Source organism: Hyaena hyaena, unplaced genomic scaffold, assembly GCF_003009895.1.
Source record: "Hyaena hyaena isolate Hyena2069 unplaced genomic scaffold, ASM300989v1 scaffold_403, whole genome shotgun sequence".
NCBI lineage: Eukaryota > Metazoa > Chordata > Mammalia > Carnivora > Hyaenidae > Hyaena > Hyaena hyaena.
In genome coordinates this window covers 536,955-681,133 of record NW_024081035.1, presented here as the reverse complement: position 1 = coordinate 681,133, position 144,179 = coordinate 536,955, and the positions used below count along the sequence as shown (strand labels likewise).

At 39.7% G+C, this 144,179-nt stretch overlaps 2 protein-coding genes and 1 non-coding gene across 7 annotated transcripts; 2 read left to right on the top strand and 1 right to left on the bottom strand.

The window, feature by feature from the left end:
* Positions 1-38,283: 38,283 nt before the first annotated feature.
* NGLY1 (N-glycanase 1) lies at positions 38,284-95,791 on the bottom strand. 2 transcript variants are annotated; one of them, XM_039251926.1, is made up of 12 exons: positions 95,601-95,791; positions 85,593-85,707; positions 80,894-81,139; positions 69,285-69,450; positions 58,900-59,122; positions 55,561-55,682; positions 54,306-54,451; positions 52,306-52,416; positions 50,672-50,836; positions 46,470-46,655; positions 39,582-39,759; positions 38,284-39,214 (listed from the first exon to the last, which is right to left on the bottom strand). In XM_039251926.1, the coding sequence occupies exons 1-12, from the start codon at positions 95,729-95,731 to the stop codon at positions 39,039-39,041; spliced, it is 1,965 nt and encodes a 654-aa protein (XP_039107857.1). In that variant the 5' UTR covers positions 95,732-95,791; the 3' UTR covers positions 38,284-39,038. The 2 variants fall into 2 exon arrangements, with proteins under 2 accessions (XP_039107857.1, XP_039107858.1); XM_039251927.1 differs by lacking the exon at positions 39,582-39,759 and having other exon boundaries at positions 39,049-39,214.
* OXSM (3-oxoacyl-ACP synthase, mitochondrial) lies at positions 95,471-105,913 on the top strand. 4 transcript variants are annotated; one of them, XM_039251929.1, is made up of 4 exons: positions 95,471-95,617; positions 96,840-96,891; positions 102,408-103,518; positions 105,451-105,913. In XM_039251929.1, the coding sequence occupies exons 3-4, from the start codon at positions 102,539-102,541 to the stop codon at positions 105,851-105,853; spliced, it is 1,383 nt and encodes a 460-aa protein (XP_039107860.1). In that variant the 5' UTR covers positions 95,471-95,617; positions 96,840-96,891; positions 102,408-102,538; the 3' UTR covers positions 105,854-105,913. The 4 variants fall into 4 exon arrangements, with proteins under 4 accessions (XP_039107860.1, XP_039107863.1, XP_039107862.1 ...); XM_039251931.1 differs by lacking the exon at positions 95,471-95,617 and adding an exon at positions 96,166-96,253; XM_039251932.1 differs by lacking the exon at positions 96,840-96,891.
* A 37,684-nt stretch (positions 105,914-143,597) lies between these two features.
* On the top strand, positions 143,598-143,701 carry LOC120245071. The gene has a single exon (XR_005531699.1). It is a non-coding gene; the product is annotated as a U6 spliceosomal RNA (small nuclear RNA).
* The last annotated feature ends 478 nt before the right edge of the window (positions 143,702-144,179 follow it).

Sequence of the window (144,179 nt, the reverse complement as noted above, 5' to 3'; positions counted from 1 at the left end):
AAATACCATCTCTTAGGATGTGGCACAACAGAAAACTGTCATATACTGCTGGTAGTATATAGCTAAGTAAAAAAATCACTTTAGAAAACTGTTCAGTAGCAGCTGCTAAAGCTAAACACTCACATAGAATATGAACTAAAAAGTCCACTCCTAGATACATGCAAATAGAAATACATACTTATATATACCAAAGACATGGGTAAGAATGTACATAGCAACACTATTTGTAGTAGCCCCAAACTAGAAAATCCAAATGGCCATCCAGGATAGAATGGATATATTGTATCTGCATACAATGGACTGCTGTTCAGCAATGAAAATGAGTGATCTGTTACACCTAATATGGGAATTTCTCAAATGTAAAGTTAAAGAAGTCAACAGAAAAGACTGTATATTATACGATTCCCTTTATGTAAAGTTTAGAAGCCAGCAAAACTAATCTATGATGTTAGAAGTCAGGATGTGGTTACCTATGGGCAGAGGATCCTGGGTACTGGTAGTTTCTATTCTTTGAACGAGGTACTGAATACGTGAGTCTGTTCATTTTGAAAATTCATCCAGCTGTATACTTCTGTATATGAATATTACTCTTTAATTTAAAAGCTTACTTTAAAATTTGTACTCTAAATGTGAAGTGGTATGGATACTTTTATATATTTCATGAGTGTTTTCCCTTTTCTACGTGTACAAAATGACATACGGTTGAAGAGTTCTTTCAAGAAGCCCCAAATGAAACTTACATAATGTTTTAAAAATTCATTCTGCCACATCTGAAGTTCTGCAAAATCTTTAATAAAATCTTTTAATTACTAGATTTGCCTGTATGCCTTCACTTCCTGACCTAACTCCTTCAATTTTCAAGAAAAAAATAAACTTTTTCTAATAACAAATTTTTATCATTAAATAAATTTTATTTAAACTTCTTTCTTTCTTTCTTTCTTTCTTTCTTTCTTTCTTTCTTTCTTTCTTTGGCCCTTACTGTATATTGGCGCTTTGCTGACGTTTCCCTTGCATTATCTGCTTTAGTCCTCATAAGAACTGTAGGGGTTTGGAATTTATTTTTAAAAGTTATCAAAATTAGAAATGTAATACCTTCTGGTTGTAAAAATTCATCAAAAGGTGTGACGATTAAGAAATGCAAACTGTCCTTTAACATGTCTTTTCCCCATAGATGCCACTGATTAACAAGCTGATATGTGTCCTTCCAGATCTTTTATATATATATATATAGAAACCCACACAGGCTCATAGAAAAGAAGTTGGTTATTAATTGGCACTATATTATAAATGCAACTCTGTGAGTTGCTTTACTTACTTTAACTACATCTCCTAGAAGCCTGTGTCTGTCCATAGATTATTTCCTCATTCTTTTAATGACTGTTGTGATTATTTAACCATTTCACTATAAACAGGGGTTTTCAGCCTCATTATAAATAGGTACCCAGCCAGGAGCACTATTGACTTTTTGAACTGGATAATTCCTTAAAGACCTGTCATATGCAATTTGAGATGTTTACCAGCATTCCTGGCCTCTACCCACTAGAAGCCACCTCTCTACCCCATGTACCCACCCACCCCCACTGGAACAAAATGTCTCCAAACATTTTGTCCCCTGAAAGACAAAATCCTTCCTTCTCACCACTATCAAGAACCACTGACACAGAAGTATATTTATGTCACTATTTTCAATTATGGAAATTGGATTCACCAAACATTGACTGCTTATTATAAAAATGAGAAAACGGAGGCTAGGAAGGTTGATGTCCCCAAGGTTGATAGGATAGCTCACTGCCCTAAGTAGTGAAGATAAGATAGGAACCAAATCTCCCTCCTCCAGGGTTTGTGATTTTAATCTCCCTCTCAGTCCTACTATAATTTTACTACCTAGCAGGTTGTTTTAGAGATCGCTCTAAAGAGGATAGTCAGGACAATGAGTATCACTACTTGCTGAGGACATTAAAAATATCCTAGGGCTGGGGACGTCTGGGTGGCTAAGTGGGTTGAGCATCTGACTTGGGATCAGGTCATGATCTCACAGTTCATGGGATAGAGCCCTACATTGGGCTCTGTGCTGACAGCTCAGAACCTGGAGCCTGCTTCTGATTCTGTGTCTCCCTCTCTGCCCCTCTCCCACTTGTACTCTATCTCTCTGTCTCTCAAAAATATATACACATTTTTTAAAAAAAACTTTTAAAAATATCCTAGTTCTGGGGCCCATGGGTAGATCAGTCAGTTAAATGACCAACTCTTTTTTTTTTTTAATATTTTTATTTATTTCTAGGAGAGAGAGAGAGAGAGCGCGTGAGCAGGGGAGGGTCAGAGAGAGAGGGAGACACAGACTCTGAAACAGGCTCCAGGCTCTGAGCTGGCAGTCAGCACAGAGCCCGACGCGGGGCTCGAACCCACGAACCGTGAGATCATGACCTGAGCGAAAGTCGGACGCTTAACCGACTAAGCCACCCAGGTGCCCCTAAATGACCAACTCTTGATTTTGGCTCAGATCATGATCTCAGTTTTCGTGAGATTGAGCCCCGAGTGGGGCTCTTCGCTGAGAGCACGGAGCCTACTTGTGACTCTTTCTGCCTCTCCCTCTGTGCATGAACGGGCTCTCTCTCTCTAAATAAACAAATAAATGTTAAAAAATAAACATATAAAAAATACCCTAGCTCTGATAAACATTCTTCAACTTCTTTTGACAGAACCAGGAGTTAAAACTTTGCTGCTTTCTGAAGTTGCCCATAGTTGGGGCGCCTGGGTGGCTTAGTCGGTTAAGCGCCCGACTTTTGCTTAGGTCATGATCTCACAGTTCGTGGGTTCGAGCCCCGCGTCGGGCTCTGTGCTGACTGCCAGCTCAGAGCCTGAATCCTGTTTCAGTCTGTGACTCCCTCTCTCTCTGACCCTCCCCTGCTCACGCTGTCTCTCTCTCTCTCTCTCTCCTAGAAATAAATAAAACATTAAAAAAATTTTAAAAACTAAATAAAGTTGCCCATAGCAGAACAAGTCATTTCTGATAAACACTTAAACTAAGAAAACTGTGAATTTTTTTGGAAAAATTTTTTCTAATGTTTATTTATTTTTGAGAGAGAGAGGGACAGAGTGCGAGCAGGGGAGGGGCAGAGAGAGAGGGAAACACAGAACCCAAAGCAGGTTGCAGGCTCTGAGCTGTCAGCACAGAGCCCAATGTGGGGCTCAAACTCATGAATTGCGAGATTATGACCTGAGCTGAAGTTGGACACTCAACCAACTGAGCCACCTAGGTGCCCCACTTGGTGAATTTTTAAACAGATAGCTAATGTAGTATCACCTGAGTTAATGTACTTAACAATGATGAAGCACCCTGAGAGCTAACCTAGCTTATATTGATATTTGGCCTAAGGTCAGTGTTTTAGATTTTTCTGGTACAGGCAGCTTTACAATCGTTAAATCATTAATTGGCACAGATGTGTATCAAGCTCCTATTGCATATGGCAGCACACCGCTAGGCCTTTGTATTCCAGATTTCCTTCCCGTGTTGGGTATACATCTTGTAACTCCAAACAACTGCTAAGGCAAATCAAGCAACACAGGGAAAGTAAAACAAATTCTAAACTAACATAGCTGTTAATATTGAGTATTGACTGTGTATCAAGTAGTTAAATCAGCCTTTATTTCATTCCACAAATATGTAAGCACCTACTATGTGCCCGATGGGACACCAAGTTCTATGGATGTAGAAGTAAACAGGAGGCATAGAGCATGTCTCTATCAGGGTGTGTGAAGGACATTAACTCGTTGCTTAAATAATTGCGATTAATGGGGGGAAACGTAATGAGGTAAGGGATGAGGGAAGGCTTGCCCCTCAAAAATATGTTGAGTTCTAAGGATGGGGGATGAATTAACACTGAAGACTAGCAATAGCATATGTGAAACTCTGAGGCAGGATGGATCATGGTATAGCTGAGGAAGTGAGAGAAGACTATGGTCAGGGTCAGATCAAGCCGGCATCCCTAATATTAGTAACTGTTAGGGATTTTTATCTTTCTTTTTAAGTTTATTTATTTATTTTGAGAGAAACAGAGAGAGAGAGAGAGAGAGAGAGAGAGAATTCCAAGTAGGCTCTGCACTGACAGCCACCCCTAAAGATATTTTTTTTTTATTTTTAAAGGATTTTTATTTATTATTGAGAGACAGAGACAGAGCAAGAGCCGGGAGGGGCAGAGAGAGGAAGACACAGAATCTGAATCAGGCTCCAGTCTCTGAGCTGTCAGCACAGAGCCCAACGTGGGGCTTGAACTCAAAAACTGTGAGATCATAACCTGAGCTGAAGTCGGACATTTAACTGACTGAGCCACCCAGCTGCCCCTAAAGATATTATTTTTAAGTAACCTCTACACTACAACTCAAACCTACAACCCCAGGATCAAGAGTTGCATGCTCTACCAACAGAGCTATCCAGGTACCCTGGGATTTTTATCTTTGGCCCTAGAAGGTCCATGGATAACACTGAAGGATTTTTAAGCTGTGGAGTGTTGTGATTGCATTTGGAATTTCCTATTTTATTTGCTCTAATATTATTAGTATTATCTCATTCTTACAGAAAAGGGTTTTAGAGACCATGTCTTGGAAATTATACTAACTTCCTTACTACAACACATTCTTTCATTACTAGAAAAATAAGATAAAATGGGTCAGGGTTATTACTGTCTCCCTCTTTCTAACAAATAATGGCTCCTCCACAGCACTGGCCTTGACATTTCCCCCTTATTAAGGATTATGGGACCTCTGGTTAAACAATGAATCAAGGCCTTGGAAACTTAACAGAGGACATGTGACTATTGATTCTCTGCTTCCATTTTGTTCTTAATTTTCATACCTGTAGAATGAGAAGATCCCTTCTGATAAATAATCTGATGGAGAAAAACACGGTGAGTAAAGAGTGATTGCCTTACTCATAGAAATAGAGCTCTAAGAACAAAAAATTCCCAGTGATTCTAATGTTAAGTTCAGCTAACCACCATTTATGGGCTGTCATTTAAAAAATCTGTCTCTCTGAACACATCATCCATAAATTCACTGCTTTCTTCTATTACTGGTGGTGAAGTAATCTCCATAATCGCCCAGCTGACCCTTCCCAGAGGGTCTGCGACAACTGCATAATGATTGCTCCACCTGATTATGGATATCTGATAATACAAAATAGTAGAAGCCTGAAGTGTTTTGCCATCGCTTTGGTTATGAATTTCTCTCCGGAATTTAACACACTGCAAAATTCTTGCTTTTTAATTAAGCCCTCTACCACCTTCACTTTTTCACATTTCATGTTTGTTCAATTGTCTCCAGAAAGTAATGGCAAACGATGTTTTTCACAGCTGTTTTTAATTCCCTGGCATCGGTTTTACAGGTTTTATTCACTAAATCATTTGTTCTGAAGCATAATTTCTCTGGGTCTCTAGTTTCTTCGTTGTAAAATGTAGGGAATTTGGATTCAATACCCCCTTCTAACTAAATATTTCTATGATGTGACTCTTACCATTTTTCAAATATAAGAGTAGTAATTTGAGAAATATGACCAATGAGTTACTAGTCTCCATTTCACAGCTTTAGAGAACCTCCTTTTCTGTTACTTGATACCAAACATTTCATATTTTGCCTACACTGTTGGCGTCTGAGAGAATGAATACAGCCAGGCTTCTTTCAACAGCACTGAATGAGAGCATCCATTGTTTGCCAGTAAAGCTCAAAAAAAAAAAAAAATCAAATATTCTAGTTTAGCAATTAGGAGAAAGTCCTGTGACTGGATCCACATTGTGCTTGGTTTTGGCAAAGTCAAAAATGCCTTTTGCTGTTTAAAAAATTATTTTGGGGGCTCCTGGATGGCTCAGTCGGTTAGGCGTCCAACTTCAGCTCAGGTCATGATCTCACGGTTCGTGGATTCGAACCCCACATGGGGCTCAGCTCAGAGCCTGGAGCCTGTTTTGGATTCTGTGTCTCCCTCTCTGACCCGCTCCCTGCTCACGCTCTCTCTCTCTCTCTCTTTCTCCTCTCTCTCTCTCTCTCTCAGAAATAAATAAAACATTAAAAAATTATTTTGGTATCCAGCCCTTTTATTAGAGTGTCCTCTTCAAAGGTCATGGGGGGAAAGTCGTGATTCTGGGAAACTTATAGCTTCACCTAATCGCATCATCCAACTTCTTTTTCCACCAGCGATAGTTGAGTCTTGAGTCCCAACAAAAGAATGATCTCAGCATTAGGTCTGTTCGGTCCCTGAATGAGCTAACTATTCATTTCATTTCTCCCAAGAAGGAGTCATCTAGATTTTCCCTACTCTTTCAAGGCTTCCTCATGGACTGGGTAAATTTTTATTGAATTGGTTTGTTCTCACTTATGAAGCTCCGTTGTTCTATCCCTTGAGTGATTTTTTTTATGTTAAACTTTAATCACCAGCTTAAAACAAGTCACAAAATCGTTTGCTCATAAACTTAATTGTAGGAAAGTCAAGAATGAAAGAAAAAAATCAATGCCATAGCCCCCAGTAACTTGCTATAATTCCATTTTCATGTCAACAAATATGTTTGGAGAATTGTTATTTCCAGTAAAAAATAAAAATAAAAAAAAGTTTTAGAGATTGTAATAACAAAGACTAGCAGCCACATCGTTATGCTATTGTTAGGTCTGTATTCTACTGATATTTTCCCTCTGTCTACTTAGTCTCCTTGCCCCTAGTTTTCTCTACTCTCTTCCCATCCCAACTTCCTAACACAGGACGTAAAGCAAGAAAGCATCAAAAACCAAAGGTTGATGCTTTCCTTTCCCAGAAAGTTGGTGATTAAGAACCAAGTAGAAAAGGTTTAATAGAATTGGTCATCAGGCACGTGTAATAAAACCAGATGCATTAGGAAAGGATCACCTATTCAAAACAGAATTCATACTTACTCATGGCTTCCATGACAATGTGTCAACATTTCTTTATCTAGAAATAATGCCTTTCAGTCCATAGAGAGAACAGAAGAATTGCAAATAACATTGCTACAGGGAATCTGTTACCTCAAATTTACATTATGCTGTGGTTTGAATGTTAGTGTCCTCCCCAAATTCATATTGAAATCCCAGTTCCCAATGTGGTGGGGTTAAGTGGTGGGGTCTTGGGGAGGTGGGTAAGTCATGAAGGTGAAACCCTTCTAAATGAGATTAATGCCCTCATCAAAGAGTCTTGAAAAAACTGAATATAATATGACCCTTGAGGAAATCACAAACTAGGGGAAAACAGTCTACAAAACTATAATATTAATATGTATGTTTAGAAGAAAGACCATATACAAATTGTCTCATACCGTCCACTGATATAGTATATCAAGCAATTGAAACTATGGAAGACAAGAATAACTATAAAGACAATGAGATTGGGTGGTGATTGCCAAGGGGCACTGTTGTTCCTCAGAAATAAACTAGAAGCTAATGGAAATTAATAGGGAGAACAACAAAAAGAGGCCCGACAGAGCGCCCTAGCCCCCTCCATTATATGAGCACACAGCAAGAAGTTGGCAGTCGGTAACCCAGAAGGGAGCTTTCACTAGACACCGAATCTTCCAGTGCCATCATCCTGGGCTTACCAGACTCCAGAACTGTGAGAAAGAAATGTTTGTTGTTTATAGGTTACTCAGTCTCCGGCATTTTGTTACAGCAATGCAGACAGATGGACACCTTACTTCTTCCAGAAAGTTGATTTTGTCAGGACAGACTGGTATTTCAGAGAAAGGGAGGGAAAGCAGATGAAAAGAAGAGTGGGAAGACACTGACAATAAATTGTCCAGTTCTGAATTTTAACTGGGGCAGCTCTGAGTGTCGTTCAGACAGGTGGAAAGCTTGGATCTACTCTTTAGGCAAGGCCCTCTACTGACCCCAGATTTCAAACTCCAGTGTTCCTTCAAATCAGATCCAAACTGGAAGGATACAAAAAAGCATATGCAAAATGGAATAGTAAGTACTATGTCCCTACTTTAGGGAACAAGCCATTTTACATTTGCTTTCACATTTACATTTTACATTTTACAATGTAGCATTGTATGTATCTGATAAAATGATATAGCTATTAAGACAATTTTAAGGGTCCCTGGGTGGCTCAGTTGAGCAACTGACTCTTGATTTTGGCTCAGGTCATGATCTCATGGTTTCATAAGTTTGAGCCCCTCATGGGCTCTCAGCTGATAGTGGAGCCTGCTTGAGATTCTCTCTCTTTCTCTCTCTGCTCCTCCCCTGCTTGCACTTTCTTTCTCTCTCTCTCTCTCTCTCAAAAATAAAATAAACTCAAAGAATTTCTTCTTTTTTAATGTTTATTTTAGTTTTGAGAGAGAGAGACAGAGCATCAGCAGGGGAGGGGCAGAGAGAGAGGGAGACGCAGAATCTGAAGCAGGCTTCAGGCTCTGAGCTGTCAGCACAGAGGGGCTTCGGCTCAGGAACCCCGAGATCATGACCTAAGTTGAAGTTGGCACTTGACTATTGAGAGACCCAGGCGTCCTCCCCCTACACAAAAGAATTTCCTTAAAAATAAAGACCATTTTAATGTGATAAAACTGAGATTCAGGAGGCCATTAGATATGCCTCCTCTCAACTAATACATGTAGATCTAAGAAACAAACATGAGCCTGTCCAACTCCTCAGGCTACATTGTTTTTTTTTATACCTTACCCACGTAAACTTAAGATTACTGTGTGCTTGTTATTCATCTAATTGTTCCCCAGGGCCCCATTCCTCCAGTCTTAAGTATCCTACTCTTATTATTGAGTATTGATATCAACATTTGGTTAGGAAACCTGTTTTAAAACCTTAATCCAAGGAAAAAATTTCAACGAAAGGCAGTGTTTTACTGGCTCAATGTAAATGCCACTTTCAAAAAGAACTATTTCCACTGGCACTTAATGCATTTTACAACAAATATCATGACCAACCATTAATTATTACTCTAGGCAAAATTATTAAACAGCTTAATTTTGTCTTTCCAAGATCTCAGCTACATAAATTCTGTATCTTTTCCCATTGTAAGAAGCATCTGAAAATCGCTTGCATTCAGGATTATAATGTCTTCAAAATAGACAAAAGAGCTTTGCTTTTTATAGGATTTAAAACTTCAAGGTGCTACCTGACTTCTCAGACCCTTTTATATGCTTGCAGGTGCCGTAAGCTTTAAGAAAGTAAAAATCTGCCAAAATTATTTGACAATGGACACTTTCGTCACATAGAATTTGAAGGAATACATTTGAGAAATGTTGGCTCACAGGCTATCAGCCAAGTTTTCCCTGCAACTACAACAGTTGAATTTTCCTCTATGTGTCCGATGAGTAAAAAACTATAAATGAATGATTCAAAATGAAATTAAGAAAACAATTTCATTTACAATAGAATCAAAAGTAGTAAAGTTTGGAATAAATTGAACACAAGTTATAAACTTATACTCTGAAAACTACAAACCATTTTTGAAAGAAATGAAACAAGATCTCAATGAATGGAAAGAAATGAAACAAGATCTCATGTTCATGGATTGGAGGACTTCATGATGTTAAGATGACAATAATCCCCAAGTTGATCTACAGATTCAATGCAATCCTTAGCCGAACCCCAGCTAGCTTCTTTGTACAAATTGGCAAGCTGAATCTAAAATTCGTATGAATGTCAAGAGGCCCAAAACAGCTAAAATATAATCTTGAAATAGAAGAACAAAGTTGGAAGACTCCCAAATTCCAATTTCAAAAGTTACCACAAAGCTACAGTAATCAAGACAATGTGACCCCTGGGCACTGTTAGTGGAAATGCAAACTGGTGCAACCATTGTGCAAAACAGTATGAACAGTTCTCAAACAGTTAAAGATAGATTTACTGTATGATTCACTAATTGCACTACTGGGTATTTACCCAAAGAATACGAAAACACTAATTCAAAAAGGTATATGCACCCCTATGTTTATTGCAGCATTCTTTATAATAGCCAAATTATGGAAGCAACTCAAGTCTTCTTCAATAGATGAATGGATAAAGAAGATGTGTACACATACACACACAAACAGGATTATTACTCAGCCACAAAAAAGAATGAAATCTTACTATTTAAACAACATGGATGATCTAGAGGTATAATGCTAAGTGAAATAAGTCAGTCAGAGGAAGATAAAAACCATACAATCTCACTCATATGTGGAATTTAAGAAATAAATGAACAAATAGAACACACACACACACACCCAGACTCTTAAATATAAAGAATAAACTGGTGATTACCAATGGGAAGGTGGGTGGTGAGATGGGTAAAATAGATGAAGGGGATTAAGAGTGCACTTATCGTGATGAGCATGGAATAATGTATAAAATTATTGAATCACTATATTGTACACTCAAAACTAATATAACACTGTATGTTAATTATATTGGAATTAAAATTAAACTGACTAATTTTTAAAAAGACAATATGGAACTGGCAGAAGTATAAACATTATTGGTCAGTGGCATAGAGTTGAAAGTCCAAAGAGAAATCCTTATATCTACAGTCAATTGACTTTTTTTAAAATGTTTTATTTATTTCGGACAGAGAGAGAGAGAGACAACGTGAGCAGGAGAGGGTCAGAGAGAGAGGGAGACACAGAATCTGAAGCAGGCTCCAGAGCTTGACATGGGGCTCAAACCCATGAACCATCAGATCATGACCTGAGCCGAAATCGGACGCTTAACCGACTGAGCCACCCAGGAGCCCCTACAGTCAATTGATTTTCATCAATGGCACCAAGATTATTCAATAGGGAAAGAATCATCTTATCAATAGATGATGGGGAACAGCTGGAAAGCCACATAAAAAAGACTCAAGCTGGGCCTTTCATACCATATACAATAATAAACTAAAAAGTAGACAAAGATCTAAATGGCAGAGTCAAAACTACAAAACTCTTCAGCAAAAACATAGGGTAAGTCTTCGTGACCTTCAATTTGGAAGGAATTTTTAAAAAGATTTTATTTTAAGTAATCTCTACACCCAATGTGGGGCTCAAACCCACAACCCCTAGATCAAGAGCCACATGGTTTACCACCTGAGCCAGCCAGGCACCCCTAGAAGGGATTCTTAAATGTGACACCAAAAGCATGAGCATCAACAGAAATTTGGACTTCATCAAAATTAACTTTGGCGCTGCAAAAGATCTATCAAACCTGAAAAGACAAACCACAGAATAGGAGGAAATCTTTGCAAATCATATATCTGAGTGACTTACCTCAAGAATATATAAAGAACTCTTATAATTAGAGTGCTTGTTGTGTAAGTCCTTGAACTCCACTTTGAAAGAACAAAATAGAAGAAGAAGCTGAAAGTAATTGTGTGCAGTAGTGTAGTTCTGAGATTTGTGATATCCCTAGTAGTCATTGGTGGACTCTTAAAACTGAAGTGGAATCAGTTTTCTTAATAAGAAAAATCTATCTATCCTTAACCATTTTGCAATATTAGCCTTTGATTTATTCTTACTCTAATTGGAAACCACCAGGATTTTAAACAAGTCCCTGTTTTGAATTCAAACATTAAAAATACTGTGTATTAATAAAGGATGTTAGCATGAAATAATAAAATGAACCATAAAATTATGGCTTATGTGGTTTTCAGTTTGTCTCAGTTTAGACTTGTGGAGATATTTTCAAGAATGTCTTACAATTAAATAATTTTATGAGGCTAAATATTGAGTTAGAGTCAAGAGCTATGGGTTAGGGTTCAAACTTAAAGACAGCTACAAACATAGGAAAACGAACCCTTAATGATCAACTAACTTACAGGTATTCATTGAATACCAACCACGTAACCATCATTATATAGGCACCGTGAAAAAGAAGACAAATTTAAAACCTTGTCCTTGGCTCCAAGGGTACTATAAATATGGAGACAATGCATTTAATAATAAATGAGAATCATTTATTCATTCAACAAACATTGTGTATCTGCAAAGCTGATAGACTAGGTAGTATGGAAGAATATTTTGTATTTGTTATATTATTCTTTATGCCTTTTTATATGTCTGAGGTCATTTATGATGATTTTAAAGCAGTCATTAAATTGTTCAGTATTAGTGCTGGTTGGTAACTAACAACTGTCAATAGTATTGATTTCAAGTTTTGAAAAAGAAATACAGCACTCAAGGCAGAATTTGGACTAACAGTAATTGGAAATGATGCCTTCCAATTATCCTAAAGCCAAAAGTCTGGTAACTCCTTTTTTGATTTGAATGACTTGGGTTTACCTTTCCTTTCAAGGTGTGTTTAGTATGAACTCTACATGCATTATGAGACTTAATGGGCATGCTGCCATGGTGTTGTAAGAGTTGTACACAGGTGTATTTTGGTCTCTGAATAGAGCCAAGGGAAGGGAGCTGAACATTATGCCTGTTTGTACTCCCATCATGCAGAACATGTTGCTAACGATTGGTAATAATGTCCTCCAAATATAAAAGATCCTTGTTAGGGGTGCCTGGGTGGCTCAGTCAGTTAAGCATTCAACTTCAGCTCACGTCATGATCTTGCAGTTCATGGGTTCAAGCCTCGAGTTGGGCTCTGTGCTGACAGCTCAGAGCCTGGAGCCTGGAGCTGGCTTTGTATACTGCGTCTCCCACTCTCTGCCCCTCCCCAACTTGTATGTGTGCGCGCTCTCGCACTGTCTCCCTCAGAATAAACATTTAAAAAATTTTTTAAAGATTTTTGTTATAAAAATAGTACAATTGGACACTGTAATACTTAGACTATGGTCTTGCCATATTATTTCAGTCTTTTACGAACAGAGCTATTTTTCTCAGAATGCAGATGGATGCCCTATTCCAAAAAAAAAAAAAAAAACTGAAATAATGGAATTATGCTGTTTTACAAAGAAAGATGGTAACAGGTTTTCCTGATGAAGAATGATTAGATTCATGGCTCCTTTAAGTCCATGTGCTTGCCCAGAAGAAAAGTATTTGAATATGCTGATCAGCCAAGCTTCCTGTGCAATGCAGGGCTGTGTAAATGTTAATCCCAAAGTAAAATCTCTGCCTAGTAGAAATGTAAAATCCAGAGCAAAGATAACAGGAAGAAAGGAGACATTTATTTAAAAAGAAAAAGGATAAGAATTTTAACGCACGTGATTTACCTGACTGTGGGTAGCAGTTTTCTTCCAGTGTATGGCAATATTAGGTGCATTTACATATCAGACTCTGGAAACTGCATCAGTTGTTTTTGATCTGTCTTACTGAGCAAATCTGACAACTCATACCTAACTTCAGTTCTCTGACCTCTTCACTTCCACCCCTCAGATGCCGACGTCCATCTTCAGTGTTTGTCCACATCGGACCTCAGGTTCGGGGCATTAGTAGCTCCTCTTAACCTCCTCAGCTTTCCTTCCCCCCTTTTCCTTCTCTGGAGCCCCTCTGGCAGAGCTCCAGCCCTGACTCCTCTCCACAGGTCCGCTCTGACCCCGGAGTTGCTGAGTGTGGCGGGAGAAAACCGCAAAACCACCTTTCACTCAACGGTCCTCAGCATCAGCATTACCTGGGCACTTGCGGTAACTGCAGAATTGCAGCCCTGCCCCAGAATTGCACCCAGAATTGCAGTGTGCCCCAGGCCCACTGAGATGGAATCGATAGTTCGGCAAGATTCCCAGGTGGTTCCCATGCACATGAAGATTGGGAGGCATCCACACTGAACACTGGTGTTGCTGCAAGAATCATGGTCTTCAGTCCCAACTGGCCTCTACCACCTCCAGACACCCTCTGGAGGTTTCCCTCGGCAGCATGGCATCCCATTCCCTGGAGCTGGAATGTCAAAGTTGATCCTCTCTTTAGAAATCCACCCTTTGGGGAGCCTGGGTGGCTTAGTTGGTTAAGCGTCCGACTTTCGCTTAGGTCATGATCTCGCGGTTTGTGGGTTCGAGCCCCACGTGGGGCTCTGTGCTGACTGCCAGCTCAGAGCCTGGAGCCTGTTTCAGAGTCTGTGTCTCCCTCTCTCTCTGACCCTCCCCTGCTCACGCTGTCTCTCTCTCTCTCCTAGAAATAAATAAAAATATTAAAAAAAAAAAAAAAAGAAATCCACCCATTACTTTTCCCTTTTGTCAGTAAAGGAAAATTACCTCTTCTTTTATTGAGAGATAGAGACAGAGCGCACACCTCAGGCAGAAATTTCCCCGTTGCTGCCCCACTACATAAATCCCACCTCAGTGTCATTTACCCCCATGCCTACCCCTTCTCCATCTCATTGGCAGTAGAAGAGGTGCTTTACCACTGGATATGGTCAGACCTCCATCTGTAGCCTCAAATCCATCATCTCCCTCCACCTCCTGGGTTTCACTCCATCCACAGACAAATTTAATCCGCCATCTTTATTTAAACAGGCTTCTGTTGCTGCCTCAGCTCACTCTGTTCTTTCACCACCAGATTCTACCTTTACCATTTCATCTCTGATTTAATCCTCAACTCATTGCCATCTGGCTTCTCCCATCACTATTCAGGGGACCCCGCTCCGAGGACCCAGTCTCACTTGGCAGTATCTGACATCATCATTCTCTCATTGGCACCCCCTCTGGAGTTTGCTTCCGGGATACCTCTCCCCCTTGCTTTGATCTTGCGTCTCTCACTACTTCTAAGTTCTTTTCATAGATTCATTCTCCTTTATCTGGACCTCAAGGTTGGTGTTCCAAGGAACGGACCCTTGGCTTTTCCCTTCTCTCCTTCCTCACTGCCTGATCTCATCCACTTCATACCATATTCTGCTGATTCCGTCTGTAGCCCAGGCCTCCCTAATGAACCTTCACTGTCCACCTGTTGTATGTGTCCCTCCTGAGATGGAACTGAGGCAACTCTAATAATGGAGCATGTCCCAAACTGATTTCATTTGTTCATTCGATAACTGTTTATGAAGCATTTACCACCACACAATTCTAGGTGCTGGAGATAACAGGAATAATTAAGCATATCCTCTCCCCTGTGTCTGACGTTTACATGAGAGGAGCATATGAACATAAAGACATAGCCACTGGGTGGTGGTGTCGGGAAGACCATTGAGATGACGTGGTAGCTGATTGACCCACGAACTGAACCCAGGCACTTGGAAGCTCCTTACCCCCCCTCCCTGTCCTTGCATCTCCCACTCCCAGAGGTTGTTCCAAAGACACAGCCTTGAGATGACAATGTGGTGTTGAGAACAGCTGCGTGGTGTACATGACCGAACATGGTGTATATGCACACGGTGAACTTTTAAAATTTGATGGGTGAGGGTGGAGAGCCATTCGTCTTGCTGCCGTCCAAGACAGGCCTCATATGTAAGTTGCTTTGCCACCTACGCGCCTGGCGTGACCTGCCTCTTTTTCTGTCTCTCCCTGCCCCCCATTTACAGGGCCAGTTCCAGACTTCACTTGAGAAGCTGTCAGGACGGTTACAAACCAGTAGGTGGTAAGTGTATGAGGAAAGTAAAGGCAGGTAAAGGAGAGAAAAGATGCCAAGAGAAGGTGCCTTAATTCATTTACAGTGGTCAGGAAAGGCCCCTTTGATATGCTGGCATTTGAGTGGAACCTGAAGAAGGGGAGACAAGGCGCCATGGGGGAGAGAATCCCAGGATTAGGGAGGGGCAGGTGCACAAGACCACGGCTGGAAACGTGTTCCAGAAACAGCCAAGCTGGCGCAACAGGACCAAAGGGAAGGAGGCAGGAGGTGAGCTGGAGGGGCTGGGCCGTGTGGTAGAGTCCAGAAGGCTGTGGGAGGGACTTCTCTCTTACACTTAGTGGAGTGGGAGCCACTTGAGCAACAGAGCGGCATGTTCTGACTTGAATCCTATCCACCTGGACTCTGCCCTCCCAGCCTGCTCTTCTTCTTCGTGTTCTCCATCCCAGGGAACAGCCTTCCGGCGATTTCCACTCTTCCAGCTCCCATTCTCTTCCTTAAAGTCCACAGGACCCAGTAAAATATTCCCACTTTAAAGTACACCATTATTCTGTGGGAGGGGCCTTGGTTGCTTGTAGCTCACAATTTATAATGCCATACTGTAGTTTTAAAATTCATTTTCCAAACTCAGCAAGTAACACAAAGGCTTCAACTCTAAGGATTGTTTTAAAGGAGAAAACACAGACGTTACCTTAGCATTACAATAACAGACGGGTTCGGGGCACCTGGGTGGCTCAGTCGGTTGACTGGGTGATTCTCTGACCTCCTCAGCTCGGGTCATGAGTTCGAGCCCAGCCTTGAGCTCTGTGCGGTCAGCTTCCAGCGGATCCTCTGTCCCCTTTGCTCTCTGCACCAACCCCGCTCCTGCACATACACACACTCTCTCTCTCTCTCTCAGAAATAAATAAACATAAAAAGAAATAAACAAATGTGGCTGGTCCAAATTGAGAGGTGCCACAAGCATAAAATACACATAGAAATTTAGGATTTAAAAAAACAAGTAACAGAAGTCTTCAAGTGAGATAGTAGGTTTTTCTGTATTAGGAAACCACATATATCACAAAGCAGTAACTTTCCTATGTGTTTTGTTAGAGATCCCAGAAGATTTTGCCATGAAGTAAAAAAAAAAAATTGATCATTTAACAGAAGAGGAAACCAAAGCCGGGAAAACGGGGTGACCCAGTTTACACTGCAGAGCTCATGGGAACATAAACCTTCTCCCGGCTCCTTGCTTTTTTCACTTTAACATGTCCCGGAAGAAAAGCCAAGCCTCAGCAGGTGCACCCTTATTTTTGATAACGTTTATTAGGAAGCAACAACCCCATCATCAGGCCGTTCTTTCTGAGAGAGAATGGCGAGATACGTTAACTGCAGAGAGGAGGTGCGGGGGGTGCTCAAAGGCTGTGGGACCGTCTGAGATGGTGTAAGGCTAAGTAATCCGGATAGTGGAGTCTGACATGAAATCGGCCCCAGGACTCCAAGCCTTCTCAAACTGCTCAGCCCTTCAGCAAGATTTCATCACACCTAGCCCTAGCTTTCTTCCCTGGCTGACGCACAGGATTCTCCCCGATTCAATATGGCATTTACGTTTTATCAATCACAAAGGAAATCAATGGCCTCCTTTATGGCCCCCTTTTCACAAAGTATTCCATCAGGATAATGCTTTAAACACAAATCACTCACACAGCGGGAGGGAAAGTAGGCAGTGTAAAGGTTCAGAGGGGGTGTGTATATCCCGGCAAGACTGGTTATGCAAGAAATGTTGAAGATCCCCCAGTGCACATAAAGAAAATAGCACACCCAGGCATTGTTTATCTACATGACTCTCCTTATCCCAGGTCCATATCTGGCATCATTAATGACGCCTAATAAATGAATGAACATGTCCCATCCTGAAACCCTGAACTTGTGCATACAATGACTTAGATCATAAGGTTACTGATGAAGGCGTGAAGCCATGCCAACCTAACTTTTGATGCGCTAGGCTCTAATTAGCTTCGGATGAGAGGCAGAGGCAAAGGACTTTGGTCTCATGGCGTTTGATTCGTTGGCTCTTCCCCCCACCCCCCCACCCCCGCTCCCCCCTTCCAAAGATCTGAGGTCCTGACGATACTGGGGGAGGCAGCTTTGAGAGAGAAGATAAATTCCGTCTGGGTCGTGTAAGGGAATCTTACCAGTAGACGGGAGAAGATGGGTCTGGAACTGCCCTGAGTACAAACATTTCAGATAAAAGTTTGCAACGTGCCGGCACAGGTCTAGTAGGTGAAACTGTGAAGGTAGATGCACTGGCCCAGGAGGAGCAGGCAAAGGGGATGAGGCCGTAAGGCAGGAAGCACCAGCAGCCTGACAAACTGCAATTAATGCAGGGAGGAGTGGATGGGTGAAGGGATGAGGGATGGTGGAGTGAGTGAGGCAGAAGCTGAAATGATTCAGCCCAGAGTCTAGGCTGCTTGGAAAAAGAGGCAAAACCATACGCCGGCTGAAAGTCTTGGAGAAAAGGAAGAGGGTCGGTTGTAGCTGCTAGCTGTGTAACCTTGAACTCGGCACTTAACATCTCTCTCATCATTTGCACTTCCCATGTACAACTGAGCCGAGGTTCTAGCCTCTGCTCTCTGAGGTGACAAATAGGCTCTCTGATCAACATGGTAAGAGGACTCCTCAAAACACAGTGCCTTAACCCAAGATAGTCACTCTCTCTAAGGGTAGAAGTCCGGCCGTTCGAAAAAAATGGGAGGAGGGAAAAGGAGGTAAGATATCCCAGAATATGTATACTCTTTCTATCTGCCCCACCCCTGACCAAATAAGTTACATGTAAGTAAGCTCAGCCTCAGTGGGCTAGCTTATACCCATAAGGTGTGGGGTTTCCATTCATAACATGTCTTGTGCAGAACGAAGGAGTTGCAAGATACACATTTCTGGCAGCAGCAACCAGCCCAGAGGCCCCCAGCTCCCATAAACTCCGCATTCTTCCTCCAGCTGCATGCCAGGCCAACAATAACCAAACTATACTACTCCCTCAGGACAAGCAGGAATGTGAAAATAGAACAGAACTGAAATCTATTAAGATTCATATCCATAGACGTCTTTATGAGGCTAACAAAGGACATTAGAAAAAAAAAGACCAACTGCAATACACCCCCATCTTTAAATTGCTCAGAGGTTGAATCAAAGTGCTTGAGTTAATTAGAATTTCCTTTGTGGAGAAGAGAACACAGTTCAACAAAGCTATTAGCTGTTTGGATATTGGAAGAGAAACCCAGTAATATATTATGCTTTGGAGAAAAGTAATAAAACCCACTCATGATCTGAATCCTGAAAGCCTCAAAACCCCCGATTTATTTAATCATAGATTCTGTTCTTAGAATGCTGCGAACAAAAGGGGAGAAAGTGAAGTCATACTTTCTGCTCTTAAAAACGAACACGTCCATCCTAGATAGTTGTCTGTATGTTGTTTCAACATGTGCTAGAGCTCTCCAAAACTAAGATGCAAAGTTTGTCTTTTCTTCTTTCTGTTTTTAAATTTAAATCACTTAAAAAACCTTTTTTTTTTTTTAATATTTTTACTTATTTCTAGGAGAGAGAGAGAGAGACAGCTTGAGCAGGGGAGGGTCAGAGAGAGAGGGGGATACAGAATCTGAAGCAGGCTCCAGGCTCTGAGCTGGCAGTCAGCACAGAGCCCGACGCGGGGCTCGAACCCACGAACCTCGAGATCATGACCTAAGCGAAAGTCGGACGTTCAACCGACTAAGCCACCCAGGCGCCCCCACTTAAAAAACCTTTTAATTTATTTATGATTTTTTACATTTCTTTATTTATTTTGAGAGAGAGAAAGAGAGAATGAGCCAAGGAGGGGCAGAGAGAAAGGGAGAAAGAGAGAATCCCAAGCAGGCTCTGCACTGACAGTGGGGCTCAATCTCATGAAGTGTGAGATCCTGACCTGAGCTGGAATCAAGAGTCAAGAGGCTTAACCAACTGAGCCACCTACATGCCCCTTAAAAATCCTTTTCAAGAGAACAATAATCATAGAACATCGCTGAATTGTAGAAAACAAGACGCCTTGACTTTTAGTGCTTCAAGAGGTTGACCATACCAACAGTTTGTTAGTGGTCAACTGTTACATAGTTAAGAATAAAAATAGGACTTTCTGGAACTGCCAGCACCCCTCTGCCTTGGTGTAACAAGAAACCTCTCTGGTTCTGAGAACTTTGAGGATCTGTGTGGATGGGGAGGGGGACTGCTATGGTCTGAATGTGCCCCCCCCCAAATTCCTATATTGAAATCCTAATACCTAGTGTGATAATATCAGGAGGTGGGGACTTTGGGAGGTGCTGAAGTCATGAAATGAGAGGGAGGATTAGTGCTTTCATGCAAGAGACCACAGAGAGCTCTTAGCCCCTTCTGCTACGTGAGGGCACAACAGAAATGCCTAAAACCTAGCGGGGACCCTCACCCAGTCGGTCGTGCTATCATTGATGGCGAGCGATACATTTCTGTTGTTTGTAAACTCTCCAGTTTGTGATCTTTTTATAGCAGCAAGCAGACGAAGGCGAGGAGGGGGCCTTATTTGGTCCAAGCAGAGATGAAAATCCTGGAGGGGAAGGCCTGTTTTGTGCAAGGCATTGGGAGAGGGGACGGGAGTGGGGAGTATAGTTATTTCCACGTCCCCAGTATTGGCATCCACTCAGCAAACGTTTCCATGAATTAAATGAACTCATTCTCGTTACTGTTTTGCTGTTAGTTTACTATGTGACTTCAGGCACGTGAATTTGCTTGAGCTTCAGTTTTTCCATATGTAAAATGGGGAAGACCCCTACGATAATGCCTATGGACAAATTTATGAACTCTAAAGCTCTATGCACATGAAAGGATGAAGAATTAGAGTTTCCTCTATTTTTCTTCTTCTCAGATACTGTCAGATACTAAACTTTCAGTGTCAAAAAACACTGTCAGTATTCTCAGAGACTTTCTTCTTTTTTTAAGTTGTATTTATTTATTTTTAAGAGAGTGCATGTGCTAACACGGGAGAGTCAGAGACAGAGAGAGAAAGACAACATCCCAAGCAGGCTCTTCACTGTCAGCACAGAGCCCAATGCGGGGCTCGAACCCATGAACTGTGAGATCATGACCCACGGTGCAATCAAGAGTCAAATGCTCAACTTACTGAGCCACTCAGGTGCCCCTTGGTGACTTTTTCCTGATCAAAGTTTCTTTGGCGGAGCATGTAGGTGGCTCAATGGGTTAAGCATCTGACTCTTGGGTTTTGGCTCAGGTCATGAGCTCATGGTTCGTGAATTCGAGCCCTGCATCAGGCTCTGCGCTGTTGGAGCCTGCTTGGGACTCTCTCTCCCTCTCCCTGTGCACTCGTGCACCCTCACTCTCTCTCTCTCAAAATAAACAAGTTTCTTTGGCTTGTAAAATTACATATTCTTCCAAATAGGTTAAAGCTAATTTTGTTGCAAAATTTTAAAAATGTCTTTGTTTTTTCAGAATTGAACCCTATTTGTTAGAAAACATGTTCACCTTGGTTTTAAATAAGATAGAGTTTCTAGACTATTCTACAAAAACTCATTTTAATGCATAGTGTAGTAACCTATATTCCTGCTGTTAATCCTAAATTTTGACAATAGCTGCCCCTATATCAAGTACTGGCAGCCTATTCCAGCTAATTATTGAATACTTACTACGTCCCAAGCTCCATGCTTTGTGTTTTATATATATTCTCTTCAAGCTTTCTACAACTCAGTACAGAAGAGATTATTCCTTTTCTACACATGTAAAATGAGACCCTGAAAGGGTAAGGGACTTCATCTAGCTGAGACAGAATCAACACTTGACCAGGGTTGACTTACTTAAAAGTCCTTGATGTTTTCACTATGTCAACTGACTTCAAAACACATTGGAGTGGAACGCACCCCAGTGGTAGACCAGAGCCCATATTTATGAATATCAGAACCATTGATTCATTTTTTTTTTTTAAAAAGAAAAGCACGCCTTGTAATAGGCAACTTTTCCAGAAATCTATCTGTGGTACCTCAAATCACCGCACTCAATGCTCTTCATTATTTGGTGCAAATGGGATCAAATCAACCATATGCACTTTGAATAGTTTCTAATTCAGAGAACAGAATAGCCTTGATGCCAAAATAAACTACAAAGTTTATTGTGAAGAAGACAATGCACCCTGTGTAAAAATGGTTTTGAAGGATTACAAAAAACAATGCCCATCAGACATCAGACAGGAAATCCCTGCATCTTTCCCATATTATGTTATACGTTGCTGCCAGTTTCCACCTCAGTAGCGGATAACGTGCTTAGTGGTCACCGAAGGGTCTTTTCAGAATCAGCCACAGGTGCTGTCTTGTAGTTCACAGTTAGTAACTTCTAATGTTATCACACTGGCTGGAGGCAAAATTATCAAGAAGCATGTAGTAGAACTTGGCTCCAAGCCTTTTGAATATATAATTACTGTCTAAAGTTCCAATCTACACAATAGCAATTTACAGTAGCAACATCATCCCAGCATTCTGAGAGAAATGTTAAACTTAGCTTATTGGCAATGGAGTCTACAGCAGCTTCAAAGAGTGATACATGTTTTAAATAACTTTGAAACATAAGCTGAATTCCCACATTTCTCCTCAGTCTGCTTGGAACATGGGCAACTTGACACTCAGCCTACAATTAGAAAGTTTGGAGTGTGCAATCAGACGAGCTCAAAGAGCTTATAACTGTGAACCAAAGAAATATGCATATTCCAGTCAATTATTCAGGAGCAAATTATCCGGAATCATTCAATATTAGCCAGAATAGATCTGGCTAATCGACCTCATTTCCCTCATTTCAATCACTGATCAGCAAGTTGTACGTTTTTCAGAAGTAGTGATAAAAATGAAACTGAGAAAAAAGAAAAACTCTCCCTTCAGCTGATATTTAGGGCCTTAAAACCTGGTTCTGGTAAAGGGTAGCCATGGTTATCTGCTGGGGTCACTGAGAGAACATGATACACCGTAATCACCCTACAAATTATTTCAGCCAACTCATTGGTTTTGTTCAGTTTGTGAACTTTGATTATATGGATCATTTATAGCTGGGCTATATGACTAATCTAAGGTTCTTACCAAGCCTTGCTTTAAAGTTAAATCATCACAACCTTTGGAAATCTTAAATGGGGGAATGGAGAGGAGGAGAAAGCACTTCCACTCCAAATGCAAACATTTAACATTTCATGTGAAAGTCCTCTTCAATGTAAAGTAATTAAACTCCACACGCTCAATGTATTCAACTGATTTACAAACATTTATGCAGTAACCAAAAACCCTAACGTTACAATCTTGTTTAGCGATGGCCTTGCTCATGAGCAGCTCATAGACAGATGATTGGCAGGTTGGCCGGGTCTAAAAATAAAAGAATGGGAAAAAAAGGGTTGAGCATACACAGAGATGTAGAAAATAATGAGGCTGATTTGCAAGTGAGGATTATGGAAATCAGTATCTTCACCTTAAAGACACACATTGTGAATGATTCAAGTTTTAACGAAGCACAAGTTAGATTGTGACTCCAAATTATTTCACAAGTTTGAAGTGTACTTAAAGCTTTAATCTCCTTAGTTTATTTCACTACCAACAATCATTTTACAATGCCACAAGTTCATTTATTAGTTGTAAGTGAAAATAACCTGAAAGACATGTAGTACCATAGTTAAGAATTTGAGCTTAATGAATCACATGTTTAAGCTAAAACCAAACTGTAACCTCACATTTTGGAAATCAATCAATGAGTTAGTTCATGAGGCAGGCTGCATTTCTTAAAAACCTACTATATGCCAGGAATTAAACTTGTGGGGAATCAAGGGCAAGTTTGAAACTGGGTTGATCTGATAAGATGAATGCTTTTAGAAAGATCAAATACCGTGTTAGCAATGGTACGTGGAAGATCTTGGGAACAAGGAGATACCAGAGGCACAGAAACCTGTTAGGAGGGGGTGAAGGCCTGGGTGGTATTGTGGAATTAGAAAGGAATGGTTGAAAAATAGAAATATTTTATTTTATTAAAAAAATTTTTTAATGTTTATTTGCTATTGAGACAGAGAGAAACAGAGCATGAGTGGGGGAGGGGCAGAGAGATAGGGAGACACAGAATCCAAAGCAGGCCCCAGGCTCTGAGCTGTCAGTACAGAGCCCGATGCAGGGCTCGAACCCACAGACCATGAGATCATGACCTGAGCTGAAGTTGGATGCTTAACCGACTGAGCCACCCCAGAGCCCCAAAAGATAGAAATATTTTAAAGGAATAGTCGACAATAAGGACTTGATAGTTTCGTGTGGCATTACTGATAGATAAAACATGGGGAATGGAATCACTTGGAGATGAAGGGTTACATTTGGAGTTGGTGTAGAATACTTTCAGTTTAAGATAATGGTGGCTCATCTAAATGGTCATGAGATCAATCACATTAATTATAAGAATCTAGGGGCGCCTAGGTGGCTCGGTGGGTTAAGTGTCTGACTTCAGCTCAGGTCAGGATCTCGTGGTTCCTGGGTTCGAGCCCCACGTCGGGCTTTGTGCTGACAGCTCAGAGCCTGGAGCCTGCTTCAGACTCTTGTCTCCTTCTGTCTCTGCTCCTCCTCATTCATGCTTTGTCTCTGTCTCTCAAAAATAAATAAGTGTAAAAAAATATAATAATTATAAGAATCCAAATTATGCGTAAGTTCTTCCCAATGGAGCCTACCACAATTTATACAGTGATTAATTTTGAAAGAAGTGATCTATTAGTTATATTTTTACACATTTACCTTCTGTTGACTACTACTAGTCACATATAAGATCTGCTGCAGAAAGCTGAGATTTAACTGTATTTTTGAAACGATGCTTTCTTCTGCAATGAATATTGTCTACATCTTATCAATATACAGTCAACAGTTTCAAACTTTGCCCATGTTGGCAACTTGTCAGGAGATTGGAGGCTACACCTCTCTTGCAGAATGCTGAGTTAATCACAGCTTGCCATTCATTTTAATACAGTTCACAGAAGCCAGTGTGTTTAATGTGGATCTCTGAATTCTAGAAACTGGAGCCTCCACATCTATGGTTTCTTGTAAAGAGGCTACAGCTCCAGGACCCCAGGCCTATACTTAGCCACCAGGCTCTATTTTAATCTCACTTCCTCTTCAAAATTACTGTCATTCTGCAAAGCCAAACATATCTGCCACTGATTGTGGAGTTCTTTCCAATTCTTGTGATATTCAGCTCATCTTTTTGTTATGTGAGAATAAGCAGGAAGATTATCTTTTGTTTCTTAAGCATATGATAAGTCAAATACACGAGACCTAGGAAATGGTATGTTTGATATTCTATATGTTTAGACTAGTTAATAAATTTGAGATTCAAATTTAAAGAACACCTCTGTACCAATTATATGTGTACCACAGAATCTGGGTGGTTTAACTTCTGTGAGAGTAAAGCAAAAACGTCTTCTTAAAACCCTTGCTTAATAGAAACCAACTCATAAATACAGAGAACAAATTGATGTTTGCCAGAGGGGTGGGGTGTGCGGGGTTGGGACACATGGGTACATGAGAATGAGAGGTGCCAGCTTCCAGTTATGAAAAGAATAAGCCCTGGGGATTAAAGGTACAGCACAAGGAATATAGCCAAGTGTATTGTAGTAGTGTCGTATGGTGACAGATGGTAGTTACACTTGCAGTGAGCACGGTATGGCATCTAGAGTTATCGAATCACTATGTTGTACACCTGAGACTCATATAACAATGTGTCAACTACACTTCAATTAAAAATATATATATATAAAACAAAACAAAACCCTATCTAATTATTTCCTCCTCCAAAAGTATTAGTCCTATGCCTAGGAATCAAGAGGCTCCTTGCAGGCTGGGCTGGTACCCCCCAATAATGACAGAAAGAGGAAGGGAGGAGTTAAATGCCTTGGTAATGGTGATGTCACAATGAATTGGTGATGTCCTTAAGACATTACTAAACAAAGTGTGGGAAACTAGACTGAGTCTCTATCATCTCAGGACACTCTATGGGTATTTTGACAGTTTTGGAAATATTTGCTGAGAGCTGCCTTTTCATTTACCTCTCCTCTTAAAGAAATTGGCAAAAAACACAACAAAACAGCAAATGAATTAAATCACTAAAAACTCAACATTCATATTGGATTACAATCCAATATAATAATCTATCAAATTATATTGCATTATATTGTAATCCAATATTATAATCTATCAAATTATATTGCATTGTATAATTGACACTGTGCAATCCTAAAAAATGATAAAAGGCACATTATGATTCACATGTACGTTTAAATTCTAGAACATTATATATGGAACAATTCCATTTTTGAAAAAAAAAGATATGTATCCTTTAAAATATGTATCCTTATTTACATAAAGACAAATACCAGAATGTAAATGGTTATCTCTGAGCAGTGGGATTATAGGTAATTTTCAATTTTTGTTAAACTGTATTTTAATTTTTCTGTTGCAAAACTATTTTAAGTTATCCCAGGTGTACATTGATTGATGAATGGATAAGGAAGATGTGGTATATATATATACTGGGATATTATTCAGTCAAATAATTATTCATTATTTCATTATTCAGAATGAAATCTTGCCATTTGCAATGACATGGATGGACCTAGAGAGTATAATGCTAAGTGGAATAAGTCAGTAGGAGAAAAACAAATATCATATGGTTTCACTCATATGTGGAATTCAAGAAACAAAACAAATGAGCAAAGGAAAAAAGAAGAGATACAGACAAACCAAGAAACAGATTCTTAACTATAGTGAATAAATTGATGCTTACGGGGGAGGAGGGTGAAATAGGTGATGGGGATTAAGGAGTGTACTTGTGATAAGCACTGGGTGATGTATGCAATTGTGGAATCATTGTATTGTACACCTGAAACTAACATAACATGGTATGTTAACTACCTGGAATTAAAATAAAAACTTTTAAAAAGTAAGAAAAAGTTACAAGAAAAAAAATCTGAAAAACAGGAATGGCCAAGTCCAAATTTCCAGAAGAAGTCATGATTTGGTCAGGTCTGGCCCTCGAAGGAGGGGAACGATCAATCATAATGATCACTACTGTGCATTGAGTCCTATTATGCTCAAACTTTATGCTTATGTTTTGCATTCTTGAAAGGCTGGAATCATTATCCCTATGTATTGCACAATAACACAGAAGGAAGTTACTTAAAGCTACACACTCTTTCATAAAGTTATTGCAGTAAAGCTCACCAGATATCGTGAGACCAAATCGAGAGAGCAAATTTGATCCAGGTGGAGATGGAGAGATGTTGACAAGCCCCAAGTTTTCCCGCCGTGTTCCTCCTCATCAGGATATGTCCAATGGCACTAGGCTAATGGCTGGGCCTTCAACAGGTAGAGCCACAAGTGACATCACTAGCACAACAGATGGGAGAGCAAAGGATTTTGCATGGCAGAAAAGGTGCACTGGTTTTATCTTGAGGAAACAGTAAAGTGTGGGCAACCCAGTGTCAGAGAAAGAGGGATGCTGTGTTCAGCTCAAGGAACTGTGCAAAATCCACAGCCCCCTCTAAGTTAGTCAGTGCTTGCAGTGAGAGATACACAAGAATCACAGTGGGATGGTAGTGTGTTCTTTGCAGCCACCATCGGTCAGGCAGAGGCAAGTATAGGCAACAAAGTCACACCAAAATGCCGGTCATTATGCTCAGAGGCTGGACAGTTGCTAGGTTCTTGAGCTAAGCAAGTCACTCCTGGTTCATCAGCCTAATTTTGTTCTGGCAAAATAATAATCATGTATTTTTTTCTCTTTGGAATTTATCACTATCTAAATACCTATCTACATATTTATCACAATCTAAATACACGTGTGAATCTTGATTAAAATCCGTCTCCTACTCCATAGCATACATGCCCCGAGGGCAGGGAGTTTTGTCTTTCATTTGCTGCTGTATTCTCTGTGGCTAACACAATTTGTAACACAGAGTAGGACACCAATACCATTTATCGAATGGCTGAGTCCACTATGTCATGGACATCAAGAAGGCACATACACAGTTGATACGAAGAAGGTTGCCACCGTGGGGGTGGGGTTGTGATTGAGAATGGCAATGGGATATCCATGGAAATGGACCTTGGGTGGCTGGAGACATGGAACTCCGACATCTCTGAGAGGTCAGCGTGAGGCCCAATTGTGGGAGTCGTCTGTGTTTAGATTGATCAGTGAAACTATGAGAGATGTTCAATTCTGGAAGAGAAACAGTGAATTAGAAAGAAGACTCAAATGGAGTTTTGGTTAAGCACTTCTTCGGCAAAGAACTGAATGGTGGACAAGAGCTGACCATGACAAACGCAGCTGTAAGAAAGATGTGGTTGTGCCACTAGCTGTCAATATCCCAGTGATTATTTTAATCATAGATTTGAATTTAAATAACATATCAAATTTAATAGATTATTACTTGTTGGATGGATGAGGGTAACAGGAAGTCCATTTATATTATGCTGATAGATACATTAAAAAAAAAAAAAAAGGAGCCAGAATTTGGGTTGAGAGAAAGCGGGTCCCAGTGACTAAGGAAGAGTATAAAGATATGTATGTATTTGAGGCTACTACCTAAAAAAAGGTAAAGAAGAGTTCAGGAGCAGATCTTCAATGACACTTCACAAGTTTATACAAGAATCACAGTGGATGCAAAATTTTTAAAATACACCCTGGGGCAAAACTGCTTAAACCTATCTCCCAGAGGGTAGCTGTCCCCACGTTGGGTTCCTTTTATTCTGGAGTCTATCTGCTCATCTTTTGGTGTCTTTTAGTACACTTAACCCTTGAACAACAGAGGTTTGAAGTGCATGGATCCATTTACATGTTCATTTTGTTTTATAAATGCAGTACAGTATTGTAAAATGTATTTTCTCTTCCTTATCACAATATTTTCTTTTCTCGACCTTACTTTATTGTAAGAAGACAGGATATAATACATATAAGACACAGAATAGTGTTCACTGACTGTTTATGTTATCAGGAAGGCTCTTGGTCAACAGTAGGCCATTAGTGGTGAAGTCTGTGGGGAGTCCAAAGTTACACAGGAATTTTTGACCGCATGAGTAGTAGGTGCCCCTGACCCCTCACTGTTGTTCAAGGGTCAACGGTAGGTCCCTTCTAGGTGCTGTCCTAGGTATAGTAGGGGCAATGGAAAAAGAATACGACATGGCTCCTGGCGTGAAGGGGCTTAGCATCATTTGTTTTCACCAGAGTAGAGAACAACAAACAGTAATTCATTCAAAGTGAAATAGGACGTGAAGAAATAGGCTCAGGTAATCTGGATCACCGTTTTCCTTTCTGTTCTTTTCATCTACCTTTGGAGGTAACCTTGGTCTGCTCTAAGAATTGAGAGAAGAGGACCATAAAAAATTCTAATCCTTTTCTTTTTTTCTTTCATAGTTACTGTCAAGTTGGTTTCCATATAACACCAAGTGCTCATCCCAACAGGTGCCCTCCTCCATGCCCATCACCCTCTCCTTTTCTATAAAAAAGAAAAAAAGAAGCAGCTGGCACATAATGATGCAAGGAAACAAAAACCACACAATGATAGTAAAATCGTTATAAATATGAGCATGAAATCAGGTTAGCAATAGCAGAGACTTCCAAATCTTAGGCAATGGGCAAGGACTTGCTAACCTTGTGTGATATTGGGCCAATGTCTTAATCTCCCTGACCTTCAATTCCCACATTATGAAAATAAGAGCATTAGGTTAGAACAATACTTCTCAAATGTTTGTTCATTTAGGAATCAGGGAATTGTTAATAAGCTCAATTTGCTAGCCTCCCCCTAAGGATTTTGATTCAACATTTCCTGCAAGAGGCCCCGGGAATCTGCATCCCCTCAGATGGTGAGATACAGTCCATGCTCTGGGGAACGCTGCCTGAATTATCCTGAAAAATTCTGAGCAATCCTATCTGGAAAATGCTCTGTGGGAGGCATCACCATTACAAAGAGGGCCTAGCAGAAGTATTAAACACACATCTTCTAATTTCTTTTCTTCCAGTTTCCATTTATGTATTCCCTTGTAATACATTCACAAATACTTCAGGAGCTGTTTCATAAATAGGATAATTTAATCTGCATGCAATTCGTTCTGCAGTAAGGGAAATCAAAATTATGCTTTTGTCAGAAAATGTGGCTTAAACACAACAGCACATTCAAACTGGGAAAGATAATTAACTTGCACTCACAGAGCAAAATGAAAAGGTTTCCGGAATACCAGGACTTACGATTTATGATATGTAGAGTAGCAACTGAGAAGTCAAATGGTAGACTATTTCCATTCTCCCACTGACAACATGCTTTAGGAGTTAGGATCGTTTAATACGCATGCATATGTGCTAACAGGCGTGCTGCAGCCCCTGTGCGATCCAGGGACCGGCAGGGAAATATTCCAAGGAGACGTGCAGGGAGAGCAGGAGGTGAGCACCCACTCTTGGCTGGCGGCTCAGGCAGCATAGGAACCTGGTGATGCCTAGTGGAGACACACATTCCCACACATCCGGAGCAGGGGAACATGGCGCCTCGGTTTGTGCTGTTTCTTTTGTGCAGCTGCTCTCCCACCTGGCACGCTCAGGCTGATGGTGTGTGTCCATGGTGGTAAAAATGGGTGACCTGTTTGCATGGCCATTCAGGGCTAACACTCCTTTCCCTGTGGGGAGAGTTGGAGCCAGCGGACAGGACAGCACTCCTTTCTCTGACTGTGAATTTTTGAAATTCAACTACTTCATGAATCATTTTACAAAGTTCTCCCACCGTCCTTCTCCCTCAGTGTTGAATCTGTTTCAAATTTAAGTTTACGAGACGTATGAGAGCTTTGATGATTCCATATTTATTAAATGAAGATCAAAGGCCCCTCCGTGCTTTTTTTAGTCTTTTACATCTGTGAGGGACGACATAACATTTCAGATGACAGCCTTTCTTTCCACCAAAGAATTCAGCATGAGAATGCCTTCATTTTCAAGCACTTGCCTCTTTCTAAGCACTGCCATTTCTAAGCCTCCAAGTTATAAGTGTGCTGCCATCACACATGGAGTTTCATTCTGTGTTACATTTCAAGAACACCGGGGATATAACACAACACTCTATGTTGCCACCGGATACGGATTTATCCCTTTATTTGCACAAAGCCCCGTGCCCAACAAGACTGGCTTCAGGCTTATAAGAAGGCTTAAGTCAAAGATTGTTATCTTCTTAAATAGATCTTGTTGAGAAATGGGCTTTTTGTTGTATTCTGCTGTTCTAACAAAGGATCAGCAACACATTTAAAATTTGGGATGTAGTACGAATTTTAAAGATTACTGTCCCAAATGCATTAAAGACCTAAAAGTCAATAAGAAAAGGACAAAGAACGCAATTAAAAAAAAAAAAGGAACAAACTGTCTGAACAGACATTCACAGAATAGGGAACCCATATGATCAATAAATGTGAAAGGATACCCAAACTCACCAGTAATCAGGAAAATACAAAAGTAAAGCAAGAGTACTGTCTCACGCAGATCATAATGGCAAGCATTATAAAGCTTCATAATACTATGTGTCAGCCAGGATGTAGAAAAGCAGAAATTTGAGTAAATTGCCATTAAGACTGTTAAGTTGGCAGTAAACATCTTGGAAAATAACTGGCAATACATTTGAAAATGTGCATAGCCTCTGATTCAGGAGTTTCATTTCTAAGATCTATCCTACTTACTGCACTTACCCACAAGGAGATACAGATAGTAATAGTAATGATAACCGCTTGTCATAAACTCTGAGCATCAGCTGAATATCCATCAAGCTGGTAGGGGAGAAATAAGTTGTGGTACTTGTAAATGATGGCATCTATACAGAGTTAAGATTGTTGAGATCTATATGTATCAACGTGGATATAGAAAATAATGGAAAAAGCATATGGTAGAACATTATGTACTATTTATAATGATACAAATCAATATAATTAAATACTGTACAGAGTCAAAGGAAAAAGTTCTAAGAAAGAAATTCTAAGTTTCTGATTATAATTGCCTTTGGGGAAGGAGAAAAGGGGAGTAGAATTGGGGGGGTTACAGAGCACTTTGATTTTGTAAGTGCTGTTTGGATTTTCTTTAGAAGATAAAGCAAATACAACAGAATGTTAATGTATTTCACTTTTGAGTGGAGGTTACACTGGTTTTTTGTCATGTGACTCTTTACACTTCTGTGTGTGTGTGTGTGTGTGTGTGTGTGTGTGTTTTCAACGAAAATATTAACAAGTAAGAGAAGGGGACATCTGGGGGAAAAAAAACCCACCGCAGGTACACATGATCATCCTTTTAAACTGTGGGGATACTGTGGTGGGGCTGGCCACTCAGCCTAGTGGCACATGGTGATATTTACAAAGCATTCCGTGCATTAACTGCAAGGAACCAAACACAACTACAAGAAGGGAGTGTATTTGCCTCACAGCAAGCTAAAAGAACTTGGGGAAAGGTACAAATTATAGAAATAAGGATATAAAAATTGGTACACTTCCTATATTTTGTTTTTGAGCACAGAAATGATTCCTACAATCTTAAGTAACTTACTAACGAATCTGAAGTTCCTGAAAATTCAAAGTCAACAACCCTCCCCAAAGCTACTCAATATGCCAATTATCTTGCTTTTAGCAACTTGTAATATCAAGTAATTACTTTAAACTTGGCTGAAATATGCACAAATAAAAAAGAACACCCCTTTAGGGCAGTCGCATACTCCAACATGCATAGGCAGATAACTTCTGTAAATGACTGTGGGTAAAGATGAATTAATGAATAAATAAAACCATGCAAACCATTTAGTCTTTGATTTTACAGGCTTGGCAGACATGACAGCAGAGGAATATTTCTCTAAGAACAGTAGTAGTACAAGAATCGCAGTGGCATTGGAGCAGGGGTAAGGGAATATGAGTCCCTAAAACCCCCCACATGGCGAATTCAGATCCTGTCTTAAAGGTCCTGCCTTAAAGGAAGCACAGCTACTTGTCAGGCTCAGCGAATTGCTGCCATTATGGACACACCATGGTTGTGTCATCCAATTTTTATAATATAAGCTGGAGTCTGGATTTTTTATTAAATCTACTAACATAATTTTATTTTATTTATTTATTTATTTATTTAAAATTGTAAATGTTTTTTATTTATTTTTGAGAGACAGAGAGAGACGGCACAAGCAGGGAGGGTCAAAGAGAGAGGGAGATACAGAATCTGAAGCAGGCTCCAGGATCTGAGCTAGCCGTCGGCACAGAGCCCGATGTGGGGCTCGAACCAAACAAACCGTGAGATCATGACCTGAGCTGAAGTCGGACGTTTAACTGACTGAGCCACCCGGGTGCTCCTCTACTAACATAGTTTTAAATCGTTGTTTGCAAAAGGCTGGAGACAGCCCAATATATGGACTATCATGTACTCCAAGGAATACTATGCACCTATAAAAAGGATGAGGAAGCCTTTAAGATATGGATAGTGATCTCCTTGATACATCAAGGTGCAAGTGTCTGCAGAATAGTAGTGTCTGTTGTGGTGGAAAGGGGGAGAAATGTAAAAGAAAAAAAAATAGAATAAATCCAAACAAGTAAATATGCTCGCCTGTGAGGGAGGGGTAGGCGGGAGAAGAGACCAGGAAGACTCTATAGTAAGTGCTTATATAACCACTTGGTTATATGGTTTTTGACGCTGGAATTATGTAAATGTTTGATCTAAGAAAACTTAAAATTAGGTTATAAAAAAATAAAGAAAATCCCTGAAACAAATGAACCTCTGAATCCTGAGCAGGGAGGGACTAGGCATGAGAGGCGCCAGCATGCCTGCCTGCTTGACGCCCAGGCACGCAAAGGTGACACTCACTGTTGGCCTGCCACGCCCACCACCTCCGGGGGAGGGGCCTGGTGAAGAAATGCCCTAGCCCTGGAGCGAGAAGACCCAAAGCAGCTACCTGGCATCCGCTTAGTGCTTAATTATAAATACAGTGGAACCAACATTTAAAGAAAATGAATAGCACGAAAGGGAAACCAAAATGAACAATATACGATCCAGAAGGAGAGGTAATTACTTAACAAAAGAGACATCTAGAAAAGTTCTACTTAATAATCTTGTAGAAATAGAAATCGATATGGGCTCCTGGGTGACTCAGTAGGTTAAACAACAGACTCTTGATTTTGGCTCAGGTCATGATCTCATGGTCGTGAGACCAAGCCCCATGTCAGGTTCTGCGCTGGGTGTGGAGCCTGCCTGAGCTTCTCTCTCTTTCTCTCTCCCTCTGCCCCTTGTCCACTCATGCATGCACATGCGCTCTCTCTCTCTCTCTCTCTCTCTCTCTCTCAAAATACAGAGGGGCACCTGGGTGGATCAGTCTGTTAAGCGTCAGGCTCTTGGTTTCAACTCAGGTAATGATCTCAGGGTTTCCTGGGTTCTAGCCCTGTGTCAGGTTCTGTGCTAACAGCACAGAGATGCTCTGTTTCCCTCTTTCTCTGACCCTCCCCCACTCATACTGTCTCTGTCTCTCAAAATAAACAAACTTAAAAAAATTAAAACAAATATAGAAATAGAATATTACAATCACTAAGCAAGCACAAGATGATAATGAAGGAATTATAAACAGTTGGATATAACAATGATTATCAAAGAATCCACTCTCAACAGGCAAATATACAGGCATACCTTGGAGATACTGCTGGTTTGGTTCCAGACCACTGAAAGAGAGCGAGCGTCTCAATAAAGCAAGTCAAATGAATGAATGAACAGAGCTCTATTGTATTCTCACATGGTATGAAGCAGAGAGAGATAGCAAGCTCTCTTAAGGGCACCAACCCCATTCATGAGGGCTCCACCTTTATAACCTAATTATTTCCCAAAGACTTCCCCTGCTAATACCAACACATGGGGGTTAGGATTTCAACATATGCCTTGGGTGGGGGGTGGAAGGTGGGAGGTGGAGAGTGGGACACATTTTGTCCACAACAGTAATCTAATGCTGTATAAACTATTCACTCCCAAAGTGTCTTTTTAAAAATCCATTATCTCGGGGCGCCTGGGTGGCTTAGTCGGTTAAGCGTCCGACTTTCGCTTAGGTCATGATCCCGCGGTTCGTGGGTTTGAGCCCCGCGTTGGGCTCTGTGCTGACTGCCAGCTCAGAGCCTGGAGCCTGTTTCAGTCTGTGACTCCCTCTCTCTCTGACCCTCCCCTGCTCACGCTGTCTCTCTCTCTCCTAGAAATAAAAAAAAAAAAAAAAAAATCCATTCTCTCTCCTAGCTTCCATGCATTAGGAATTCAGTAGTGGTTGGGCTGATGGTTCCATCTTGAGGTGTCTCATTCTCATGAAGCTAGTCATTGAAGGCTTGCCTGGGGCTGGAGGTCCACTTCTGTGGCTGACAAGTTGGTGCCAGAGGTTGGGGGGAGTCCCCACAGACTGCCTAGTGGCCTCCTGGCATGGCAACTGACTCCCATCCTCCCTCCCCCCTCCCGCCTCCCCCCAAGATTACTCCCCAAGAAGGCAGTATATGCAAGACTTTTATGACAAAGTCTAGGAAGCATCACACAGTCACTTTCACCGTATTCTGTATGACACACAGGCCAGCTCTAATTTAATGTGGGAGGACAACACAAACACATGAAAGCCGGGAGGCGAGGACCGGTGTGGGCTGGCTACCACAAATGCAACAGTTTTGGCAAGAATGGGCAGAAACGTGTGCCCTCATACTCTATTATGAATGTGCAAACCGATGTACCTCATTTAGAAAATGACTTGACGGTGGACACATAAGATTTAAAATGCAAGTATCTTTGCATATATTCTGTGTGAAAGAAATGTGTGTAATGATATTTTTACTGCAGTATTGTTTGCAATGGCAAGAAAGGGAAAGACCTAACTATCTGTAAATAAGGGAATAAATGAAGGAATACTGGGGGGCAGTTACAAAGAATGTGGCAGATCTGTGACCACCTGTGGAAAGCTTTCTTTGAAGACATATTGTTAAGAAAATAAGCAGAAAGAAAACACGCTTCCATTTACATAAAAAGAAAAAAAACCCCAATACATGATTTTGTGTGTACATACGTGCATGCAAACAAAAGTCTCCAGGAAAGCTCTGGAAAAACACACGTAAACATTTTGGCAGTTACTTCTGTCAACGGTGTAGTGTGGGGAGAGGAGGCAGCACTTTCACTGACTGTCTTGTTAGAATTCTTAACACAGACGTTTTCAGTAATTTAAACATTTAAAATCAGTAAAGGACAGGCTTTGAGTGACTACCCCAAATCCTCTCACAGTGAAGAATATAGGCTCCAGTGATTAGACTTTAACTCTTCAGAGGCCCTTTCTGGCTGATAGATTTCTAGTTGCTGCTACAAGTGTGTTGACCTCAGAGCAAGTCTTTAGAAAATTAGAAGAGAGCAAGGCCTCAACTTCTGAGTCTGTATTCACTTGAGGTGCTGTGATAATAGGGAATGGCTGACAGACAGGCATTCAAATATGGGCTCCCCTTAGCCTCTCAGTTTCAAAATACAATGTTGCTATGCCTAACATACAGCACCACTATGATCAAATGAGACACTCAAGTCATTGGCACTCATTAGACACTAAAAAGGTGACCGTTAGTTTAGATCCGTCCTAAATTTCTTAATCAGAAATAAAGTGCTGTGTTAGTCCTTAGAAACATGTGGCTGGAATACATGCTAAGTGGAATGAAACCAATTGCTACTTGTGCTGGTTTATTCTTATTCTTCCCCCAAGAGTTTTTACGGAAAGAGAGGTATCAGCTTCTAAGAGTGTATTCGCTTGGACTATAAACTCAAACTACAATGTATTGTTACAGAGGAAAAAAAATCTTTAAAAACTATTACACAAACACTGAAGCATTCATATCTAGAACAATCTATCATCAAATTACTATAAATTTGTTCTCCATGAAAGCTTAACTGTAGTTAGAAAAATCATTGGTTCTAATATTAACAACTCGAGCTGAATATTCCATCAAAGTGTCTATTATTTATGAAACACCTACTAAAACAGCAACTCATTGCCTAGGTCATTTAACTTCTCTGGGTTTGAGTTTCCTCAGTGAAAAGTGAGGAGTCTGGGTTAAATTATTGCGAACGTTTCCGATCCCTGAAGTCCATACACTGTTCTCTAGCCCTCCTTCAACGTGAGGCACTTCTTTTCCAGTTTTATCAGCTGTAGCTTCTTGTTCTTCTTGAGAATGTGAATTCCAACACAAGTACTTTTTTAACCACCCCTCGACCCCAAATCCGCTGTAATAAAAAGCAGACTGTCTGTAAAATTCATCATGATGGGACACCAAAGCAGAAACCCTTTGTAAACAATGAGCAACGGCAGGAGGCGGCTCACCGATCGGCCTGTTTCAGGAAGGTGTGCAGGCCGGGCCTCAGTGCTCTGGCACAGCACACAGCGCACTGCCAAGCGAGCCGACCATAAACGACTGCTATGTAAACTGTGTTCTACTATTTGCGCCAGTGCAGGAGGGGGTCTGTGCTACCACAGCCCCCCCTCGCCTTACCAGCTTACGGTCACGTAGCAAATATGTGGCGAATTGTTTCGATCCCAAACTTCTGTACTATTTTCAAAATGTTCTGTGCATTGGATACGCTTGGGGCTGAGACTCTCATGGGATACATTTAAGAAAAGTGTGCAACAGGGTACCTGGGTGGCTCAGTAGGTTAAGGGAACGACTCTTCATTTTGGCTCGGGTCACGATCTCATGGTCTGATCAAGCCCGCCGGTGTCAGGCTCTGCGCTGACAGCATGTAGCCTGCTTGCGATTCTCTCTCTTCCTCACTCCCTGCCCCTCCCCTGTGCACACACACTCTCTCTTTCAAAAAAAATAAACATAAAAAAAAAGTGCAAGTACTTTTCCTCTTCAACATTGCAACTTTATAAAGGTAAGACATTTGAACTCTAATCATGTTTTTGCTTAAAGCCATAGTAAAAATTAGAATGTATCTTTTTCACAGAGGAGATATGCTGAGTACCAACACTGTTTTTTAACCACTGTTATAAAACTGCTTGCCAACCTCTCGGTTTTCTCATGAAGGTTAAGAGGGCTGGTCCACCCTCTCATCACAACACTCATGTGCCAATACCAAACATCTCAAGACAGGTGAGAGTCAAGGCTCTTCATTTGCATGTATTTGGCCACTATATGAAGCCATGGGTAGCTCAGTAGTGAGAATTCCAGAAAACTTCCTAATATTCAAGACTTATTAATAACACTTTAGAAATACAAGTTTTTTTTTTGAAATGTGACTTTTTAGCAAGAAACTGATCCTCAACATTTTGACAATTAAAAATCCTTTGTTCAGGACCTTAGAGCATTTTTTACAATGCATATGAATGTTCTATGGGTTGGGTTGCAGAGAGTGAGAATCTCTGAGAATGTACTTTTCTTGTATGAAGAGTTGACAACTCAGGGTTCCTGGGTGGCTCAGCTGGTTATGTGCCTGACTTCAGCTCAGGTCATGATGTTCCGGTGAGTTCAAGCCCCACATCAGGCTCTGGGCTGACAGCTCAGAGCCTGGAGCCTGCTTTGGATTCTGCATCTCTCTTTCTGTCCTTCCCCTACTCACACACTGTCTCTCCCTCTCGTAAATAAATAATTATTTAAAACATAAAAAAAAAAAAAAAAAGAGTTGAGAGCTCACTTTGTAGAGCATCACAAACAAAGATAGTGATATGACAGGGGCTGTGTCTTTCTCACCATTGTCTCCTTCAGCACGATCACGACGCTTGCACACAAATGCTTAACACATTTAATTGGAGAGGTTACATGGAACACACCAAAAACTCTGGAAATACCACGTAATGTATAATCTAGTTACATAGTTTCAAACACAAGAACAGATATTTATTCAATGAGGTAGATAGAAATACTCAAAAGTAAACTCAAAAGTAAAGCGTATTCTAAAGTGTCCACACGTGGATTCATAATGTATCTCTGAATTTATGCAGTGTTAAATGTTTTCATAAGTCTTGTCTATTCCAGCAGTTTTCAATGTTTAGCATACTTATTAAGGATTCTTATTTAGCCAAAGTAACCACTAAAATGATATAAGACAAAATAATTCATTTTATTTCTTAAATGCCTATGTATTTACAATCATAAAAATGTTCATGCATTATAACTTAGGAGATACTATACTTTCACATTTATTAAAAATTAAAAATCTTAGGAAATCTAATTACTTTTGAAGAAATTAATGGCCAATCAAAAATTGTCAATTTACTAGTATTAGCTTAAGATTATATCATAATCATGAAAACATTTCATCATGAAGACCTTCATTTTACTTTTAAAATTATACTCACAGTTTTCTGATTAAAATCTCATACTGAGGCAATAAGACTTTACTTCAAATTACAGTCACATACGGAAGGGAGCTTTTAATTCAAGGTTTCATTATGGTCCATAGTACAAAGATATATTTTCATGAGGGGTACATGATGGGAGAGCCAGCAAAAGAAATATGCTGGCAGAGGGTAGTAAATGGCCAACTAAGCATGCACTGAACCAACAGACTACTTCAAAACATGGGAAGTCCTTGATTATTGTCAGCTTTTCTATAATGTTCAGGTTCTCAAAGGTCACTGAATTTTATAATGATCTCCAAACAATTTTCTTCATGGTCATTTAAGCTTTGTCTAAACAGCTGAGTATGTTGCCAAGCAACCACACCATCTCCTCTGCTTAATTCTGCTTCCAAAATAACTTCAGTGGCACCAGAAAATTCATGATAGGAACGAAGAGTTTTATCTGTTGGAGGAAAAAAATAATTAACACTTTGCTTTTGGTAATTTAAGGACATAAAGAAATGGCTTATATATATTATATACCTAACATGTAGGTAAAAATCAACCCTTAAAAAATAAATACAATAATTCCTTATAGAGGGAATGTGTCCTTTGAAACAAAGAAATAACCTTTCTTCATCCATTTGTGTTTCACAATAAAAATCATAAGCCCTTCTATCAGAATGAGGTTATACAAGTTTTAATTAAAAAAAATTTTTTTAACTGCAGAGTATGAATGACTCTTGGCTATGAAACACTCAAATAAGTACCATTATTCTTCAGAGCATTAAATATCTACATCATGATGAATTCTCTCCTCAAATGCTTACCGCCTGACAGTTCTACTTGTGCTCCGTCGGATCGCAATTTCCACTGTATTGTTCCAGTTTGAAAGGTTTGACTACTTGTTCTAACAGAAATGCTATCTACTTTTAAGCCAACTGACCCACACTCAAACTTCCAGGAAATGTAAGCATAAGACGATCCTTCTTTTCGGGCTAAGTACACCTACAAAGGGGGGGAAGCAAGAATTGTCAGAAATGACAAAACAGTGTAGAAGCACACGTAGGCAAAGTCTTACTGTCACAGGGCATTACATACAGATGCTTTGAACACCTAATTTTTTCCCATTGAGATTTTCACTGGTAATATTTTTCATCTTATTAGCAATTTTTCCTACAGTATCTTTTGCTCTGGAAGAAAGAGACTTGGATACAGGTGCCCAGATAAGCACATTTCTAAGGGGTGCATGCTCGCCAAATTTTGGCACACCTTATTTTTTTTTCAATTAGTAAAGTCCAGCTATTTAATACAAACTTTAGGAGGAGTCCTGCTGAAAATGAAGAATCATTTTAAATGCAATTATTCTGTATCTTCTAAGTCTGGATTTTCAGACAAGCTTTTCTACAGCGAGAAGTCAAAAAAAAAAAAACAACCTCAGTCACTGCTAAGCGATGGTTTAAAAGGTAGTATTCGTGCTTGCCTCTCCCCATTCCTTCATTATAGGTGGCCATTACCACTTTAAATGTATACTATTTAAGGCATCCAACTTAACTGGCTGCTTTCAGCTCATTTCCTCACATCGTTCAGTGGACCCCACAGCCTGGGTCTTTCACAGGTAACTCCATTCACCCAAGCTCAACCCCCCAAGAATCTATTAAAAGATTTTTTTTTTTTAAGTTTGTTTCTATTTATTTTGAGAGAGATAGAGAGCAAGCGGGGAGGGTGAGAGAGAGAATCCTGAGCCACTCAGGAGCCTCAAGAATCACTTATCCCTGCTGCTCAAACTCCTACAATAACTCATGCATTTCTTTGAAATAAGTCTTGAAAACACCCTTTCCTCATTGACCACTTACCACTAATAGTCATGACTTTATGCTCACCTTTCTCCAACTGCCTAATTAACGTTTTTAAAAGCCCACTTCCTTCCTATCATTTGCATGGTCTAGGATGTACAGCAAGTAACTGGCTCATGCATTAAACCTAAACTCCTGGCCATTTTACAGGGATTATCTGTAGCTTAATTACCCATTCAAAGGAGTGGCAAAAAAAGGGGATTATCTGAAAAAGATGAGCCTAGTAGTTATTGGAAGAAAGGTGGTTGGAAGGAATGAAAAGACCGAGGGAAAATAATCTTAAGACAAATATATTCAAATTTATGTCTCAGTATACATAGATATTTATGTCTTCTGTCTTTTAGAGCTCAGTAGTTCCAAAGCTCCCCGCCCCACCCCACCCCTGCCAAAATGTGGGCATAAAACATGAAAGACTGAAGTTAGGGTAATTTCAAATTTCTAGCTTACCCCAGAACTATATATACATAGGTATAGATTTTTAATTTTTTTTTTTTGAGAGTGCGAGAGAGAGAGAGAGAGAGAGAGAGAGAGAGCGAACAAGCGGGGGAGGGGGGGAGAGAGAGAGAGGGAGACACAGAATCAGAAGCAGGCTCCAGGCTCACAGCTGTCAGCACAGAGCCGGATGTGGGCAAGGCTCGAACCAATGAACTGCAGAATCATGACCTGAGCAGAAGTCGGATGCTTAACCTACTGAGCCACCCAGGTGCCCAGAGGTTAGAGTTACCTTAATTATACCATTTGGGTCTGGGCCACAACTGCGGTTTTAACTGTCATAAGAAGGTTTTCAATAGCTGTTGAACATGTCTGAGAGAACTGCTTGTTCTATGATCTACATTTTTCAGTCCTAAAGGCATCAGTTTTAAGACTTAAAAAGTTAAAGGACAGGATGGAATTTATCACTGAATTCTTAAATGCTTAAACAAACACTGAAACACACTGTGAGAAAGTAAAAGGTCTCGCAGGCTAAAGAAACAGTGTATGGAAATGACTCTTCTGACACTGAAAATTCATATCATTTTTTCTCACCATATACTGTCTGTACCACTTTAATTAATTTATTTTAATATTTTTATTTATTTCTAAGAGAGAGAGAGAGAGACAGCGTGAGCAGGGGAGGGTCAGAGAGAGAGGGAGTCACAGACTCTGAAACAGGCTCCAGGCTCTGAGCTGGCAGTCAGCACAGAGCCCGACGCGGGGCTCGAACACACGAACTGAGAGATCATGACCTAAGCGAAAGTCGGACGCTTAACCGACTAAGCCACCCAGGCGCCCCCACTTTATTTTAACTCAGCCTTTTTAAGGGCAGAAATTACCAAGAATATGTATATTGTTTGACAATTTGAAAGATGCCAAAACAGTAAGATTTATACAGATACCCAACTGTAGTCCCTTCTGTGTGTAATAGCAACAGAACCAGTAATTATATTTAGGAGAAAAAAATACTTTAAAAGCGCTCAAAATATTCAATTGTTTTTTCTACAAGAAAAAATAAACCATGCTTTTTGGTAACTATTGGTTGTTCCTAACTTCGTGTTTTCATAGACAAATTTTTGGCTGTTGGTTTTCTAATTCATAGATACAACTTACTGTATGCAAGTTCTACATGCTTGGTCTTCAATTTCAGGGACTATGAAGAGCTACCTTACTTTATTAGCAGGGACAGTAAAATCAGAAGTTGTGGAGATTTCCTTCCACAGACCTGAAATCAGTGAAGCACCCCGCCCCTCTCTCCAGTGACCTGCCCCTGACCCTTTTCAGCAACTGTGGGGCACACACACAGCACAGGCAGGTCACACTGGTGGGTGAGAACGAGAGCAATCTGTCTATGGCTTAAAGGTCTAAGCTCTTCCCCTAACAATGTACACAAAGTAAACTTGTCTTTTGGGTTATGGCTGTAACCACGGTTTTCAAGACTGAGAACAACCTGCATGTCAGCTTCTTTATGCTTTATGTATTTCACATTCTGCAGAAGATCTTCACTTAAAGGCTGTCTGATTACCACAAGCCAGGCTGTTGCGTCCACTGCTGTGGTCTTCTGGAGGTCTGTGCTGCACTGTTGAAGCTGTTCTTTACTATGCTCATTTTAAGAACGATCCTTGTGTTTCGCCTGTTAAGATGAACTCTAATGAAGTTTACTGAACAGCAGACACTCTGTAGTTAGTCATTCCTACAGATATCTAATAGAACAACTCTAGTACCAGGGATTTTAATTTAATACTTCCAAACTGGTATTGCTCATTAATCTTATTTTGGTTATTCCATTTTATCACTGAAATCAAACACGAATCACTGTCAGTCCCCAATGCATTAACACCTTTCTTAGAAGACATTCATAGAAATACTATGCTTATTTCTTCTCTCGGCAGCCTCTGGAGTGACCTTTGGGTCACTAGTGTGATCATGTCCTTCCTTTGTCTGAAATCTTTCATGGTTTCCTGTTACGTAACTGCAAGGTACTCAAAGTCTTTGGGACTTGACCACTGTTACCTCTCTAGTCTCATTTCCCACTCTTCTCCTCCATATTTCCTACTACTCTTCCCTGGATATACCAGATGTTTCTCACCTGTGCTTCTGCACATGCTGTATCTCATGCCTCCTTCTACATCTTGTCTCCACACCGAGAAACTCTTCCCCTGCCACCTTCTCCAAAGGCCTACTGAGATATTAGTTCTTCTGCAAGGTTATCTCTGACTCAAGAAGGGAGACTGGCTCTTCCTTCTGTCTTCTCTCCCTTAGAGTCACATACAGACCCATATTCTTCTAGCACTTATCTCACCAATCTGAGCAGCTGGTCCATGTCTTTTTCCTTCACCAGTCTATGCTCACCTTGAGGCTTGACTCTTAACTTACCATTACATCCTAAGTGCCAAGCACAATGTCTGACAACGCACACTTACTAATGACTAATGTCATACAGCAAAAAGTGCTAAAATGACTCTAGTGACAAAAAACGATACTTTGCAAATATGCAGAGTACTTAAGAACATGCAAGGGGCAGTCCAAATGAAGACAGAGTATTTGTGATACCCTACACAGACTGAGGTGGTATAGAATTTATGCTATATACATTCAAACATTCTTTCTTGCATTCAGCAATCTTTACTAAACATTTATCAGGCACTCAGCTAGATACATGCATACTGAGAGGACAAGGGAGTAGAAAAAGACAAAGCCTTTTCTATGAGAATGTTTACAACTAGTAGGACAGAGACAAATAATCTATATTTATTGAATAAATGTCATGAAGGAGGGGTACATGGTACAGTGAATAAATTAAGGCAGGAATGGATCCAGCTAGCTGGAACAGGAGGGAGTGAGGCTTACACCAAGCTCTAAGGAATGGAATACGTGAATCTAACCAAAAGGAAAAGGAAAAGAGGTTCTGTGGAGCGAGTAGAAGGGCAATGCAGCTGCAATGCAGAGCAAGGGGGTACCCTGGTGCAAGGTGAGGCCCTAGAAGGCAGAGGCCAGACAAGGAAGAGACCTGAGCTGTTTCTTACCCTAAGAGCACTCAGTAACTACTGGGACTTGGAAAATGCTTGTCTGGCTTACACCATGGAAAACAACTATGAAGGGACCAGGGCAGATGCAGGAAGCTATTAACGTTTTTATCAACGCGTTATCATCTGCCTCCTAAAAGGTATATTGGTTTTCTTGATTCAGCTTTTTATATTTCTTCCAAATCAGACATCACTGAACAATGTGCTTGGTAAGTAGTAAAATTCAGTAACTCTCTGTGTTCCTGGGAGACTGGATCTTAGAGAGGGCAGGACTCTGTTCTAAATATGTGAGAGCAGGCTGCATGTGCGGTCATGACACCCGGCTGGGGGTTACGAGAAATGGTGTGGTGGGAAACAGGTAGGTTCCATAACTAACTGGAAGTATGCTAGTACAAAACTAAAGACATCGACTTATTTGTAGGTGGAAAATTCAATGTTTCAAGGGCAATATATTACCTCGGATTACAAGTATAATTCAGATTCTAATTTTTTTCTTCATTTGGTATTAAATACTGTAACTGGTAACAGATTTCACTCGACTTTAAAAAGTGATGCCATTTGTAAAGGTAAATCAAGGCCTAAACTTTAATTGAGTAGCAGCCTATTTTTATTTAATGGCCTCTGCATCTCGTTTACAGGATTTGAATCTTACTCATACCATATCCCCCTGGCCACATGGTCTATTTAGAGAACTCAACACGCCAGTACTCTATGCTTTTCCCTGCTGTTCCCTTGCTCTACGAACACCTACTCATCCGTCAGCGTCCAGCTCAAATGTCTCCCACTCTGCAGAGCGATCCCCAACTCCCACAGCCCCAGCTAATTACTCCCTCCTTGGTGTTTCCATAGCAATGTGTTGATATCCTTATTATAGCATTCTGCATCGTGGGTAAGAGGGCTGTTTATGCTTCAGCTTTCCCTGTTAGATTGTGAGGGCAGAAGCCGTATCTTTATCTTTTAAACCATGGCGCCAAGAACAACGCCTGACAATAACAGCCGTTCAGTAGATGTTTGCTGATGAACAAATGAGTGAATAAGACAGAAGACATATGCCACAGAATCGACCTGCTTCTCATCACATCGCATCTTCTGCAGCGTGTCACTGTGTTTTTCCATTAATTTTCTCCACCAACACTGCTGGTTAGGAAAAAAGGCATACTTTTTCTTTAGTTCCACAATGATAGCTTAGTCCTTGGATAAATAGCATGTCTATCCTGTCTTGCTTTCTGTTCAGAAGAACTTTTAGGCTGAGGATAGTCCTCCAGAGAAGTTTGCCCTTTCTCATTAACTGTATAATCAGTTATAAATATACATAACTTAACATTTAAAATTTTATCTTGCTCTATTTTTTATGTTCTTCTTTACCTCAAATGGAAAAATTTATACAATTTTACTAATGTTGTTCAGTTATCCTTGGTTTAATACAAAAAGATCATCAAAATAAGCACCAAGGTAAATTTTAGAAAACTTATGACTTGGAAAAGAAAAAAACACAGGGCTCTCCCCTCTGCCTGTCTTCTGTACTCTGACTGCTGTCTAGTACGCTGACAAGCACAGACTAAATTCTCCTAACACGCGAGCAGCTGCTAAGCTGTGACTCGCTTTTTACATGTAGCCACCATGTCCTGCAAGTGAGCAACTTCTCTTCCCACTCAAACACCCTGGCAAATTAACTTTAAAAGCTCCCTAGAAGTTCACTAATTCCTATGAAAATCTATCAATAATATGGTTAGGTCTACTGAGGTTACGTGAATAGTTTTGAGTTTATTTTTGGTGTGTGTCTAAGGGGTAGGACAGTTTAAAAGCAAAGCTTCTTAATTAACAGATAACATATGAAAACAACATGCAAGCTGGTATAAGTGAAATACTATAGGCCTAGCATCCATTTCTTTCTTTTTTAGGACACAGGAAGAAATAGCCAATATCACTGCTAATCATCCACATTCTTAGGAAATGAAAGCGTGTTAAATGTTCAGCTCTTGGGACTCTAGATTAAATGTTATAGTCTCCAGCGGACTGCATTTAGTAGGCAATCAACAAGTATCTGTGAAGGAATAATATAACAATATATTTTATATATTCAGGCAAAAACCAGTCATATATGCAATTATTTTTCCCCATGAATGAATTAAACTCAGCCTCTTTGATGAAAATGGATGCTTCCTTGATATAAATGCACAACCTTCTTATACAGAGTTTTGATTAAACATTGGGAGGAGGATTTTCTTTTACATGTTTAAGGGTTACTAAAAGTAATTTTGATGTATCAGTTTTCACATTATACACAACTGAAAAATGAAGCCAATCTATATTTGTTTAAAACAATGACAAAGTTCTTAAACAGCTTCATGCAGGAAATTACCATGTTCCAGTCTGTTTCAACTTTTCTGAATATGGATTCCATTTTCCACACACCATTCTCCCATCCAGAAATGATTTGATTATTATTTGAAACTCGGACGTAATGATCTTTCACAATATTATAACAGAGGTGGAGCTGTTTGGAAATCTTCTCATTTTCAGAGGGAATGAGCAGGGTTTCTTTTCTCTTAAAAAGAAAGCAGAATTAGTTTTTCAACATAATGGAAGACTATATATGAGGAACTGCTACGTACAGTGGTAAGAGTTTCCTTCAACTTGAAAATGAAGAGTTGGTCCCATTAAAAAATTTGGAAAACATTTTATAGGTTAAATATGATTAGTATGATGTGGGTATAGCACCAAACATTACTAAACAGAAAATGAGAAGTATAAACCATAGCTCTGATTTATATTGTTGTGATTTTTGTTCAACCTAAATTCATTTATTTTTGTTCATTTCTACTACCACCAGCTCAAAACTGGACTCCTTCAGTTGTCTCCTAAAGTTGACTCTCAGCTATCAATTCTACCTTTCCTGTCCAAGCTCCATATAGTAATGAAAGTGATTTTCTAGAAATGTGAATTGGGATATGTCACTTTCTTGCCTAACTCACTCCAGTGACTTCCCACTGTACTTAAAACTCCAAACCTTTATCAAGGCTAATAGGGCTCTAAATGATCTATTCCCTACTTACTTCTCCAACCAATCTCATGTTACTCTTCTATTAGCTCTTCAGAAAGGTCCAGCTAGTTCCCGCATCGGGGCCTTGAAAAATGTTGTTCCTGCTATCTGAAAAGTTGTTCTTTCTATGCTCCATATACCTCTTTCTCATCATTCAGATCTCAACTTAAAGCCAGTTTATCAGTGCCCTTTCCTGATATCCTAAGGTAGGAGAGTGCCTGGGATACATAGCTTGAAACAATCTCCTACATGTGTGAAGCTCATGTTTCTCCTTAAAATTCCGGGAAAAATTTGCATCCTAGCCCCCAAATAAATCCATGTTTCTTGTAATGTAAATCAGTCCCTAGAAATCTGAAATCACTGAGTGAATCTAGTGTTAGAAAAAAATGATATATTTATCCCGCATTTTTATATGCCACTGAAACACTGGTCCCTGTCCTTTAGACATGCGCATAGTAGCGTTTGGGTCAGACAATTAATTCTTTGTAGCAGGGGCTGCCTGTGCATTGAAGGTTGTTTAGCGGCAGCCCAGGCCTCTGTCCATTTGATGCCAGTGGCATCCCCCCTCCCAGACGTGACATCCAAAAATGTCTCCAGATACTGCTGAACATCCCCTGGAAGGTGAAATCAACCACACTGAGACCACTGCTCTAGTCTATGTCATTATGTTGCCACAGTATTTGCTAATCAATCAAAATAGTAGTCAATGCTTTTTTTTTTGCTGAAACATTGGGTACTACGTATTAAACAATATGAAAACTTCAAATGTATAACAATCGATAAGCAGAATATAAAACATCTTAGAAAAAAAGAAAAAAAATGTGTGTGTCTGTGTACATATATATACATCACTGTTGGAATTCTTCAAACAGTAATATTAAATGTAAGAAAAAGAGAATTCCCTAGTAGAACCTGTGAATGTTACTGTCAAAAAGGGGGGGGGGGGGAAGGCAGCTTAATTTTAGAAACGGATTTATAATTATAAATTACAACTCAAAACAAGCATGTAACCAAACTCCCCAATTATTTTTTTTAAATATAATTTATTGTCAAACTGGCTTACATACAAGACCCAGTGCTCATCCCAACAAGTGTCCCCCTCAACGCCCATCACCCATTTCCCCCTCTCCTCCACCCCTCATCAACCCTCAGTTTGTTCTCTGTATTTAAGAGTCTCTCATGGTTTGCCTCCCTTTTTCTCTGTTTGTAGCTATCTTCCCCTTATTTTCTATTTTATCAAAAATATTTTAGGGTGCTGACATAAACCAAATGGAAATAAAATTCAAAAGTAGCATTATCTACTACTTTACAAAGGATAACTAATTACCAAAGAGAAAAGAAAAATATTTATGCTACTGAACATAATCATGTATGCAGCTGAATAATCAAGAGTATGACTAACATTAGTATTTCATAAATCTTTTAAATCTAAGATTAAGATAAAACTTTTCTTTCTGGAAATTATATCACCAATGTTTCCTTCTTTTTCCAAATAATTTCAAGGTAGAGTTCCATAATTTTTTAGGACTGACATTTTTCAATTAACTTTTAAAACAAACATTTACTTCTAAACAGGAAAATGATTTTTTAAATCCATGGCCTTACTGGTCTCCAGTAACAGAAATTTAAAAAAAAAAAATTTGAAAGGGAAGATAATCTGGGCATATGACCCAATTCATATTTTTAAAGTTTAATCAACTTATATGCCATACCAGAGGAAGCACATCCATCCATAAAAAGAAAAGAGAATGAAGACCTAAATAATATCGACATTTTATTTAAATTGAACACAGCTGTGAATTAAATTAGCTCTTTTAAATTGGCTTCATTTAGATTTATACTTGTAACTTGCACTGCATCAGCAGTGATTGGAATTATCTGTTGAATTTAGATCTTGTAATTCTATGGCTGAACCAACACTTCCAACTGCCTCCTAAAGATGAAATAAATTAAGAAGCAAACATAAAGTTTACTGGGGATAATTCACCCATCTTAGACCTATTCCTTTATTGGAGAAATGAGCTGCAACAATGGAAAATTTAGAAAAAGTAGATTTTGTGGAGTCTATTTTGTGTGGAATTGTCTGATATGATACTGTGGTGGGTTTTTTTCCTCCCAAGCATTTTTCATTACCTACCTTCCATAGAAGGTATAGGAATACTTTCTAGTGAGTCAACTTTAAGTTCCCTAGGGGCAAGGGACAGTCTATTTTACTTTCTTAGTGTTCATTACAGAGCCCATTGCTTTTCACCCAGTCCCTAACTACAGGCATATTTCCACTGCTCATTATTTAATTTGGGGACATTAATCAAGAGAGAATGTTGACAATAGTAATCAGAGCAGCAATGATAATTTCTAGCCAATAACAAATGTAGACAAGTATGTAACAAGAGATAAATACTTTCATTCACTGAATTATCCAGATTCTATTATTTTTCTCATTGTACTATAAAAAATTTCTAAAAATGGAAAACAAGGCTTTTTGAAACTTCTAAAATCTTACTTTGAAAAACTTAAATAGGCACTTCCCAAAAAGAAGATATCCAAAAATTTAAAGAATAGGCAACTTCAGTCATCACCAAAATGCTAGGTAAAATCACAATATAATAGTACTACATAGATCCAGAACTGCTAACATGAAAAAGACAATACCGACTACAGGCAAATACGTGAAAAACTCTCATCCACTGCTCGTGAGAGTGTAAACTGGCACAACCACTTTGGAAACCTGCTTGGCAATATCCACCAAAACTGAAGAACCCTATCACCTAGTAATTCCACTCCTAGGTATAAACCCAACTCAAATGCATACATACATACATACATACACCGAAAACATGTATATAAATGTTTGCAGCAGTACAATTTTTAACACCCAAGACCTAGAAACCCAAATGCCCATCGATGGTGGCACAGATAAATTGCATTTATACATTTACACAGCAGTGAGAAAATTCGTGCCATAACCATGTAGCACCAATTCTGAATTTCATGAAATAATGTTAAGAGAAAAAGAACTCTGAACACTGTTCACAAAAGAGTACATATGGTACAATTCCATTTACAAAAAGCACAATAATACGCAAAACTAATCTACGGGGTTAGAAACCAGGCTAATGGCTACTCTTAGTGGTGGAAGCAGTGACTGGAAGAGAACTCATGGCCGTTCCTGGGATTCTTGTGGCCTATTCGTCACTCTGGCTGGTGGTTACATGGATACTCAATCTGCGAAAATTTGTTACGCTGTATGCTTATAATTTGTGCATTTTTTCTGTACGTACCTCAGTAACAGTTCTAAAAATTTACACAGGAAAATCCCATTTTAAAATGCTTTTCTAACTCCTGCATGCAAATATACTATGTCAATCAATGATCGGTTCTCTTCAAATGTTTGCATTTTTTCATAATTACTCTAAAAAGCTAACTGAAAGGTCCTGGCCAATGCATTTTTCTGTCAGTAAAGAGTACACTATAGGAAGCAGTCAGGTGGAAAGATTATCATGCTATAATGAATTAAATACCTCTAGACCCATTTCACCTCGGGCTACTCTCCAAGCCACTGACCCAGATATTCTTCCACCAAGTTCTCCAGGCTTAGGGGTTTTCGGAGATATAAACTCAACAAGTTCCACGATTATCCTCTGGAGAAGTTCTTTTCTTCTGTTTTCCGACAAAGATATTTGCCTCTGTAATTCAGGTTTTAAAAAGTCATTAAGATTAGGGAAATGCAGAGGTCCATCTCTAAGTCAGTATATACTTAAAAAGCATTTGTATTTTAATGGGATCTTGAAAAGACTTTCTGTTCACATGTAGTTATTTGGAAAATAAATAGGACATTGTGGAAAACTGAAAATAATTTTATGAGTTTTACATGAAGAAATCATTTAACATCCATATCCAACTCCTCATGACCTTTAGTGTCCTAGATATAAAATGACGGGTTGGCAACTTCTGCTTCCAGCTACGATAGACCACCTCATGTACCAACTGTTCTATTGAGAAAAGGTACAAAGCTGGGCAGAACATTACATGCAGACACAAACATACAAGACCCTGTTTAAATGCAACAGAAAGCTCTCAAGGCAAGCGCAGCTGTAGAAGCTAAGATCCCAAGGAAAGAAATGAACTGAGGTGAACTGAATACACTCCACCTCTTTTCCCTTCCAGACATTTGCCAAGTATTAACTGGTATGAGCAAGCCATGCACAAAATGATGGCTAAGAGAATTTTTACAGAATCACAGTACTGTGGAGTAAATACACTGGAGTTCAGAGCATTTCAAAGTGAGAGGCTCTAGTAAATACTCCAGATTTTCAGTCTAGGGTCTTTGAAGGGCTGCACATCAGAAGGTAAAACAGACTAAAACTTCACCCTGAATCTCAATCACTGGATTAAGGTGATTCTAACTGCCTGCCAAGAAGCAAAATTGATGGTTTGGCTTTTAAATTATAAAAAAACCCCACACACGTATAATAGTAAAAAACGTCAGTACTATCAAAGGGATATAAAATAGAAACCGATTTTCCTTTCTGAACCTCCAGTTCCTCTTTTCAGAAGTAGTCATTGTTAACAATTTCCTCTCCTTTGTTTCAAAAATTTCCACACTTGGACAAGTGTGTGTAATTATATTCAAGACATAATTTCTTTGAAAAATGAAACATACTTTTTAATAGTGTTACATATACTGAAATTTTGTTTAATTAATTTTAATTAATTTATGTTACTACATAAAACACCCACAGTATTTAAAAGGGGTCCTCAAAATTTTCAATGAACAAAAAGACATTTACATAGTAAAATACTTTTGGTTACAAAATAATGCTCTTACTTTAAGAATTTCAATGGATTGAAAGCTGGCCATTCTTGATTATATAAAAAACTTCAAATGTCCCCTCAAAAATGACAAATGCCCGGGGGCACCTGGGTGGCTTAGTCGGTTAAGCGTCCGACTTTCACTTAGGTCATGATCTTGCGGTTCATGGGTTCGAGCCCCGCGTCGGGCTCTGTGCTGACAGCCAGCTCAGAGCCTGGAGCCTGTTTCAGTCTGTGACTCCCTCTCTCTCTGACCCTCCCCTGCTCACACTGTCTCTCTCTCTCCCTCCTAGAAATAAAAAAATAAAAAAATAACATTAAAAAAAATGACAAATGCCCATACCTGCTTATTAAGTCCATTAATAGTTTCTCGAAGTAATTCTTCTTTAACCTCAGTTCTTCTGGAGATTACCTCGTCGTGTTTACAAGAGTATCGCCAAGTGACATCAACCACCTCAAATTATAGAATATGATATTTAACAAGATTACAACCACCAACCTTAATTCTAGAATGTATGTAATTCTTATTGTTTTTGTTGTTGTTTTCAAGTAGTCTTCATGCCCAGTGTGGAGCCAGTGCAGGGCTTAAATTCATGACCTTGGGATCAAGATCTGAGCTGAGATCAAGAGTCAGACATTTAACTGACCCTGAGCCACCCAGGTGTCTCCAGAATGTATGTAATTCTTAAACAGATTTTTAAAATGCTATCTTTTCTTTAAATTTTAAAACCTATATAAAAAAAAATATGCTTTTTATTCATTTTCTAACTGGCATACTTTCTTTCAAGAAAGACTGATAAAATGAGATTTTCAGAACATTTAACTTTTAAAACGTATCTACAAAATTAATTTCATAATATTCAACTAATAAAAAGTTTTTCCATTTTTATTGTATTAAATTTTTATCAACTAATTTTTGACAAAGGTACAAAAACAATTCAGTGGAAAAAAATAATGTTTCAACAAATGATGCTAGAACAATTTGTTATCTATCTAGTGAACAATGACTTTCAACTCACACACTGGACTATACATAAAAATTAACTCAAAACGAATGATAGACCCAAATGTAAAACCGAAAGTATAAAACTTTTAAATCTGGACTTTCTCAATTTTGTCTCTTCAAAAGTCACTAACAGAATGAAAAGACATTCTGACAAGGAGACAAGGAGAAAATCTTTGCAAAGCATTTACCTGAAAAATGACCTGTATGCAGAATATATGAAGAATTCTCAAAACTTAACAATAAGAAAATGAACAACCCAATTTAAAAAAATGGGCAAAGAGGACTCTGCATGTCAAACAATCACAAAAGAAGATACTTGGCATCTTCTGTCATTACGGAAATGCAAATGAAAACCACAATGAGACACCACCTCACATTCCAGATAACCATGCTAAGTGTCAGCAAGGATACAGAGAAACTGAGAACTCTCACATACTGCTGGTGAGAATGTAAAATGGCACATGGTTCTAGAAAACAGTAAGTTTCTTATGACTCTACCGTATGATTTGGTCATTCTACTTCTAGGAATTTACCAAAGAGAAAAGACAGCAAATGGCAATATAAAGGCTTGTGTCTAAGTGTTTGTAGCAATTTTTTTTGAAATGTTAAAAAACTGGAAATTATCCAACTGCCCCATCAACAGGTGAATAGATAAACAAACTATGGTACATACATACAACTGAATATTAGTCATCAATAAAAATAAATTATTGATACATGACAATAACATGGGTGAATCTCAAAATAATTGTGTTGAGTAAAAGAAACAAGACTGCACCCACCAAAATAAGCATATATATTGTATAATTCCATTTTATATAAAACTGTAATAATGGGGTGCTGGGGTGGCTCAGTGGTTAAGTGTCTGACTCTTGATCTGGGCTCAGATCATGATCTTGAGGTTGTGAGACTGAGCCCCACATTAGGCTCTGTGCTGACAGAGTGGAGCTTACTTGGGATTTTCTCTCTCTCTCCCTATACCCACCTCTGCCCCGCCTCTCTCCGGCTTGCGTGCTCTCTCTCTCTCTCAAAATAAATTAACACTAAAATCCCCAAAAACCTCTAGCAATCTACAGTGAGAAAGCAGATCCATGGTCCATGGCTATCTAGAGGGGCAAAAAGGAGGGATAACAAAGGACATAAGGAAACTTCCAGATACACTGCATATGTTCACTATCTTGACTGCAAAGATGATTTCATGGGTGCATACAAATGACAAAATTCATTAAATTGTACACTTTAAATATATGCTGCTTACTGTATCTTCAAAAGCTGTCCAAAAAGGAAAGAAATTCTATTTAATTCTTAGGGAAAAAAAGTTTTTTCTTATGCTTTACCTCATCCTTAGAAAATGCTATGACATAGGAAAGCTTCTTGCCCCACCCTACTTCATAAAGGAGCGGCTTATCACAGACATCTTCACACGGGTCACAGTGCAGCCACCGCTGCTGAGAAGGAGAATAGACTTCTGTCCAGACATGGTCTACTCAAATAAGAGACAAGAGAGCATTTTATTAAGGAAATAAAACTGAAGTTTATAAAACCAGAATGATTTTAAAAAACTACATACAACGTGCTAAGATAAGGATCATATGATAATTTCTAACAGTCTAAATTTTACTTAATAGGACTGGATATTTGGGGGCACACAAAACCCTAGAACTTTTGTTTTAATTTCTCTGAAATCTCTGTCTCTCTGAAATCCTTAAAAATGTTTTTGGAATATGTCCTTTAAGGTAGTTAGCTTTAAGTTTAATTAAAAATAATGTGAGCTATAACTCTAAAAAGGCGAACATATTGAACAATGGCATCAAAAACACTGGCCTCAGTTTTTGCTAATGTGGAGTCAATGCCACTTTGGAAACTACCATCTCTCTTGATGGTTAAGACCCAGAACTGGTAGGAGGCCTAACAAAGGATCTCTGGCTATCGATGTTCTGCATTTGACTGTACGAGAACAGTAACTCTAGAGTGAAGGTTTCATTTTATCCTACAAAACAACAGAAGCACAAGTAAAACTCTAAGAACTAGGAAAACAACTTTTTAACATGGAGATAAGTCATTTATTTAATTTTTAAATATAATTTATCATTAAATTGGTTTCCATACAACACCCAGTGCTCATCCCACAAGTGCCCTCCTCAATGTCCATCACCCACTTTCTCCTCTCCTTGCCCCCCGATAAGTCATTTCTAAACAAGAACATAAATTTCACATGGCTTTTATTACATTTTTTTGTATAATGAGATTATTATATCTTTTATACTAATCTCTACAAAAATGATTTCTACAGCATATTGCATGTTATTATTCATATAGGAAAAGCATTATTAGAAATGTCATGGTAAATTGTTAGTAAAAGAATGTTTATAGGCCATGTTTAAAGTACCAGGCAAAATGGCAGGTGTTCTAGAAAAATCTTGAGATTCCCCTCACAAAACTATGAGGTTGGTACTGGTGTTATTGACAGAAGGCAAATGGAAGCTCAAATTGACAAGGCCAGAAAGTACCAGACAAACAATGATGAGCCCAGGCTGTAAATCCAACCCTGAGGTGTGCACAGCCCTCCTCTGTCCACACCACGCTCTGTACCTGTGTAATCCCAAACATAGCGAGCTTCGAACCCTAAGGCTCGGCAGCACAGTGTGAAACAATTGGCCCACTCGCCACACCGTCCGCATCTCGTTTCTAAAAGTTTCTCAGGGTTGTTATACCTGTTTTAAAATAACCACAGAAAAGCCTTGATTCATTATCATAATCAAGAATTTTAAACAATTTATATTACCTCTGTGCTAAACAGCAGTATTTCTTAATTTCATATTTTTAAATATCACTTTTTTTCACTTCTTTTTTATTCTTATTTATTTACTCATTTATTTTTAATTTACATCCAAGTTAGTTAGCATATAGTGCAATGATTTCAGGAGTAGATTCCAGTGATTCATCTCCTAATGTATAACACCCAGTGCTCATTCCAAAAAGTGTCCTCTATAAGGTCCCTCACCCATTTAGCCCATCCCCCCTCCCACAGCCCCTCCAGCAATCCTCAGTTTTCTCTGTATGTAAGACTCATTATGTTTGGTCCCTGTCCCAAAAATTATTTTAATTGAAATATAGTTGACTTACAATATTATATTAGCTTCATTTCACATACTTAATGATTAAAGAGCCTAAACTATAAGAGGCACTGTGTTAGAATCTATACTGAAAAATGACTGAACAGTGGTATAGCCTTCAAGTTTACAGGTGTGAAGAGGAAGAAGGTAGAATGTGACAAAACCACACACAACAGGTCAGATTTAGTGTTAGAGGAGCGGCTGGGAGGAAAGTTTGTATTTGACCGAGGCCTTGGAGGACAGGCAAGATTTGGATAGGCAGAGATTCCCTAGGAAATCTGCTTAGAGCATTAGTATTATTCTAATAAGCGGTATAATTAGCTCACGTACTTAAAAGGCAAACAACTTTAACAATCTACTCTATTTTAAAACTTAGTTGAACTCAAATCCACTTAAATACTACTATTCTGTCGAATGATCTTTTTGACTGAAACTTTTTCTTCTTAACCACTTCAAGGTGCTTACTAATTTGGAAGTTGTTTTTTGAAAGATGTTTGCAACAATCTTTTAAAAAGTTGCTCCAATTATAACATTATCATAAAACTGGTGAACACCAAATTTTGCATACTGGGTTGAGAAGGATTTCACTGACAAAGCTAAGCAAGAAAAGTACCCCAGCTGAGCAGAGATGTTGGCCATAAGCTTGTAGAAGGAAACCAACTGCATGAATGAATTGGCTTTGCAATAAGTTTGTCTTAAGCAGATGCCATTAAACTACCTAAGTTAAATAAATTTATAACTAACGTAATTAAAAGTAACTGAAAACAGATGTAAATTCACATAAAGAGGTATTAGTGGTGGAATTAGAGCATCCTATGCCTCCTCTAAATACTACTTGTGCTAAGTGGAATAACCAGCTTAGCCTAGAATTAAATACTATTAATCATCCCAGCCCTATACAGAGAACACCTAATGGTAAAATGATAAAGTAGGTAGAAAGGAAATCAGTAAATATCTTTGTTAGCTTGTGCACCTCCACACTGTTATTAGTTTACATTTCGCTGTCTAGAAAAGTTTATGAGGAGACAGAATTATATACTTAATTCTTTAAAAAAAAAATTTTTTTTTAATGTTTTATTTATTTCTAGGAGAGAGAGACAGACAGCATGAGCAGGAGAGGGTCAGAGAGAGAGGGAGACACAGACTCTGAAACAGGCTCCAGGCTCTGAGCTGGCAGTCAGCACAGAGCCCGACGCGGGGCTCGAACCCACGAACCGCGAGATCATGACCTAAGCGAAAGTCGGACGCTTAACCGACTAAGCCACCCAGGCGCCCCTATACTTAATTCTTTAAATCTTTGCAAAGTATCTGTACAAATGTATGCTGCATGAAGAAATCAAACTTGGATTAATTTTTTATAATTACTGGATATTGGATTCTGTATATCATAGGGCTGGTTCCTAGTTAGGACAAAACTGATTCCCTACACACACAAAATTAGGTATTTCAAAACTTTTCTTTTCTTTCAAAACTTTATCTTTTCTTGACTGATGATACAACCAACGTTTATAAGCACTGCCAATTTAAAAAATCTGGTAAGAGGCTTGTGAATTAAAGGATGAAAAAAGTTAATTGAAAAGTTCAAATTTCCTTAGTTTAAAATTTAAATAATGAGGATAAATTAGATTGGGCAGGGAAGGCATCTGATTAAAATTCTGTCCTTAATATGATGGAACTGTACTTCTACCTTCCAATTTATCAGTATTAACATCATTAGTGTTGTTTTTATGTGCTATCAATTATTAATAAAATTATCAGAAAGTTAAAAGTTATGTAATTAAAAGAACAAGACCAGATTTACAGTCTTAGGGCGGCTGGGTGACTTAGTTAAACAACCAACCCTGGGTTTTGGCTCAGGTCATGATCTCGCAGTTTCATGAATTTGAGCCCTACTTCGGGCTCTCCACTGGCAGCATGGAGCCTGCTTGTGATTCTCTCTCCGCCTCACTCTCTGCTCCTCCCACAGTTATGCTGTCTCTGTCGTTCAAATAAGAAACTTAAATAAAATATTTTTAAAAAAAAGATTTATAGCATTAAGTGTGCTAAGACCACACTCTATTTATTTATTTTAAAATATTTATTTACTTTTTGGAGAGCGCAAGCTAGGGAGGGGCAGAAGGAGGGGGACAGGGGATTCAAAACAGGCTTTGCACTCAGAGGCTGACAGTAGTGAGCCCAATGAGGGGCTTGAACTCATGAACCATGAGATCATGACCTGAGCCCAAGTTGGACGCTTAACTTACTGAGCCACCCAAGTACCTCTACACTCAATATATGCTAGAGCAAGAGTAAACAAATTTTTCCTATAAAAAGACAGTAATTGGGGTGCCTGAGTGGCTCAGTCGGTTAAGTGTCCAACTTTGGCTCAGGTTATGATCTCACAGTTTGTTGAGTATGAGCCCTGCGTTGGGCTCTTGCTGACAGATCAGAGCCTGGAGCCTGTTTGGATCCTGTGTCTTCCCCTCTCTCTCTGTCCCTTCCTTGCTTGTGCTCTGTCTCTCTCTCTCTCAAAAATAAACATTAAAAAAAAATTTTTTTTAGACAGTAACTAGTTTAGACTTTGCAGGCCATATGGATGCTGTTGCCAGTATTTAAACCCGACATTATAATCTGCTTATAGACCATAGCATACAAATCAACACAAATGTGCTCCAATATTTACTAAAATTGGATGTGGGTTGGACTTAGCCTACCAGCCATACCCTTGTCCTAGGGGACTATATTTCTAATAATTAAAAAGTTCACTTAATAAAAATTCTTTTCTAACCATTCTAAAGTCAGATCACTCTGACTTTACTGTCCAGTGGACACTCACCTTGGGAATCGATTGCTGAACTGGCATGTATCACAGTAATGATCTTCTACTCTGTTCGCATCCCACTTCAGTTCATCATCATTGGGAAATAATGATTCACCTCTAGACTTAGTGTGGCCACCACATTTGCTGCACAAAATGTCATTCACCCACTGAAAGAATTCTTCCTTAAACCAGTGTAAAAGCTCCAGCAGAAGAAAATCCTCTTCACTAACATTAGTACCTGAGAAGTTAAAACAGAACCAAGTAAGATCTAAAGCTGAAGAAACTAAAAATACACACACATATTTTATTCTCAAGTATGGAGCTGAAATATATGGAAATACAAGATGATCTAATAGGTTTTCTCGGGGCGCCTGGGTGGCTTAAGTCGGTTAAGCGTCCGACTTTTGCTTAGGTCATGATCTCGCGGTTCGTGGGTTCGGGCCCCGTGTTGGGCTCTGTGCTGACTGCCAGCTCAGAGCCTGGAGCCTGTTTCAGAGTCTGTGTCTCCCTCTCTCTCTGACCCTCCCCTGTTCGCGCTGTCTCTCTCTCTCTCCTAGAAATAAATAAAACATTAAAAAAAAAAATTAAAAAAATAAATAAAAGGTTTTCTCAAATATGATGCAAGAAAAGAACTGTCAACCTACTGTGAATCAGGATGAAATACAATGACATAATACCTTGTACTTTTATAGCAGTAGGCCATTTACCACTCTGTATAAAGTGAGCAAAACACAAACCTCTCAAGGAATGAAGGTTAATGTAGAATTGATCTTGAAACACAAGGAGGTAAGAAAATCAGTCTGATTTTTAAAAATATTTAAAAATGCCTATATTCACAATTTATCAGGTGTATATATATATGTGTGTGTGTGTGTGTGTGTGTGTATATCAGTAAACATGAAAGAATCATAAAATCATAAGCAGAAATCACAGAATTCCAGACCCCTAAAAAATCACCCTATCAACCTTTCTATTTGTGCTTCAACTATACAACGTAATCCAGCTCTGGATACTCACCACAGATCAACTAAAACAGAACAATGTCTACGATGTATGTAACAACCCCAGAAAGTATGCATGGCCTATAATATTATATCTACTTTAAATACATTTCTCTTGATCATATTCAAGACTGTGGTATCTCTGGGAAGAAGGGAAGGAGAGGAGAAAAGAATCTAGAAGACATATCCAGGGAGCTCTCATTTCTATCTTTTCACATTTTATTATTAAGAAGTAATAATAAAACATACTTATGAAGAAAACATATGGCATAATTTTAAGATCTAATAAAGTTTAATGCTGGTCATTGGTGTTTTTGTATTTCTGTTTGATATAGTTCAAAATAGAAAAAAAAAACTATGTTAGAAAAAACTTATAGCTAGAATATAAAGGTTAGAAATATATTATGTTCCCAGATGGAAAAACAATATTCTAAAGTTGTTAATTATCTACCAATTATTCTGTAATTTCATGTAATCCCCATTAAAATTATAAAATAATTTAAACATTTATTTAATTTAAACATTTAATTAAAAATTTATAATTTTTCATAAAATTAGACAAACTGCAAATTCACATGAAAGGCAAAATGGTCAACATAACTTTGAGTAAGAACAATAAGATAAATTCACCTAATACAGGTCAAAACACATTAAAAAATCACAAAACTAAAATATTGTGATACTGGTGAAAAATAGACAAAGTAGATTACTGAAACAAAGGAAGATTCCTGAAAAACAGATTTCTAAGTGATACATAACATCCAATGAAGTTAGCCTTCCAAAGTTCTAAGAGGATGGTCTGTTCAATAAATGATTTGGGTACAATATAACACACATATGTACTGAGAGGAGGAATACTATAAAGGCAACAGAAGTAACAAAGAATACGTTTATGGCTTTGTGGTATGGAAGGGCCTTTTTTTTTTAACAGTTTATTGTCAAGTTGGTTTCCGTATCATTCCCAGTGCTCATCCTGATAAGCGTGGAAGGGCCTTCTTAAGCAAGATGCAAACTGAGAAATTAATAATGAAAAAAAAATAAATTTTCTTATATTATTTTTGTAACATGAATTTCAAAAGATACACTACATGCGGGGCGGCTGGGTGGCTCAGATGGTTAAGCGTACGACTTTGGCTCAGGTCATGATCTCACGGTTCGTGGGTTCGAGCCCCGCGTCGGGTTCTGTGCTGACAGCTAGCTCAGAGCCTGGAGCCTGCTTCTGATTCTGTGTCTCCCTCTCTCTGACCCTCCTCTGCTCACACTGTCTCTCTCTCTGTCTCTCAAAAAAATAAATAAAACATTAAAAAAAGATACACTACATGAAATTAAACAAAGAACACTGGGAGAAAAAAGTAACATGTTTAACAAAGGAAAGCATGCAGAATATATAAAGAACCGATTCTTTAAATCCATAAGATTAGCAAACTCGTTAGAAAAATTCAAAGTCCATAAAAGAAGTCCAATAATCTCATTAAGTAGAAATAAACACTGTCAGACACTTTTGATGTACATTGGAAGGCAATTTGTTTGGCAGGGTCCTTACAGTATAAAAGTATCACACACCCTTGACATTTTTATATTTATCCCAGAGAAACACTTGTGCATATATATACACCAGGAGGCATGCTGTACAGGAATTCTCACTGCAGGAACATTTAGAATAGAGAAAAATGGTAAATAACCCCAATGTTTATCTATAGGGAACTGTATAAATAATAGTACATGCATATTATAGAACATTGCAGAGAGTTAAAAAGATATCTAAGGTACATTAGTAAATGAAAAACATCAAGAAACTAAGGATATACGGGATGATAAATTTTATGTAAATCCACACAACTATTTTTACAGGTAACAATGGGTATACTTCCTATGTATTAACATAGGAAAAGATATGAAAAGGAACAAATCACATGATAATAGCTGTTACCTATGGAAGAGATATGACTGTTTGGCAGGGAGAGTCTAGCTTTTCCTTTTTTCAATGGATTTTTATTTATTCATTTGTTTTTTAAATATTTATTTTTGAGAGAGAGAGAGAGAATGGGAGAGGGGCAGAGAGAGAAGGGGACATGTGCATACCCCAGAAATCATGATCTGAGCCGAAGCTGGATGCTTAACTTAAATGAACTGCCCAGCCACCTAAATCTAGCTTTCCTTATATAATATGAAAGTCTGTATTAAGATTAAAAATGAACTTGAGAAATATAGCACTGCCATCCTTCTTCTCCATCAAGTTCCTAGAGCAATCTTTTTAAAAATGCAACGTAGATTATGTCACTCAAAACCCTACAATGGGTTTCCATCTCACTCAGGATACAGTTCAGTCTCTACTCTTGCCTTTTCTTATAACAGTTGGTCTCCTCTGGTAGGCTGAAAAATGGTCCACCAAAAGATATGTTACCTATTTTTTAAAGACATGCATATTCTAACCCGAGTCTATAACCATTACCAAACGTAGCCAAAAAAATGGGGGTGTGTGTGCTTGAGTGGCTCAATTGGTTAAATGACTGACTTTGACTCGTCATGATCTCACAGTTTGTGAGTTTGAGTCCCACATCAGGCTCTGTGCTGGCAGCTCAGAGCCTAGAACCTGCTTTAGATTCTGTGTCTCCCTCTCTCTACCCTTCCCGCTCTGCTGCTTATGCTCCGTCTCTCTCAAAAATAAACATTAAAAAAAGTGTTTTTTAAGTCTTTGAAGATATGATTAAGTTAAGGATATGGAGATACGGGATTATACTGGATTATCTGGGTGGGCCCTAAATGCATACTGTATCCCTATAAGAGGGAAGCAAAGGGAGATTTTACACATACATAGAAGGCCATGTGATAGTGGAACAGAAAGAGATAATGAGGCCCTGTTGACACCTTGATTTCAACCCAGTGATACTGATTATGGACTTCTGGCTTCCAGCTGCAAGCGAATACATTTCTGTTGTTTTAGGTCACCAACTTTGTGACAACTGGTTACAGCAGACACAGGAAATAGGCTATATTCTATACTTCTCTGACCTCTGTCTTGTTCATTCTGTGACAGATGTCATGTCCTCCCTGCCATCCTTTAAACAGGCCAAGCTCACTCGCACCTTGGGGAACCTTTGTGTTGTAGGCTGCCCCTAACTGGAGTGGAAATCCCTGCTTTCCTGACAACCCTATACCAAACAGGATCCTTCCGAGTCACTCTCTATTCCGTTATCCTGACTTATTTGTCTTCCCAGCACTTATCACTACATGCTGTATTTGAGTATTTGGGGTTTTTTTAGTCTGTCTCACCCAGTGACAGCAGAGACTTTGCTCTGTTCACTGCTGTATCCCCAACATCTTGAACTGTGCTTGTCATTTAGTAATTATCTGAATGAATGATGGAAGGACTAAACAAACAAGCCTCATAATATTACTTAGAACTAATACGTTTACCAAAGAGTCATTATCAAAATAGGAAAAGAAAGGGAAGGAAGACAGAATACTTGTACTTCTGCATTCTAGGTACTCCAGGGAACATCAGCAGCCTCCCAGGCAGAAGAACGAGCACCCAGAGGGTGAGGCACACTTAAGGGTCAGTGCTCCTTGATCAAGCAATATCCTTAATTATGCAAGTGGAATCCTGTCTGTAGAGGATAAGAGCTCAGAAAGCGCAGACTTATGGGGCCTAAAGGACAGTCTGACTTCGCTGCTAAATTCTCTTTTGGGGTGTGTGTGGGGGGAGGGGAGGTGCTAAATTCTGGGAGAATATATTAATGTGTGCAGAGTACATTTTAAAATTATAAAAGACGTCAATAGGGTGCCTTGGTGGCTCAGTTGGTTAAGTCTGTAATTCCTGATTTTGGCTCAGGTCATCTCATGGTTTGTGAGACTTAGCCCTGCACTGAGCTCTGTACTGACAGCATGGAGCTTGCTTGGGATTCTCTCTCTCTCCCTCTCTCTGCCCTCCCCTGTGTGCTCTCTCTTTCTCTCTTAAATAAATAAATAAACTTAAAACAAAAAAAGACTTTAGATTTAAATTTAGCATCTTCAAAAATACCATACAAATAGATCTCTGGTAACTTCTCAGTGACAAAAATAAAATGAACAACTTTAGGTCTTAACTCCATCCTACGAAAACCACAGACATTACTGTAAAAAAGAGGGAATAAGAAGAGAACCAGTTGGGGCGCCTGGGTGGCTCAGTCAACTGAGTGTCCACTTCAGCTCAGGTCATGATCTCATGGTTTGTGGGTTTGAACCCCGCGTCAGGCTCTGTGCTGACAGCTCAGAGCCTGGAGCCTGCTTCAGATTCTCTCTCTCTCTCTCTCTCTCTCTCTCTCGGCCGCTCATACTCTCTCTCTCAAAAACATTAAATGAACATTGAAAAAAATAAACATTAAAAAAAAAAAAAAAGGGAACCAGTAAAACAGGAGTCCAGGTAGCCTCATCCTTAGATATGGACACCCCTTAATATTCAACATTTTTCCTCCCACATCTTCATATTGTATTTAGTAGGGCAACATATATTTTGTTTCACTTTTTAAAATGGTAGGGTTCTTCCTCTTCGAAAAAGGTGTTTCATCTGTATTTGGAACACTCAATCATGACACCTCTTCAGCCTTCCAAGCCAGAGCTATGAAATCACACTTCTCTGATCAACTATCTCTAAAGGTATCTCAGTGGTCAGGGTTCCAAGGTTCTCACTTCTGCTTCAAACCAGAACATTTTTTCTAGTTCAGAAACCCAGAAGATTTAATTTGAGGAGGAAATGGAAAATAGAAAACAAAAACCAACAACACACAATGAAAGGAAATTGCCAACCTGGACAAAGGAAGCTTTGTCATCATTTCAGTGCCAAAGGGGCTCGTTGCCGTACAATATCCATGTGCCAATACTTTATTTACAGAATTCTAACTTACTAAGGATGGCAACACATTAGCTATAAAGACTACAGGTCCCAGCCGCCCTGGCAGCTAAGTGAGGCCAAACGACAAAGCTTTGTGTGCAATTCCAAGGAAGGCTGCTTCAAGAGAACAGGCTCAGCTTATAGGTACCTGTGGTCTTCTCTCCTTTTCTTCTTCCTGATGCAGGGTCTGCAGATACAATGGCTAGAGCTTTAGCAGTCACCTTGGACTAGGAGGCGTAACTTACACAGTGGAAACCATGTATGCCAAAGGAACCTAGGCTCTGATAGTGTCTCAGAGCTTACCAGTAGCATCAGACTGCCTACCTCAATAATTTCTTACATGAGAAAATAAATCTTAAGCCACTGGGGTCAACTAACAACCCACCTTAACCTGAAATGATACATTCATTATGCCTATTATACCACTTATTTAATTATATATTTGATTCTCCCATTTATTACTCTTACTCTTCCAGTAGCCTGTTTTTGTAGAACAGCACCACCCAACAGAACTTTCAGCAATCATGCAAATAATTCATATCCATTGTCCAACAGGGCTGCCACAAATCACCTGTGGTTAACGAGCACTTAATATGTGTTCATGTACTCATTAGTACATTAGTAACTAAGGAACAGGACTTTTACTTTTTTGATTTATTTAAGTGTGAAAGGATATATAGACAAGTCTTAGAGGTCATATTCTGATGAAATGAAGCTTTAGATGCCGTATCTTACTCCTATTTTCCAAATCTTCTTAAAAAAAAAAAAGCTATATATTACCTTTATAAGTAGAGGGAAAAAATGCTAGGCAAACATCAGCAGGGACACTGCTGTCTCCCCACCATGGGGCTTAGCCCAGTGACACACACAAAACATGCTTCAGCTTGTACCCATTAGCTAGGCATTTGTGTCAGGTATCACCTTAAGGAGCACAGTACTTTAATGTGGACAGGGTCTTTGTGATCACATATTAACAAGCATTCTTATTTCCTAAATAGTAAAAACCTATTATTCTAAGATGAGGAACTGTCTCAAGCTCTTAAAATAATGTTGCTGAATTTAGACTAAGGCACAGACAGGTCATCAAATACAAGGAAATAACACAGTGTAATATTACAATAAAGCCAAAACTACCAAAATACAATGGGCAGCAAAGTATCTACATGATATATGTAAGAAGTGATTAAGTGACTTAAAAAGGAAAAGAGACACACAGTTAATCCCTCTGAGAGACTTCTGGTTTTAGCTCTCAGATGTAAAGAGCTTAGAGTTGTCATTCTCATTGTTACAACAATAAAAAACTGAATAAACCAAAATCACTGACTTTTCTTGAGCTCAAAAGAGTTCACCAGGCAAACTGTCACCCTGAAATCTGGAGAAACAGACAAATACAGAGCATTACAACCAGCATCTGCTATATGGAAAATAAGCCATAGGAGTCATAAATTGGTAGAAACACTTAAATGATAATCTTGACAAACTGCTGGAGGCTGAATATGGACTAGCTTGAGTAAGAAACACAATCTTAGGAGGGTTTTCCCTCCAAGAATCCCATCAGGTTTTCTTGGTAAAGAACCAAAAAAGAGGGGCATCTGGGTGGCTCAGTCGGTTAAGCAACTGACTCTTGATTTCAGCTTAAGTCATGAGCTCACAGTTGTGACATCAAGCCCCATGTTGGGCTCTGCACTGATGGTGCAGCGTGGAACCTGCTTGGGATTCTCTCCCTCTCCCTCTCCACCCCTTCCCTGCTTGCACATGTGTGTGCGCTCTCAAAAAAAAAAAAAAGTCCCTTCATGGCTCTGGGAAGGAGAGGAGAAGATTAAGAATTATAAAGTATGGGGGCACCTGGGTGGCTCAGTCAGTTAACCGTCCAACTTCGGCTCAGGTCATGATCTCACGGTTCATGAGTTTGAGCCCTGTGTCGGGCTCTGTGCTGACAGCCAGCTCAGAGCCTGGAGCCGGCTTCAGATTCTGTGTCTCCCTCTCTCTCTGACCCTCCCCTGCTCATACTGTCTCTCTCTCTCTCTCTCTCAGAAATAAATAAAACATTAAAAAGATTTGTTTTAAATTATGCCCAGATTATTCTCTACAATTAAGGCCTATTCTTCAGGGGAAAAGATTTTACCAGAGCCTTTTCTGAAGTGGGGAAAGGGGAGTGCCCTGGCCCTAGCCATCTCATCTCGCCTATGAGGGGAAAGTTAAGAAGACTTGGGAAGGTCACAGGGCTGAGGACACAAGCCCACTAAAACCTAACTGAGATTTAATGATAAATTGACAGAGGGTTTCTCCTCCCCGTGCACTACACCAACAAGGCTCCAGCGTAAGGACAAGGGCTTACACTGAACGATACAGACCCTAAGAAGTTCTCAGCAGAGCACAAAGCCCAGAGGGGAGATGTGAGAACACCAGAGGAAATCGGAAGCTCTGACATGGACAGGAAACATTACCCCTTGCCCAACTCCTCACTGAATGGACATGAAACCTCACATGAAAGGTTGATTCACCTCAGCTCCTATGACCCAATACGTCACATCCAACTTCCAACAAAAAACAGAAGGTGTGCCAGAAGGCAAGGAAAAACAGTCTGGAGAGATAAAGCAAGTATCTACTCAGATAGGGCACAGATTCCGGAATTAACAGACAACACATTTAAAATATGATGAATATATTAGGTCTCATGAAAAAAGTAGACATGTAAGAATAATGTAAATGGATTTTTTGTTGCTCTTTAGAAACTTTGAAAAAAATCTACAGGAAACGAACACTTAAGAATGCCTTTCAGGGGCTCATGAGTAGATAAGGCATAAAGGACAGTGAGCTTGCAGACAGGGTAACAGAAGCTTCCCAAACTAAAAATAAAGAGGAAAAAATGAATAAAGGCAAAAAAAAAAAGGAAAAAAAAAAAGAAGAAAATGGGCACAGGACACCCAAGAACTACAGGAGAATCTCAAAATGGACCAGAGCACTAAGAACTCCGGGAAACTGAGGAAGAGACAGCTGAAGGTAAAGCAGAATACTTTCATTTTAGAATACCACAAGGAAGAGGGAGAGAGAAACAAAATAACTATCTGAAGCGATAATGACCAAGAATTTTCCAAAATTAATGAGATTCCAAACCACAGATCTAGGAAGCTCAAAAAACACCAAACAAGAAGCTGTACTTAGTCCTGTCCTGGTGAAAGTGCAGAAAACCAAAGGCAAAGAGAAAGTCTTGAATAAAGCTGGGAATGAGAAGTGATCTGGCAGGTGTGGGGGGACCTTAACTGTCCAGGAACAAGGATGGAGTCACAACGGACCCCTCTCTGGTCACCAACAATGCAGGCAAGAAGACTGGAATGAATGAAGTGTTGTTGAAAGAAAAGCCTCACCAACCTACAATTCTATATCCCAGTGTTACTATCCTTCAAGAGGGAAGAAGAAATAAAGGCTTCCTCGGGCAATGAAAAAGTGAGGGAATTCACCTCTGACAGAGCTGTCCTGAAAGAAATATGAAAAGAAGTTCTGCAGGAAGAAGGAAAAAGGTATAGTTCAGAAACTCTGATCAACAGAAAGGAAGTGTCAGAAAAGTAATACATGAAGGTAAAAGAGAATCTTGTGTTGCTCTTATCTGTGGCCTAAAAAGTAACTTGTCTAATAGCAGCAGCAATGTATTGTTGGGTGACTGCAGTACAAGAGAGCAATGTCATAAGGACGGGGGGGGAAGAACTGGGACAATTCTTTTAAAAGGTATCTGTACTATACATGAAGAATACTGTTTTTGAAGGTGGACTTAGATTAGCTAAAACTGCTTACTGACACTAAACAAAAAATTTACACAATCCCCTAGAAACAGTATTAAGAAATGACTTAGATAAAAGCTAATTACATAAAAATCCAAAGTAAAAATGCTGATGTTGGAAACATTTAATAACAAAAATCCTAAAACCATTAATGATAACACACAAATAATTATTGGCTGGTGAGTGTGGTAGGTACCATTCTGAGCCATTTACATGTTCCATCTCATTCATTTATTTTTAAAATTCACTCTACTTTCAAGTGAAGAAATTGAGGCCTAGAGATTAAATGAGTGGCTCAGCAATGCACTATTGTGACAGAGCTGAATCTCTTCCAGGGCAGTCGGCTTCAAGATTCATACTCTCAACCAGTAAATACCATTTCTTTATTAATCAAAGAGAGTCAATGGTCTGATCATATAGATTAATCCTGAATGTGTTTTCTGTGTGATTCACATTAAAATTCACTAATACTGCTATCATCTGTTCCACAGACTAAAGTTCTACTATACCTAGAAAAATTCATATACCAGTGATTAAACTGCAAATACATACTGAGGTTAAAAAAAAAAGTGTTAATAGATGTGTCCATGAGGTATGTGCAGTAAGTTTTACTACTGTTTTAACTTCTTAAACATCAACATAGAAAGAAGTTAGAATGTTATGGTGTACACAGCAAAAGGCATCATATTTCAGTATTTCTAGTTATCAATGATGTACATTTAGCAATGAACAGTTATATAAAGCCACTACCTTTATCCAATTTTCTAGCTCTAGATAATTTTTCTTGAGATCTCCTTTTTAGTTCTTGGACTGGAATACAAGCCAGTGCTTTTTCCTGGAGCTTAAGGTTCTCATAGACCAGCACATGCTGAATGTTGGACCGCAGAACTTTTAGAATGACTGAATCAGTGGTAACCTAATAGAAAAAAACACTGAAGTTAGCTTTTCTTTATATGCTACAAAGATAACACATAACAGAAAACACTGGTTCTATGATTTCACAGATAAAGAGGAATGTATGAATTCACTAAAATATATAACTATGCTCAAAATTTTTATAAAATTTGTTTTAGGACATACCCGTATTTGTGTCACAATCTAAGATATGTATTTTTTTCCCCCTCTGAATATATTTTATCATTGAGCATACATTTAAACAAGGATATGCAAAATTCTTGATTAAAAGTTTGGATCAACACAGTGTTCTGACAATGCACCTGAATGCCAGCGTTTCCACTTCAAATCCCTGTAAGTATCATCATTTTGGAAAAAAAATTTAATGTTTATTTTCTGAGAGAGAGAGAGAGAGAGAGAGAGAGAGAGAACACACACAGGAGCAAAAATCCCAAGCAGTCTTTGCACTTTCAGTGCAGAGCCCAATGTTGGGCTCAAACTCATGAACTGTGAGATCACAACCTGAGCTGAAACCAAGAGTCAGATGCTTAACTGAATGAGCCACCGAGGTGTCCAGTAACATAATTTTTAAATAAAACTCTATATGGCATTAACAGAGGAGTACTCTCAAGGGGTCAGGAATTTTGCAAAATTCCTGAACAGGGAAAAGAGACACAAATGGATGAAAGGAAAAACCATGGCAATATGTCCCTCGCCCCCGCAAAAGAGTGGTTACACAAACTAAGAAATGTTCTCAAAATAATCCCAAGGGCAGAGGAGCCACTGGATCCAGAGCCAAAGAAGGGCCCTGAAGCGAGCATTAGGAACACTGGCTAAGCTCTGCAGGAGGAACAGCTGGATATTTCCCCCACCCCACCCCCACTGCTCCTTATCAACAAAGAACTGCACCTCTGAGCAATGAGGGAGAATGCTTAGATGCCCAAAAGGAAAGAGACACTTCCAAGCTCAGAACAGCTATTTCTGGTACAGCCCACCTTGCAGCATGTGCTACCCCTCCCTACAATTGCTAGAAGCAGATGCTGTAGTCACAGGCAGGCTTGCGGGAACTCTGTCTCACTTGATCTGCAACACCCCATACCATTGAGAAGATACAACAAGAATCAACATCAGAAGAACTAACCCTGTAGCCATGGCAGCAAATACAGAAAAAGACTATAAAAAAAAGTCTATCTCAGAGATTTGAGAGTATACTGTATTCAGCAAAAGACAACTATGGATCCTGGAAATTAAAATTTTGAACACTGAAACAAGAAAGTACAGATGGTGTCAAACAGTAGAATAAACATAGCTAAAGAGTGATCAATTAGAAGACTGAGAATGTGGCGAAAAAAAAAAGACCCCTCCCCCCCCCCAAAATAACAACAGACATTGAGGATAAATCCAAAAGTTCCTAAATACAGTTAAGAGAAGTCTAGAGAGAAGAACAGAAAAAGTGCAGAAGAGAAACTCTTCAAGAAATAATGGAAATCAATTTCTGACAGTCTCACAGTTGAAGAAAAGAGCCAGGATGAATGGACGGATAAAACTAGACATATAATAGGGACATTTTGTAACAGTAAGAACAAAATCCTAAAATGCTTTAATGAATCAAACATCTCATTAGAAACAATGAAGTAAAATCTTTGAAATTCTGAGCGGTTGGGGCACCTGGGTGGCTCACTTGGTTAAGCGTCCAACTCTTGGTTTCAACTCAGGTCATGATTTCATGGTTCGTGAGTTCAAGCCCCACGATGGGCTCCACACTGACAGCGTGGAACCTACTTGGGATATTCTCTCTCTCTCTCTCTCTCTCTCTCTCTCTCGCTCTCTCCCCTTGCCCCTCCTGCTATGCCCCCCCCAAATAAATAAATAAACTTAAAAAAAATTCTGAGGGGGTACACCTGGGTGGCTCAGTCGGTATGCCTCCAACTCTTGATTTTGACTCAGGTCATGATCTCACAGTTTTTGAGACTGAGTCCTGTGTGGGCCCCGTGTTGGGATCTGTGCTGACAGCACAGAGACTACTTGGGATTCCTTCTCTCATTCTCTCTCTCTCGCTTGCTCTCAAAAACAAATAAAAAAACATTAAAAACAAAAAGAAATTCTGAGGGACAATGACCAGGAAACAGGATTCATACCCAAACTAATCACACAGAAGGGCATAAGAAATATGTTTTCTGATATGTAACAGTGTAGAAAGTGTATCATTCCCAAATCTTAGCTAAAAGAATTCTTAGTGAAGCTATTTTCCCCTCAAAATATAATATCATCAAAGTAAATAAAGAGATGACCCAGTAGGAAATGAGATAAAAGAAGCAGGGACAAGTTAAAAAAATACTGAAACCTAAGTTCTGATTATTATAAATAATAATTGAACTGCTGTTCAAAAAAGATCTCAAATCTTCTCATAAAGAAGACAGCAGGGAAGGGAGCAGAAAAAAGTAAAATCTTTCTGAGGTTCCTGTCTTGTTATAAGATATTGGTAAAAAAAAATATATATATATATATATATATGTACATATATATATGTAAAAGTAAATATTTGCATTAAAAATTTAAGTGCAGTAATAGAAAAACAAAAAGATATTTAACTTTCTAACTTTTATTTTATTTTATTTTTTAATATTTTTTATTTATTTCTAGGAGAGAGAGAGACAGCGTGAGCAGGGGAGGGTCAGAGAGAGAGGGAGTCACAGACTGTGAAACAGGCTCCAGGCTCTGAGCTGGCAGTCAGCACAGAGCCCGACGCGGGGCTCGAACCCAAGAACCACGAGATCATGACCTAAGCGAAAGTTGGACGCTCAACCGACTAAGCCACCCAGGCGCCCCTAACTTTCTAACTTTTAAAGAGAAAATAATGGAAGAAAATGTTCTCAATGTAAAACAGAAATGGGAAAAAAAGCAAGGACACAGGCAACACAAAATAAGGTATCAGAAAAAAATTCCAACATATTAGCAGTTATCTTAAATATGAATGGGTTGTACGTATATATTAAAAGGTAGCCAAGAGGTGTCTAGGTGTCTAGGTGGCTCAGTTGGTTAAGTGTCTGACTTTGGCTTCGGTCAAGATCTCACAGTTCAGTTCGTAAGTTCCAGCCCCACATCAGGCTCTCTGCTATCAGTGCGGAGCCTGCTTCAGATCCTCTGTCTCCCCCTCTCTCTCTGACCATCCCCTGCTGTGCTCTCGCAATCTCTCTCTCAAAAATAAACAAACAATAAAAACAATTTAAAAAATAAAAATAAAAGGTGGCCATAGTCAGATTAAGTTTAAAAATAAAAACCATTATCAAATACTCCATTTAATGTCAGGCACTTTTTAAAGCACTGGGGATAGGTGTACAAGACAGACACCATCACTTTATGGTCTAAGGGAAGGAAAGGCATCAAACAAATAATGACAAAACTTACCATATTAAGTCAATAAATATTTGTGCGTAAACGTGCGTGTGTGTGTGTGTGTTACATACTGGAAAAATAATGGAGACCAAAACAGTCAAGGATATTATCCTCACAAAGTAGTCTATGGATGAAGAAACAGATACTGGTACAATATTCACTTACTCAAATATTTAATGAGCCTTTATTATGTGCTAGATACTGGGGATATAGTGCTAAGTTAGACAATTTATTCACAGGCGTAAGAAAGTTATAAGGAAAATACAGAGGATAAGGACATTGTACAACAGGGATTCCAAACTTGGAACTCCGCGAAAAAATGACATTTGTGGTAAATTATAAAGGATGAGAAAAGGCTAATAAACAGGAAAGGGAAAAAACCATTCCTATCAGAAGGAACAGCATGTCGGTAGCTGGGGAGTGTGTGTGTCAGGGGGGACATGCTCAGCAAATTATAAACGGTCAGAGAGAATATGAGGGTGTCAAGGGTACAGAGAACCGGGAAGAAGAGGAGAGAGAAAGCTGAGGATGAAGCTGAGTCGGTAAGCACTTGGATCTTTTTGGTCTCTTTCCATTGTAATGGGAAGCTATTAAAGATACTTAAGTGAGGGAGTAAAAGGATCAGATTTGTGTTTTCAGAATATCCCAGCTGCAGAGTGGAGAAATGAGGTTATGAAAAGACCCAAAGGGGTCTGCAGAACTGAAAGATCTGATGGCTTCAAGGAGATGCCTCAGTAATGGTAGAAAAGCAATAAAAAGAATTTAGGATTAACAAGTCTTGGTGACTGAACTGTGAAGTCAGGAGGCAGTTAGAAAAGTAGAAAAATACTTTAGGAATGATCTGTGGATTCTGAATGAGCAACTAAATGGGTCAATAGTTGAGCCACTTGCAGCAGAAGGAAAACCAGGAAACGATAAACTGAACTAAAGATGATGAATGGTCAAGTAAAAATGAACTGAAAAAAAAAAAGTACATGAATTTTAGCAGCATGGAGATATTTGATGATCTCAATAAGAAGTGAATGTTATAATAATAACAATAATGTTATAATAATGTTAATAAGGAAAACAAGTTGTAAGAAACTTAGTTGTGGAACTGTGTCCCAAAGTGGTCTACGTGCACAACTTAGTGACTGCACAAAATGGCCCACTGGAAAGTGCACAGAAAATACTAGAACTTCTATTTATATTATTTTGTCCAAAAAATACAGCTTATATATTTATATAGTATATAAAGTTATAATAATATTTCGTATTTGGATTATCAGTGGCTCCCCTGAGGCTAAAGAAGCTAGCCTAAGGAGAGAAAAGCACCACAAAGTACAGGGGGAGTTAACAACTGGCATGTTCCCTCCCGCTACGAGTTTCACCACATTACAAGGTTTTGCAATTTCATATGTGTCTGGCTAAGTGAACTTACAGGTTATGTTACGTATTTTTCACTAACTGACCGTCAACCTGACTTGGAAAGATTACAAATACTTGGAGCACTTGGCTGGCTCAGCTGGTGGAGCATTCAGCTCTTGGTCTCAGGGCTGTGAGTTCGAGCCCTCAGGTGGGTGTGTAGATTACTTAAAAAAAAAAAAAAAACAACAACAAAAAACCCAAAACCAAAGATTCAAAGACCTCTAGGCAAGGAAGCTAATACTAATACTCCAAGCACATGCAAGCAAGAAGGAAATGGCAGGGCTAACTCATCTTCTACTTTTTTTGGTATGAGCCCTTCAACAGCTCCATTTTAATGCCAAAAAGATTAAATACATAAATCACAACCTACTTATATCTGACAAAGTTTGCCCCTAAATTCAAAATTATCAAGACTATTTAAAATATAGTTATATCCAAATTCATTCATTTACATCCACATCAATGATAGATGATTAATACAGTTTTAAAAATTTAAATGTTATTTACCTGCTAGCTTCTATTGGCCTTGTCTTATAACAGAGTATAATGACACAATAGTATACTTTTATATATAACTTATGAACAAAAATAATAAAAACCATCTATGTAATTATGTATATAATTCACAAACAAAAACATATATTGAATGGATATGCTTGAACAGTTTACTGACAGTGCACATGATTAAAGAATCCTTTGTGCTTTTAATGGCACTCAGACAGTCCTGAAAAATAGTTTATTTTCTTGCCTTACTTCTTTACACATTCGATGGCACAGCTCTGTAAACACTAGAGGTCTGCGGACTGCACGATTGCGGCCGCTGGGTAACCATGAACACAAGGCAGCCGTTAATTGCCTGAGAGAGTTGAAGTAATATCTGGAGTCCAAACAGAAGTTTAAAATGTACAATCTGTTTGGTTTTAAATCATAAAGATGTTTTTCTTCACTGATCATACTTGGATTCTAATTATTTTGGTTTCTAAAGTGAAATATTTTTAAGATACTTTATAAGAAAAAAAAGATTAGGTATACTTTGCCAAATTATGTGATATAACCCATCAAAGCAGTATTAATAAATTTACTTTCTTAGTAAAGACCAACGGTCCCCAGGCCCATCAGTCTTCCTTCTGCCTTTATGTAGCTCTTTTGTGGCTTTTAAATTTAGAACCGGTTTTTAAACACAAAAGTTCCATTTAATAATTTTTAATTATCGTTTTAATCAACTTGTTACTTTACCTCATTTTTTACAAAACCTCCTTTTTTCCTATTTATAAAAGTAATAAATGTTGTTATTAGAAATTCTCAGGAAATACTAAGTGGTATAAATAATATGGAATCATCTGTAATTTCACCTTCAGATAAAATTATGGCTAAGAATTCATTGTATAGCCTTCCAGACCTTTTTAAAATGAACATATTTATGTATGTGCATTTAAAAAATTTATTTATTTTTAAATTTACATCCAAGTTAGTTGCATATAGTACAATAATGATTTCAGGAGTAGATTCTAGTGATTCATCCCCTATGTATAACACCCAGTGCTCGTCCCAAGCAGCGTCCTCAGCGTCCTCCGTAAGGCCCCTCACCCATTTAGCCCATCCCCCACCCACAACCCCTCCAGCAACCCTGTTTGTTCTCTGTATTTCAGAGTCTCTTGTGTTTTGTCCCCCTCCTTGTTTTTATATTATTTTTGCTTCCCTTCCTTTCTGTTCATCTGTTTTGTATCTTAAATTCTATGTATGTGCATTTTTAATAAGAAAATTGAAATATTATACACATACACACACGTTGTTTAATTTTGGAATTCTATGTTTACCTAAACACACATAATAACTCTCTTAATACCAAAATAGACATCATTATTTTTAACAGATGCTAAGAATTCTGGTATAGGGATGTGTTATAATTTAAGTGATCCCTTATTGAAGGCTATACAGATATATTTTACCTTTAACGATGCTAAGTTCCCAACAAGAAATTGGACATTTAAATCTTATGTTCAAATAGAAGACTTCTTCTCTAATAAATATCATATATAGATACAGACTAAAAGGTTTCTTAAGAGATTGTTAGTTTAAAAACAAATCAACTCAGGGGTGCCTGGGTGGCTTAGTTGGTTAGGCACTGGACTCTTGGTTTTCACTCAAATGAGTTCCAGCTTGGGATTTCCCCCACCCTCATACTCCTCCTTTGCTCTCTACCCCTCTGCTCACAGGCTGGTCTCTCTCTCAAATAAACAAACATTAAAATAAACAAACAAATAAATATCAACCAACTCATTTTGTTATTGTTGTCTAAACATATATTTATAATTCCAGCAGAATAATCTCAAATGGTAATTCTTGTTATTTTTTTTAAAGTTTATTTAATGAGAGAGAGAGCAGGGGATGGGCAGAGAGAGTGGACGACAGAGGATCTGAAGCAGGCTGCACACTGACAGCAGAGAGCCGAGGCTCAAACTCATAAACCTTGAGATCATTACCTGAGCCAAAGTCAGAGGTTTTACTGACTTAGCCACCCAGGTGCCCCTCAAATGGTAATTCTTCTAAATAAATAAATGTATACCCACATACACACAATGGGCAATAATTTCTAGAATGGTTGGAGTTAATGAAAAGTCCTTTAACGATTCCACATACATTTAAAAAAAAGTAGGCATATGCCAAATATAAGCATGCATCATAAACTAGCTGTATAATAACTGCTGAAGACTATTTTAACCAAATCATACTTCAGAATCATGGTTGCAACCTAGATAAAGTCACAAAATTGGAAATATAATGATTTTAACATTCTAAGGTTCTAGGTCTTTGAAAAACTATCTTTGCTATTTCAAAACTACTTTTGGAAAGCAAAGGGTATAAAAATATATAAAGGGCTATCAGGAAACTAAGTCCTATAGGAACACTAGACACTCAGCAGGCAGAACCAGCAAATGTAAAAGTCAATTGAGTCATTAGGGAAATGCAAATTAAAGTCACAATGAGATACTACCTAACATCCACTAAAATTGCCATAACAAGTGTCAGTGAGGATACTGAGAAATGTAACATTCACACACTGCTGGTGAGAATGAACAATGGCGCAGCAACTTTAGAAAACAGCTTGGCAATTTCTTTTTTTTTTTTTTGGCAATTTCTTAAAACATTAAACATAAACTTACCATGCAACCTAGTGGTTCCACTTCTAGGAATCTACCCAAGATAAATGAAAACATGTCCACACCGAGCCTCGGATGTGAATGTTCAAAGCAGCATTATTCACAATTGGCAGAGATGGGAAAACAACGCAAACGTCCAACAGGGAGTACTATCCAGCAATAAAAAGGAATAAGATACTGATACATCCTACGATATGAATAAGCTCCAAAAACATGAAAGTGAAAGAAGCCAGAAGCAAAAAACCACATACTGTGTAATTCATTTACATAAGATATCCAGAAAAAGCAGCAAGAGAAATTTCTAGCAACCATCAGCTTTTATTTAGTACCAATATATGCCAGTACTTACAGTTTAAAGGAAAAGCTTATGGGCAAACTTCAGTATCAGTGACTATCACCTTGTTTTATAATTCATAATTTTACCTGATGGAGTTTTAACTAAAGGAATATTTTAACAGTCATGAGTGCATCAGTGCTCAGGATTTGTCTACTTTATACCCATGTTAAATCTTTCTCTTGCTGCTTGAGTTTGGTCTATTCTAATTAGCAATTAGTATGTCCACTCAAGAGGAGCAAGGCAGGAAAACCTAATTGTCAAATTCTGTAGTATAACAAGTAGTGGTGATGGATGCTTAAATAACAAAATACTTAAAAATGTTTTAATGTTTATTTTTGAAAGAGAAAGGAGAGAGACAGACAGACAGACAGAGAGCGAGCGACAGCGAGAGAGAGCGACCAAGTACATAAGCAGGGGAAGGCAGAAAGAGGGAGGCACAGAATCCAGAGTAGGCTCCAGGCTCTGAGCTGTCAGCACAGAGGCCAACACGGGGCTCAAACTCACAAACCATGAGATATTGACCCGAACTGAAGTTGGACTCTTAAACTTACTTAGCCACCCAGGTGCCCCACTTTTTTAGACTATGTATTCCAGTGATCCGTGATAACCAAGACTTGGCAATAAAAAACAAGATTCATTCTAATTTCTCCCAGTTCCCTTAAGGAACTCAAAATATGTTACTGTGTTCCAAGGACTAGAGAAATAAGTCAGTAACAGACTGCCTACTGAAAGGATAGGCCTTTACGAAAGTTTATTTCCTTCTAAATTCTACATTTGTTTTGTCAATAAAATGACATTTTGTTTTTAGTACAGTATCCAGTGGCTTTCTGGTGATTACAGAGTTTTAAAGACCTCAAAGTATATCTGAATTGCAAGGTTACGAATCAAAAAAAGGAAAGAGGTTACAGAAGAGTGGAAAATATAAATGGATTTCCTGAGCCAAAACACTAACAAAATAGTACTTAGTCTAGGAAATAGCTATTTTGTAAAATAAAGTGTTTTCACGTATTATGCTTTTTTGTAAAACTGTGTAAAATAAAATGTTTTCACGTATTATGCTTTTTTGTAAAACTGGTTACTACTGTGCATTTTAAACCGTAACACTGAGATTCAACAAAAGATGAAGGAACCTTAAAACATACATTTTAACACTATGATTAGAAAACATAAGAAATGGTGCTAAAAAATAAAGTGAAATGAGCTTCCGTATCAACCTTAACTGCCAAACTGAAGACGACCTCAGGCATTCTGAGATGGAACACACAGCTCATGAGAGGAGCACAAAGGAATCCACTGAGTGTCTCTTAATTTACTTTTTGTTTCACCTTCTTTACATAATTGTCTTATAAGGCACACAACATATTACAAGTACATCATTTATAAGGAAATAAATGAGTACCAGGTTAGGTACTCAACGCTGTATTACTGTTAAGATGTGCCATCAAAAAAGAGTGGAAACCACTGTTCCAAAGAACAGACTGATTAGAGTTACTATCCTGTCACATTAGAGTTAAGTAGTCACATTTACTGTTACTCTGTGATAATTTTGTACTTAATGGAGCAGCTCAGATACTTTATAGAAATAATTATTACCAAGCGCAAACCTTTATAGTTAACAAAGTTAACACGTATGCTATCTCATGGAAAGTCCACTGCCACTCAGTATTATTATTATTAGTTGATCTAACATATCCAGTACCAGTTTCTTGAAAGTATTCACAAATACTAGTTGTATTTATTATTACTGTAAATAAATATTAGCTGTAAGGACGCCTGGGTGGCTCAGTCAGTTAAGCATCTGACTCTTGATTTGGGCTCAGGGCATGATCTCATGGTTCCTGAAATCAAACCCCGCTGTCAGAGCCTGCTTGGGATTCTCTCTCTTCCTCTCTCTCTGACTCCCCACCCCTCCCGCCCACCCCAGTGGCACGCATACACCTCTCGCACACATCTCTCTGAGGTCCCTCCCTCAAAACAAGTGAACGTTAAAAAAAAATAATAAACATTAGCTGTGAAGTTAATGAGAGGAGAAAATATTTTAAAGACTTCAAGGTTAATTTAATACACTGAAGCACAAATCTGTTTTAGAGAAGTTAGTCTTACACGCATACACACAAAAATTTAGAAACCACTCAGCAAGAATTCTATGAAAGGACAGTAACTCTCTATCCATTCCCCTGACAGCCCTTACCGCTTACCACCTTTATTCTTTATTTTTTAAAGACAAGGTTAGGGTCTTGTCAGCATAAACAAAGAAATGACCACCATCATTTGACTACCAGGGAATTAGTCAACAGGAGATTAAGGGTAGATTTAATAACGGACTCTAGATAGAGGTTCTACTTTATGGAGGACAATGACAAGATGTTTTACCAAAATCAAAACAAGAGGGTACGAGTTGAAGCTGCCTACTAATAAAATTACTATAGAAAACAAAATCACGAAGTTTTTCTGAGTGTGAAAATTCAGAGGAAAATTTAAGGACTTCTATCAAAAGGGATTTTTATAAACAGGATAGTTTCCTGTTAAATGAGATCAGCAAAGTAAGTGTACCAGGGATGCCTATAAGAGATCCCAAGTTTGATACCAGTTCTACAGAAGTATGTATCTGTGTATGCTGCTAACTCAACTTCACTAATCTGGTAGCACCACTCTTAATAAGTTAACACATTATTATTTACTTTAAACTTAAAGAAGCTCATTTCTTTTACTAAACTGAGGGGTTGAACGGGTTTGGTTATTGGAATGAATAATCCCCAGAATGAATAACAGCTAGTAAAATTTAGATCAGAAGTGTCGATGCAGGAGAGGAAGTCTCCGATGACTGCCACTGTCCAGCAAGTCTGTTATTTTGCTTTAAAGACATATACTAATTTATAGAACTGTTTTAAGTACCAAGGCAATGGGTACATTTATGTGATGATGAAATGCCTAAAAAGTTATAAACTGAAAGTTAAGATTAAAAAGTACAAAAAAAGATGGTTATTTTCCCAACTTGTTACAAAATGACAATTTTTTAAAGAGCTAAGGAAATCTGATATATTAGAATTCTAAGAACCAAAAATACGGAGGGCATATATTCAGGAATAACTCCCAACATGTTTCAAAGCTTTTGCTGTTTCAATACTCTGAACTGGGTAAGAAAGGTTTAATTCTGACATTACCCCTGGAGCAGACGGTAGGTTGGGTGACGGCCCTTCACTGCTCCCTGCAAGCTGGGTTAACCCGTTCGGATTTGAAGACTGTGTTGTAGGAAGCTGGGGACCGGATGCAGGTTGCTGAGATAATTCTACTCTGTGAGTCTTATTTGATCCACCCAATCTGCTACTTCTTTCCAGGGCAATCAGGTCACGAATTTTTTGCAGCTGCTCCACTGAAGCTTTTTTAGGAAAGATGAGATGTGTTTCTCCCTGGAATTTATAAAAACGGGAAAAATTTTAACTTTGGCTTCATACTGACAGTCCTTTAGATATAGATCTATAAAATGAAACCAATACTATAGAATACCTCAGATATTAACCATCATTGTATTTTTCTACCATTATAGCACTTCTTTAAAAAAACAGTCAAAGGTAAAAATGCCTATATGTAAACTAAGAAATTAAGAAAATTGGTCTCTTTCTTAGCATATAATGCTTAGCTTATTTGGTTGATTCAAAGGCCTTTAGGAAAGTATTTTCTTTAAGGAATAGTAAGTCACAAAGTCTTGTAAGAATTACAAAAACGTACATTCCTATCTTCTCTCCAGTAGATATATCACTACTATTCTCTGTGAAAGTCCCTATGAAGTAACAATAGTTCCTAGAGATGCAGCCATACAAAAGGATCAAGGGTCAACCAAGAAGTTATGAATCTCCTAAACCCAAAGACTTTAAAGAAAGCTGTATGACCAGCTGTCTGTATATAGGATCCACTAATTTTTCCAAGAAAACAAAAAGTATGCCCTGATGGTCAATTCAAAATTATGAATTGTTAGCGGTAAATACAAAGGTGGTCCAAACAAAACAATCAAACCATAAAAGTCCCATTCTTCAAGTACTGACTCATTTAATGAATACTCACAATATAATCAGAGTGCTTTAAGATACAATAAACATTACAACAAAGCCCACAATGTAAAACAGAAAATTACAAACAAGAAAAAAAGTTTAAGTGAAAATATATTCAATTAAATTTTAAGGCGCTGAGAAGCAACAGTGTTAAAACAGTAATTCCGCCAACTACATAGGAGATAAAAACAGTTGTTAACGTGTATTAATAAGACTTGAAGATTGTGAGCATTTCAGTTAAACTCCGTAACTGAGAATGATCTTATTTCCCTGGTGCTGGCAGACCTATGAGAATCAACTGACCAAGACATTTCTCATTAATGACATGAAAATTAATTCCATATGAATCCCTTTTAAAAAGCCAGAAGAGGCCAATAAACTCTATATATTCGTTACTCATAATAGTAATTGTTTGTTTGTAAAAACAAAACAATCATTTATTGTGTTTATGTGTTCTGGGTGCTGGACTAAGCATTTTACATATGTTATCTCAAGTAATTCTCACAACCACCCTGCAAGGTAGGTATTACATTTATCCCTACTCTTTATATGGAAATATGAAGACTCAGAATAGTTAAATAACCTGCCTGCTGCTACAGAACAATTGGTGGAGTGGGATTCAAACTTAAAAAATCTTAATTGTTATGCTATAATTGAGTCATCTCAGATTGAATAGAGACCAATAACCACAAGCTTGTACTAAGAGTTGGAAGCGTTGAACAAAAGAGAGTATTTTTATTCTGTGATGATTACATACATGATTAGCACAAATTGGATCACAATAAATTTCCAACATCAGAACCTCACATCTCTGATGAGGTCTGGGAAGAGAAACCAGACACCTAATTCAAAACCAAATACGGAGGTTTCCATTTCATACTGTCAGTGGAGCAGCACTGAGAAAGGTAGAAGACACTGCAGAGAGAGGTGGAAATACAGTATAATAGGTTTCTGGTTCCATGTTCAGTCCACACCTCAGAGAGGGCCCGAAAAGACAGAGATGCTATCTTCCCTTCCAACTTTTCAGGACCAGTCCCAAAAGAATGTATGATCACGGCCAAAGTGTCTGTACCAAAAAGTGTAATCAACGGCAGTGTATTTTCACGAAAGGACAAAATTACAGGCTTTGCACTAGATCCAGTAACATTTTATCAATGAGAATTCTGGTATTTAACAAAATCCATATTTCTTAACATATTTTTGCTAAGACAACTCTCCCTGCCAAATGTTAAGCAAAGCTGCCCCCTTCCTGCCCACTAAATGCTGGTTATATAGTCCAGTCACCATGACAACCAAAACTGCCCACCTCCTATGCACCTAGTGAGAACCACTCCACTCAGCAAGCCTGATGAGTCACACAGCCATGTGAATCCCAGTCTTTCTCAACCTCTTTCTCAGATTTTTCACAAAGAATTCAGTCTCAAAAGCAAGTAGGCCCCAAAGTGTCCAGGACTTTTAATATACAAAATATAACACTTGGGATTGGTCTGAGAGAGTCCTACTTCAGCTTAGAGCCTACAAAGTTTCTTTCTGAGGGTAGTGTTTAGTCGCGGTTCCACTGGTTCCTTTTGCAACTTAGTCACACTGATAACACACGGACTTCGGCTGGGTCCTGAGTGGGAAGGCCAAAGCCAATCAGAAACTTGAAGGATAAATTAGTCTGATCAAAACATGCAAATCTTTTCTGATACTGTGGTTCTATTTGGGTCAAATACTATGGCAGGCCTCAGCTTGTTACCTAGCACTCGTGACCAACCTCTGGGTCTGCCCGAGACGGATTTTCTAGGACGTGGGATTTTGAGTGCTAAACCCAGGACAGCCTCAGGCAAACTGGGACGGTTGGTCATCACACCCAGCACTCAAATATTTGTTGAATGAAAGACAAATATGACTCCACAGAATCTGTGACACCTCAAAAATGAGAAATTAGTAGTTTCCAGTTGTCATTTACTAACTTTTCCTGTCATTTGACTAAAAAATCTGTACTTCCTTGAATAAAATCAGCTATGTTCTCAACTTTCCCTCTACACTTTTAAATTCTTTATGTTCAGATGTCTGTGAGTAACTACAAGCAGATACCGCCACAATTTATACTTCTGGCCTAACCTCTCCTTTCGAGTTACAGACTTATGTCCAATTGCATACTTGCTATGTTTAACAGTATAATAGTTAGAGTTATCCAAAAGATAGGTAGTCTTTTCTCCCAATATCTGCTATACTCCAAGATTTCTCAATCTGAATGGTACTTGCATCCACATAGGTGCTCAAACCAAAACCTAAAAGTATCCTTCAACCCTTTCCCGTGTACCCCACATCTGGTTCAACAGCAAGTCCTACAGACTCTGCTTCAAAAAAGAATTCTGGATGCCTCTACCTTACCCCCATCCCCATCTCCACTGCTATCAGCCTTTAATCCAACATATGTTTACTGAGTGCCTCAATGTACCAGCAATATATTCTAGGAGCTAGCAACATAGGGAAGAAAAAGACAAAAGGGTCTGCCTTCATGGAACTTATACAAACTATTACTGTTTCGCCCTCAGGCTGATAAACGCTTTTTAACTGGTCCTCCCCACTTCACCCCTTGCCTCCATCCCAGAACATCCAGAACATTCCCTTTACAACAGCTAGAATAACCTTTTAAATATCCTTCCCCGCCTAAAAACTTTCTGTGGTTTCCCATTTCACTTAGAATGAAATCCAAGTCTTTACCACAGTCTTCAAAACACATGCCCTGGCTTCTTGCCTGTCTGTGCAGCTACTTTCTGTGCCAAAGCTACTCCTGCTGGCAGTGCTTTGGACATGTGAATCATCTGAGTACTCTGACTTGAGGGCATCAGGTACCTGAAATACTTCTTTTCACTTAGGTCCCAGCTCAAATATTATCTCCCTAGAGGCCTTCCCTGACCACTCATCCATACATAGCTGCCTGCCTCTATAGTTGCTTTGTGTTATATCTCTACGCCCTATTTTCTTCTTTGCACTCATCTTTGCTTTCATGTCTACTTTTTGTCTAACTTACTAGAATCCGAGCTCCACGTGAGATGGGATCTATTTCTCTAGTTCACTACTATACTCTCCAGGGCCTGGAACAGAATCTGGGGAGAAAAGCAGAGAGGCAGAAAGGAAAGTACTTATGGCAACTCAGCATATCGCTTTAACAATTCCTAGAGCCTTGCCAATTCTGCCTGCTGTGGACTACCAAGTTTCCATAACCCAGTTCTACTTCTTTCAGTATTCCATAAACTAGAAATGGTTAGGCATATATACACACAGAAAATTCATGATGTTGATAACTACTTTCATTGTGTCACAAACTATGCTACAGATTCCAGAGGATGAAAACACCAAACTTCTACTTTGACCTAAAATCAAAAAAGTATACTGAGATTCTTCTCTATCACAGAAGAAATCCCTTAACAAGTGGTAACTAAACGCAGCTTTGTCTCTACTCTTCTCATTTCTTACCGGAGACAAGTGGTTATTAGACCCTATTCGTATTCATGGTTGCTCACAAAGCAGGGTTTTGCCTAAAGTCTAAAGTGACCCACAATGTGGTCTTTGGGTTGTATACCTGATCTCTCTGTTCTAAAGGATTAAGGGAGAGTTGTTATATTTTATTGTGATTTTAAAGCATATTTACTGTGACTTTAAAAGTCATTTAAAATGTCTAATAGATGAAAAACACTAGCTGCAGAGATTTCCAAAATGATCAATTAATTTAAAAAAATGTTATCTTATTTAATTATCCATCAACACTATAACAAATTCTTTGTACATGAATTGGGGAAAAGAAACCCTTCAACATACTTACCTCTTCAAAGCCCATTTCAAATAAACATTCAACGGCTCCTCTGACAGGTAAGAGTCTAGTAGAAAAAGCTGTGTTTCCAATCCGGATAGATCTATATTTTTCATCATTAGGGTTTCTGATTTAAATAAAAAAAGTTTGATTATATATAACATTTTATACTTTGCACAGTGCTTTTGCACTCCTTTTCACACTTTATATTGGCTATACTGTTACAAGGTAGTACAGATCCCAGCTTTACAGAAAGAGGAAACACAGTCTGGAAAAACAGTCTGATTTTGTGATTCTTACCTCAATACACATTTACTACTAGCTTACTGTTTAATTTCACAGCTGATAATATTAGTGCTTCCATAATAGAAATGCATGTGACTTTAATTCTATGTTATTAAAGCTATATACTTTTATGAGTTTTTAGGTTTCTAAGAAAAAAAATCCACATATGCTCTAGACATAGGGGCATAAGGTTTTGCTTATTTTGTTCTGATGGATCTCAATCAAGAATGGTGCTTGATGTACACATGGTGGTTAGTAAAGACTTGTAAATGAGACTTGTAAATGAATGAATAAAAGAAACAAAAAACTATATAAAAATGTATCACAGTTCCTCCATGATTTTACTTCTGAAAAATATAAACCCAAGTACACCTTGATTTTCTTTCTTCTCTAGACCAGTCACTGTTTTTACTCTATGTTCTGCTTTGGCTCAAGATATATTTTTGTCACAGCCAAATTTTTTTTATGGTGATTAAGATTCTGAATAGCATACATGGGATGAGACCAGCATATGAAAAGCTTTGAGATTTTTAATAACGATAAAACAGAAATGCTATTTTAAAAAATCAGAATAAAAATACAAGGTTAAGATAATCACAATTATTATACTCAAGACCACTAGAACATAATTTAGGATGATAAGTAGATTTCATATCTGAAACAAACTCCCTTCCAATGGGAATGGCTTTCATTACTATTTTAAGAAGGATTCTGAGGGTGTGTCAGGGATCTCTGGGAAGGAGTGAGGCCATCTGCCTGGACTATGGAATGGGAGTGGCTGACAAATGCTTGCAACTATTAACTCATTAATCATTTGTGTCCTAATTTAATTGTGGAAGTTTCCACATATTTCACATTTGTTTTCCATTGAGCAACCCCCTATTGCCAAATTGTCATAAATACATGAATCTTTTTAAAACTTTTCCTTAATTTCCAAAATTATACAAGTTTATTACAGAATATTCAGAGACAAAGCTCTAAAATAGTGTTATTCAAAATGTCCACAGACTGATGCCAATCTACAAATTCCCTGCTACTCATTCATGAGAAGTGCAGAAACTGAGAGTACTCAGCAATTTTTACAACAATTTGATGTGCTATGAAATTATTGTATTTTACAAAAGGTAAAATTTATAGGTCCACCAAATACTGGAAATTAAAAACAAAAACACTGTTCTTCACCTCAGGTCATCTGAGCATCACAGGTATTTGAAGAAACACAAAGAAAAAAATGTGTGTTCTGCTCTTTCATTCTGTGTATTAAATGAGTTTCTCAACCTTGGCATTGACATTGGAGGTCTTTGTCCATAGGAGGCTGCCTGGCCCACAGCAAGATATTTAGCATCTCTGCCTTTTATGCCACACCATCATAAGTGTGCCTCCCTTTCTTACCACTTAAAACAAAAAAACATTAAACTATACAATAACCCTACATTTACCAAGGCTATTTACAGATAAATGAAGCATCTTTTCATGACATTCAACACATTTCACAAGGTTATAAACACATCAGTACAATCATTATGATAAAACCTACTGGTGCTTGAGGTAACAACCTCAAAACATTGTTTGTTTTACCTATTTTTTCCCCAATAGCTTCCAGATTTTTACATGATCAAAGTCTTTCACTAGCCTTAATTTTCTAGTTTTTCTTCCCTCTTTTGCCACTATTTAAAAAATTCTTACAAAATATTAGTTGATCTGATACATGTTTCAAAGTAAGTATTGTGATACATGTATTTTGATACAGTTTTCAAAATAACTGTTGATACAGCTTTTCTGCTATAGTCTATTTCCCATCTTTTTACATCTATGGGCTTCACATACCATTTATGTATTTTTCTCACTAAAAACATAATGCAAACAAAAACAAACAAAAAACCCAACAGTAATGTCCAGTTACCCAAATCCTGTCTATCTCTTTTACAATATGTTGAGCACACCAGCCATAGTCTTGAACATAAAATGGTGCCAAAAGTTCATCCTGAAGCCCTCAAAGGCTTAGAGAACTTGGCCACAAAGCCATTAGGCCTCAAATCCATAAGGTCCTATTTCCTACCCTTGGAAAAGTACCACACAGACCCTTTCCAAACCTCTGGCTTTACAGCATCATCACAGTGCATCCACTATCCTTGAACTCATTAGTACTCTCCTTATCTTGCAGTGTCTAAAATACCCCTAAGGATCACTTCATTTTTGCTTCATCATCTTCTTCCATTAATTAATCTGCAGACTTTCCTCAAATATTTTTTGCTATAATTTTTCAATGTGTTTTTTCTGCCTCTGCTGACTCAACTATTTCTGCAACTGGTAATATTTACCTTGCTTATTAGCAATAATTTTGCACATTCACCCGAGGTGCTTAGTTTTTTGCTGGATGCTCTTGGAGGAATGACAGGGCCTTGAGAGGGCAACAAAATTTCATGCACTTCATTCACTGTGACTTTGAACATATTTCGGTATCTTCCTAGTTGTCTTATCCCCACGTATCTACAAAATTGTTTAATCTATAGAATATTAGTCTTTATTTTTACAACTGAATGGTAGATAAAAGTCATGCTTTTTACCTATCTAGCATATATTTAGGATCTTAAGACATGTTAACAATAAGCTTCCCACTGAGGTCACAGACTCAGAAAAAAGAAAAACTTAAATGCTTCTATTTTAGAACTTCAGAAATGCTGAGAATTAAACATAGCTGACCATTTACTAGCCCTCTTCTTCTTTAGAATGAATAATCCCAGAAATGGTTTACATAAATGGAAACTCAGTATATGAGAGATCCTATAATCTTGTATTTTTATTACTAATCACAACAGTTGGTTTGTAGGCCATTTAAAAAATATTTCTAGTCCTTTTGTAAATCAAAATAATAATTCTGGGATATATGTAAATTTTGTTTAAAAAAATTTTTAATGTTTATTTTTGATAGAGACAGGGAGAGAGAGAGAGGTTAGGCGTGCACACACACAAATGAGGGAAGGGCAGTGAAGAGGGGAACAGAGAATCCAAAGCAGGCTCCAGGCTCTGAGCTGTCAGCACAGAGCCCAATGTGGGGCTCGAACTCACAAACTGTGAGATCATGACCTGAGCCGAAGTCGGACGCTTAACCCACTGAGCCACCCAGGTGCCCCTATACATGTATATTTTTCAAAAACATCTATCTGCCTTCTCTGGCCGTCTACCATTCTATGCAGCTGACAATAAGGTAAATATACACATAATGTGGCTTGTTCAGGGTGAAAAATTGAAGAATGGTAACAAAAAAACATATGTGCCTTTATTTCTCTTTTGCAAGAATCCTATAAAGCATTTTTTTCTTTCCTCTTAAAAATGAGGAAACCAAAAAAAAAAAAAATGAGGAAACTTAAGTCCAGAGACTTTACATAAATTGCCTATAACCACTCTTTTAGGAAATGGTTGACTGGGATTTAAAAACACTGGTCTAATTACAAAGTTTATAGACTCTTCACCATACAATACACCAACAAACTCACCAATCCTCAGTTAACCACCCTCTTTAGATTTCTCCAGTTGTCAATAGTAACCTAGATTAGAAATCTGAAGTTATTTGGGTTATTTTGTCTCCTTCCATTACCAGTTCTATTCCTCACATTCAGTCATCAAGAACTACCAATCCCTGCCTCCAACAGTTCTCTCTCCATTCTCTCCCCACTCATGCTTATGAGTACTGTACTAGCTTTCACAAGTGAAACCCATTCCTTGTGTCCTCTTACATCATTATTCTACATTAAACTCCTTCACTATGTTTCTCTTTGACTCTATAAAGTACAATCACTTTCTCCTGTCTCATGTCAAATACATGTTCTCTGCTATTCCATCAACCTGTCTCATCTTACCAAACCTCTGTTCTCAAAACTCTTCCACACTAGGTCCCCCTGCTATCTCCAGACATAAACATGTAACTCCTTGAACACTGTCTTGCAATTAATTGTTCTCTAGATTTTACACTGTGGCTGTTTTCCATACTAGTGTCTTCCTCCTAAACATATTTATTTTCATGGAAAGAATAAACCACTTTCCATTCTTGGCCCTTCTCAATCACAGGCAGTTTAATTTGTAACCAATAACCGTGTGCAGTTTGCAAAGAAAATTAGTAGAACATCAAACATATTTTTTAGAGAATAAATGGAGCAAATTATCTCAGGAACACATGTGGAATGCTAGCCAAACTATTACAGAGTTTGATAAACAGATATTGAGTACAGCTCATCTTTATCTAGAAGTCAGTGAACTGAAAAAAAAGTAAAAGGTTCAAACCCATGGCATATTGTGCAAGCAAATTAGCTTATATTTTATTCTGTAATTTCATTAAATTTATGACTCTTAGTTGGGGGACAAGTTAACATCACCTGAAGCAGAAATGTGAAACGTAACCAAAACTATTATCTTCACTTGAGTGTAGTGACAAGTACTGCTGTTTATAAAAAATTAAACAAACAAAAAACAACTACTAATGAAATTCTCTTTCAGCACTTGTTTCATAAAACACTACGTCAAACACTGAGGCAGGAATAAGATATAAAGACAACAACCCTGACCCAGTCTCTTCTCTCTAACACTAATGGGTTTCCGCAAACAGCAAAAGGGACAGAAAACTTTGGTTTTCTCCACTCTCAAATAAGTGAGACAAGCAGATGTGTAAAGTAATGTAGTTAGAGTAACCTAGATTAGAAATCTCTGAAGAAGAGATCGGTATATTTTCTATTAAGAAGTTAACAAAGTCAAGGACTTAGAAATGGAAGACAGAATGTTTTTTAACTTCCTGAAGCAAAAAGGAGTTTTAATTCAAAGAAAATGAGAGCAGGGATTAATACTATTACATGCGTATCCCAGAGATATTATAGGTTTGTATCTAGACCGGTGTAGTACAGTGAAAATTGCAGTAAACCAAGTCAAATGAATTCTTAAAACTTCCCACTGCATATAAAAGTTATGTTTATACTATGTTGTACTCTATTATATGTGTAGTAGCATTATGTTTAAAAAACTGTACATACCTTAATTAAATAATACTTTATTGCTAAAAAATGTTATCATATGAACTTTCTATAGTTGTAGTCTTTTTGATGCTGTAAGGTTTGCCTCGATGTTGATGGATGCTAAGTACTGATGGAGCTGTGGCAATTTCTTAAAATGAGACAATGAAGTTTACCACATCCATAGACTCTTCCTTTCATGAATAATTTCTCTGTACCATGTGTTGCTGCTTGATAAAACATCTTTCAAAACTAGAGTCAATCCCCTCAAACCCCGACACTGTTTTATCAGCAAAGTTTGCTGATATTCTAAATTCTTTGTTGTCATTTCAACAATCTTCACAGCATCTACATTAGGAGGTTCCAGCTCAAGAAACCATTTCCTTTGCTCATTCATAAAAGTCTTCTTTTTAAAGTTTATTTATGTATTTATTTTGAGAGAAAGAGAAAGAGTAGGGGAGGGGCAGAGAGAGGGAAAGAATTCCAAGCAGGTTCTGCACTGTCTGTGCAGAGCCTGACGCAGGGCTCCATCTCACGAACCCCGAGATCACAGCCTGAACTGAAATCAAGAGTCAGCCGCTTAACCAACTGAGCCACCCAGGTGCCCCATTTATCCATAAAAGTTTTATCATGAGATTGCAACTACATCTTCAGGCTCTACTTCTAATTCTCTTGCTATTTCCACTATATCTGCAGCTATTTTCTCCACTGAGGTCTTGAATCCCTCAAAATATCCATGAGGGTTGAAATCAACTTCTGCCAAACTCCTATTAAAGTTGACATTTTGACCTCCTTCAAATGTTAATTGCATCTTGAATGGTGAATCCTTTCTAGGTTTTCAACTTTGCCCAGATCCATCAGAGGAATCATGATCTACTGCAGCTACAGCTTTACAAAATGTAGTTGTTACAATAAAACAATTTGAAAGTCAAAACGACTCCTTGATCCATGGGCTGCAGAAGAGATGTGTTAGCAGGTATGAAAACAACATTACGGCACTGTGCATTTCTATCGGGGCTCTTGGGTGACCAGGTGCATTGTCACTGAGCAATGGTATTTTGAAAGGAATCTTTTTTTCTGAGGTTTCAACCGTGGCCTTAAATATTCAATAAATCACATAGTAAAGAGACGTGCTCTCATCCAGGCTTTGTTTTTCCACTGAGAATTTTCAGAAATGTTAATAAGCATTGGCTTCAATTTAAAATCACCAGCTGTGTTAGCCCCTAACAAGAGAGTCAACTTGTCCTTTGAAGCCAGACATCAACTTCTTTCTAGCTATGAAGTCCTAGACGACATTTTCTTCCAATAGAAAGCTGTTTTGTCTATGTTGAAAAATCTGTTGTTTACTATAGCCATCTTCATGAATTATATTAGATAGTTCTGGATAACTCTCTGCAACTTTTCATCATTTGCTGCTTCACCTTACACTTTTGTGTTATAGAAACAACTTCCTTCCTTTAACCTCATGAACCAACCTCTGCTAGCCTGAAACTTTTCTTCTTCAACTTCATCACCTCTCTCAGCCTTCAGAGAACTGAAGATTTAAGACCTTGCTCTGGATTAGGCTTTGGTTTTTAAGGGAATGTTATAGCTGTCTTGATCTTCTATCTAGACCATTAAAACGTCCTCTATTAGCAGCAAAAAGGCTGTTTTGCTTTCTCATCATTTGTATGTTTACTTGAATGGTACTTTTAATCTCCTTCAAGAACGTTTCCTTTACATTTGCAACTTGGCTTTTTGGTACAATTAGGCCTAACTTTTGGCCTAGCTTGGATTTTGACACAGCTTCCTCACTAAACTGAATTACTTCTAGCTTTTGATTTAAAGTGAGAGATGTATATCCCTTCCTTTCACTTGAACATTTAGGCCATTACAGGGTTATTAACCAGTCTAATTTCACTCATTATTGTGTCTCAGGAAACAGGGAAGCCTACGAAAGGAGAGGGGACAGAAGGGCCAATGGGTGGAGCAATCAGAACACACTTACACATTAAGCTTGCCATCTGATGTAGATACAGTTGGTGCACCCACCAAAATTACAATAGTAACATCAATGATCACTGATCACAGGATAAAGAAGATATGGTATACACACGCATACACATGTGCGCATGCACATACACACACATACACACAACACACACACACAATGGAAATATTACTCAGCCATAAAAAAGAATTAAGATCTTGCCATGTGACAACTTGGATCTAAAAAAGCAAAACAAACGAAAAAACAGAAACAAACACATAAATACGGAGAACAAATGATGGTTGTGGGGGGGGGAGTGTGGGATGGGCAAAGTGGGTGAAGGGGAGTGGGAGATACAGGGTTCGGGTTATGGAATAAAGAAGTCACGGCAGCAGGGGGCACCTGGCTGGCTCAGTCAGAAGAGCACGTGACTCGATCTCGGGCTTGTGAGTTTGAGCCCCACAGTCAATGGCTGTGTTAATACAGCTTTATAATAGCTTTGTATGATGACAGATGGTTGCTACACTTGGGAGCATAGCATAATGTACAAACTTGGGGAATCCCTATGATGTACTACTGAAACTAATGTAACATTCTGTGTTAACTATATTTCAATTAAATAAAAGCACTCAGGGCTCCTGGGTGCTCAGTTCATTAAGCATCCAACTTTGTTTCAGCCCAGGTCTCATGATCTCATAGTTCATGAGTACAAGCCCCGCACCAGGCTCTGCTCCGATAGTGTGGAGCCTGCTAAGGATTCTCATTCTCTCTCTCTCATTCTCTCTTTCTCTCTGCCTCTCCCTTGCTTGCTTGCTCGCTCTCTCAAAATAAATAAACTTAAAAAAATTAAAGAACTCATTGATCACAGATCACCGTAACAAATGATGAAAAAGTCTGAAATACTACAATTAGCAAAATGTAACCCAAAGATACAAAGTGAGGAAATGCTATTGGAAAGACGGCACTGACAGACTTGCTCAACACCATAAACCCTGAATTTGTGAAAAACACAGTTATTTGTAAAGCACAATAAAATGAAGCACAATAAAACAAAGTGTGCCTGTGCTTAAACTAAACAGGGTAGTTTTTCATACCATTTCCAACGATCAGTTCCGACCTCGAATTCCCTTTCTAGATAAAACTTTTTAAGATCAGAAACATAAGCCAGAGTAAAAACTGTAATATGAACTGACAGCATGCCAAGCTTCTTCTAGGAGTTTGATAAATATTCACAGTGGTGATTACGCCAAGTTATTATTTGCATACAGAGGTTTTCCTTCCTCAACACATCTTGGTCTTAGCATTCTGGGTTTCACTAGATTAAAAGCAGAAGTGAATCATATTACAAGGCCACTTCCTTTTTCTGAATAATGGGATTTAAATAGTTTGATGGCTTTCCAGGTTGGAGGTCCCGGCTGAAAAAATCTGGAGGACTTAGTTTATGAGTTCATTCGTGCAGATTCCACTGGCATCCTCATGCTTTGAAGAGTGGTTAGACCTCACAGGGGAGAGGTGAGCTGAGGAAGGTGTCACAGAGGAGAAAGGCAGTCCCCCACATAGGTCACAATTGTGTAGCTGTGGACACTACCCATGCTGTATCCCTTATAGCATTTGGCAAATAATAAAGGCTCATTTTCCCTTCAATTTACTTTTAAAATCCTTAATGTTACCTATATAAACAATATATTGCCATGAACAATGAACTGCCATGGGTTAAAACACTACACTTGTAACTAAGGTCTCTAAGACTGGGTCACATCAAATCTATAACCTTCAAACTAAGAAGAATTTCCTTTTAGACTTCATGCCGATATACCCGCCACTCAGCAGAACATGTGCACCAGGGGGTGAGGTGGGAAGGAGCGCCTAGACAGTAATCACGGTGATCTGATAAATGAAGCAACACCACTCGAGTATCTGCACGTAGAACCACTTTAACCTCGGTCCTATGTCCCTCCCCCACACATCACATTCCTCAAGACACTACATGAATTGATCTACGAACTGATAACGATTCACAATGAATAATCAAACTTGCCTCCCAATTCCCCAAATCTGTAAGGGTCCCTTAAGGATCGATCTACAAGTGTACTTCAGTACGAAGATGAAACTAGTTAGGTTAGTTGCCAAGGTAATCTTCACTAATTCTCATTTAAAAGATCATGTTGAAAAGTAGACTACAAGTATAATACAAATATTGTAACTTTAAAGTAACATGATTACTATGTCAATCAACAAAAGCGGACAGGAAAAGACCATAAAAAAATGTAAAAACTCCACCCTTTCGGCTAGCATTATGCTTTAATATTAAAATATTCCCAAAATGTTGGGGGGCGGGGATTTTGTCGGAGACTAACTTCTCATAAGCCTGCGGCAATTTAAGGCACTAGGGTGAAACCCACGCAGCGCGGATGAGACGCTGTTACCTGTGCTGACACTCAGTTAAACAACTCGATCCCGGCAAGCCTTCTCACTTCCCTGCGCCCTGCGCTACCCGCCCCACCTCCAGTTCGTAGCGCACCACCTCCAGTTCACACCCGGGCACCCCCACATCAGGTGCCAAGTCCCAACTGCAAAAGAAACTTACTCTCCTCTGGACACAGTGGCCTGGCCAGGTCTCCAGGCCCTTGGCCAGCGGGCTCAGGCCCCCGGTCCTTCCTGGCCTCGCCGCCCTTCGGGGCCCCGGCCCGGCGCCCCCAAACCTGCGCCAAGCAGGCGCCCCTCACCGCCCGCCCCGGCGCCCCGTCCCACCACGCAGCCCCGCACCTGAGGATGTTGTCCGCGTAAGTGAGCAACAGCTTGGAGGCCTCCAGAAAGGTCTCCGGCGTGTTCTGGCACAGCTCGGCCACAGCTGGGGACGCAGAGCCCGAGGAGCTGCCCAACGCGGCTGCCGCCATGCTTGAGCGCCCGCGGCCGTCGCCGCCCCTCGCGCGCAGCGTCCCGCACTGAGCAGGCGCCACGGCGCGCGGCCTCTTCTGCGCCTGGCCGGGAAGGGCGGGGCGCTCGGCCGGGAGGGGGAGGGGGCGGGGGTGGGGGGGCGCGGCGGGGAGGGGGCAGCGGGCGGCGAGGGGGCAGCGGGCGGGGGGCGGCGCGGCGGGGAGGGGGCAGCGGGCGGGGGGCGGCGCGGCGGCGAGGGGGAGGGGGCGGCGCGCCGCGGCGAGGGATGGGGGCGGCCTCAACGCGGCGGGCTGTGAGCGGTTCCGGGAAGGTCAAGGCTTTGGAACTGGAGGGACTGGGGCGTTGTTGCCGGGGCCTGGGGGCTTCAATGAGAAACTGGGGGCGGGGTGCTTTGGGCTTCAGGGCACTGGCGCTTCGGGTAGGAGTGGCCCAGGGAGCGGGTGTTGGCTTGTGCTGGCCGATGTGTCGCATAATCCCGGGTCCTTCCGCGCCCCACAGTAGGTTTCGATTGAGCCACCAAGGTGGGTAATCCCCTATACGTACAACTAGGCCTTTTCCCCCAAAACGAAAATCATCTCACCGCTTCCTCCTGTCAGAGGCCGGGCATTCCTAGATACGTAAGAATGAAAGACCTCAAGGAAGTAGCAACAAATGTTCTAAACCTAATAAGTGGCTATAAACTCTGCTGGGTTTCTGGTATATAGATTCGTTTTAGAATTAGATGAATGATTGAAAATCATTTTTCATAAGTAGCAGCTCAAAGAGTATGATGTTCTGTAAACTTTCTAAAACGCAGGTTCAACGTAGTGAGTTGTAGGCTCTATTTACCGTGCGGTGACCAGTATAAAACACATATACAATACGCATACACAAAAACACCTAATGCAATAACGACAAAAGAGAATAGAATAAAATGGGGGAGGGGGAGAGACACTAAAAATAGGAATCTTATATAGTGTGGGTAGGTATTGTGAGTTTGTTTTGCAGGTAGATCATGTGATTAATTTCCTTTATTCCTTTTAGAAGATAGTCTTAACTTATTTAATCCGTTCTCTGACTCACCATGTCCTTGAAAGTGTACTTTACCAATGGCCTCCTTCTTTGCAGATATACATTTCCAAACCTCAACAAATATTTGCCTTGACGTTATGTGTTTAAGGTAAGTTATTTGCATAAGTAGCTTCTTTAAATGCTTGATGCTTATCTTCTGTTTGCTTTTTAAATTTGAAGTTCTCTTCCAATACTTCTGAGCAAGACCTTGAGTTATGCTATCTGCTTCAATTACCATTCACCTGCTAGATATGTGGAAAAGTTTTTAATAAATATGTAGGTTTTTGGACCAGCTTCCTGGACTCGTGTGTTTAACTGAACTGATAGTATGTTCCTAGCAGCTGTAACTAAAATTTTCAGTGACCTAACACAAGAGAAATGTCTTTCTTGCTCACAGAACAGTTATAAATCAAGTGACTTTAGTGAATGGGCAGCTTTCCTCCATGTAATAATGATTTGGACTCTCAGGCTCCTGTAGAATAGAGGTCAACAAACTTTTTTGTAAAGGGCCAGACTGTAAAAGCTTAAGGCTTTGTGGCCTTAGGGTCTCTTAGGGTCCCTGTTTTCAACTCTTTAATTCTGTCTCTGCACTTGTAGTTCTATGGACAATACTCTAAATGGGCATGAAACTCTCTACAAAAACAGCCTCCTGGATTGGGCCTATAGTTTGCTATTCCTGGCCTATAGTTTGCTATTCCTGCCATAGGGCGTCAGAGACTTCTGTATTTAGTTAGAATTTGGGCAAAAAAGAAGGCACACCTGCTTCTTAACCACATGGGCCCAAAAGGACAGTAAAACCTTGGTTTGCAAGCATAATCCCTTCCCAAACATGCCTGTGATCCAAAGCACTTGTGTATCAAAGCAAATTTCCCCCTAAGAAATAATGGTAACTCAGATCATTTGTTCCACAACCCAAAAATAGTCTGTAATCTAATATAAAATAATAAAGAATATGTAAAAGATAAAGAAAAATAAATTTATTTCAAAGCACTTACCTTTGAAAACCTTCATGGCTGGTGTGAAGGAGACGAGATGGAAGGTTATTGTGTAGGACAACTTTCACTGTAACAGAATCACTGCTAATCTATTGGCTCAATGGAATCTTTTCTTTTCATGCAACTTTAACAAGAGACCTTTCCAATGACACTTGCTTTTGCCTCCTTTTGAGGATTTCATGGAAATCTGATATTGCGTTGTCATTAAGCAGATTCATTGCTCTCACTGCTACAGCCTTCTTCAGGTGGTGCTTTTCTGCAAAATTTTTCACTGTTTCCTACATTTTACACATCTCCCTATTCTCATTTGAAGTGGGGGATTCCTTTGCCTTTTCTCCTTCTGCAGAGGAGATCACCTCCATAACCTCTTGCTGTTGATTGCAATGCAGAGCCATCAGTTTGTTGGTGGTCATCATGGCTTGAGACTAAGCATGGGAGATGATCACCCACAATCCCAGAGAGAGAGAGAGATAGAGAGGGACAGAGAGAGAGGAGAACCAGTTGTGATCATGTGACTGTGTCATGTACTCCTATTGCATATTTGTAAGACATCGCTCTTTTATAGTTAAAAGTGATTAGAAATGTTTTCCCATCTTGCGGAACACTCACAGAACAAGTTACTCAAAACCCAAGGTTTTACCAATATAGCATTTTCTCTACCATATAATTGAGAAAATGAAGCCCCACCTAGATAAAAGAGGGAAGGCTGGGAAATTTAGTCCCCAGCTGGACATGTAGCACCCACCACTCTAAAGGATGGAAGGTGCAGAGAGGGGGGCCTGGAGTTGTAACTACCTGTCTCTACCACAGACTATAGTCACCTTATTTTGAGGTGTTTTTTTCACATTTATTTATCCTTATAATAGTATAAGATGACTACATACTGTATAGTATTTTTTTTTTTCAAATAAATTCTTGGGAGGAAACCCTATATATATAAAAAACACCAAAGTGGAGATGCTCTAGAATTGAAGCAAGAGAGTGTGGGCAGCAGGAAGGATAAAATTAGCTTGCCCTTTGACGGAGAAAATGGCCATCAGGCATCTTTATGGGGAACATGCAAACGGTGTGAAAACCAACACCATGAAGTTAATACTGTGATAATAATGCCTGGTCTAGAAAATCCTAGAAATCATCATTTCAAGGGTAATACGGTAAGTTATTGTTTATTTTAGATCACCTGAAACTAAAATCCTTCCAAATTACTGTTTACCAGTATTCCTGCTGAAGTTCTTGAGTAACTACAATCTCTCTTGGTTACTACTATTTATGAGACTGTTAAGAGAATTTATTATAAAGGACTCTGACTTATTTTGCCCATCTGCTTTTTCCACTAAGTCAAGTTGAACATATTTAGAGTTTTCAGTTTCTTTAGAAAAGTTGAAGATAGTAAGCTACTCTTAATCTCTTTATACTCCCCATCACTTCACACAACTAATGGATGTTCCAGTATTAAATCAACATGAACTTTCTATTCTTTTATTTGGCTTATTTTTTTCTCCAAATAATGATTTTTTTTTCAGGATTCCTGCTTTATTAAGTACACCATTGTTAGAGTTGACACATGGTGGCACTATTCTTAAATAGAATAGAAAAAGAAATAGCCCATTAAATTTCCCCACGGTCAGTTTTGGCATAAAAAGGAAAACATTGACCTCAATAAAAACTATAGCACAGAAAGGGGTTGAAGCCTTTCAGGAATTGGTGTGGTGATTCATTACTGTGTGATTGCATTAAATGATTACCTGACAACTATTTATTGAGCACCTGTTGTGTAGAAAGCAGTCTGAGATGGAGGACATAAGAGATTTTTAACCTAGTAGGAAAGACAAACAAATGATAATATCTTACATACAGACAACCCCTGAGCGGATGAAACAAAAAAAGGTTACCGTGAAAAGAAAAAAGTCGTTTGCTAAAAAACACAAATCAGTGCATATATACTAACCACTAGAAGTGTATGTGTTCATTCATTTCGTAATTCAGTCACTCATCAAATATTTATGAAGTGGCTACTAAATCCCAGACACTATGTTAGGGTCTGTGAAGCAGTGAAGTAGATGAGCATGAGCCCTGCTTTCATGGAAGTCCCAATGAGTTTACAGCAGTGGTTACAGCAGTGGTTACCACATCACCGGCCAGGAATGTGGCACTAGATCATATTACAGCTATTGGACTATCATAGAAATTCCTAACCCTTTCCAAACCAAAGGAAAAGAGACAAGAGGTAGAAATAAAAATGAAATGACTTTTTGGTGGTTTTACTTTTCTACAACATTTTAATTTGTCTACGTCCAATATAATCTTATGCTATTACATAAGAAAGACGAAACAGCAAATTAACAGTTTCATGTGTTTGTCATCAAAGAATATATTGTAGGTCTTTTCCCACTGTAATTTAAACATACTGTAAAGCAATGAAAAGGGAAAGCAAGTTTGTGTATTTCTACTAACCGAGTTTTAGTTATTTTCTAACCACATGTTTGTTTAATTCCTCTCAAATTAACTCTATAGTTAATAAATGAAGGTCATGCTAAGAAGTATCAGGACTAGGATCAAGGATGACTCAAGGTCATGTTGGGCCTTTCTAAACTATTTTAGGGAAAGTACATTTCCAAGCAGATTTAAATTCAGTACTTGGTCAAAATTCTTCTCTAGAGCTGGGAAAGAAGGCAGAGTACTTGGGAACAAACATTGTGAGAGATGGTGTCCAGAAAGACACAAATATGGCTGGGTTCAAATGCATATTGGATGCTCAGTTGGTTAAGCACCCATCTGACTCTTGATATTGGCTCAGGTGGTAATCTCCGGGTCGTGAGAACCCCTGGTCGCCTCTTCCCTGCCCCTTCCCGGCTTGAGTGTGCTCTCTCAAAATAAATAAATAAACTTAAAAAAATAAAGAAACAAAGGACATAAACCTTACACCTGGGATAGCATGTGAACAACAGATGGTCATCTAAATAAATATCTTCCTGATTTCTTGCTTTTCTAAATTTCATGTTCTATTTTCATAGATTCACAGCTGGCTCTGAGTAAATGGAAGTTATTCTATTTTGTAGAAACATAGAAATGTCTACAATGTCTATATTTGTCTCCATTAAATTTTTTATTTTTATTTTTTATTAATTTTTTTGAATAATCTCTACTCTAATGGGCTCAAACTCCCCATCCCAAGATCAAGTCGCATGCTCCGCCAACTGAACTAGCCAGGTACTCCTTCTTGTTTCTGTTTTTGCTAGACATTTGTGTGGCAGTTTGAGCCCTGTCCCAGATCCATATATATACCTGAAGTAGGCTCTGTGCTGACAGTAGCAAGCCTGATGTGGGGCTTGAATTCACAAACTGGTAGATCATGACCTGAGCCAAAGTCAAATGCTCAACCCACTGAGCCACCCAGGTGACTCACTGCAGAAAATATAATTATTTTGTATTTGTATATGTGTGTGTGTGTGTTTTTGTGTGTGTATACTTTTAAATGGACATATGCCATTTTGTAACCTGTTATTTCCTAACATACTTTTAACAACTTTCAAGATAATATTCACTTATAAAATGATTTTAAATGGCTACACAGCCTTTAGGTGTACTGCAAAATAACCCATTTCCAGATGTTGAGCATTTGGACTAGTTCTACTTTATTATTATAAACAACTTTGGGAGGTACAGTGACATCTTTGAGGCTACTGTAGTTTCCTTAATTCTTTACAAAGATTTCAGTAGAATATGACTATGTCCTTTCTTCCACAAGATGGAAATATTTGGACATCATCTTTACCAAAAAAGGAAAAGTCCTTTTTTTTTTTTTTTTTTGATGGGTAAAAGAGCTACCTCAGCGCGTTCTGTGCTCGTTCTTGGCTACTTTCCAGTCGAGAGAGGGGCGGTTCCTCCCTAGCTAGCTGAGCGGCCCCACCTCTCACGATCTGACCTCTGTCAAGGTGACGGAGAAAGCAACGGGCAGCCTCCAACCCCCAAGTTCATGCGCAGCGCGTGCGTGGGCGCGCGCATGCGCCGACGTGCGAATGCGGAGGGCGGCTGCGCGGCCGGCGCGAGGCCTGGTGAAGGTATCAGCTGCTTGCTACCGTTCTCCTTCCGCCTCTCCGCCGCCAGATCGGGTGGGGGCTGGGTCGGGAAAGGGGACTCTGAGGATCTGCGCCTGACTTCTTTTCCTCTCGCCGTGCCTTCTTAGTGTGTGTGTGTGTGGGGGGGTGCTTGAGAGACAGTGGGCGAGGGGGGTGGGGAGGAGGGAGTTGGCCACGCCCCCTCACTTCCCGTCTCCTGATTAAAACCCTAATTATCTCCATGTTTTGAAGATCAATAAAGTCACTTACACGTACCTCAGACAATAGGCCCTGAAGTGTTTTTTTGTGTGTGTGCCACTTACACGAGAAGTATTTAGAACAAGGCCTCCATAATCCCGAAAAAGGATCCTTTCTGCAGCCCATAAGAGGCTGGTGATGCCTTTGTGTTTTACCCAGTGTCATTCTATTTTGGTGAACTGATTGAATCGTTTCACCTCTTCGTCTTGGAATGTGACGGTACTTACAGTCAAAAAAAGGGAACCCCAAATAGTTGGTCTGATAAGTATAAATTAAAATGATGTTAACATTATTTTCCTTGTGTTCATTAACAGCTCATTCCCAGCACCTGAACGAACGTTTCTGCTGTTGTTCTTAGGCCTATAAGCTATTTAACAACAGTGATTACCTCTTGGGCATGTTGTGACGTTATAGGCATGTGTTTCTGATCCTCTGAATCTCAACCATGTCAAATTGCTTGCAAAATTTCTTAAAAATTACAAGCCCTCATCTTCTATATTCAAGATTATGCCAGCAATTAATAGGAAGTAAAAGAAGATTTTTCGGAACTGTACCAACATTCAGAAGTCGTAGGCGGGTTGTCATTACAGGCATTGGCTTAGTGACTCCTCTTGGTGTTGGAACTCAGCTGGTATGGGATCGTCTTCTCCGAGGAGAGAGTGGAATTGTTTCACTGGTCGGGGAAGAATATAAGAGTATCCCTTGCAGTGTTGCTGCTTTTGTGCCGAGAGGTTGTGCTGAAGGTCAATTCAACGAACAAAACTTTGTGTCCAGATCAGATATCAAGTCCATGTCTTCTCCCACCATTATGGCCATTGGGGCTGCAGAGTTGGCCATGAAAGATTCCGGCTGGCATCCTCAATCAGAAGCTGATCAAGTGGCTACTGGTGTTGCAATTGGCATGGGAATGGTTCCTCTGGAAGTTGTTTCTGACACTGCTTTGATGTTTCAGACAAAAGGTTACAGTAAAGTCAGCCCTTTCTTTGTCCCTAAGATTCTGGTCAATATGGCAGCAGGGCAGGTGAGCATTCGCTATAAACTCAAAGGACCTAATCATACGGTGTCTACAGCCTGTACCACAGGAGCTCATGCTGTGGGAGACTCTTTTCGATTTATAGCCCATGGCGATGCTGATGTGATGGTGGCTGGAGGTACAGATTCTTGCATTAGCCCTTTATCTCTTGCTGGGTTTTCCAGAGCCCGTGCTCTGAGCACAAACTCTGATCCTAAGCTGGCATGTCGACCGTTTCACCCAGAGAGAGATGGTTTTGTAATGGGAGAAGGTGCAGCTGTGCTGGTGCTGGAAGAACATGACCATGCTGTTGAACGAGGGGCCCGGATCTATGCAGAAATTTTGGGCTACGGACTCTCAGGTGATGCTGGTCACATAACTGCGCCTGATCCTGAAGGAGAAGGTGCCTTAAGGTAAAGACTTGCTGTTTTATTAAAAACATTTCTTCACATAAGACGTTGTATTGGAATCTCAAATTAGGGGAAATTGTAGTTTCTTCCTTTGGTATACGGTATCTTCGATGTTTTTCCATTTTAAACAAAATGGTTTTGAATTCTCTGCTTCAACGTGTTTGAAATATTTGAAAGCATTTAAACATCCTCAAGAAAAATTGGATTTTTTAGATAAGGCCAGTAAAGTTTCAAGGAAGGCCATGTGTGTCTTTGACAAATTCTCATACTTTTGATTATGCTTAACTGTGAGAATGCTCCCTCCCACAGTCCTCCTCTTCGGCCCTTCATCAGACTCAGTACAGTCCAACCTTTCTTCTAGTTGTGTCTGGTCTCTGCACCATTTCAACAGGGTTCTGCTGTTACTAAATCAGGACTTCCTAACTTGTAACCATTCAGGGATATTAAAATGAAGCTGCTGACTCTAGGTCTAGGGTAGTGCTTGAGATTCTCCATTTCTAACGGTCTCCCACGATGCTGATGCTGATGCTGCTGGTCTGAGGGCCACAATTTGAAAAGCAAGATGATATTGCACCAGAGATAGTTAAGTTAAAAAAAAAAATCCCTGTGAATGCATTGGCTAATAGGTTACCCTGCGTAGACCATAATATTTTTAATGTTTACTTTTGATAGAGCATGAGCAGGGAAGGGGCAGAGAGAGAGGGGCAGACAGAATCTGAAGCAGGCTCCAGGCTCTGACCTGTCAGCACAGAGCCTGATGCAGGGCTCGAACCCACGAACTGTGAGATCATAACCTGAGCTGAAGTTGGCCATTTAGCCGACTGAGCCACCCAGGCGCCCCTACAATTACTCAATTCTGTCTTCTCCTGTGAAAGCAGCCATAAGTGAATGGGCATGCTCTAGTGAAACTGCAGCTGACCTTTGAACAACACAGGAGTTAGGGGCACTGACCCCCAGGTAGTCAAAAATTCAATGTACAGCTTTTGACTCCTTCAAAACTTAAATACTAATAGACTACTGTTGACAAAAAGCCTTATTGGTAACATAAAGTGAATGAGCACATATTCTGTATATGTATTATGTACTGTATTCTTACATTATGATAAGCTAGAGACAAGAAAATGTTATTAAGGAAATCGTAAGGAAGAGAAAATACATTTACAGAACAGTATGTAAAAAATCCGCAAGTGGACCTGCACAGTTCAAACCCATATTATTCAAGGGTCATATTTCTAAAAACAGGTATCTGGCCAGAGCCATAGTTTACTGACCACTGAATTATGCTTTTAAGTTTTGTAACTAGTTACTGGTGCTAGAAATGTCAAACATAGTAGCCAGCTAGATGAGAAAATAATTATATTTAGGTGAAACTTTTCATCACTCTTCAAGTTACACTCTAAGCTGCCTCTTAAGGAAATATATGCAACCCAGAGATCAGGAACTAAAAATGAAGGTGCTGACATTCCTGAGATTTTCAAAGGTTCTTCCAGAGAAATGCTTTATTTTTGTATTTTTTGGGTTTTTTTTTTTTTTTGGTCTCGGCTTTGTATTCATTGTTTAGAATTCTTAAAGCCTAAATAGAATTTTGAAAGGTTATTTTTTAAAAATGTCTATTTATTTAGAGAGAGAGAGGGTGAGCGGGGTAGGGGAAGAGAGTAAGAGAGAGAGAGAATCCCTAGTAGAGCCTGACGCAGGGCTCTATTCCAGGACCCGTGAGATCATGACCTGAGTTGAAATCAAGTCGAACGTTCAACCGACTGAGCCACCCATGCACCCCTTGAAAGGTTATTTGAAGCATCAAAGTAATAGTACAGATACAGGTATGAAGATTCTCTTCATCCTGTATAAATGTATATTTCTTTCTCATAAGCCATATAGTACTCCTGTGTTCAAATTAAACGTCGTTCTGATCATTTCTGTCTCTTATTTTATTAGATGTATGGCTGCAGCCATAAAAGATGCAAGTGTACAACCTGAAGAGATATCTTATGTCAATGCACATGCTACTTCCACACCACTGGGAGATGCTGCTGAGAACAAAGCTATCAAACGTCTTTTCAAAGACCAGACACAGGCCCTTGCGGTTTCTTCAACTAAGGGAGCCACGGGACATTTGTTGGGAGCTGCAGGGGCAGTTGAGGCAGCTTTTACTGCTCTGGCTTGTTATTATCAAAAGCTACCACCTACTTTAAACCTGGATTGTACAGAACCAGAATTTGATCTCAATTATGTTCCACTGAAGGCACAAGAATGGAAAGTTGAGAAAAGACGTATTGGACTCACCAATTCCTTTGGTTTTGGGGGTACTAACGCAACACTTTGTATTGCTGGCATGTAGGACAAATCATTTGTAATTAAACACTGATTTTTAAAAATGTTATAAACAGACTATCATAAATGGAGAAATAAAATATATCAATATTTATCAATATGTATGTCGATATATATCAATACCCAGTTACCCTTTATCTGTGTCAGAATTTTTTTTAATGTTTTTTATTTATTTCTGAGACAGACAGAGAGAGAGCGTGAGCAGGGGAGGGTCAGAGAGAGAGGGAGTCACAGACTCTGAAACAGGCTCCAGGCTCTGAGCTGGCAGTCAGCACAGAGCCCGACGCAGGGCTCGAACCCACGAACCGCGAGATCATGACCTAAGCGAAAGTCGGACGCTTAACCGACGAAGCCACCCAGGCGCCCCTGTGTCAGAATTTTTCAACCCTGCCACTATTGACATTTTGGACAGGATAATTCTTTGTGGGGGGAAAGGCAGCCTGACCTGTATATTACAGGATGCTTGGTGGCACCCTCATCTTTACCTACTAGGTTCCAATAGCACCCCCTTCTCTAATTGGGACAACCAAAAATGTCTCTAGACCTTGCCAGGTGTTTTCTGGATGGCAAAATAGTCCCCGTATGAGGACCTACGGGGTCAAAGAGTCTAGGTCAAACGACTCTTTAATATTTCACCTGCTCTGGTCCCTTCCACAATGTTTGGCGAGTGGCTGCTCTGTGCCACGCAAGGTTGTTGCCCTGTACCCCTCCAGGCATACCATTCCCATACAACACGGGGAGAAGGAATGTGAACAGAACTGGGAGTTTGCATCATTGATCAACATTCTTTGAATAAAGCAGTCATCCAACAATGACCTGTTTACCCCTTCTACCTAATTACCTCTCTTTTCATATTATCTGTACAGAGATAAAAATAAATGAGTGAAATTTCCCTAAACTCCCAAGTCATGAGTTCTCTGAAAGAAAGGTGAAATTGGTTTGGTGTTCCTTATTCTTTTTGTATGTATGGTGGCACCCAGTGACTCATGGAGATAAAGGGCCTCAGGAAGTGGGGCAGAACTTGTTGGCAACACAAGCCACATCACCTCAGCCCACTTTTACGGCAGTTATGGTAGTTTTGTGTCTTCTTCCAACATCCCACCACAAGGGCTCATGGTGCCTCTAATTTTCCACCTTGGGAAACAGACTTCCATCTTTTTTCCAAAGCTCTTCTGAGACTTCATTCATCCCGGTCTTGCTGGAAGGGTTGGGAGGGGAGAGGACAAGTTCCCTAAAGCAACAGTCAGAACCAATGAGGAATGGAGTTAGTGGTTAAGTGCCTCGGCCTCCTCTCCTCTCAGGCATTTATAAAGGTCTCTGCAGTCCCTCAGAAGGTTTCTGGTCAGACAAAACTTCAGTGCTCAATAACCCTCTTTTCCTGGGTTTTCCCCCTTCCCTCTCCTCCCTCCCTGATTTTTAATCCTGTTCTCAGGTATTACCCCCAAAACAAACTATCTTGTGTTAGGCTCTGCTTTGTGGGGGACCCAAACTAAGACAAGAAGTATCTGTTGCAATGTGGGTTTATGTAGCAAAGGGATAGAGTGAATAAGTGGATACGTGGAATGTGTATATTTCTGCAGGGGTGAATAGTGTTCCACACATTTTATTAGGCTGAATATATCGCCTACCCATTGACCTTGACTATAGCACTTTTCCCCCTATATGCCTATAGGCTCCAGCCGTGTTCATTCAGCTATACCGTTTTGGCATTGGCACACATTTATTCAACTGAAATTTGCTGGGTGCTAACTATGGACCTGGTTTTGTACTGGCCACCAATGAGAAAGGATGTGTAACGGAGTATTTTGTAAAAGAAGCTGAGCCCATAAGGGTGAATAGGTCTCAGCTAGGTTAAGGGGAAGATAGGGAAGGAAGGAAGAGTATTCCAGCCAGGAGGAATAGTGTGGAAACGTTAGAAAAGTTTGTACATTTGTACTAAACACAAATACATAAGCCTCAGATAGGGGATGGGGAGGAGTAAGAGATGAAGCCAGAAAGTCTGGTGGAAAACAGGTCACAAAGAACTTACAAGTTTTGTTAAGGACATAAAAGTAACGGGAAGCCATTCAAGGTAAGGTTATGATGGTTTTTGTAAGGTGTCAACTTGGCAAGGGTGAACTACATACATTTCCTAGAATTCTCTCTGTTTTCGGTTAGCGCTGATCTAAGAGATTTCTTGTGGAGATTTGGAGTGGGGGAGTGAAGCAGGCTCCAATTTTGTAGCACATGCATGTTGTGGCTTTGCTGGCTCACCTTGATGAGAAGGCAGTGGCTGAGCCTTGCAACTGCTTCCCCTTCTGTCGGCTCTTCCTTCAGTTTTGTTCACTTCTGGGCCAGATGTGTGTCTAACTCCATGGTAATGAAGGGCCCCAGCTTTGCTCCATACCACCAAGGTCACAGGCAGCAAGGTCTGAGAGGCTTGGCTTCATTCTCATGGTTGTGGGTTCTAGCTTGTTATTGAAACGTTATATCCATCTTCCCACTCTAACTGGCTGCCCTATGGACTTCAGAGTCCAGCAAGAATAACAATAACAATACAACAATAGTCCAGTAACAGCCTTCCAGAGACTGTTTCACCATTTCTCCTAATTGTGTAAGGTCAAAAGCCTATAACAAGTATCTGTGTCTGCCTACCTATATCTATCTTAGTGGTTCTGTTTCTCTGAGCCCTGACTGATACATTTGAAGAAGAATGGGAGTTACTGGGAGCAACATAATCACACTTGCTTTTGGAAACATCACTCTGGCTTCAGAGTGAAGAACAGATTGGAGGGAAGCTTGAATCCCATAAGGAAATCCAGTCAGAAGGGTATTATAAAACCCAGGTAAGAAAAGATGGTGGCCTGGATGAAGAATCTTAACCTAAGATAATTCCAAAGTTGAATGTCATGTTTTGTTCTTAAAAATCAACTAAGGCATAATTTATATATAATAAAATGCACCTATTTTAAATGTACAGTTAAATGAGCTTGGACAAGGATGTACACATAACTCATGTAACTGCCTCAATCAAAGTATGGAATATTTCCATGGCCACAAAAATTCTCCCGCACCTTTTAGCGGTCAATTCCCTTTCCCCATCCCCCCACCCCCTGAACTCCAGACAATCACCAAAGAGCTTTCTGTCACTGCAGAAAAGATCTGCCTTTTCTAGAATTTTATATAAATGGAGTCATACAGAGTATACTCTTTGGTATCTGGCTTCTTCCACTCAGTGTTTTTGAGCTTTTTCAATATTATTGAGTATATCAATAATTCATTCCATCTATTGCTGACTTCGCAAAACTCTTTAGTCAATACAGATACCCTTCACTTTTACTCTGTCCCTAATCCCCACTTAACTTGGTATAACATTTTACTTTATCTATTATTTTTTAAATGAATATGTATTGGCTTTTGAACAGAAGCAGGTTTTTAAAAATATACTGGAACTGTGAGAGCTTTTAAAGCAAAGAATCCTTCCTCTGAAAATCACAAATGTATAAGGATGTAACAAAGGATATATATGCAGATAGTATATATATGTATGTGTATCTATATATCTATATCTATACATACGCATGTTACTGAGAATACTACAAACTGCTACAAATTTGAGAATTATTTCCTAATAAGTATTTCCTAAAAGAATATATAACTATTTTTAGACCTAATTATCCTCTCCCTTCTATCCCACCAGAGTTTTTACAGTTAAGGAAAAAAGTAGAGGAACTGAAGATAATACAAATAATAATAGTTAGCTTTTATGTTAATTTAGGTCCCCTGAGAAGCAAACAGCAAGACAGGATTTTCTGTGCAAGAAATTCATCGTGGGAAAGGCCCATGAGGGACAGGGAAAGAAAGCTGGAGAAAGCAGATAGCATCTTGAGACTCAGATAAGAGTTCCCTCTGTAAGGAATGAAAGAGGATTGGGTAGAAGGGTCTCAGACTGAAGTACCATTCTAGGAAAGTTTTGGCCAGGCTGATGAGGAGTTGTTGATTGAAATCTCTCGTTAAAGGAGTTCCACAGTTCTCAGAATGGGCCTTCATTAATTCTTGCTTGGTGATTGGTTGGGAGCTGCCTGGGCACAGCAGGAGATCTGAGCTATATATATATATATATATATATTTTTTTTTTTAATGTTTATTAGTTTATTTTTGAGAGAGCAGTGCATGAGCAGAGAGGGAGAGAATCTTAAGCAGGCTCTGTGCTGACAAGAGGCTCCATCCCATGAACTGTGACATCATGACCTGAGCCAAAACCAAGACGCCTAACCAACTGAGCTAACACAGCTCAACCAGTCTTTGAGCTGCATTTTTTTTTTAAATGTTTTATTTAGTTCTAGGAGAGAGAGAGAGACAGCGTGAGCAGGGGAGGGTCAGAGAGAGAGGGAGTCACAGACTGAAACACGCTCCAGGCTCTGAGCTGGCAGTCAGCACAGAGCCCGACGCAGGGCTGGAACCCACGAACCGCGAAATCATGACCTAAGCAAAAGCCGGACGCCTAACCGACTAAGCCACCCAGGCGCCCCTTTGAGCTGCATTTTTAATGGTCAGCAAAATCTACCTCTTGAGAGAGGTACTACTTCTTCAAGTTCAGGGGGAGGCTCCTCCATGGTTCCTAGGGGCCTCTCTGAGGGAAACCTTTGAAGAGGAAGGTCGGTGGGATGAACAATAGCTCCTAGTGCTGTGGTAGGTTTCAGGTCCTCATCCTCTCCCGAATCCATTGTTCATTCTAAATTCCTCCTCACACTCAGCTGTTATCTGGGCAGGCCTTGCTGCCTCCCTTAGTGCTGTGACTGAAACCTTCATTCCTGATGGCCCGGGCCCTTGGCAATCACACCTCACCTTTATCAGACAGCACTTGCTGTTTGTGTCTAGAACACTGGAATCAGGAGGCAAGAAGATCCCGGAAGGTGCCCAAGTACCCCACATAGATCCCACACATATCTCTCTGTCCTCATTGTAAAGCAGCACCACCTTCTTCAGCTGATTAGGGCCAAATACCACAGCCAGTGTGTTGACTTTCTGGGTCCTGGGCACAAGGAGTCCAAAGTGTCCTAGTGGTAACTACACTTTGTTGTTCAATGAGGGACTTTCTGTGTTTCCTGATAAGAGTATATATACCCTGTGGGGACCAGAGCTTTTAACACTGAAGAGCCGGGTGTTGTAAGGATGGGAAGCACCAAATTCCCCACTGTGATTGGGGCATTGGGAGTGATGTTTAAGTGGGACCGCTCCTGGTCCCGTCTGCACTGTGGTTCCCAGAGCAGTGTCTTCTTACTGGGGACTTAGCCCCATACAGAAGTCTACTGCATCCTGGGGATGGCACCACATTCACGATATTGCCTCTGAGCTGCTGATTCAGGTGTGCCTTTAGAGGGCTGTTCCTGAATTCTCTGAGGCTGGCTGCTTCAGGATGGTACATGTAATGTAATGCATGGAGCTCATGTCATGGGCTTGCTCCTCTGGTCTGTCTCCTGTGCTGTGTAGGAATGCCCTCTGCTTGGCATTAGAGGAGGTCATCAGGAAGATATGCTTGTCACAGAAATAACCAAATCTCCATGTTGATTACATTGTGATGAATTCTTATCAGATCTTTTAAGTCTTTTCTCCTTTACAGAATGTTATTGTTTTTCCTCTGATGCCTTAGCAAAAGTGATCATGCAGACAAGGAGATTTATGGAAAAAACTGACAAAAACAGGCTTCTGATAACTAAAATCATACTATTAACCTGAATAAGAGCTTACAGAACTCTAATGGGAAAACTGATGAGGATGACTGTAATTTTTATGACTTTTTATTGGAAACATTATAGAGGTTTTTTTTAATGTTTTGTTTTTCCAGATTTAAGGAAACCTTTTTTCTTTCTTTCTTCTTGAACTATCGGCAATTTGCCAACATATACCTTTATGAACAAAGATGAAACATACATCTTTTCCTCCCTACCTGGTCTCTCCAGAATTTGAAAACTCTTAGTGAATATTCTTACTTTCATGTCTATATAGTTACTTGCATAAGTTCAATAAGAATCTGTTCTCTTTGAAACAGGAGAGAACTATAGCACCCAGTGAACTCAGAGCAATTTGACAGGTGATCACTCATGAGCCCTGGCCATTAACCCCTTGTACTGACAGCTAGACAATTCTAGAGAGGGATTAACCTCATGGGTTGAACCTGTGGGAGGCTGAGAGGTGGATGATCATGAATAAGCCCTTGGGAAGTCAGGATATATGGAAAGACATTTGGGTTCACCTGCATGAGCCTGAGACATTCCTCACTGACTTCTGCATCCCAGCTCCTGGCAATCAGGAGGTTGATGCCATCACTCTGTACAAGCCCTAGTACTACTGACCCTTCAGTAGATGCCACCTTACTGCCCACCTACGTGGGCTGACATAATTGCCAAGAATGCCAAACTGTCCTTGAAATATAGTGACTTGGCTAATGTAGTAACAACTTGTCTTGTGTGTTCCAAACGATGCCCAAGGCAACTGTCAAAGGACTCTGGGGCCATTCCCTGGAGTTCCCAAGCAATGAGGTATTGGCAAGTTGATTATGTTGGCCCCCTCTCTCCAAGCGAGGGTCCTAAATATGCCTTGGTTTGTGTAGACACTGTGTCTGGCCTAACCCAAGCTTTCCTCTGTCACTGCACAAACCATACTCCCACCATTAGAGGACTAGAGCAACTGAGTACCATGTAGATACCTTCACCAAATAAACAGTGATCAGCGGTCACATGTCTTATGTCATGATGTGCAAACCTGGGCAAAAGAGCATGGCATTGAATGGAGGTTCCGCCTTTTCTATAACCTGCAAGCAATAGATTAAATTACTAAAGGGTAAAACTACCTTGCCTGGGTAGACTAAGGTACTAGCCCACGTTTTAATACATTTGAATGATCAACCAGTAGCACCTGTTGCTCCATATGCCAGACCAGGGACCCTGCTGAGACACCCAACACCATAAAGGTATGGGAATTGTGGGAAACAGTCCCCTCCCTCCCCAGCTGTCACCGTGGATTTACCTGCTATGCTGCTGAGAACACCAAGCCCCATGATGCCTGGGAAAGCTGTTACCTACGGAATTTGTAATGGGAAATGGAATTTCCCACCAGGATGGGTGAATAGTTACTATGTCCCCCTGGGTGAGAAGGAACTTGGTAATCTCCACTGGGGTCCAGTTGTCCTGCTACAGGCTGGGCCTTTGAAATGTACTATACCATACTATACCATGAAGCATGAACCATTTTAAAAGGGGAGAAGGTAGAGGTTCTGGTCTGGCATAGTCCACCCTCATCTCCAGTCCATCTCCTCATGCCTGACAGCGCTGTCTCCCCCAGGCAACATGCACAGTAATACAACCGGGTCAAATTCCTATAGCTGTCAACCTCATTGTCCTCTAGGGCAGATAGCCACATTGTTTTCTGGTGGTACAATCATTTAGCCCTTTTCTTTGTTCCAGCCATTGGTCTGAAGGATGTTATAGCTCACAAACAAATTATTGAATTCACCTAAGGAAGCCTTAAATGATGCCAGCAAAGCCTGTCCTTGAACACTGAAATGTGTCTAATGAAAACAACTATCATCCAAAAAAGGATGGCCTTGAACGTTATTACCGCCTCCCAAGGAGGCACCTATGCCCTTATCTAACAGAATGCTGTGTTCATATGTGATGACTCTGCTAATATATTAAGTAGATCGCATGAGGATACAGGTGAATGTGCTGAAAAATCTGACACCCTCCCAAGGTTGGTTAATAAACTGGTCGTTTGGATCATGGCATTCTTGGTGGTAAAAGTCATTCCTTACTTTAGGAATCATTATCTTGATTTGTGTTTTCTCTGGCATGTGCCTGTGTTGTTGTTGTGGTATCTGCCTCCAATTTAGCCAGGTAGCTGTTAAAGGAGCAATCAAATTCCTTGCTCACTGCTGAGGGTAATTTGCAGAAGAGCCAGGGTGGAGGTGAGGGTATATAAGATTGTAAAGGCAGGTCAGAAGGGGTAGGTCCGCCAGAGGACACAAACGCCAGTTGACCCTGCCAGTTGACCCTCACGCTAGATCCGGGTAACTTCGAAGCTCCTGACTCCCTCCCCTGTCCTTGAAATGTACATGTAGCCCTCTGTTTCTACAGGGGGAGCCAGTTTCAAGGATGCAGCCTTTGGGAACAATGTGTTGTTGAGACTGTCTGGGCAGTTACACAGCTGAACCTCATTAAAGCCTCGGATCTACCTTTTTTTTTAAGTTTTTAATGTTTTACTTATTTCTGAGAGAGAGAGAGACAGCATAAACTGGGGAGGGTCAGAGAGAGAGGGAGACACAGAATCTGAAACAGGCTCCAGGCTCTGAGCTGGCAGTCAGCACAGAGCCTGATGCGGGGCTCGAACCCACGAACCACGAGATCATGACCTGAGCCAAAGTCAGACGCTTAACCGACTGAGCCACCCAGGCGCCCCTCTACTTGAACGATTCTAGCAGTGGATGTCACGATCGTGCACAGGTCCCAGGGAAACAAGCCACGTAAGATTCCCCTGCTTGTTACAGCAGTCACCTACCAATCCGGAGTGGCTAGCCTATTTCTTCAGTCTTTCCCTGCCCTCCGTGTAAGGAGCCATTTCCACGTTTCGTCAGGGAAGCAACCAAGTTTGCAAAGCAGCACTCAGATGCTGTGTTGTTTGGGGTTCCAGGCGTGCGGATGGGGTATTCCAAAAGCCCGGGGACCTTGGTGCTAGCTGACGCTCTCCGGGCAGGAAAGGCACGCCCACACGGAAATAGGTATCCACACCTATGCGGGTGAAACACAGATACTTTTTTCTGAGCTGCGACGGACATTCAAAGCAGCAGTATGGCAGTTTCCCCTTACCCGCAGTTTGGCTTTCCCGCAGTTTCAATTATCCGCCTTCAGCCACTTCTGGAAGCTGGAGGTCCTCTGAGAGTCAAGGGTCCGTAGAAGCCCAGTGTTACGTCACAAGGCCCGCCCACCACATTCGCCTTACGTCATCACGTAGGTGTTTTGTGTGTTCCGTCTTCACAAGGAGAAGGGTGAATACAGCGCAGGGAGGTGTTTTCAGAGAGCATGTTCGCATACCTTTTATTACCATATATTGTTGTATTGTTCTTTATTATGATTCTTACTCTCTCATTGCGCCTAATTTATAAGTTAAGCTCTGTCATACGTTTGTGGGTACAGGAAAAGACAGTATATACAGAGTTGGGGGGAGCCTGGGTTGCCCAGTGGGTTAAGCCTCCCACTTTTGATTTTGGCTAAGGTCATGATCCCAGGGTGGTGGGTTTGAGCCCCTCATTGGGCTCTAACGCTCACAGCGTGGGATTCTCTCTTTCTCCCTTTCTCTCTGCTTCTCTCCTGCTTGCATGTATTCTCTCTCTTTCTCAAACTAAATAAACTTTAAAAGAAAGTATATATAGAGTTGGTACTGTGGTACTGTTCTTGGTTTCAGGCATCCTCTGAGGTCTTGGAATGTATCCTCTAGGATAAGGGGCTGATGCTGTCACTAATTTTACTTAGTAAATGGAGGCAGCAGTAGCTAGATCCATCTTGGTAAGTGGGAGTCCATTGTTGGGCCCACATGTAGCCTCCATTTGGGCCACTGTGACTGCTTCATTCATGTGTCTTTCATGCAAGTTCTGAGGTGGCCAATGACAAGGCTGATGTCAGTTGGCAGAGTCCTTTGGTTGTTGAACAACCTACTTGGTTGTTCAGTGCCTCTGCAGTGGTAGATGCTTTCTAGTGGGTTTAAATATGTGATACAAAAATCTTCAGTCTTCAGCTAAGTGTCTCTATCTCTACCTGCCTGATGCTGCCCCAGATATTCTTATCTCTTATCTTTCTATCTTATTCATTTCACACTCCTGACTCAAGTCCAGACCTTTGTCTACTCTCTAAGAATCTTTGTATATTTTCACTTCTTGGGTGTCTGTTGTACAAAGTGGGTGGCCAATCGCATTGTTTGCAGCTCTGCCCATTGGGGAGATTTCTCCTCATCAATGTCTCTCAAGTCTACTGCCTATTAAAAGATGAAATGAGGTATGCTAAAAATTTTCAGTTTATCTGAAAATTTGCTGATTCAAACTGGCCAGTACCAAACCAGAAATGGTTAGGAGTGTTCTGCCACCAGGAGCTCAGGGAGAGACTTCGTAGTGAGGCAGAAGCAGAGCAAGGCAGTTACTGATTGCCTATAGCTTAAATCCTTGTTGCCTGTCTGTGTTTTGTAGTCCTTAGGTTTCTATTTAATAACTTTTTAAAAAAATAAATGTTTTATTTATTTCTGAGAGAGAGAGACAGCGTGAGCAGCGAGGGTCAGAGAGAGAGGGAAATACAGACTCTGAAGCAGGCTCCAGGCTCTGAGCTGGCTGTCAGCACAGAGACTGATGCCGGACTCAAACCCATGAACCGTGAGATCATGTCCTGAGCCAAAGTCGGACGCTTAACTGACTGAGCCCCCCAGGCACCTCTTAATAACCTTGAGGCATAGACAGGCCTACATTTTGGGTTGTTTACATCAGCTGCCATGATATTGGAGTCACCTCAGTCTAAGATCCTTTTCATTTAATTAATTTAACAAGGTAAATGTGACTTTAATGCAGCCATCATCCATTTCAACTTGAACTACTACAGGAAATATTTAGGAGACAGAATCCACATGATCTGGTAAATGATTCCCTCCATCTTCCTCTCCAGATTCTTTGCTTCTGCCTTAATCTTCTGTACTCTCTGTTCCCTCCCAGAATGTAAATTTCACTATAGTAGGAATTTTCTCTGCTTATTTTATTGCTGGAGTTCCGTAGCTAGAATAGTACCTGGCACAAAGTAGGTCCTCAATAAATGTTTGTCGAGTAAACAAATGAGTGAATCTCAGAAAATTGCTCTACCCATCACCTGGTTGCTCAGACCATAAGACTAGTAAGGGTCATCCTTGATTCCACCCCTTTTTGCTTTCCCATATCTAGTCCTTCAGCAATTCCAGCTGATTATATCCCCCAAATGTAGCCTGAGTAGTCACTGCTTTCCACTTCCACCACTGCTGTCACCTCTCCCCTGACCTGGTACACGAGCCAACTTTTTGGTCTCCCTCCTACTCTCTAATACTCTCCAAACACCATTCACTCTTGTCAGAGCTGCCAAATTGATCTTTTTATGATATAGATCAGATCAGATCATTTCTCTGTTGAAAAGCCTCCCACTGCTTCCCACTTGATGTAGGATGCAGTTCAAACACCTTATCAAGGCATATGAGTCCCTACATGATCTGGCCCTGACCTCTGTCTCCAGTCTCACTTCATACTACTCACATTCAAGCCACACTGGCATTCTTTCTCTTCCTCAAATGCACAAAGCTCATTTCTGCCTTTATGTTTTCTCTTCCCTTGTCCTAGAACGTTAGTTTTTATTTTGTGCAAATTGGCTTCCTCTTGTTATTCAGGCTTCAGCGCAAATGCCTTTTCTTGGGAGAGGTCTTCCCTAGCCACCCAGTCTAAAGTAGCCCCCTCTCTTCCTTACTAATCCCTCTCCATCCCAGAGCCTGGTTGTGTTGTTGTTGTTGTTTTTCAAATCTCTTGTCACTATCAGAAATGATCTCCTTTTAATGATATATTTTCTGGGCTTTGAAAAAATCTATTAGAATATAAGCTTCAAGGAAGAAGAAATCTTATCACTACTTGGAACAAAAATTTGATCTCCCCCAACCTGCCAAAAAAAAAAAAAAGTATATTCCCAGAATACAGCAAAGTGTATGGGACACATAGGTGTCACACATATGTGTGCACACACAAACACATCCACCAACACAAAAAACCATTTTCATGCCAACAGTGACTGAAACTCTGAAACGTGCTCTGTTTTAGGAAGGTGGTGATGTAGTGCCATGCAGCAATTGTCTTAGAAAACCAAAAGAATTGTTATTTAAGTAAGAGTTGCTCATTAAGGGTAAGTACGGGGATGGACCTCATGGCTATAATTAATGAAAACTGTCAAGTTTCTCCTCTGTGTAGTTACTTGAGACTCACCTTTGATGTTTGGGATTAAATAGAAAGGGTCATGGTTATCTTGGTAGCTTCTTTAGGATTGCGTACAAACAATGCCATCTTGAACTATAAGAGACTAAATGTGTTGTCTTGAACAAAAATGCCTTTAATTCAGGGATCAGCCAATTTTTTCTGTAAAGGGCTGGATGGCAAATATTTTTGGCTTTGTGGGTCATATGGTCTCAGTTACAACCTATTAGCTTTCTCCTTATAGTGCAAAGGCAGCCACCGACTGCATAAAAGAGTGGTTGTGGCAGGATTTGACAGGGAGAGGGAACAGATTTGGTCAATAGGCAGTATTTTTAGAGCTCCTGCTCTATCTTTTCAAGGAAGCATGTTCTCTGAAATGTTTAGCCAGCAAATCTTTCTGCATCAGTGAAGTATGTAGACATTTTGAAGTATAACCCTAGAAAGCCGGGTTTCAGTGCACCTGCTAATGCTTGTAAGCCAGGCGTTGTTTCAGGTGACTTTCTTAGTGTCTTTCTCATTTAATCCTCGTAACACGATGCGGTTTTGGTAATATTGTTGTCCTCACTTTATGGATAAGGAATTTGAAATTCAGTGAAGTTAAAAAGCGGGTGCAAAGTCACACAGTCAGAGAGTGGCAAAGCAGGGGCCCAAGAATATTTTCTGATCCCAAAGAGCAGCTTCTTAACCTCAAGAATACAACACTTGTTCAAAGAGCAAGGGATGAAGCTCCCTACTTATGGAAATCATATGGAAAGGAGCTAACTCAGGGCACCTGGGTGGCTCAGTCGGTTAAGCATCCCACTGCAGCTCAGGTCATGATCTCATGGTTCGTGGGTTCAAGCCCCACGTTGGGCTCTGTGCTGACAGCTCAGAGCCTGCTTCAGATTCTGTATCTCCCTCTCTCTCTGACCCTCCCCTGCTCACACTGTCTCTCTCTCTCTCTCAGAAATAAATAAAAAATTAATAAAAAAAAGAAAGAAAGAAAGGAGATAACTCTTTTGGACCTGGTTTTGAGTTAGGAGAAGGACCGATGCAAAGTTTATTGAGCATCTCCTTTGGTTTATTTGGAAAAGGACAAAGATTGGACCTGTTTGGTTTTTATAGATGTTGGTAGATTAAATTAAACTGTTTAAAGTCTAATAACCAACCCCCAACTTGAACATCAAAACGATCCTTCTCTAGGTATAAATATTCTACTCCTTCTAGGCATGATATTCATATGTCTTAATTAGAATTTTTAAATTCATCATAGTATCTTGAGGGAAGCACCTATGAATTTATAGACAAAACCACTGATGGTACATTTTTCACATGCCACAGATGGTATGTGATCTATGCTCAATTTTAAAAATTAGAGCAGTATGGAAGAATATCAGCCCCTCTCCACACTCCTCACCGCTGGCTAATTATATTTTATAACCTCAAAGTAACTGAAATATGTGTTGCCATTTTGGTTGGCCTAACTTCAGCAAACAGCGCATGAGAAATTTTCCTTTCACTGCTTAATTCTACCCTAGCCAAGCTCTGTAAACAATGGCCCTATGGTGAACATCCCACCTGGAGATCTTGCTTTCCAGAGTGGTGATGTGGGCAGAGTGGGGGATTTGGACTCAGCAGATCTAGATGTAAACCACTGTCATTGGGCCTCAGTTTTCTCATCTGTAAATGGAATCAGTAATACTGCCTGTGTAGCAGGAATTTTGAGCCTTAGTTAGGCTGATCAACATACTAAGTGTAATCCTCTGTACAAAAAGCAGCTATTATTTAAGAGATGAGCATCTTTTTTTTTTTTTAATAGTTTTTATTTATTTTTGAAACAGAGACAGGGCATGGGCAGGGGAGGGGTAGAGAGAAAGGGAGACACAGAATCTGAAACAGGCTCCAGGCTCTGAGCTGCCTGCACAGAACCCAATGTGGGGCTTGAACCCATGAACCGTGAGGTCATGACCTGAGTCGAAGTCTGACGCTTAACCGACTGAGCCACCCAGGTGCCCCTGAGATGAGCATCCCTTATTAAGGAATTGTCCACGAGCTTTGTAGCTACATCCAGAAAATTCAGTTGCTTTTGGATTTTATCATTATTCTTATATTTTACATCTATATTTATTTATTATGGCTGTTAATACAGTGTCATTCTTGAGACCTATTATTAAATGGAGAAAAGCTTTGTCAAGGTAAAAGAAAAAAACCCATATCCAGACTTCAGGAATTTTCCCTAAAATAAGCAGTTTGGAGCATAGAAACATTAACAAAGAAGCTTATCAAATTCCTTGTTAGGAGATGAAAGGTGGCATCTCTTCACTGGCTCAGGCCCACCCCTTCCTAGCAGCAAGGGGGATTAGATGACCTCTCAAGGTTCCTTGTAGCCTGGGTTTTGTTTTTTGATGTCTATTTAAAGATTATGCTAATACTGCTGATGTGAAATCCTTTGTACACAGTGATGCTTGAAAATACTGGCTCCTGACCTGAATCTGTGCTTGCCTGGTTAAAATTGTATACTTGAGATTAACAGGACTCGGATGCTCATGTTTTATACAAGCCCTTGGGTCTTTTTTCTCCTCAAGATTTTTTTTCATTGTTGTACTTTGGACGAAAGCAAGGGGGAAAAGGTTGATTAAAAAAAAAGCGTTCAGATACAGAAGGATTTAAATTATTTTAATAACTGAGCTTAGTTATCACATTGCAGTTCAGAAAGATGAATGAATAATAATGTAGAATGCAAAGATCCGGGAGGTAATCCTCCCAGACAAGATACTACTGGAGCAGCATATTAACTAGAAAGGAGTCATTGTTAGCAGAGGACAGAGAGAGAATTCTAGAAATCCATAAGCGTCTTATACTTAATAAGCAACTTGTGTAGAACTTTAAGAGGATGGGCTTTGGAGCTAGCCTGCCTGGGTCAGACACTGATTCTGATCTTTTATGAGCTCTGTGACTTTGACAATTTATTTAACCTTTTTGTATCTCTTGCTCCTCATCTGTAAAATGGGGATAATATTGATACCCACTTGTTAAGGTTGTTGTGAGAATTAACTGAGTTAGTACATATAAAGTGGTTAGCACTGTTCTTGGAATATAACGTGTTCAATAATAGCAATTAATTCAAAATCTTAAGTATTATTGTGTTTTATTTTGCTTTTTGTTTTGCTTTTTTTTAAATTTTATGATGGGAAATAGCAAACATATTTTAAAATATATAGGGAAGTATAATAATCCCCCATGTATTCATCAGTAGTTAGTTATCCATTGATGGACAATCTTGTTTTACCTAAATCCCCATTCACTTCCCCTACTCCTACTTGATTATTTTGAAACAGATTTCATACATCATATTATTTCACTTATAAATATTCTGTGTGTCTAACATAGTGGTAGTGAATGATAGCCCATGCCTGTTTTACAAATAAAGTTTATTTTATTTATTTATTTTTTAACGTTTATTACTTATTTTTGAGAGAGGAGAGACAGGGTGTGAGTGAGGGAGGGGCAGAGAGAGAGGGAGAGACAGAATCTGAAGCAGGCTCCAGGCTCTGAGCTGTCCACACAGAGCCTGACATGGGAGCTTGAACTCATGAACCGTGAGGTCATGACCTGAGCCCAAGTCGGATGCTTAACCAACTGAACCACCTAGGCGCCCCTGTTTTACAAATAAAGTGTAATTGGAACCCAGTGAAGGGGGGGGGGTCCAGAATATGCTATGTGGCATAAAAATTATTTTGAATTGAAGTAATTTAAGAATAGGCTTTTCTTCCGTCAACTTCCTTATCTGCCTAAGAGCAGAATCTCCCAAAAGAACTCAGTTGTCATTATCCACCCCCTCCCCCCCAGAATTTCAGGACTGTGAAAGATTGGTTCTTATCACAAAGAAGTTGGAACCACATCTAAACAGACATTGTCACAAAGCTATCATGTCTGTCATCTATTTTCCTGAGGGCCCATTTATCTTTCCTAAATGTCATTTCGTTTCCGTAAGCGTCCTTTGTCCCCTCCTCTTCCTTTATTAAGGCGATATGTAAGTCCCAAATTCGAACCGCCTCGTATGTTTGTCAACTCTTCTGTATGTACATGAATACAGATTTGCCTTTCCCGACCTGCTTTTCAGTCAGTTTACTTCACAAGCCCCAACAAGTGAATCTTAGGGGGTAGAGGAAAAGATTTTCTTTCTGAGCAGCAGTGATGCCTATTTATTTACCTCTTGTGGATGGCTGTTTTTGTGCTAGGATGGTGGAGTTGAGTAGTTGTGACACACTGTACAACTCACAAGCTTAAAATATACTAACTGACCCTTTATAGAAAATGTTTGTCAATTCCTACTCTAAAAGATAAAGATACTTTTTTTCTTTTAAAAACATAAACCATGATCCATTTTCACACCTTAAAGCATTAACAGTAATGTGTTAATATTATCAAATATTGAATTGGTGTTAAAATTTCCCCAAATATCTCATAAATTTTTAAAAATATGGATTTATTATTAAAAAAACCAGGATCCAGATAAGGTCAACACATTTGGAAGATAAAGCCTTTTTTTCTTTTTAAGTTTATTTATTTATTTATTTGAAGAGAGAAAGAGAGTCTGAGCAGGGGAGGTGCAGAGACAGAATCCAAAGCAGCCTCTGCACTGTCAGCATGGAACCCCATGCAGGGCTTGAACTCACAAACTGAGAGATCATGACCTGAGCTGAAATGAAGAGTTGGATGCTTAACCGACTGAGCCACTCAGGCGCCCCTGGAAGATAAAGCTCTTAAGACATTTTCAATCTAAATGAGGCAGTGCTCTTTCCTCTCTGTTCCCCTTGCATTTTGTCTGTAAAAGAAATAGATCATTTGTCTTAGAGTTTTATGCACTTGTATTTTGCTGTTTGCAAGTGGTATCATTTAACAGAAGTAACAGAAGTATCCTCTATATGGTCTAGAAACTAGTGGTTGGAACTGGAGACTAGACTTGAACAAAGTTAACAAGAACACACACTCTTCAAGGGTAGTATGTACCTTCATGAGGCAGCGCACAGTGGCTATCTTTCTGTGATATTAGCAGACAGGACAATTTTTATAAATTGCTAACTTGGAGTAAAAATCAGCAGTGGATGGAGTCAGTGCTTCTTTGAACAGGGCAAGGCCCACCCACTATTATCTTGTGAAATTATTCCTGTTTATCGTTCCTGATGGGGCAGGATGGCAGCTGGAAATAGGAGGTGAGCACAGCTTCGCTGCTGCAAACCTCTCACTTCTACCCACTGTACTCACCTTAATATATGTCTAGACTCTAGCTGTTTCTTGCCATTTCCCCAGTCCCTGCTGCCCGAGTCCATGTCACCATCACCTCCTGTCTACATCACATTTTATTTTTTTTTTAGCGATTTAAGAAAACTTCTTCACATGTGTCCCTGTTTGTGCACTTGCTTCTCTGCAACATGTTCTTGACCCTGCAGCCAGAATAGCCCTTTGAAAACCCAGGCCGTGTCAAATGAAACCTCTATGCACACCCCTCCTATTTTACCTGTACGGCTAAAATAAGTATTGAAGTCCTTACAATGATTTACCATCCTTTAAATTATTTGCACTCACTTCTGCTTACTCTATTCCAGCCTTGATGATCTCTTTTCAGACCTAAGTCAGTGTCTGGCACACACACACACAGAGTGCCTAAAACGTATTTGCTGATGAATGAATGAATTAGTGTTACTTATAAAGAGAACACAATGAATTCCATGAACCAAAACACCTCTGACTCACACAACCAGCCGCTGCCAATACTCTTAGATTTTCTTCCTCCTGGCAATCGGTCTGCATGCCAGGCACTGTGTTGTTTCCCATGTATTATGTCATTTAATCCATCCAACAGTCCTAAGAAAGTAGATGCTACTATTATTTTCATTTCCAGAAGAGGAAACTCAGGCCTAGGAAAGTTTAGCTCCTGCTCAAGCTCACATAGTTAGTAAGATGCAGAGCCAGAAGTGGAACTCAAATCCACCCTACCCCTAAATCACTGTTTTTATAAACCACGAGGCTTCTTACTTCCCCAGTGGGTGGACTTGCTCTAAGTTTGGTCATTTATGGCAATTTCTCTACTCGTTTATTCAACAAATATTTACTGAACACCAACTCTGTGTCAGGTCCTTAAGAAGATCTCAGTAAACCAAACAAAAATTCTTGGCTCACTGAATTTTTATTACATCTGCCTCTTTTAAGAGCTATGTTTCAGGGCTAACAGAAAGGGGGAATCAGGTAGTCTTCTAGGAGGTAGGATCTTAAGGTTATAGAGAAAGTTTCATCTAACGTCACTCTCCTTCACCCCAATTGGTCATGATATTCTATCTGAAGTACCTGGATTAATGATATTTTTGGTGAGATTTGAAAGACCTGACCTGCCTTAAAGCATTTTTTTTCTGTTTAGATTTGTCTCCACTTTACAGATGAGAAGCCAAGGTTTAGGATGATTATGAGACATTCTTAAAGTCAGTTAGTAAATGACAGAGTTGGGATTTCTGGCTCCAAATTTTATGCTCATGATACCATAGCAAGCACTGGAGTGAGTTAAGTGGGATGTGGGGTAGCCAGGGAGACAAGAGGAAAATAGAAGAGGGGTCCCAATTTGCCCCTGTGTTTTCCTGGAGCTGCGTTACAGAGGGAGTCTTTGTAGAACAAGAGGTACAAGGGCAGGTTAGGGTGCTTGCAGGGTGGGGGTTGATCAATGAGAGAACTAGGGAAGGGGTGGAGTTGAGGCCCTACGGGGTGAGCACTCTGCTTGGAAATACCAGGATACCTTACTTTGAGCTGATGTCCAGAGGGCACAGCCTTGGGAGAATCAGAGAGGGGAATGGAGAAAGTCACACTGATTTGGTCCATGGCCCTCCCACCTTACCTTGCACAGGGGTGGCTGGACTCAGCTGAACTCAGGCTGAGTTCAGGAAACTTCGCCTTGGTTTAGATCAGAAATGTCTAAAGAACAAGGATTCTATTAGTTTAAATTCTGTTCTTTGTGTCTGCGCTGGAGGGGGAGTGATATGTCCTTGAATGTACTAGGTGTCCTTGATTAGGCTTTGGAGTCAAAGTTTCTTTCGATTCTGTCTCTGTCATGTGCTATGGAAGTTATTTAAATTCTTTAAGCCCCATTTTTCTTATCTATAAGAAGGAAATTCATTCCTTAAGTATTCGTTAGCTTCTATTCTGTATAAGAACTACACATAATAGGTGTTGGGGATAAGATAATACAAAGTTCTCGGCACAAAGTGGTTGTTCAATAGGTAAGCTATTGCTATTATTATTAGTGTGCATCAGTAAATCAGCAGTGAGTCTTTTGGAATAGTAGTAGTACAAATATTACATCAGTTAGCCTTCCACCTAACTAACTAGAGGCCCCTGCCTAGTATCCTTGTGAAGCTTTATCTGCTGGGGTGGGGGAACGATTGTTTTCCTCTCTAACTGGAAGTGCCACATCTTTCTGCATTTGTCTGTGTGACTTCTGACAACCTGGTCAACTGTATTGCAGAAGGAAATTAAGCTAGCTGCCCAGAACAGCATTCTGTTTCATGACGGATGGTTGATGCGGATTTGCTGATAGTTTTGATCTGGTGAAGAGTCAGTCAGTAGAAAATTAGAAATTTTAATCAAGATTCCCAATAGATGTTCCCCACAAATAATGGAGCTATAATCTGACTTAAGATTCTTGGCAAAGAGATTCTCATTTCAGTTCTTACAAGTAATTATTATTTAGTGTTTATATCACTTTGTATTTCTTAAATGTTTTCAGTTGTTTTTACATTATTCTTGGGGCAAAAAAGTCCCTAGAAAACAGAATCCTTTGAAGCTTCTTAGCATGTTAATCTTCATTTCACAGATGGGGGAAGGGGGGATAGTTCTTGAACAAACACCAGTGTGTCCTCTTATACTTACAAAAATAATGCAAAGTTCTGGCCCAATGAATAGCCACAGCCAGCACCTGCTATTAAACAAGCAATATATTTACACACACACTCACATACACACACTAGAAAAGATGTTCTTGAATCAATGATTGTAATGCTCAGTAAAGAAAAAGGACTCTTTATGCATGAGATCTCTCCAGAAAATTCATGTGTTGAATAAACCTGATTAAAGATAGTGATTCCATCACCTCTTTGCTGGTTTCCTGCCTTCAGGATTCCCAGTCTCCTCCTTGCCTTTTTCTTTACTCTTTTAATTCAGTTTATCGATAATTCATTTAATGTTTGCTGTATCACAGCCGCACAATTTCAGCCACATACAACTGTAAGCATTTGGTTTTGGATCATGCAGCTGTGGATGACCTGGGCTGATTTGCTCCAGGCTGAAGAGACTGTCTACTCGGTGTTTTTCCTGTGGCCAAGTCCTAAATGCAAGAATATAAGCAACATATAAACACATTTTAAATCTTTGCTGGTGGCACATGTCATTGGCCAAAGCAAGGCATGTGGATCTCCTGAAGTTGAGGGGCGAGGAAATGTACTCCCCCCACCAAGAAGCCACAGCAAGGGTTTTGGATGCATTAGTGCGAGTTGAGAGACAATGAAATCCTGTAGACACAGACAACATCTTGCTCTTCTTCTCTTGAGCTATCCTTTTTTCTGAATTGCCCTTTGGGGTGTAACAGCATCTGCAAGATGAGACCATGGTAAGAGAAAGTCTCAGCAAGAACTTGATCCTGGGGGTCTACTTGCCCGGTAAAAGTGTAATACCCAAAAAAGCTATCCAGGGATTTGCTATGAATGTTAGACTTATGGGTTAAACACTTTAATAATGTTCTACCCCTCTATTTAAGCCCTTTGCAATGTGATTTTTAAAATCTTCTTATCAGCAAACTGTAAGGGACTCTTAAGTATAGAGAATAAACTTAGGGTTGATGGAGGGAGATGGGTGGGAGCTGGGACTAAATGGGTGAGGAACATTAAGGAAGGCACTGGGGGTGAGCACTGGGTGTTCTATGTAAATGATACATCACTGAATTCCACTCTTGAAGTCAATATGACCCTCTGTGTTAACTAACATGAATTTAAATGATAAAAATCTCAGTTCTACACCTTGAATCGGTGCTGGCTGCTGACTTGCTCTGGCCAGTAGCCTGCGGTTGACCTGACAAGATGTCCATTCCAAGCGGAGTCACTGAAGAGGTTGGCAGGCTTCAGTTCTCTCCTCGCTGCTGCCCTAAGAGCAAGGCCAAGCTAGCTTACTGAAAGGTGAGACCACAGGCAGGACAGTGGAGACCTCTAAGTTGTCCTGCGAGAGCCATTGCTAAAGCACAGGCTTCAAGCACAAGCCACCTGGCAGCTGAGTGCAGACTCAGAAGTGGGTTCAAGTTCACTAACTGCCTGGATGCCCTGTGGAGGTATAGGGAATGGCTGCTGTTTGGAGCCCCTCTGTTTTAGGTGGCTCGTGAGGCAGAGGAAGTAACTTAAACATTCTGACACTCTGCGTCTTGGGCGCCTGGTACCACAGTGTCATTTTCTTAGATCTGACCTATTCTTGAGGCAGGCTAGAGTGGTAAAATATTCACTGAAGCCTTTTCCTAGTCCCCAAACCTCTGTCTCCACAGTCATGAGATTCTAGTACGTGAGGGATATACAAACCCAGTGACTTTTCCATAGTAAGCATGTATAGTGGGTAGCTATTTCTTTTTATTTTTAAGCTTTATTTTGAAAGAGAGGGAAAAAATATGAATGGGGGAGGGGCAGAGAGAATCCCAAGCAGGCTCTGCCCTGTCAGCTTGGGGCCCCATGTAGGTCTCAACCTCAGGAACCATGAAATCATGACCTGAGCTGAAATCAAGAGCCGGACGTTTAACTGACTGAGCCACCCAGGCACCCCTGGGGAGCTATTTCTTTAGGAAGAATATAGGATACTAATTGATTTTGGAGAATGTATTACTGATATGATAAAAAGGAAAGCAAACTGCACAATGTTTTCTATTCAAGCTGACAGATGCATTCCAATTTCTATAACAACGGTAATTAATTTTAGCTGGGTAGAAAATCCATTTTCTTTGAGGAATCAGTGAACTACAGAGAAATTTGTCAGTAGCCATTGTTAGGAATTTTAGTCTGCATGTAGGAGGCACAATAATTTTACGATGACAGCTAATATACAGGGAAACCAACCCAAGATAGAGAAAGCTGTTTGGCACTATTGTATGTTTCTGGATATATGTGATAATGGGATTGAAATCAAATCAAAAGGTAAGAGGCATGATATCAGAGCTCTACTTTTTTCTTCCCTACTTTATCAGCACGAAAATGCAATATAAAAAGAGAACTGTAAGATAAGTGTGGTGACTTGCAGTTGAAGTTTTTACGATTATTGAACATATTGAAGGGCATGATCCTTGGGGTCGGAGGAAAACATCATTTTATGAAAGTGTCAGGGAAATGCTCTATTTCTGCAGCTAATCCATAATTCGCCTGTAAATTTTCTCTGGCTTAATATTTTGTTATCAATATTTTTCTGGTCATAAATAAACTCTTAATAGACTTACTTTCACAATTGTAGACATATGTCACAGATTCATTTTTCATGGAGCACTGTTGTAGTTGAACTATGGTGGTGGTTTTAATTAGTCTGTAGTCTATTAAAGCAGTGGGGGATGTGTCACAAATGAAATCTGTATAAACTAAGACATACCACAGCATGTTTCAGATTGTCTTTATATGCACTGAAAAACCCATTAATGTACTTGAAAAACGTTTTTCAGACATGGTGGTGGATTTGCATTCTTCACGGACATTCACCTCATGTCCCTGCTGGAGGACAGAGATATTCTTTTCTGTTGTGATATCATGGTCCAGCGGGAATAAACACTGAGCAAGTGCATCAGTCTTTCTGGGATTCTCAGAGGGTCAGCTTCCAGCAAGCCTCTTTGTAGAAGCAATGGGACATGAAGGATTCAGGCCTCCTTTGCCTACAGACCCTTACTTGTAAGTTTTCCCAATATAAAGTCTTTGCCTTAAAGTGATTTAAGTCATATTTTGGAATTCTTCCTGAACCTGGGAGCTTGACGGGGAGTTGATCACAAAGGGACTGAACTTGCCTGATGACTTCTTTCTAAATGAATCATTAAGGGGAGAAAATTAATATTTTACTAAGAATGTGTGTGTTTTGTGCTTTGCTCCATGACCAGCACTGGGAGTAGTATCTGACATATAGTAGGAACTCAGTACATATCTGTTCAATGAATAAAAAGAAATTTAAAGAGGAAAGAGGCCAAGAGGCATAGGTAAATTCTCATATCAGTTGAAGAAACCTTAAACAGTTATCTCTTCGTTATATTCCCTGCCAGGAGACTACTGCTTTGGGGTAAAAGGGTTACCTATCAATTATGAAGATAAATGGGCTTTTTATTTACACCAATCCTGGTCTTCCCCGTCATTTTAGGCTTCTGATAAATTCAACCCCAACTCCAACAGGTTGTTTTATGATTATGTCTCTCTCATGATCTTCCCTTTATCTAAACACATGGGATTAGATATGCCTGTGGGGCCATAGTAAGTTTCGTGTGCCTGTTGTGCTTAGGAATCTGTTAACATGCAGATTCTGATTCAAAAAGTCTGGAATGAGGTCCAAGATTTTGAATTCCATCAAACTCCCAGATGATGGCGATGCTACTGGTCCACAGACCACACAGGGAAAACAGAAGAGGTAGATGATTGATACCGAAGGAACAATAGGCAAAAGGAAAAAAACTGCAAAGAAATTGTCAAAAACCAGAACAGGAAGAGATCAGAAGTTATTGATGTCATGGAGTCAGGTGTGGAAAGATTTTCAACACACAGGATGTGCTCAACTTGGAATGTTGCTGAGAAACAATAACATGACGATAGAATAGGCTGTGTTGGATTTTGCAGGAGGAGGTATCTGACGATCCTAGGGCAGTTTTAATGGAGTAAGGAGGGTAGATTGCTACAAAAGGATGCAGAGAAAGCAAGCAGTAGCAATAATTGGTTTTATATAATTTCAGGAATAGAAGTTTGAACTTTAGATGCTGAAGAGAAAAAGGAAGCAGAGAGGAGAGGTTGAATATGCAACGGGTGGTGTAATTGATGGAGAAAAAGCCCTGACAAAGGTGGGAGGTGACTGCAATTAGACAAGAGGCCAAAAGGGATTGATAAAGATTGAAGCCTGGACTTTGATGGAGGAAACGGGTGTCTAAAGGAGCCTTCCATTTCTCTATGAAGAAAGATTGGAGTTGCCCATAGAGGAGTGACAGAAGAAGGTGGTGTGAAAGGCAGTGGACTCAAGGAAAATGGTGAAGATGTGAAATAGTTTTTGAGGACAATGGTAAAGGGAACAGATCAGGGGCAGGATTTTTTTTAGGTAATACTGAGTTTCCAGTTGAGGTTTGAAGCCTTGACTTTGTAATGATGCCAATGCTCAGCATTATATGTTTTTCCTCCAAGAGAGAGCTCAACAACCTAGGGGCAAGTGCAGAATAGATGACTCATGGTTGTGTTTTCGCTCTTGGCACACATGCCTAGGTGTACCTATTCCCATGTGTAATCTTGGAATTTGCCATTTAAAATATCAAAGATGGAGGGGTGCCTGGGTGGCTCAGTCGGTTAGGCATCTGACTCTTGATTTTGGCTCAGGTCATGATCTCATGGTTCATGGGATCTAGTCCCATGTTGAGCTCTGTGCTGACAGTGCAGAGCCTGCTTGGGATTCTCTCTTCCCCCAACCTCCCCCCTCTGCCCCTCCTCCATCTCTCAAAATAAATAAATAAACATTAAAAATATATCAAAGATTTAATTTTTATTTATCATATTTGTAAGTGAGTCTTTGTATTAGAGGAAATCACCCTGATTCCCAGCTCCAAGGGATAATAGGGAGCTGCCACCAAAAATTATAAACCAGGATATTTTATTCTCTAGACCTTTACACGTAGTGTAGTAGCCACTAGCTACATGTGGCTTTTGAGCACTTGAAATATGGCTAGTCTGAAATGAGATGAGCTGTAAGTATAAAATTCACATAGAATTTCAAGATGTAAAACTAAAAAAAGAATATTTCACTAATAATTTAAAAATATCAATTATATGTCAAAATGATACGATTTGGACTATATTAGGTTAAATAAAATATGTTGTTATAATTATTTTCACCTGTATTTTTACTTCTGAAATATAGCTACTAATTTAAAATTACATAGAGGTCTCTCATGTTACTTCTGTTGGATAGTGCTGCTCTAGATTCTTCGTTGGATCGACTAATCCTCATCTCAATTACTTTCTGTTTCTGCTTGTTATGTTAATCAGTGTTCTAATGGTATAGCTGTTGCAAGTCTTTCCTAAATTCAACCTGCATTCAGATGACACCTTACTTTACCACCCACCTTTTGCTTGCTACCATCTGGAGGAACAGTTGAGTCACATCCTTCGGTTAACCACTGATTTTTTTGCCAGAAGTCATTTGGATTGGCAACCTGCCAGTTATGCAGAAGCTAAAAGCCTGACCCAAACAATAAAACTAGTTATTTCTGTGTGCTGAGATGATTCTCTCTTATGGGGATGAACTTTTCTTAACATTCACATAGTAAGTCCAGAGTAGAATTCTGATTAGCTGTACTGCGGTCACGTGCATGTTTCTGAACACTTGGGTCAGGAGGGTGTTGCACTTCACTGATTTTATTTATGAAGCCTAAGGCTATGACTAGGGGAGAATGTTTGTTGTCTGAAGAAGGAGAGAGAAAAGTGTGTATGTCTAGTGGATAAATAGTAGTTACTACGGTCTGCTGTGATTATCAAGAAGTCAAGCCTCAGCCTCTCACTTAGGGCAGGGCAAGCTGTGCCTCTGCTTGTTTGAGTGGAAGCCGGCTGGAGGTTACCTACACAAATGTGTGCAACTAAGAATACCAAATCATCCTAAAACATAGATTAGGTAACCTGAACCTAAAACACTCATGCATTTCCTCATCCATTTACTCTTCTAAAGTCTGTTCTTTAGTATTTGCATGGTTTCATTTGGCAAAGGCATAGAAAGTACTTAGCTGTAAATGCTGAGTAGTTATATGCTGCTGTAAGTGACTGAGCCATTATCTACAGTAAGTGTGCAACCTGTCATAGAAAAACAGCCTTTGGATTTATCCTGTAGTTAGTCTGTATTGTTATAATTATGTTCCAGAAAAAATGTCTCTTGGCCCACTATAAACATATATATACACATATATGTTTAAAGCCTACTTTAAAAAAACCATATACATACATATATATGTGTATACATATGCATACATATATACATACATATATATACATATACATATGCATACATATATACATACATATATATACATATACATATGCATACACATATACATACATATATATATGTATACTTTTTTTTTTTTTTAAGTAGACTTCATGCCCAGTGCGGAGAGCCCAATGCGGGGATCGAACTCACGACCCTTAGAGCGAGACCTGAGCTGAGACCAAGAGACAGACCCTTAACCAACTGAGCCGCTCAGGCACCCCTAAACATATTTTAGGAAGAATAAAACCTATATTGTTTAAAATCATGTGGCAGTATTTTTGTGGAAAGAAAACATAATCTTGGAGTTGGTCAAATGAGGCTAGGGAGTTCTCTTTGATCGGAAGATAATCTGGATATATAAGAAATTTACTTGCTTCTGTTTGTCAGCAGATTTTGATTTTGTTTTTATAGTATGCTTTTCTTTAACTGTTGATTTTGAGATTTGAGGACATGATCTGTCAACAATCATTGAAAAATATGAGGATATCTTTAGTTTCAACTTGCAGTTAGATTAACTTTTATAGCTGTTTACTGTCCTCAGTGGTTCCCCGTTCATTATACCACCACTGTTCAGTAAAGTCATGATAGAGAAACAAAGAATCAGAGATATTAAGACGTTTTTCTAAGGTCAAGTAGATAGTAAGTGGCAGAGTTGAGACTTAAACTTATGCCTTCTCCATCAAATAGTGTGCCTTTGACTACATAGGATAGTATATTTGGCTAATAGTGGTGTAAACAAAGAAGACATTTTATAATTTCATATTAAAAGAAGACTGGAAGCAAACGGCCCCAGGTTCAAGCAGCTAGACTGATATCTCTGATTCTCTCGACCTTTCCCTCTAGGCCACAATATGATTATAGTAGCTCCATACATCACATCTTCACATAACAGAATCAATCTAAAGCAGAAAGAGAAAGATAGGAGACCTCTCTCTCTCTCTCTCTCTCTCTGTCTTTCCCTGTGCCTCTTCTTTTCTCTCCCCCTTCCTACTTTCCTGTTTTCTCTCATTCCCTGTTTCTCTCTCTCCCCCTTCCCCTTTCTTTCTTGATTTTATCTGCCTTTCTCTCTTTTTTTAATTTTCTTACAGTCTTTCCTTCTTCCTCTTTTTAGTTAGGAGATACATCTTTCTAAGAAATAATTCTCCAAATATTTCTCCATATATCTCATTGGCTAGAACTTGGTTATATTTTTAACCCCAGTAACAGGGAAGGCAGGAAAAGTAAATATCTGGAATTTTTACTCTCTATCCCTGGAGGCAAATTTCACTATAAAAGGTGATAGCATTGTAAAGCGTTTTGGTAGCCAACAGTGTCTACTACATCTCTATGCTCAAAGTCCAGTTTTCTTTTAATTTTATCTCATCAGATACATCTTTACTGCTTGGAAATAGAAATAGTATTAGAATTTTTCACTTATTTAGAAACCATTTATTGACACATTATTAGACAATACGGTATGGATTCTGTAGCTTTAGTGATTAATAGATACTGTTCTTGTACTTAAGGAACATATGATCAATGAAGGAAAGCAGGACCTCTTGTAAATCAACATCTAAATGCAATTGTACTGAAAATACGAACTATAGGGGTTTGGAGTAAAGAAACAAACATTTCCTTCAACTGATATTTGGTATTCAAGAACTAAAATGAGCGTATCACCTAGAATCCTACTAGGAAATCTGGCTGCAGTATGGTATTTGGTAATGATGCAAAGTTCTTGCAGTGTTTATTAACACACAGACAGTTAGAAATCCCTATTTTTGGTGGAAAGTGGAAGGCCATGAGTTGAAAATGTAGCAGCTCAATCTGTGTGCACAGTCACACTAAGCTCAGACCAAGTTGTGTACATTGAATTCTTTTGACAACAAACCATTCTCAGGAGCTTTACGTAGTCTTGGTGACTAGTCACGTTGGGATATTGGCCAATTTTGGATCACCATACTAGGCTTACTACTTAATACCACTCTTTTTGTTATCTTTCTTTAGTATACATTCTATTTGGTGCCCTGTAGCCAGAATGCTTGAATTGGGGCATAAAGTTGCCTCCTATTGACATTCCATAGTTTTGGGAACAAAGTTTCAAGCCAGTAGAAGCATGGGCCCTTAACACCTATGAATGAGGTCACTTCAAGCCATTGATGCTAACGTGAGAGTCCAATAGATGAGATGGATCTTCTCCTTGAAATAAATATATCTTTGATACCTAGGTAATTTTAGAGGTAGAAATTCTTCATATAATTTTTTACTTAGAGAGTTTTCTTCAGAATATGAAACTTGCGGCTCTTTGACAGTAGATTCTTTGTCATGTACATTAAAAAAGCCTCCCATGGCCTTTGATACAGTACATTATATACAGTAGGAATTTAATCAATGATTATTTTATTAAATGAGTGATTATTTCTTAGAGTATTCCAGCATATTATTAACAATAGCTTCAAATTGGAACATCTTCCTTATTGGACATCAAGATTCAGACTAATAAAAATTAATTGCATTTGTGGGGCACCTGGGTGGCTCAGTTGGTTAAGTGTCTGACTTCGGCTCAGGTCATGATATCACAGCCCATGGATTTGAGCCCTGCCTCAGGCTCTGTGCTGACAGCTCGAAGCCTGGAGCCTGCTTCAGATTGTGTTTCCCTCTCTGTCTGCCCCTCTGCCATTTGTGCTCTTCTCTCTCTTTCTCTCTAAAACAATGAATAAAATATTTAAAAATTGCATTTGTGGTAAAAAATACATTGAATAGTGAAACAGGTTTGGCTTAGGAATTTTTCAAAAATGTTTAATATGAAATAAGACACAAAAGAGTATAAAGCATAAATAACAAATATCCTCGCACTTTCCATCCAGTTAATAAAAAATTTATTTTATTTTAGAGAGAGAGAGCGAGCAGGGAAGAGCGGCAGACGGAGCGCACGTGCACACGAGAGATAGAGAGATAGGGGGAGAGAGAGAGAGAGAGAGAGAGAATCTTAAGCAGGCTCTACACTGAGCATGGAGCCCAACGTGGGGCTCGATCCCAAGACACTGGCATCACAACCTGAGCTGAAATCAAGAGTTGAATGCTCAACCAACTGAGCCACTCACGTGCCCCAAAGTTTATATTTAAATGAATATTTACTCTCTTTTCTTGGATAAAAATTAGGACTTCCACCCTAAATCTTGACAATGAATCAGGAATAAAATTGAGAAGAAAGGTCTATTTTCCTCTGTATTTAACCTTATAGATGAGTTACTGATTATATTTTTACCACTTTATTATATCTGTAAAATATTTATATATTATAAACAATTCAAATAATACAGAGAAAGAAATTAAGCATCTTAAACTACAATTCAGAAAAACCTACAGATGACATTGAGATGTTTCTTATGCATACATGTGGAAATATGTATGCATTTTACATAAATGGGTTCATACCATTCATTTTACTCTGAAAGTTGCTTCCTCCCTCTAGCCCCGGTCTACTACATGTAGCGGATATCTTTCCATTTAAAGAAGAAAAGGATCTAAATCCATTTCATGATGTGCTTAACAAGCATGATGTGCTTAACATGAAAAGCATATCATGATGTGCTTAACAAGACCTCTATTCATGGATATATATACATTTCTAATTTTTCCATACTATAATCTTTGTTTAATAATTAGTCCTATGCATAGTTTTTTTTAAAAAAATCCTTTTAAAATAGTTCCTTGGGTAAATTCTTTTTTAAAAAATATTTTATTTATTTTGAGAGAGAGAGAGACAGCATGAGCAGGGGAGGGTCAGAGAGAGAGGGAGACACAGAATTTGAAGCAGGCTCCAGGCTCCGAGCTAGCTGTCGGCACAGAGCCTGATGTGGGGCTCGAACCCACCAACCGGGAGATCATGACCTGAGCTGGAGTTGGACGCTTGACCGACTGAGCCACCCAGGCGCCCCAATAGTTCCTTGGGTAAATTCTTAAAAATGTGTATGGTGAATAGCAGCAGTGTCTGCATATTTGCCCTCCTCATTCTATCTGTACCCTTTGCCATGTTACTTTCCAACACTTTCCACTGTGAGCAGGGCGCCATGTCCCGACCTTGAACTCCGATGACTGGCTTTGGTCCACAAGATGTGAGAAACGTGGTACAGGCAGAGTCTCAGATGTGTTTTTGCAATTGAGCTTCTGCCATCGCCATGAGAGGGACATTCCGAGCCAGCCTGCTGGTTCCTGGAGAGTGAAAGCAGAACGAGCCCAGTTAAACGGGTTCAGTGGAGCTGGGACTGAATCAGAGCCACCGTCCAACCCGCAGGCACCTGAGTGAGCCTGTCAAGGTCGGCAGAACCACCCAACCCATCCGCGGTTCTATGAACACCAAAAGATCGTGGATGCCAGTGAGGTTTGTGGGTGTTTGTTACAGAGCATTAATGTGGCAGTAGATAATTGATATCGTGGGAGTTGGCTATTGATTTTTTTTATTGGCACATATATTGTTTAGTTTTTTCTAAGCCTTGATATGTTTTTCTGAATTTTTTTTTAAAGGTGATAAATGCAATTTAGTGGAAGTGATTTTGTACACCCATTCTAATTAGATAAAAGTAAAAGACCAAACAAACAAGCGAAAACCTCCTTGGTCATTTACAGACCCCATTCCCATCTTGGATTTTGCACTTATCTTGGCTATGTCTTTTTCATGTATATAAAAATCATGTTAATAGTTAAAATGAAGATGAGTGATTCGTTGTTCAATTACAGAAATAAAATAGAAAAGTTAATTACTAAGAGAAAGAAAAAATGACCAAATTGATAATCTAAATTTATTTACTTATTCATTTGTTTGTAAATGTTTATTTATTTTTGGTAGAGAGCACATAAGCAGGGGAGGGGCAGAGAGAGGGGGAGACAGGATCTGAAGGCAGAGCCCGAAGCAGGGCTCAAACCCACAAACTGTGACCTGAGCTGAAGTTGGACACCTAACAGACTGAGCCACCCCAGGGACCCTAAACTAAATTTATTTTTAAAGTTGGCTGAAAAGATTTTTAATTTACTTATATTTGTATCAGTCTTGTAAACTCTTATAAATGCTATAGCATTTAGTTCTGACCATTAATCGAATTAATTTTATGGCTGTGATTCTGGCCTCACTTTTGTAGCCTTGTACCCATGGCCCCATATTAATATTTGTGCTGAACTAATAGAAAGTTTTTGTCCATTCTCACTTTAGACTTTGAAATGAGATCATTAGTTCCCATCAGTTAAGCAGAATTGAATTTCATTGTATATTCTGTCCAATTATCCTTGAAATCCACCAATAATCCCCAAACCTCATCTGAGTGATTAGTATCCGTGTATTCTATACCAAGCCTTCCACTCAGAATGGTAGTAAGATGGATATTTTATCCCTTTTCAAACCCACCACTTTTTGACTGTCTTGATTCTTTTAGACTGTCCATTGTGTGTGGTTTGTGTACCTTTCCCATCTGAGTCCATGGTCTGGCCCTTCAACCACATCCTTCCATCTGTTTAGCCTTCCTTGGCACCTATCATGCCAGCTCTCAACACAGGGGGACCCCACTGAGGAGGTGCACATCTACCACTCCTCGGGGACCTCACTCTACTTCTGTGTCCAGCATTGTTAACAGATGACCACTTTTGAGCAAAAGCTACTGATTATTCAGAATGTACATTCTTTAACTTACTTTGCTTATAATCTTCATGGTTTCAGACTCTTTTCCATCTACCATCTACACTGCCATTGGTAATTTTTTCAAAATATGATCACATTCCTCCCCTGATTAAAAATATCTAATGAATCTCTTGTGCCTAAATTCTGGGCATGGCACCCCAGGCCTTTCACAATCTGCTGGCCACCTGTTTCCTGGGTTCATTTTCTGCTTCTGGCTGTGGGGAACAGGGGGAGCTAAGGGGGCAGCCAGGATAGAACCGGCTGTCAATCAAGGCCGGGTGCGTGTGACAATTTGTGCCATTCCAGGCGGGCACCACATGACATTCTGGGGCGGCTGCACTCTGGAGGCATAAGGGCGCAGTTTGAAGGTGTAGGCAGGTGTGTTAGGTTGGATTTCCCCTAAATTCCCCTCAAGTTCCTGCAGAACTTGAGATAGGTTTGTGTGAAGTCAATTTACTTGGAAATATGTTCTCAGGGAACAGAAGTACAGGATGGAGGAATGAAACCGGAAGGGAGTGAGTCAATACAGGGGTAGATGATTGAGCTGGACAGTTGCTAGAGGCCTCCTGTGTTGGATCCAGCGAGACTTCATGAGGAGCCTTAGGAAATGCATCTAAGAACTGTTTTCTTGGTGGTGATGCAAGAGGGAAGAATGTACTCATTGACTTCTGTTCCCCTTGGTTATGAGTGGCTTCGCTGATGTTAATTTCCCTGTACATCTAGGTTAAGAATTCCAAGGGATTTGGAAGACATCTTGGCTGAGTCTCAAAGGAATTCCTGGGTGGAAAGCAAGTGGGAGATAGGGCAGCTTCAGGCAGGGCACGCTCTGGTGGCTCTGGGACAAGGAGGTCATAGAGCTAGTGACTGCAGAAGTGGCTAAAGTAAGAGGTGGGGTTAAGAAGGTTCTGAAATGTGCACAAGAAGTATATGACTCAGGAGAGGTATTGAGCTAGCATCACTGAGGGAAACCACCTGGAGCAGAGAGAAGTTAAGCTGGACATGAGCCAGGCCCCTGCTCAGAACCTTACTGTTTGCTCCTCACCGGAGTCCTTACAACTGCCTCGGAGGACCTGATGTGATCTGTTTCTCCCCTTACCCTCCTGATCTCCTATCTGTCTTCTCTCCTGTTGCTTATCCCTTTCTGGCCACACGGGTCTCTGTGCTGAGGCTCTCACATGCTTCTGCCCTAGGACATTTGCCGAGGCTCCGCCTAAAGGAGAGGAGTGCTTAAGGAATGTTAGATTCTTAGATTTCTATCTCTTTCTTCCTTAACATCTTTGTTTACCGGCCACTCTCCCAAGAAGGCGGCTTAGCCACATGGCCTATTAGAAATGTTACCCTCTTGGGGCGCCTGGGTGGCTTAGTCAGTTAAGCATCCGACTTTTGCTTAGGTCATGATCTCGCGGTTCGTGGGTTTGAGCCCCACGTTGGGCTCTGTGCTGACTGCCAGCTCAGAGCCTGGAGCCTGTTTCAGAGTCTGTATCTCCCTCTCTCTCTGACCCTCCCCTGCTCGTGCACTCTCTCTCTCTCCTAGAAATAAATTTTAAAAAATATTTAAAAAAAAAAGAAATGTTACCCTCTTACATTCCTAATGCTCTCACCTTTCCCTTTTCCCATAGCTCTTCATCACCTTTTAACAAACTATAAAATTTGCATCTTTATTATGTTTTGTATTATTTTTTTCTCTCTCCCTCTGCAGAAGGCAAGCTCCACAAGACTGGCATTTTGACTGGCTTGCTGGCAAATGATCCCAAGTATCTGACACACAGTTGGTGTTCAGAAATATTTAATTTGGGGGCGCCTGGGTGGCTCAGTTGTTCAAGCGTCCGACTTTGGCTCAGGTCATGATCTCACAGTTTGTGAGTTCAAGCCCCGCGTCAGTCTCTGTGCTGACAGCTCAGAGCCTGGAGCCTGCTTTGGATTCTGTGTCTCCCCCCTCTCTGCCCCCTCCCCCACCCATGCTCTGTCTCTCTCTCAAAAATAAATATTAAAAAATATATATATTTAAAAGTATCTAATTTTTAAATAAGAAAATCAAAGTGACACCAACGTGAGCTCTTCCCTTAGGGCAGAGCCCCATAGTTATTGCCTTTTGTGCTTTTTTTGTGTCCACACAGCTTGTAATCCAGCCTGTAGGAACAGCAGCTGCCTGCGCCTAATTGGAGCAGGGAGAGAGATGGGCTAGAATTTTAACCATGACCTTCCTTTTATTGAAATTCAAGCAGGGCAGTGGTGAAAACCAAGCAATTTGTTGTCCTAACAGATTTATGAATGACAAACCACAGCTGAGAAGCTTTGAAAGGAAGGCAAAATCTGTCCTAGAAGGGAAAATAATCATGATTATGATATATTTGATCATGGTGTCTTTGTACGATGCTCTAACTTGCTGTGTATCATCTAAGCATTGTAACAAGCATTTACAGTACATAGAAATTACAATCCCCTAATAAACGGAAATGCTCATTATATATTTGTATTTAAGAAGAACTGAGGTAAAAGTCACATAATATAAACCTAACCATTTAAAGCGTGCCATTCAGGGGCGTGTGGGTGGCTCAGTTGGTTAAGCATTGGTCTCTGGATTTTGGCTCAGGTCAGGATCACAATTTCGTGAGTTCAGTCCCCACCTCCGGCTCTGCACACTCTCTCTGTCTCTCTTAAAATAAATAAACTTAAAAAAACAAAGTGTGCAATTCAGTGGCATTTAGTATGTCCACAGATGTTGTGCAGCCATTCCCTGTATGTAGTTTTCAAAACATTTTTAGCATCTCATAAAGAAACCCCATACTTTATGCAGTCAGTCTCCATTACCCTGTCCCCACAGTCCCTGGCGAGCCCTAATTTGCTTTCTGTCTCCAAGGGTTTACTTATTCTCGATTATTTCATATAAAGGGAATAATGGCTCCTTTTACTTAGCATAATGTTTTCGAGGTTCATTAGGTTGTGGTGTGTATCAATATTTCATTCCTAGTAATGACTGAATACTACTCCAATGTACGACGTACGACATTTTGTTTATCTAGCCATCATTTGACGGATATTTGGGTTGTTTCCGTCTTTTGGCTTTTGTGAACAGTGCTGCTTTAAACATCTGTGTGTAAGTTTTTGTTTCAACACCTGGTTTCAATTCTTTGGGCTTTGTCCCTAGGAGTGGAATATACATTTATTTTCACCCACTTTGTGCTGGGACTTTATTTTCTGCAAGACAGAAACATGAAGTGAGGTGGTACTAGATCTATTAGTGAGATCAAATACTAAGCATATTAAGAATATGCTTAGTTTTAAGCATTTAAGAATATTAAAATGTTGAGATGAGAAAGCAAAAATTTCAAATGAAAATATGTGAACCGCAGGCTGCACATGGTTGCTACAATTAGACTGAGAATTTGACTCCCAGGCACCTGGCAGGTGTCAAAGGCTTTTTAAAGTCAGAAATGAAACCCAGAAGTAAAATGTTTACATGAGCCTTGAAATCTAAAAGATGGGTTTGTCAGGGCACCTGAACGGCTCAGTCGGATGAATATTTGACTCTTGAGTTTGGCTCACACTGTGGTCCCCGCCAGGGCTCATGGGACTGAGCCTTGCATCCGGCACCACGCTGAACTTAGGATTCTCTCTCGCTGTCTCCCTGTGTCCCTCTCCCCTGCTCATGCGTGGTCTCTCTCTTGAAATGAAATGAAATGAAATAAAATAAAAATTTAGAAGATATGTTTGTCTATATAAAAATGAAGAGCTCTGTACAACCAAAGGGGGAAAAAAAAGTTAAAAGGTAACTAGGAAACCAGAGGGAACTGTTTACAAATTGGTAATGAAGAGTCAATATATAACATGTGAACAGATCATTTTAAAATGTCACACAATTGTGGTGCCTGGGGGGCTAAGTGGGCCAGGTCATGGTCTCGCAATTCACAAGTTCGAGCCTTGTGTCCGGCTCTGTGCTGACAGGTCAGAGCCTGGAGCCTGCTTTGGATTCTGTGTTTTCCAATCTCTTTCTGCCCCTCCTGCACTCACTCTCTGTCTCTCTCAAAAATAAATGAAAACATTTAAAAAAATTTAAAAATGTTACTCAGTATATTAAAGGGTAAGCAGGATTTGGGAATAAAAAAGGAAGATTCTTTTGAAGGGAGTAAGTAGTCTACTAGATTAGAAAATAACTTAAAAGACAGATAACATTTAGTGTTGATGGGGATGTGGATAAAAGTTCAACGTAAAACAGTGTTGGTGGGAATATATATCTGTAGACCTTTTTCGTAGGGCACACTGATAGCATAGATTGACATAGATCAATGGAATGGAATAGGGAGCTTAGAAATAGACCCACAGATCTTTGACGAAGGAGCAAAGGCAGCTCAATAGAGAAAGAATAATCTTTTCAGCAAACGGTGTTGGAACAATTGGAAATTCATATGCAAAAAGATGAGCTGACATGCAGAGGTTACCCTTCCACAAAAATTAACATATTATAGTGAAACTTCAAAACACCAGGGATGGAACAAAAATCCTAAAGGCTACCGGCGATAAAGGACAGATTACCTACAAAGAAAAGAACATCAGGGTGATATCAGACATTTCATCAGCAATACTGGATGCATAAAACAAATTCCAGCACATTCATGGACAGTGGGAGAAAGAAATGGACACACGGATAGACCTTAGATGTGCATCATCTTGCTGTGAGCTGAGGTATTGTGTTCTGTAACTTGCAAGTCTAGACTTAAAGCCATACAGAGAGCTAGAGTGTAGCCCAGGCCTGGGGGTGGTCTGGGGTACAATTAACTTATAAGAAAGAGAAGTGAGGGGCGCCTGGGTGGCTTAGTCGGTTGAGCGTCCGACTTTCACTTAGGTCATGATCTCGTAGTTCGTGGGTTCGAGCCCCACGTCGGGCTCTGTGCTGACTGCCGGCTCAGAGCCTGGAGCCTGTTTCAGATTCTGTGACTCCCTCTCTCTCTGACCCCCTCCCCCCGCTCACACTGTCTCTCTCTCTCTCTCTCCTAGAAATAAATAAAACATTAAAAAAAAAAAGAAAGAGAAGTGAAAGCAGGCATGTTAAGGAGAAAAAGATTAGTGTATTCAGTCGTGGCTAAGCTAATTCAGTAATGTACGTCTGGATAGCTGTAATTTTCCTCAACTGCGTATTTATTCTCTTTATACCAATCACAGCAAAGCAGTCACCAAAGATATTCATTTAATCCCTTTGCCATACTGTACTTTCTATAGAGCCTCTCACAGCTGACAGGATTTACTGTAAAGAAAGCCTTCTGGTCAGTGTGATTGCTTAGAGCGTGACAGCTTCTTCTGCTGTAAGAAATGATTTGGGGAGAAAGGCTCTTGCTCAGAAACAATGTAGTTTAGCCTAGTCCATTAATCAGAAAGTATAATGCTGGGAGATGCAATTTCATCGTGTGGAAAACTTTTGATGTGTTATCTCATCCACTTACCAAATGCAGCCTTGCAATTCAAATCCCTCCATATACCAGCAGATGGATTTTTATGCAAGCACACAGAGATGGGTACCGGGAGAATGAGAAGTTCCAGAGCACGGCTTCTGGCTCTACCTGACACAGGACTCAAAGAACCAAATTTATAACTGAGTGCTGGTCAGACGGCAGACCTCTCAGCTTAGCCAGTTATGTAAATGCGACTGCAAGAATGATTTGTACCAGGCACAGTTTCGGGCGAAAGCCCCATTGTGGTAGAGGCCTATCCTTGGTCTGCGTCATTTTAAAAGTTTTGTTTTGTTTTGCTTTCTTTCCGCTTTGATTTGACTTTCCTGACTTCTGGGGAAGCGGCTGTAGGCACACAGAGTAAGACCTTTTGTAAATCATAATCTTCATAAAGATATAAGGTCAGCAGAAACCGTGCTCGATTCGGCAGCTAAATGCTAAAACTGGAACCGTACAGAGGAGATGAATATGGCTTCTGCACAAAATGATGCGCAAATTCGTGAAGCCTCTCCTATTGAAAGAGAAATCAGAAACATGGGAATTTAAAATTTTTGTTTATAAGTTTATTTATTTGAGAGAGACAGACACAGCACAAGTCGGGAAGGGCAGAGGGAGAAGGAGAGAGACCATTGCAAGCAGGCTCTGTGCTGCCAGCACAGAGACCAAAGTGGGGCTTGAACCCAAGAACTGCAAGATCATGACCTGAGCCAAAACCAAGAGTCTGACGCTTAACCAGACTGAGCCACCCACATGCCCCATGAAACATTGAAATTTTAATCCCTCCCTGTGGTATCTTTATAAGGTCAACAGGTAGGAATTTTCAAGAATTGGCTAAATAGATTTTAAAGCATTGTCTTTGGGTCCTCCATGCCAAATCAAAGCCCAGAATATGGTGATCATTGGAAGATGCCATTAGGACTGTACCAAATGCCCTATTTGTGTCCAAAAGTTATCTGGAGACCCCAAGGGATTGAAAAAGAGTAACTTTTTTAGAAAA

Excerpts from the sequence above, each read along its gene's own strand:
- OXSM (XM_039251932.1), top strand. The coding sequence starts at position 102,539 with ATGTCAAATTGCTTGCAAAATTTCTTAAAAATTACAAGCCCTCATCTT. Across the intron at positions 103,519-105,450 it reads GAAGGAGAAGGTGCCTTAAG|ATGTATGGCTGCAGCCATAA; the intron begins GTAAAGACTTGC and ends TTATTTTATTAG.
- NGLY1 (XM_039251926.1), bottom strand. The coding sequence starts at position 95,731 with ATGGCGGCAGCCGCGTTGGGCAGCTCCTCGGGCTCTGCGTCCCCAGCT. Across the intron at positions 59,123-69,284 it reads AGCTAGAAAATTGGATAAAG|GTACTAATGTTAGTGAAGAG; the intron begins GTAGTGGCTTTA and ends TTAACTTCTCAG. Across the intron at positions 46,656-50,671 it reads GAGGTGAAATGGGTCTAGAG|AGAAAAGAAACCCTGCTCAT; the intron begins GTATTTAATTCA and ends TTTCTTTTTAAG.